The 107,280-nt window shown below is 42.4% G+C and overlaps 2 protein-coding genes across 4 annotated transcripts; one reads left to right on the top strand and one right to left on the bottom strand.

Moving 5' to 3' along the window:
- Positions 1–26,561: 26,561 nt before the first annotated feature.
- Positions 26,562–48,721, top strand: LOC115174045 (protein NDRG1). 2 transcript variants are annotated; one of them, XM_029732663.1, is made up of 16 exons: positions 26,562–26,704; positions 34,803–34,878; positions 35,858–35,893; positions 40,348–40,453; positions 40,810–40,930; positions 41,919–41,981; positions 42,292–42,352; positions 42,796–42,882; positions 43,105–43,149; positions 43,331–43,434; positions 45,170–45,232; positions 45,425–45,476; positions 45,808–45,855; positions 46,430–46,465; positions 46,770–46,821; positions 47,291–48,721. In XM_029732663.1, exons 2-16 carry the CDS (start codon positions 34,822–34,824, stop codon positions 47,503–47,505), a joined length of 1,146 nt encoding a protein of 381 aa, XP_029588523.1. In that variant the 5' UTR covers positions 26,562–26,704; positions 34,803–34,821; the 3' UTR covers positions 47,506–48,721. The 2 variants fall into 2 exon arrangements, with proteins under 2 accessions (XP_029588523.1, XP_029588524.1); XM_029732664.1 differs by lacking the exons at positions 26,562–26,704; positions 34,803–34,878; positions 35,858–35,893 and adding an exon at positions 39,434–39,589.
- LOC115174046 (WNT1-inducible-signaling pathway protein 1) lies at positions 48,673–60,469 on the bottom strand. 2 transcript variants are annotated; one of them, XM_029732666.1, is made up of 6 exons: positions 60,131–60,469; positions 58,510–58,618; positions 53,126–53,414; positions 52,443–52,697; positions 50,179–50,372; positions 48,673–49,937 (listed from the first exon to the last, which is right to left on the bottom strand). In XM_029732666.1, the coding sequence occupies exons 3-6, from the start codon at positions 53,382–53,384 to the stop codon at positions 49,632–49,634; spliced, it is 1,014 nt and encodes a 337-aa protein (XP_029588526.1). In that variant the 5' UTR covers positions 53,385–53,414; positions 58,510–58,618; positions 60,131–60,469; the 3' UTR covers positions 48,673–49,631. The 2 variants fall into 2 exon arrangements, with proteins under 2 accessions (XP_029588526.1, XP_029588525.1); XM_029732665.1 differs by lacking the exon at positions 58,510–58,618 and having other exon boundaries at positions 60,131–60,468.
- Between the last annotated feature and the right edge of the window lie 46,811 nt (positions 60,470–107,280).

Here is a 107,280-nt window from a genome sequence, read left to right as displayed (position 1 = left end):
GAAGCACAGGGGTGGCAGCATCATGTTGTGGGGGTGCTTTGCTGCAGGAGGGACTGGTGCACTTCACAAAATAGATGGCATCACGAGGAAGGGAAATTATGTGGATATATTGAAGCAACATCTCAAGACATCAGTCAGGAAGTTAAAGCTTGGTCGCAAATGGGTCTTCCAAATGGACAATGACCCCAAGCATTCTTCCAAAGTTGTGGCAAAATGCCTTAACGACAACAAAGTCAAGGTATTGGAGTGGCCATCACAACGCCCTGACCTCAACCCTATAGAAAATGTGTGGGCAGAACTGAAAAACCATGTGTGAGCAAGGATGCCTACAAACCTGACTCAGTTACACCAGCTCTGTCAGGAGGAATGGGCCAAAATTCACCCAACTTATTGTGGGAAGCTTGTGGAAGGCTACCCGAAATGTTTGACCCAAGTTAAACAATTTAAAGGCAATGCTACCAAATACTAATTGAGTGTATTTAAACTTTTGACCCACTGGGAATGTGATGAAAGAAATAGAAGCTGAAATAAATCATTATCTCTACTATTATTCTGACATTTCACATTCTTAAAATAAAGTGGTGATCCTAACTTAAAAGAGGGAATTTTTACTAGGATTAAATGTCAGAAATTGTGAAAAACTGAGTTGAAATGTATTTGGCTAAGGTGTATGTAAACTTCCGACTTCAACTATATATTTATTTTGCATTTGATGGAGAAGTTGGGACCATTGTTCTCGGGAGTCACAAAATTCGTAGAGAATAGCATCAGGATCTGCTTATCATCCAACGACTGTTTTGTCAAGGTATGTTCAGTACATGTCCACAATGGTTATTTCAGACATTATTTATGCTTGCTTATCTGTTTCAGTTTCCAGTCAATCCGTATATGCCAAAATGCAAAACAAACTTCAGGAAAGTCGATGAGCTTCGAATTACAGTGAAGACGGCATAATGCCACCTCTAGGGCATACTAGACCTGTTCCCCTTTACTTGTTCCCCTGTTCCTGGAGAGAGGCAGACGGGATATCAGAGTGCTTCGCCACGGTTAAACCGTCACGGTTTAGATCTACTAACACCAACCTTCACCAGCCCTCATATCAAAAAGATATGAAGGCCGAATTATATGTAAGATGAATTTTACATATTCATTCTCTATCGAATCCATCCAGATGCACCTTGTTCCCCGAGAAGGTGTCGGTTATCCCATCTACTCGACAGGGGGAGTCACAGTCCATATGGACTCATTGGTGATGATGGTTGAAGACCCATCAAGAAGATGCGCATGTGTGCTGAGCCCTCCTACCTGATCTACTCTAGACCCAGCGTCGCTCCTCGTTTTGACGACCCTCCACGTATCTTAAGTGAAGTACCCTGTGCCTACCTACATATGCTTATGATGATCACCATTTTAAAGATTGTAAACCCTTTTTCACTTCATATTATGCACTTTAAACCTGTTTTCTCAATGTTTACTTTGAAAATATAAGGTTCTGCTATAGCTGTGTTTTGATTGGTTAATACAATTTTGTCCAACACCAAAAAACGACTGTATTTCCCTAGGTTCAAGTTGGACTCCTCCCTGTGTATGAATTAGTTGGTTGGTCATCACCAGTTTTTCAATACATTTAATCCGTATCAAAATGATCATGTGTTTTCTCTCCCCTTCATTTTAGAAAGAGAATACAGTATTTTGAATATGTCCTTCTATTCTAACATGATATTTGTTGTAGTTAGCATGTTGTATGTGAAATATTTGGTAAAACTGTATCCAAAAACAAGGAGGGGAGGGGAGCAGAATTGAACACATTATCACTTTGATTTGAATTAAATGTTTTGGAAAAACTGGTCCCATGACAAGAATTTTATTCATCTAGGTTCCAGTAATTTGTCCATTCAAGTCCTTTGTCCATTTAGTTAAAAGGTGGGTGTGGCCAAAACTGTAAATTCCAAACGTTATAGCCCTGTGAAAAACGTCTACATATTTACTGCATGCAAATCACACAGGTAGCATAATCATTAAGCCAGTTATAACTGGACAATTGAACCGCTAAATGGGGTAGGACGAAGTAAAATCAACCCATAGATTAAGTCTTGATTCAATCACAAGGCCTATACAATGAAGTTCAAGTTAATTTGCCAACACCAATTCCCCATGCTAACATTTTCTATGGTTGAGAATACTATTTCAGTAGGCCTATTCTGTCTTGTCATGTGTAATATGCCTAGCCTTTTTACCTACACTGTAACTGCATGTAATATGATTAACCACTAGATGACAGTAGTAAGCCTACTTGAACACTTTACCACAACCTTCAGCAAAGTCCTGGCAGAGTATGCTATATATTTTTAAAGTTGGTTCAGTCATAACATAAAGCAACTCCTTTGGCTTAAAAAAAAGAACAGCATTGTATATGAAAGCTTCTCGATGAAGTAGCTTATTCAGCTAATATTATTATTACCATGATTTTCAATAAACAACGTAGGCCTATATGAATTTGGAACCGTTGAAAGCAACTCACTAGCCTGGGTACCAGTATGTTAAGCTAACATTCCACTAGCCTGGGTACCAGTATGTTAAGCTAACATTCCACTAGCCTGGGTACCAGTATGTTAAGCTAACATTCCACTAGCCTGGGTACCAGTCTGTTAAGCTAACATTCCACTAGCCTGGGTACCAGTCTGTTAAGCTAACATTCCACTAGCCTGGGTACCAGTATGTTAAGCTAACATTCCACTAGCCTGGGTACCAGTCTGTTAAGCTAACATTCCACTAGCCTGGGTACCAGTCTGTTAAGCTAACATTCCACTAGCCTGGGTACCAGTCTGTTAAGCTAACATTCCACTAGCCTGGGTACCAGTCTGTTAAGCTAACATTTGACTAGCCTGGGTACCAGTCTGTTAAGCTAACATTCCACTAGCCTGGGTACCAGTCTGTTAAGCTAACATTTCACTAGCCTGGGTACCAGTCTGTTAAGCTAACATTCCACTAGCCTGGGTACCAGTCTGTTAAGCTAACATTCCACTAGCCTGGGTACCAGTCTGTTAAGCTAACATTCCACTAGCCTGGGTACCAGTCTGTTAAGCTAACATTCCACTAGCCTGGGTACCAGTCTGTTAAGCTAACATTCCACTAGCCTGGGTACCAGTCTGTTAAGCTAACATTCCACTAGCCTGGGTACCAGTCTGTTAAGCTAACATTCACTTCTTGCGCTTCGTGTCATATGTTTAGCATGACAGGAGTGGAACGATAGCTAAACAGACTGGTACCAGACTAGTGGAACGATATCTAAACAGACTGGTACCAGACTAGTGGAACGATATCTAAACAGACTGGTACCAGACTAGTGGAACGATATCTAAACAGACTGGTAACAGACTAGTGGAACGATATCTAAACAGACTGGTACCAGACTAGTGGAACGATATCTAAACAGACTGGTACCAGACTAGTGGAACAATAGCTAAACAGACTGGTACCAGACTAGTGGAACGATATCTAAACAGACTGGTACCAGACTAGTGGAACGATAGCTAAACAGACTGGTACCAGACTAGTGGAACGATATCTAAACAGACTGGTACCAGACTAGTGGAACGATAGCTAAACAGACTGGTACCAGACTAGTGGAACGATAGCTAAACAGACTGGTAACAGACTAGTGGAACGATATCTAAACAGACTGGTACCAGACTAGTGGAACGATATCTAAACAGACTGGTACCAGACTAGTGGAACGATAGCTAAACAGACTGGTAACAGACTAGTGGAACGATAGCTAAACAGACTGGTAACAGACTAGTGGAACAATAGCTAAACAGACTGGTACCAGACTAGTGGAACGATATCTAAACAGACTGGTACCAGACTAGTGGAACGATAGCTAAACAGACTGGTACCAGACTAGTGGAACGATATCTAAACAGACTGGTAACAGACTAGTGGAACGATAGCTAAACAGACTGGTACCAGACTAGTGGAACGATATCTAAACAGACTGGTACCAGACTAGTGGAACGATATCTAAACAGACTGGTACCAGACTAGTGGAACGATAGCTAAACAGACTGGTAACAGACTAGTGGAACGATATCTAAACAGACTGGTACCAGACTAGCAACCTCCTGGAATATTAGGGCAACATAATTTCAGAACATTATACTTGATGAATGTTCTCTTTTGGCTCCAGTTATCAATACTCTTGAAGGATGTTATAATTCAAAGTTGACTGACCACCTGACCACCATCAAGGTTAGCAAATATGGAGTGAGTGAAATCTGTGTTTGCAGTTCTATCTAGAATTGTCTGTGCAGTGTGTACATGGTCAGCAACTTGCCACACTGCACCCGACTGACCTCATATTGATTGTAGGCCAGATGAGTTTGGAGAGGGTAGAAGGGCATTGTGCTTGTGTGTGAGTGTGCCTTTGTGCCTGTGCGTGTGTGTGCTTTTATGCCTGCAGTCTGTTTGACTACTTCTGTGGTCCACTCAACTCACCAAGATGGCCGACCTGATATGCAACTACTTCCTGAATGGCACCAAACTTTGCTGGGTCAATGCAAGAGTTAATTCAGCCAGAAGATGCAGAGGTCAAAGGTCAAGAACTAAAATGTATGACTAAAATAACACAAAAATCAATCAATCAAATGTATTTATAAAGCCCTTTTTACATCAGCAGATGTCACAAAGTGCTTATACAGAAACCAAACCTAAAACCCTAAACAGCAAGCAATGCAAATGTAGAAACAAATGCCTTTCTCCATTAGTGTATGCCAATACGACATGTAGGCCTACAGTTACTGTATTTGTTGTTCTGACACTCACTGTTCAGATAATACAGTCGTACAGTAGACCTACTCTTCCACTGTTCAGAAGATAAAGTTGCAATCCCACAGGTGACAGGTGGGATGTATCATAAAGGTTCCCTGTCTGTCGACATCCTGCTATAAAGTCAAAATCAAGGATGTCGTTGATCTTTATGAGACTTTGGCTGCATCTCAAATGGCACCCTACAATATTGCCCCATAGGCCCTGGGCAAAGGTTGTGCACTATATAGGGAATAGGGTGCCATATGGGACAAAACCTTTAGCAGCGTCAGACGTATTTGCTACCTTGTGTATATTACAACAGCATCTGTGCTAACTGGTACATTGGCTGTTCGCCTCAGTCCACAGGTGGGGCTTAGTTGGCTGCAGCTCACGATTCATCACACGTATTGTGTTTTTATCTTTCTCACCTTTTACTATTTTATTTGTCAAGCACTTTGAACTGCATTTTCTGTAAGTAATGTGTCATATAAATAAAGTTGTATTGATTGATACATCTCATGAAAGAGCAGCGATCCTACCTTACAGTACATGTAGGAAATCTTGTTCCATAACAATATCAGAGAAATGTTAGAATATTGTCAGATAGAACAAAATTCAGCCAATGACTTTCAAACTATGTATGTCATTTAGCAGACGCTTTTATCCAAAGCGACTTAGTCATGTGTGCATACATTTTTCATATCGGTGGCCCCAGCAGGAATTGAACCCACGAACACGAACAATCGAACACTGATGTTATATTATGACACCTATCCCATCTTTGTTGATGTTTTTATTGTTACATCATATATAAGCCTTGGTGTCAGCCTGGTATAAGAGACTACATTTTACATTGACATTTTAGGCATTTAGCAGACGCTCTTATCCAGAGTGCCTTACAGTTAGTGCATTCGTCTTTAAATAGCTAGGTGGGACAACCACACACCACGGTCAAAGTAAGTACATTTTTCCTCAAAGTATCTATCAGCAAAGTCAGAGCTAGTAAGGGGAAAAAGAGTCAAGTGCAGGGGGGGCAGGACAGAGAAGAGCTGGACTGGGCTAAGTCGGAGCTGCAGAACGGAGTGTTCGGATTGGGGTGTAGGGTTTGAGCATAGCCTGACGGTAGGGAGGGGCAGTTCCTCTTGCTGCTCCGTAGGCAAGCACCATGGTCTTGTAGTAGATGCGAGCTTCAACTGGAAGCCAGTGGAGTGTGAGGATGAGCGAGGTGACATGGGAGAACTTGGGAAGGTTGAACAAGTTGGATAAGTTGCAGGGGTTTGATGGCACAAGCGGGGACCCCAGCCAACAGCGAGTTGCAGTAGTGCAGACGGGAGATGACAAGTGCCTGGATTAGGACCTGCGCCGCTTCCTGTGTGAAGTATGGTCATTCTCTACGGATGTTGTAGAGTATGAACCTGGAGGAGCGAGTCACTGCTTTAATTTTAGCAGAGAATGACAGGGTGTTTTCCAGGGTCACGCCAAGGATCTTTGCACTCTGGGAGGGGGACACCGTGGAATTGTCAGCCGTGATGGAGAGATCTTGGAGCAGGCAGGCCTTCCTCAGTAGGAAGAGCAGTTCGGTCTTATCATCAGTACAGTAGTCTTTGGCAACGTCAGTACAGTAGTCACGGTAACGTCAGTGCAGTAGCCTATGGTAACGTCAGTACAGTAGTCACGGTAACGTCAGTGCAGTAGCCTATGGTAAAGTCAGTACAGTAGACTATGGTAATGTCAGTACAGTAGCCTATGGTAACATCAGTACAGTAGACTATGGTAAAGTCAGTACAGTAACCTATGGTAACGTCAGTACAGTAGACTATGGTAATGTCAGTACAGTAGACTATGGTAACATCAGTACAGTAGACTATGGTAACGTCAGTACAGTAGACTATGGTAACGTCAGTACAGTAGCCTATGGTAACGTCAGTACAGTAGACTATGGTAACATCAGTACAGTAGCCTATGGTAACGTCAGTACAGTAGCCTATGGTAACGTCAGTGCAGTAGCCTATGGTAACGTCAGTACAGTAGACTATGGTAACGTCAGTACAGTATCCTATGGTAACGTCAGTACAGTAGACTATGGTAAAGTCAGTACAGTAGACTATGGTAACATCAGTACAGTAGCCTATGGTAAAGTCAGTACAGTAACCTATGGTAACGTCAGTACAGTAGCCTATGGTAACGTCAGTACAGTAGACTATGGTAACGTCAGTACAGTAGACTATGGTAACGTCAGTACAGTAGCCTATGGTAACGTCAGTACAGTAGACTATGGTAACGTCAGTACAGTAGACTATGGTAACGTCAGTACAGTAGCCTATGCTTCAGAGGGGGGAGGGGCGCACACACTCTGGCAAAGATTTTCAGCTTGCAGGCAGACGCTGGAATACGTTTCTGAGTGAGGGCTTTGCATAGGCGGTTTGTAGCGTTTTTTTTGTGGGACTAGAAAAACAATTCCGGAACGTAGACAAACGTTATTAACCAGTTTCCATGCTTTTAAAATAACGGTTATTTTCCAGAACAGAACACTTTCGTTCCCGGTTCAGTTCCTGTTCCTAGAACATTTTTGTTATATTCTGGTTTTCGGTTCTGTTCTCTGAACCGGTTCCAATCCCTGGTAATGACAGACCTGGAGGGGGGGTTACAGTGAGATTAGTAGGCAAACAGACTCTAGTAAAGATGAGGTCAGCGTATTGGCTGCCTTGTGAGTGGGAGGGGACTGGGAAAGGGTGAGTTAAAAAGAAATGAAGGCTGCCCACACATCAGTCCCTATGATGAACTGGGATCTGTGGGCATAACATTAGACTATTGATAGTTTTAGCTGCTTCATGTGAATGTGTGACTGTGGAGGGAGCTAGTCACGGGACTGCAGTCTGGAGAGGAAGAAATGGTGCAGTCAGTCAGCACTCTGTGCCCACGGTATACTTCCATTCTATGAGATTACTGATGGCAGACCTAGATTGACACCGCCAACTTCTTCACCCTGCCCTTCTGCCTTCCTCCCTCCTGCCCCCTCTCTCAGTCTTTCTCTCTATCTCTCTGTTACTTTCCTCTCTCCGCTTACACCCCCCCTCCCCCCTTTTGTCACTCTCTCACAACATTTTAATTGGGTCAGTATTTTTCACACGCTATTATTACAGTGTATCCCATACCTATCCAAAAAGCCTGGTTAAAACCATTTGTGCTCCCACCTTATAATGCGTCCATGTTGTGAGCTGGCACCCTATTCCCTATATAGTGCACTACTTTTGACCCTGGGCCCATGGTCTTGCTGATGTGATACTGGACATTGTACCGTATTAATGAGATTTGTTTCTCTCCAGATGGGTCTCACCCTCTGAGCTCTTTGTTTTAGCAAAACAAACATCCAATCCAGATTAATTCAATTGGAAAATAGCCATGGTTATTCCAACAGATGAACTGTAATTGAACAATCACAGTAAATGGAAACAATTCCCCCTATTGTTCCTTCAGGGATGATAGGGACTGTTAGAGGTTTGTCTGTAAACAGGTTCAGCCATTAATCTGTTTCCCTGGCCTGCACTTTATACTGAGCAGTTAATGCCAGCCTCTAAACTGAACTCAGAGAGAGACAGAGGGTGAGAGGGAATGACAAATTCACAGAGGGAGGACTGAGAGAGAGAGAGAGAGGGTGAGAGAGAATGACAGATTTACAGAGGGAGGACTGAGAGAGAGAGAGAGGGTGAGAGAGAATGACAGATTTACAGAGGGAGGACTGAGAGAGAGAGAGGGTAAGAGAGAATGACAGATTCACAGAGGGAGGACTGAGAGAGAGAGAGAGGGTGAGAGAGAATGACAGATTCACAGAGGGAGGACTGAGAGAGAGAGAGAGGGTGAGAGAGAATGACAGATTTACAGAGGGAGGACTGAGAGAGAGAGAGGGTAAGAGAGAATGACAGATTCACAGAGGGAGGACTGAGAGAGAGAGAGAGGGTGAGAGAGAATGACAGATTCACAGAGGGAGGACTGAGAGAGAGAGAGAGGGTGAGAGAGAATGACAGATTTACAGAGGGAGGACTGAGAGAGAGAGAGAGGGTGAGAGAGAATGACAGATTTACAGAGGGAGGACTGAGAGAGAGAGAGAGGGTGAGAGAGAATGACAGATTTACAGAGGGAGGACTGAGAGAGAGAGAGAGGGTGAGAGAGAATGACAGATTCACAGAGCGAGGACTGAGAGAAAGAGAGAGAGAGAGGGATGGATGGCTCTGTGTTGTGTTACGTTCCTGACGCCTGGGCCTATGGTGATCTGTTATATGACTGGTCAGTTGATTACCTGGTTGTGACTGGCCAGACCCATGGCTTTGGCTTGTGTCTCTCTGACCCATGTCTGTGTTCCACTCTGGCTTATCTGAAGACAGCTGTTGTGGTTCAGTTTGTTAACATCAAGTGGAGAGGCTACTGTTGTGTAGTAGGGTCTAGTATACTTCTCATTTTGGCAGTAAACCTGTAGTTTTTTCCATTTTCACTGCATTTGTTGCTCATGTCCTTTTAGCGAACTGTGGGAAAACTGGGTCAAATCAAGCAACACATAGACTACCGAAGTAGGCTATGGAACAATACTGCTGCTTGGAATGACACTGGAATGATGGGATGACACTGTAATAGGATGACACTGGATGGCTCTGGATTAGGTGTATTACCATACTGGGTAGCCTATACAATTATGATATTATTATTGAGATCAATCAATTAACCAAAGGTATGTTCTGTAAAAAAGGGCCTAATTTTATCATGATGTGATAACACAATAGTCCTCAACTTCCTGTTCCTGTGAAAGATGTCCGCATAGTATGATCAATTGGCTGCTAAAGGCATGATCTCAATGGTTGCCTTTTATCCATTTCTTATGAATGTAGGAATTATATTTGATACAACACATTACACATTAACCAAACCCATTACCTGGGCAAGTACTATTCGATTGCCTCGAGTTTCGCCACATGCTTGCACACGCAGGAGGATAATAAACACCAAACACGCGCTTTCTTTGTGCCACTCCCAATAATAGTATTACACAGAAGGCAGTCACGTCGCGCACGTCTTTCACGTCGGGACAACGCCTCATTCTGAATCACTGACAGTTGCTGCCCAGTGTAATAAGAGAGCGAGTTACAAGGATGTCACGTATCTGTTCCAAGATCGATTATAACTTGTCCCACTGCCGTGCGCATTTGCACGGGCCATAAAAGGAAACATCGTAAAAGCGGTGAAGAGAGTCCAACAGTGATGATCACAATCTTATAATTACTGTCTTCTGCTTAGGCTACCTATACTGTATGTTTTCATAAACCGAATGTAGGCCTATGTGTTGCTCACACTTGTCAATGCCCAATGCTGCTTAGAAACGTAGTAATATATTCAGTGCTGAAAGATGAGGAGACATTGTCTGTAGCAGAATTACAATTCTGTTGACTTGAATTGGCTTTTTGTTTGGGCTTTGACACAAATTGCTTTCAACAACATGAACTAGGTAACATCATGTTGTGTCTGCAGGTCTATAGGAAGTCACATGGTCACATTTTGAGATGAGAAGCCATTGGCTTCTATCAATATTATTCACATTTACAACTTGTTTATAACACAGTGATAAATGTCACCTTGTTTTGTGTGCGTGTGTGTGTGCAGAGGAGTGAAAAACAGCTCAAAGCATCGCATGACTGTAAGGTTAGGATAGGTTAATAAAATCATTAACAGGTCTGATATCTAGGCCGAATACCCACGTGTAACGGCGTTCGTCGGAAGAAGGGGACCAAAGCGCAGCGTGGTACGTGTTCATGATTTTTATTATCAAAAACACTCAAACAAAAATAACAAAACAAAAAGCCAACAGTTCCGTCAGGTACACTATACAAAACAGAAAACAACTACCCACAAACACAGGTGGGAAAAAGGCTGCCTAAGTATGATTCCCAATCAGAGACGATGGACAGCTGCCTCTGATTGGAAACCATACTCGGCCAAAACAAAGAAATAGATAGCATAGAATGCCCACCCCACATCACACCCTGACCTAACCACACAGAGAAAAACGGATCTCTCAGGTCAGGGCGTGACACCAAGTGTCCACCGACTCCTCCCCAAACTATAATCATTAACACCGTCACAAACTAGTTAGGGCTGTTTGTATCCATATCTACTGAATAACATGGAGTGTATCAAAGATGAAAAAAAAACATAGTTATTTTCAAGGATCTAAGGGCTGTAGGGAAAACCAATATACTCTCTTGTCCTCGAGGGCTGCAGTAGTGAATCTCCCAGATTAAAATAGGCTACCATTGTTTTGTGTAATGTAGTGTTATATTGCACAGTATCAGAATTGACGGCTATTAATGAGTCGTTATCTAATTCACATTTATGGCTCCCGAGTGGCACAGCAGTCTAAGGCACTGCATGTCAGTGCTAGTAGGCGTCGCTACAGACCCTGGTTCGATCCAGGGCTGTATCACAACCGGCCGTGATCGGGAGTCCCATAGGGCGGTGCACAATTGGCTCAGCATCGTCTGGGTTAGGGGAGGGTTTGGCCACGGTAGGCTGTCATTGTAAATAATAATTTGTTCTTAACTGACTTGCCTAGTTAAATAAATTCACCTAATTTGACCTTTGACTCTCAGGTTACAGCTTCAGTTTACCAAAACATCCTACTGTACTCTCGACCCCCGTCTTCAGTTTAGATGGCATGACCCTCTCATTCTTTAGGGGCCCCCTTTCTTTTTTTCTCTTTTTTGTTGTTGTTATATATTTTTTATTGGAGGCTTGTGTTCAGTCCTCTTGTATCCCCTCTCTCCCTGTCCCTGTTTTGTCCCCCCCAATCCCCTCCATCTGTCCCCCTCAGTGTCCCTCTGTCTTCAGGGGGACTGGTATTTCGGCCAGTCTGTCACTTCCTGACCAGTATAAGGGGTTATTGGTTATTGTAGTTTGGTCAGGACGTGGCAGGGGGTGTTTGTTTTATGTGGTTCGGGGTTTGTTGGGATGAAAGTTAAAATGAGTACTCAACCAGCTGCGCCTTGGTCTACTCCATACGACACGCGTTACACAGTCCCACGCGTTACACAGTCCCACGCGTTACACAGTCCCACGCGTTACACAGTCCCACGCGTTACACAGTCACACTCGTTCCCGCTGACCACCAAGGATCACTCTGCCCAGCTGTAGCCAGTGTTTATATATCACGTTTTTTTCCCAGATCATAACTCATTTTCCAGTTTGAGCGACAAGAAGAAAACAGAATCCCACCCCATGGCTCAGCGGGGCCTATTATCTTAGTGTATCCTCTGTGAGTCACATGGGTCCTGTCCCTTTAATTGAAACAGGACGGGGAGGGCCCTAAACACAGCATAGCTCTGCCCATCCTAGACTAGCACAGTCCAGCACAGCATAGCTCTGCCCAGTCCTTCCTAGACTAGCACAGTCCAGCACAGCATAGCATAGCTCTCCCAGCCCATCCTAGACTAGCACAGTCCAGCACAGCATAGCATAGCTCTGCCCATCCTAGTCAGCACAGTCCAGCACAGCATAGCATAGCTCTGCCCATCCTATACTAGCACAGTCCAGCACAGCATAGTTCTGCCCAGTCCTTCCTAGACTAGCACAGTCCAGCACAGCATAGCATAGGTCTCCCAGCCCATCCTAGACTAGCACAGTCCAGCACAGCATAGCATAGCTCTGCCCATCCTAGTCAGCACAGTCCAGCACAGCATAGCATAGCTCTGCCCATCCTAGACTAGCACAGTCCAGCACAGCATAGCATAGCTCTGAGAAGAAGCTATCAGAATCCAGCATAGCATAGCATAGCTCTGAGAAGAAGCTAGCACAGTCCAGCATAGTATAGCATAGCTCTGCCCAGTCCATCCTAGACTAGCACAGTCCATCACAGCATAGCATAGATCTGCCCATCCTAGACTAGCACAGTCCATCACAGCATAGCATAGCTCTGCCCAGTCCATCCTAGACTAGCACAGTCCATCACAGCATAGCATAGATCTGCCCAGTCCTTCCTAGACTAGCACTGTCCAGTATAGCTCTGCCCAGCCTTAACTAGACTAGCACAGTCCAGCACAGCATAGCATAGATCTGCCCAGTCCTTCCTAGACTAGCACTGTCCATCATAGCATAGCATAGATCTGCCCGGTCCTTCCTAGACTAGCACTGTCCAGTATAGCTCTGCCCAGCCTTAACTAGACTAGCACAGTCCAGCACAGCATAGCATAGATCTTCCCAGTCCTTCCTAGACTAGCACAGTCCAGCACAGTACAGTATAGCTCTGCCCAGCCCATCCTAGACTAGCATGGCCCAGCATAGCTCTGTATCTATATTGACACGCTATCTTTTCATAATACTGGAAAAGTGCCAATTTCAGTTAGCGTAATATAAACCCCCTCCTAACCACAAATCCTCACCTGCCACTCAGTTCTCAGTGTTTTTCAGGATTCACTCCTTCACAGCTCTGTTCTCTTCCCTGAAGCACATGCCGATTAGGAACCAGGCTAGGTCTGTGAGAGGTTTTGCTGAGATAGCGACTTCCCGCTATCCTGTGGTAACCTCCTGTTTAAAACTCCTAACAGTAATAATAAAGTTGAAGAAAAAAATGAATAAATGTGTCTATTTCATACTATTTATCGAATATCGATAACTGTCTGGTGAGACAGATGTATTCGTGAAAGACCAATATCGTCCAATAATATTGGTGAACCGATATATTGGTTGGCACCCCCTTACGGACAGTTTCCCGGACGCAGATTAGTCTTGAAAAAAAATATTATATTTCAATGGAGATTCTAAATTGAGCATGCCCTCCCACAGAATCATCCTTAATCTAGCCTAATTCAAGACTGGAAAACCAGCCATAAAATCCTGGATATTATTAGATTTGAGTTTATTTCCTTTTTGACCATGTGTTCTAACTCTGTTTTATACCAACATATTGATCTGATTCTGTTGGGTGAAAGGGTAACGAAAGGGCCTTTGTTGGTGGACTGTTTTGACCATACTGAGTCATCAGACCTACTTGCTGCAGAATGTCACCAGACTGGCATTTTTGATCTAGAAATGTGATAACGTGTCCCAAATAGCACTCTATTGTCTATTTAGTGCACTAGTTTTGACAAGGGCCCATTTAGTGCACTATATAAGGAATAATAGGTTGCCATTTGGTAATACATTGCCATTTGGGATGCAGCCGATGCCGACACACAAGTGCTTGGGCACAAAACCGGAATCTCACAAAAGGTCTCATTGATAACTGAAAATCTAATCTCAAATGTGATGTCATTACTCAGACCTCCATGTTAACAAACTGTTAAAGAGGATACACAAGAGGTGACAATGATCAACTAAACAAGGCATACATTTCAGCAGGCGGTGTGTGTGTTTTAGTTCTTTGACACACGATACCCCTATCCAGATAAACATTGTCTTTAAAGTTCGATACGGTTTAATGATACTACAGTCGTACATGATTGAAAATAACAAGCAAGGTTAGCCATTCAGTAACTTACGAGCATAAATCTAAAAGAAAATAGGGAATTGGCTTCTAGCCTAGCTAGCGTTATCATTGTAATCATAGCTAGAGCTATGGGTGGGGTTATATCCTACCTGTTTGGCCCTGTCCGGGGGTTTCATCGGATGGGGCCACAGTGTCTCCTGACCCCTCCTGTCTCAGCCTCCAGTATTTATGCTGCAGTAGTTTATGTGTCGGGGGGCTAGGGTCAGTCTGTCACATCTGGAGTATTTCTCGTCTTTTCCGGTGTCCTGTGTGAATTTAAATATGCTCTCTCTAATTCTCTCTTTCTCTTTCTTTCTTTCTCTCTCTCGGAGGACCTGAGCCCTAGGACCATGCCTCAGGACTACCTGGCTTGATGACTCCTTGCTGTCCCCAGTTCACCTGGCCGTGCTGCTGCTCCAGTTCCAACTGTTCTGCCTGCAGCTATGGAACCCTGACCTGTTCACCGGACGTGCTACCTGTCCCAGACCTGTTGTCCCAGACCTGCTGGAACCCTGACCTATTCACCGGACATGCTACCTGTCCCAGACCTGCTGTTTTCAACTCTCTAGAGACAGCAGGAGCGGTAGAGATACTCTCAAAGATCGGCTATGAAAAAGCCAACTGACACTTACTCTTGTGTTACTGACTTGTTGCACCCTCGACAACTACTATGATTATTATTATTTGACAATGCTGGTCATTTATGAACATTTGAACATCTAGGCCATGTGCTGTTATAATCTCCACCCGGCACAGCCAGAAGAGGACTGGCCACCCCTCATAGCCTGGTTCCTCTCTAGGTTTCTCCTAGGTTTTGGCCTTTCTAGGGAGTTTTTCCTAGCCACCGTGCTTCTACACCTGCATTGCTTGCTGTTTGGGGTTTTAGGCTGGGTTTCTGTACAGCACTTTGTGATATCAGCTGATGTAAGAAGGGCTATATAAATCAATTTGATTTGATATTCAAGGAATCAATGTCAAATTCAGGTCAGTCTAGGTCACAGGAGGCTGGTGGCACCTTAATTGGGGAGGATGGGCTCATAGTAATGGCTGGAAAGATATAAGTGGAACGGTATTGAACTCATCAAACATATGGCTTCCGTGTGTTTGGTACCATTCCATTTACTCCATTCCAGCCATTATTATGAGCTGTCCGCCCCTCACCAGCCTCCTGTGGTCTAGGTATGTGTGTAATAGCCATCTAGACCACCACTGACAACCTATTTACCTCATATATTAAGTTTGGTTTACACCCGCACACACAGTTCATGTCCTGCTCATAGTTGTTCACAAAGCAGTAGGATGATTATAGTGAAATGATTAGGCTATATTGCGCAAATCAAAAGGTTATTTTAGACTTCCCTCAATACATGATTCACACGTCCTGATCTTTGACAAAAGGACATGGCTTTGGCCACGCTTTTACTGGTAAATCATTTACAACACTAGTTAGATGTGACCTACATCAGGCCAAATCTATTGCATACTTGTTTGCTTGGCTTTGGCCACGCTTTTACTGGTAAATCATTTACAACACTAGTTAGATGTGACCTACATCAGGCCAAATCTATTGCATACTTGTTTGCTTACCTACTGGCACCCTGTTCCCTACATAGTGCACTATTGACACCCTATTCCATACGTAGTTCACTACTGGCACCCTATTCCCTACATAGTTCACTACTGGCACCCTATTCCCTACATAGTTCACTACTGGCACACTATTCCCTGCATAGTGCACTACTGGCACCCTATTCACTACATGGTACACTACTGGCACCTTATTCCCTACATAGTACACTACTGGCACCCTATTCCCTACATAGTGCGCTACTGGCACCCTATTCCCTACATGGTACACTACTGGCACCCTATTCCTTACATAGTGCACTACTGGCACCCTATTCCCTACATAGTGCACTACTGGCACACTATTACCTGCATAGTGCACTACTGGCACCCTATTCCCTACATAGTTCACTACTGGCACCCTATTCCCTACATAGTGCACTACTGGCACCCTATTCCCTACATAGTGCATTACTGGCACCCTATTCCCTACATAGTGCACTACTGGCACCCTATTCCCTACATAGTGCACTACTGGCACCCTATTCCCTACATAGTGCACTACTGGCACCCTATTCCCTACATAGTTCACTACTGGCAACCTAGTCCCTACATAGTGCACTACTGGCACCCTATTCCCTACGTAGTTCCCTACTGGCACCCTATTCCCTACATAGTGCACTACTGGCACCCTATTCCCTACATAGTGCACTACTGGCACCCTATTCCCTACGTAGTTCACTACTGGCACCCTATTCCCTACATAGTTCTGCCTGCAGAAATAAAAGCTTCTTCCAAGTGGGTATGACACCTGCTCCTGTTTCCTGCTGCTTAAATTCCACCTGGTGATCTGTTCACCGTCTGCCCTGGTTGTCTCCCTGTCTGGTACAGCTACCCCCACCACACTCACCCCTCTCTCCCGAGCTTTCGCTCGCCTCCGGCACACAGGCACTGTTGGGGCCAGTGACTCTGAACTTACAATGGCTAGCCCCAAGTCGTTATATATATTTGAAATATATATATATATTTTTATTGTGCATTTTGCTATTTGCCTCATACCTCCTGCCTGCTTTGTTGACTATGAACTTTCTTATTTACCCAACTGTGGGACAGACTATGTTTGTTCCCACACTCGGGACTCTGACTCTCTATTGGTTACACAGACTTTTGGCCTCCCATCCTATTCTAACCACCTCTTGCTGGCTTTTGTTACCTGATGAAATTGCTGTATAATATGATATTGTTGCCATCTAATGCACATTCAAATGTCATAAATCAACACTGCAGAGCTCTCCCTGTCCTCTGCCGTGCCTTGATTGTATTACTGTTGATGATATCTGGAAATGTGCATGTACCCTGGCCCATCTACTGTTGCTAGCCCCAATCCTGATTTGTACTCTGATATCTGCTTCACTGATTTCTGCTCTCGTAAAAGCCTGGGTTTTCTGCACGTTAACACTAGAAGCTTATTACCTAAAATGGATCAATTGAAACTGCGGGTTCACTGCTCCAATCCAGATGTGTTGGTCATTACTGAGACGTGGTTAAGGAAGAGTGTTTAGAATACTGATGTTAACCTTTCTGGTTATAACCTTTTCGGCAAGACAGATCTTCCAAAGGTGGGGCAGTGGCAATCTTTACCAAGGACCACCTTCAGTGCTCAGTTGTCTCCACCAAGTCTGTCCCCAAACAATTTTATTTGCTGGTTTTAAGCATTAAAATTTCAAATAGCTCTTCGTTGACTGTTGCTGGGTGTTATCGTCCTCCATCAGCACCGGCCTGTACCCTACCTGCCCTAAGCTCTCCTGGCCCCTTACACTAAGTTTGAATTTGTCCTGCTTGGTGACCTAAACTGGGACATGCTTAAACCACCTGACCAAGTCCTAAAGCAATGGGACTCCCTAAATCTTTCTCAGATTATTACCAATCCCACAAGGTATGACTCCAATCACCCAGAAAAGGCTACTCTCCTCGATGTTATCCTCACAAATAATCCTGATAGGTATCAGTCTGGTGTTTTCTGTAAAGACCTTAGTGATCACTGTTTTACAGCCTGTGTTCGTAATGGCTGCTCAGTGAAACGACCTGTCCTGATTTGTCATAGATGCTTGCTAAAAAACTCTAATGAGCAAGCCTTCCTTCCAGTGGCGGTTCTAGACCATTTTAACTGGGGAGGCCAAGCTGGGGCCAGTTGTACTGTTAGAGGGGCCAGTTACATTAGACGTTATTGTTCTCATATCGTTTTCTTCACTGCATTGCAGGCATTAGCAGGCAAAAGACCATGTTCATAATCATTAGTGTTCCGCGTTGCCACTGTCTAATAACGGATGTAAAAAAAAACGATTGCAAAAATTTGTTATGTAAAAATAATTTCATACTCCACATTTAGGGGGCCACAAGGGGGTCCAAAATTGTTGTCCCCTGCCCCCCCCCCCAGAACCACCCCTGCTTCCTTCATGACCTGGTGTAGAATCAGCTTGATCCCCTCTATCGAAGACACTTGGACCTTCTCTTTTAATATTTTCAGTGATATTGTTAACAAACACACCTCCATAAAATTGAATTAAAAACAGGTTCAGCTCCTGGATCAACCGTGATCTTGCAGAGTTACTCCACCTCAAGAATTGCATTTGGCGAAAGGCTCGGCACACACATACTCAGGCTGACTGGCTCTCATTCAGGCAAATGAGAAATAAGTGCACTCAGGCTATCGGGAAGGCCAAAGTTAGTTACTTTAAGGAGCAGTTCTCTCTCTGTAGGTTTAACCTTAAAAAGTTCTGGAAAACGATTAAAGGAAAATAAACCTTGAGAACAAACCCTCCTCCTCACAGCTGCCCATGTCCATTAAAGTTGATGATGTGGTTGTTACTGACAAGAAGCACATGGCTAAGCTCTTTTATCACCACTTCATTAAGTCAGGATTCCTATTTGACTCAGCCATGCCTCCTTGCCCGTCCAACATTTCCTCATTTCCCACCCCTTCTAATGCGACTAGCCCCACAGCTCCTCCCTCTTTTCCCCTGCCCAGCTACAAAGTTTCTCCCTGCAGGCGGTCACTGAGTCGGAGGTGCTAAAGGAGCGCCTTAAACTTGACCTCAACAAAACATCTGGGTCAGATGGATTAGGCCGTTTCTTTTTTAAGGTTGCTGCCCCTATAATCGCCAAGCCTATCTCTGACCTTTTTAACCTGTCTCTCCTTTCTGGTTCCCATTGCTTGGAAGGCAGCCACGATTCATCCTTTATTTAAAGGGGGAGATCAAGCTGATCATAACTGTTATAGGCCCATTTCTATTTTGCCCCGTTTCTCAAAAGTGTTGGAAAAACTTGTCAATAATCAACTGACTGGCTTTCTTGATGTCTATAGTATTCTCTTTGGTATGCAATCTGGTTTCCGCTTAGGTTATAGATGTGTCACTGCAAACTTAAAGGTCCTCAATGATGTCACCGTTGATTCTAAGCAATGTTGTGCTGCTATTTTTATTGACTTGACCAAAGCTTTTGATACAGTAGACCATTCCATTCTTGTGGGCCGGCTAAGGAGTATTGGTGTCTCTGAGGGGTCTCTGAGGGGTCTTTGGCCTGGTTTGCTAACTACCTCTCTCAAAGAGTGCAGTGTATAAAGTCAGAACATCTGCTGTCTCAGCCACTGCCTGTCACCAAGGGTGTACCCCAATGCTCGATCCTAGGCCCCACGCTCTTCTCAATTTACATCAACAACATAGCTCAGGCAGTAGGAAGCTCTCTCATCCATTTATATGCAGATGATACAGTCTTATACTCAGCTGGCCCCTCCCCGGATTTTGTGTTAAACGCTCTACAACAAAGCCTTCTCTGCCCTTAACCTTGTTCTGAACACCTCAGAAAAACAAAGGTCATGTGGTTTGGTAAGTAGAATGCCCCTCTCCCCACAGGTGTGATTACTACCTCTGAGGGTTTAGAGCTTGAGGTAGTCTCCTCATTCAAGTACTTGGGAGTATGGCTAGACGGTACATTGTCCTTCTCTCAGCACATATCAAAGCTACAGGCTAAAGTTAAATCTAGACTTGGTTTCCTCTATCGTAATCGCTCCTCTTTCACCCCAGCTGCCAAACTAACCCTGATTCAGATGAACATACTACCCATGCTAGATTACGGAGACGTAATTTATAGATCGGCAGGTAAGGGTGCTCTCGAGCGGCTAGATGGTCTTTACCATTCGGCCATCAGATTTACCACCAATGCTCCTTATAGGACACATCACTGCACTCTATACTCCTGTGTAAACTGGTCATCTCTGTTTACCCGTCGCAAGACCCACTGGTTGATGCTCGCTCCCCCCTATCTGAGATACCTACTGCAGCCCTCATCCTCCACATACAACACCTGTTCTACCAGTCACATTCTGTTAAAGGTCCCCGAAGCACACACATCCCTGGGTCGCTCCTCTTTTCAGTTCACTGCAGCTAGCGACTGGAAGGAGCTACAACAAACACTCAAACTGGACAGTTTTATCTCAATCTCTTCATTCAAAGATTCAATCATGGACACTCTTACTGACAGTTGTGGCTGCTTTGCGTGATGTATTGTTGTCTCTACCTTCTTGCCCATTGTACTATAGTTTGTGCCCAATAATGTTTGTACCCTGTTTTGTGCTGCTACCATGTTATGCTGCTGCCATGTTGTGTTGCTACCATGCTGTGTTGTCATGTGTTGCTGCCATGCTATGTTGTTGTCTTAGGTCTCTCTTTATGTAGTGTTGTGTTGTCTCTCTTGTCGTGATGTGTGTTTTGTCCTATATTTTTATTTAATTAATTTTTATTTTTAATCCCAGCCCCCGTCCCCGCAGGAGGCCTTTTGCCTTTTGGTAGGCCGTCATTGTAAACAAGAATATATTCTTAGCTAACTTGCCTAGTTAAATAAAGGTTAAATAAATATATATTTTTTTTAAAGAGTTCAGTACTGGCACCCTATTCCCTATATAGTACACTACTTGCACCCTATTCCCTACATAGTACAGTCATGGCCAAAAGTTTTGAGAATTATACAAATATTAATTTTCACAAAGTCTGCAGCCTCAGGTTGTATGATGGCAATTTGCATATACTCCAGAATGTTATGAAGAGTGATCAGATGAATTGCAATTAATTGCAAAGTCCCTCTTTGCCCTTCAAATGAACTGAATCCCCAAAAAACATTTCCACTGCATTATAGCCCTGCCACAAAAGTACCAGCTGACATCATGTCAGTGATTCTCTCATTAACACAGGTGTGAGTGTTGATGAGGACAAGGCTGGAGATCACTCTGTCATGCTGATTGAGTTCAAATAACAGACTGGAAGCTTCAAATGGAGGGTGGTGCTTGGAATCATTGTTCTTCCTCTGTCAACGATGGTTACCTGCAAGGAAACACGTGCCGTCATCATTGCTTTGCACTAAAAGGCTTCCCAGGCAAGGATATTGCTGCCAGTAAGATTACACCTAAATCAACCATTTATCAGCTCATCAAGAACTTCAAGGAGAGCTGTTAAATTGTTGTGAAGAAGGCTTCAGGTTCGCCCAAGAAAGTCCAGCAAGGGCCAGGACCGTCTCCTAAAGTTGATTCAGCTCCGGGATCGGGGAACCACCAGTACAGAGCTTGCTCAGGAATGGCAGCAGGCAGGTGTGAGTGCATCTGCACGCACAGTGAGGCGAAGACTTTTGGAGGATGGCCTGCTGTCAAGAAGGGCAGCAAAGAAGCCACTTCTCTCCAGGAAAAACATCAGGGAAAGACTGATATTCTGCAAAAGGTACAGGGATTGGACTGCTGAGGACTGGGGTAAAGTCATTTTCTCTGATGAATCCCCTTTCCGATTGTTTGGGGCATCCGGAAAAAAGCTTGTCCGGAGAAGACAAGGTGAGCGCTACCATCAGTCCTGTGTCATGCCAACAGTAAAGAATCTGGAGACCATTCATGTGTGGGGTAGCTTCTCAGCCAAGGGAGTGGGCTCACTCACAATTTTGCCTAAGAACACAGCCATGAATAAAGAATGGTACCAACACATCCTCCGAGAGCAACTTCTCCCAACCATCCAGGAACAGTTTGGTGACGAACAATGCCTTTTCCAGCATGATGGAGCACCTTGCCATAAGGCAAAAGTGATAACTAAGTGGCTCGGGAAACAAAACATCAATATTTTGAGTCCATGGCCAGGAAACTCCCCAGACCTTAATCCCATTGAGAACTTGTGGTCAATCCTCAAGAGGCGGGTGGACAAACAAAAACCCAAAAATTCTGGCAAATTCCAAGCATTGATTATGCAAGAATGGGCTGCCATCAGTCAGGATGTGGCCCATAAGTTAATTGACAGCATGCAAGGGCGGATTGCAGAGGTCTTGAAAAAGAAGGGTCAACACTGCAAATATTGACTCTTTGCATCAACTTCATGAAATTGTCAATAAAAGCCTTTGACACTTATGAAATGCTTGTAATTATACTTCAGTATTCCATAGTAACATCTGACAAAAAATATCTAAAGACATTGAAGCAGCAAACTTTGTGGAAATTAATATTTATGTCATTCTCAAAACTTTGGGCCACGACTGTGTACTACTGGCACCCTATTCCCTACATAGTTCACTACTGGCACCCTGTTCCCTACATAGTGCACTATTGGCACCCTATTCCTTACATAGTTCACTATTGGCACCCTATTCCCTACATAGTACACTACTGGCACCCTATTCTCTGCATAGTACACTACTGGCACCCTATTCCCTGCATAGTACACTATAGGCCTTTTGCCTTTTGGTAGGCCGTCATTGTAAATAAGAATTTGTTCTTAGCTGACTTGCCTAGTTAAATAAAGGTTAAATAAATGAAACATTTTTAAAAACATTGTTGGATGTCTCTGTGTTCTTGTGGAAATGCCAGGTACCATCAATGGAAAGAGTTTCACTAAATGAGTTATCTTATCACCATTGGCTTGCCAGCTTTTACGATGCAATCTATTGTAACTGTCATGTCACAAGTGTCTGAGTCACAAGCCCTCGTTATTATAACACCCCAGTTACATCACTCTACCTCTTAATGCTGATGGCTGGTTTGATCCAGGCTAAACTGATATCCCGATGACATTGCGACAGGCTTATGCACACACTAAGTTCCTTTAAGAATAAAAATGAATATCCTTCCTTCCTCTGAAGAGTACACTCTTAGAAAAAAGGGTTCCAAAAGGGTTCTTCGGCTGTCCCCGTAGGAGAACTGTGTGGAAAGGGTTCTACATGGAATTCCACATGGTTCTACCTGGAACCAAAAGGGTTCTACCTGGAACAAAAAAGGGTTATTCAAAGGGTTCTCCTATGGGGACAGCCAAACAACGCTTTTAGGTTCTAGATAGCACCTTTTTTCTAAGAGTGTACTACAGACTAAAGAACTACATGTTCTCTCTACTCAAACCTGTTTCCCTATCTCCTAGGAGCCTGGGGTGAGGGGAGAAAGGTTAACCTGTTTCCCTATCTCCCAGGAGCCTGGGGTGAGGGGAGAAAGGTTCTCTCTACTCAAACCTGTTTCCCTATCTCCTAGGAGCCTGGGATGAGGGGAGAAAGGTTCTCTCTACTCTAACCTGTTTCTCTATCTCCTAGGAGCCTGGGGTGAGGGGAGAAAGGTTAACCTGTTTCCTTATCTCCCAGGAACCTGGGGTGAGGGGAGAAAGGTTAACCTGTTTCCTTATCTCCCAGGAACCTGGGGTGAGGGGAGAAAGGTTAACCTGTTTCTTTATCTCCCAGGAACCTGGGGTGAGGGGAGAAAGGTTAACCTGTTTCCTTATCTCCCAGGAACCTGGGGTGAGGGGAGAAAGGTTAACCTGTTTCCTTATCTCCCAGGAACCTGGGGTGAGGGGAGAAAGGTTCACTCTTACATATCCAATAGATATTTAATCTCATTACAGAGAGAGGTGAGGTGGGACAAAAAGGACATGTAGTGCATTTGCAGTGAAGATCAAGGCAGTAGAGGAATGAATGAACCCAGGGTGTTCACAGTTCAAACAGACTGATACTCTATGAACCCAGGGTGTTCACAGTTCAAACAGACTGATACTCTATGAACCCAGGGTGTTCACAGTTCAAACAGACTGATACTCTATGAACCCAGGGTGTTCACAGTTCAAACAGACTGATACTCTATGAACCCAGGGTGTTCACAGTTCAAACAGACCGATACTCTATGAACCCAGGGTGTTCAGTTCAAACAGACCGATACTCTATGAACCCAGGGTGTTCACAGTTCAAACAGACTGATACTCTATGAACCCAGGGTGTTCACAGTTCAAACAGACCGATACTCTATGAACCCAGGGTGTTCAGTTCAAACAGACTGATACTCTATGAACCCAGGGTGTTCACAGTTCAAACAGACTGATACTCTATGAACCCAGGGTGTTCACAGTTCAAACAGACTGATACTCTATGAACCCAGGGTGTTCACAGTTCAAACAGACTGATACTCTATGAACCCAGGGTGTTCACAGTTCAAACAGACCGATACTCTATGAACCCAGGGTGTTCACAGTTCAAACAGACTGATACTCTATGAACCCAGGGTGTTCACAGTTCAAACAGACCGATACTCTATGAACCCAGGGTGTTCACAGTTCAAACAGACTGATACTCTATGAACCCAGGGTGTTCACAGTTCAAACAGACTGATACTCTATGAACCCAGGGTGTTCACAGTTCAAACAGACTGATACTCTATGAACCCAGGGTGTTTGCCTTTCACGCCAACGATCAGGTTTTCGCTTCCCGCCATACGCTACAATATGATGATGATTAATAAAATACTTAATAAATACAGCAAATAAATGACCGTTCAGAAAGTTATATACACCAGCCCACATAACCTAAGTCCTACTATTCCAGACTCTGGTTAACATATCACACTGGCATGTAACTGTTGGTACATGTCACACACCAGATAGTGTATGTGGGTTTCGAGGGCATGTCCATGGCCCTCTTTAAGCTGTATATGCATACATGCAACACACACACACACACACACACACACACACACACACACACACACACACACACACACACACACACACACACACAGGTCTTCTGAATGCTCTCACAAACACTGTAATCAGCCAGGTAAAAGTCCACCATTCTTATCAAGTGTTGAGACACTTTGACCCAAATACAGAGTCCTAAAACTTCTATTAGCTACTCACAATATCAAAAATGAAATCTATTGAGAATCATCATCATTCAACACTGAAGTTATATTTGTAGTACATCATTTATGCTGCAGATTTTTCTTTTCATTATGGCCCTCTGTCTCTTTGTAAGTATGCAAAATGCTGCTAATCATTACTTCATGTTATGTTAAACTTGACTTGCTGAAGTGCAAGAATGTTTTCTGTGTAGTATGACTCGAATGTGGCTGGGGAAACTACAATGTTGTAAGGAATCTATCGTCATTGGCTCTTATTCAGTTTATTGGTCTAGTACTTAGTGACTTAGTGATTAGCATAATGGTTATATTTTCTATCCAACGCGTCCATTGTATTCCACATGTTCCCATTGAGGGCCTCACATTTACAAAACCACAGTGAAGGCATTGTATTGCCCCAGAGACTTTACACACAGACACACAGTCATTCCAATTCAACAGTTTATGGACTAAACCGCATTTGTGTTATTTGTCAAATAAGTGTGAATGATCGTATGCACAGGATCTATCAGGACAAAGAAGCTACAAATGCTATTGACCACATACAGTATGAATCAGTCAAGTAGAGTACAAAAGTAGAAGCGCACCTCTCCCTAGATCATAACTGCGTTCCAATCAGCATCCTATTCCCTATGTAGTGAACTACTTTTGACCAGAGGTCAAACTGGAGTTAGTATTGGTTCTAGTATTGACTGAACAACACAGAGATAGAAAACACTATCTGCAAAGGATCCCCAATATCCCATCCAGAAATGCTGAGGGAAGGGGAACGACTTCCGTTCATACAGACTTATCTCTGGCTAGCTCTGGTCCAGGGCGTGAGTGTGTGATCCTTAGTGAAGGAACGTGCATCATTGACCTGGACCAGAGCTACTCCCTGGAGAATACAAACCCAAGGTTGCAGGCATTCTCCTGCTCCTCCTCCTCTTCCAAAGCTTAAAAGTTGCACTTTGCAGGTTGACAAAGTCGTACAGAGGGAGTGAGAAATACATCCCAGACTCCCTTTCCTTTAAAACTCAAAGCAGATTCATTCGTTTGGCATGGTCTCATATAAATACGACAGGGTTGCCAAGATTCCAGTACACACCCAGCCACTGTTTAGTGAAAGTGTACCCAAGTAATATCCCAGTAATTATCACCTAACCACAAAACATGGACTGTTGACAAATTAACAAACTTCCCCGAAAAAAACTCACATCAAAGTGATCCCTCTCTGATTCTAAACGCGTTGCAAAATGAGTAAATGCAATAACTGCACTACATAAATGCACAAATGTCCAGAGATATACATGTAGTTAAGAGGTGAGAAGTGAACGTACTAATACTTCACGACAACTGTGCTATTGACACACTTTAATCAGCAGTTTCCGTGTCATCCCATTTGTCGTGCAACCGCTGTAAACAGTGTAGCTGTATTACCAAATGCAGTGATATTGCCCAATAGCGAGTGGAGAAGGGAAAAGAGGCTGGTCTGAGGTCTTTATAAACGTCGGTTACATCCGCGCTTCAGTTGCACGTAGTAAATAACCACATCTTTGTTATAGGGAAGAAATAGTCCTGAGGCGATTTGCAAACCATTTAAAGAGTGTTTAAGGACTTGTTGTGAGTGATCACCAGTGGACAATCAAGCTTTACAGGTAAGTTATTTGCATACAATAGAACGATGAGTATGGTTATCATAATTATTATGACGTTGTAATTTGTAGACAACGTTACACTTTGTAAGTCTGCATTTTATTTTTGTTTCTGGTTTGTATAAAATCGTACTTTCATTGACTACAGTGATATCGACATTTTTCACATTTTGTATTCCTTTTTATAGTATTTATTTTGATGTTATAACTTCCACTCAGTCAGATATTTGAAAGTCGAAATGTTTTTTTTGTGTGTGTATTTGGTAGATCTCAGGATATTACAACGCATTCCACATTAAATGCAGGTCCTAAATATACAGGTCATTTTGAAACTGTCCAGATGTTCGTGCCAGTGTAGCTGCTATTGCGTCTAAACATATTACATGCTGCTGTGCACGTGCCACGAGCACCGCTAAGCCACACAGGAAGATTGTTTGTTTACGTTTTCAACAATGGAGTGGCTGCGTGACCGGATTCTGTGGACGCCTCTTCCTCATAACTAAACAGCCGTATACATTCTGCTTTTATTTGTGTAATAGTGGGTGCACAAGCTTGCGTTTTTGTGTTTTTATTAGTATGTGTAGTCAAAATACCCAATTGTGGATGTGACAGCATATGCAGAAGTGTGATTAAGCTGGCATGACAATTATTTTCAGAAGAAAAGTGACAAAATATGATACAAAAGTGAAATATTTGTCTCTTTTCATTAGGAAGTAATGTCAGTGTTCTGACTATTTCCAGATAACTTTTCCAGTTTCTTATTCATGTGTTTTTTAAGAGATATAACAAGGACAGGGTCTTTCAGGATTGAGAGGATATTTTTTCAATTATGATACATTATTTTTGTTTTCACAAGTATGCTTGGCAGCTATCACTAATGAATGTAGCTAAGTCCAAAGTAAGATGGCCTACGCAGTGAACATCTAGTAGTGAAATACCCATCCTTCATTTTCTGTAGCATCGCAAGAGATCCCCTCTCATTTGAATTGGTTCAACCTTTTTGCCTTATTAGCGCATCTTTTTGTGGTACCCACAGACCAACTATATCATGTTTTAATGTCACATGCTCAAGTACAGTGAAATGCCTTTGCAGTAATCAATAACAATATAATACTAACAATAACAAGGTAGAAACAAAACACAGAAGATATAAAAATAAGAAGAATATGATAAAGTAAGTAAGCATACTATATACGGGGTCAGTTCAACACCATATTTACCATGTGCAGGGATACTGGATCGATAGAGGTAGATATGTATAGAGGTAAGATGACTAGGCAACAGGATATATGATTAATAAAGTAGCAGCAGCATATATGATGATTGTATGTGAGTGGGTGTAAATGTATGTGCATATTTGTGTGTGTGTGTGTGTGAGCAAATGATGGAGTGAGTGTTTGTATGTGTGTTGGAGTGTCAGTGTGGGTAAGTGTGTAGGGTCCTGTGAGTGTGCATAAAGACAAAAATAACTCGGATGTGTATCATCCCCCTAGTATGAGCCACGCACATACATTTTGAGATGGTAAAAGATATCAAAATGTATGTCTCTAAGAGCTTAATTTAGCTAGCAGCAGCAGCCTGCCCTGCTGCTAATATTTTCAGAATGAGGGGATTTGACAGATTAAATGGGCGTGACGAAAGATTAGGGAAGTAATCATTGTTTGTGTAGATGTTTCTGGATTTAACCCATATGAAGGGAAAGGCAGAGTGGCAGTGGCCTTAATTCTAGCTCTCTAAAAGGGAGACTTAGCTTCCCAATACCAATCAGTAGGCCACAAATGGGTTTTGTCAACAAAGTAGCGGAGATTTGGTGTTTTGTAACATATAACTTACATTATCTGGTTTTAAGCAGTCGATCTCAACATTTAAGGCCTTCTCAGTCAAAGTGTTGAATATTTGTAACGCAGACACTTTATCCTTCTAATATTTCCTGTTTTGGATGATTGCATAAGGCAGTCTCACTTCTGCAGGCCAGATTATTTTAGTGAATTGTCTGTTGTCCGTGTCTACGCACAAATTGTAGAAGAACAGATGAGTGGAAGGAAACCTCAGGAAGCTTAGGATCTGATACAGCTGTGTGGTGGTCAACTATGTATCTGTGGCAATACTGTCATTGTCATATTCCCACACAGTTGGAGAGTAACTAACAAAACCCCTCCATCGCTTACCACCAAGTTATTTATGAGTGATGAATTCATCTTTGTTAAAGTTAACATATTTTGCCTTCCCCTGAATTTAACAAGAAATGTCACTGAAATATTAGTGTCAGAATATGGTATATACATCATTTTTATTTAGGCCGTTTAGCCAACCTTACAGTTTACGCCAGTCTGTAGCAGAACGTTTTGCCTATGTGAATCATGCTCATGACCATTAGGAGGGTATACATGTTTATTCTAGTTGTTGTAGATGTGCTTAGGAGGTAGTAAGATCTTAGTGCGCTCAGAGAGAGAGAGAGAGAGGGGGGGAACAGAGAGATGAGGTAAGGAGTGTGTGTCTGCGTACATTTCATCAGTGAAAACAATGAAGTGAGCAAATGTCAAATTGGCTTTTTACCAAATTACCGGACAACAGACCACGTATTCACACTGCACAACCTAATTGACAAACAAACAAAGGCAAAAGCTTTTGACTCAATTTGGCATGAGGGTCTGCTATTCAAATTGATGGAAAGCATTGTCGGGGGGGGGGGGACATACAACATTATAAAATTAATGTTAAAATTGGCAAAAAAAACACATTTCTTTCCACAGGGCCGTGGGGTGAGACAGGGATGCAGCTTGAGCTCTTCAACATATACAGTTGAAGTCGGTAGTTTACATACACTAAGGTTGGAGTCATTAAAACTCGTTATTCAACCACTCCACAAATTTCTTGTTAACAAACTATAGTTTTGGAAAGTCTGTTAGGACATGTACTTTGTGCATGACACAAGTTATTTTTCCAACAATTGTTTACAGACGGATTATTTCACTTATAATTCATTGTCACAATTTCAGTAGGTCCGAAGTTTACATACATTAAGTTGACTGTGCCTTTAAACAGCTTGGAAAATTCCAGAAAATGTTGTCATGGCTTTAGAAGCTTCTCATAGGCTAATTGACATCATTTGAGTCAATTGGAGGTGTACCTGTGGATATATTTCAAGGCCTACCTTCAAACTCAGTGCCTCTTTGCTTGACATCATGGGGAAATCAAAAGAAATCAGCCAAGACCTCAGAAAAAAAATTGTAGACCTCCACAAGTATGGTTCATCCTTGGGAGCAATTTCTAAATGCCTGAAGGTACCACGTTCATCTGTACAAACAATAGTACACAAGTATAAACACCATGGCACCATGCAACCGTCATACTGCTCAGAAAGGAGACGTGTTCTGTCTCCTAGAGATGAACGTACTTTGGTGCGTAAAGTGCAAATCAATCTCAGAACAACAGCAAAAGACCTTGTGAAGATGCTGGAGGAAACGGATACAAAAGTATCTATATCCACAGTAAAATGAGTCCTATGTCGACATAACCTGAAAGGGCACTCAGCAAGGAAGAAGCCACTGCTCCAAAACCACCATAAAAAGCCAGACTACGGTTTGCAACTGCACATGGGGACAAAGATCGTACTTTTTTGGAGAAATGTCTTCTGGTCTGATGGTACAAAATAGAACTGTTTGGCCATAATGACCATTGTTATGTTTGGAGGAGTAAGGGGGATGCTTGCAAGCCGAAGAACACCATCCCAATCGTGAAGCACGGGGGTGGGCAGCATCATGTTGTGGGGGTGCTTTGCTGCAGGAGGGACTGGTGCACTTCACAAAATAGATGGCCTCATGAGGCAGGAAAATTGTGTGGATATTTTGAAGCAACATCTCAAGACATCAGTCAGGAAGTTAAAGCTTGGTTGCAAATGGGTCTTCCAAATGGACAATGACCCCAAGTATACTTCCAAAATTGTGTCAAAATGGCTAAAGGAAAACAAAGTCAAGGTATTGGAGTGGCCATCACAAAGCCGGGACCTCAATCCTATAGAAAACTTGTGGGCAGAACTGAAAAAGCATGTGCGAGCAAGGAGGCCTACAAACCTGACTCAGTTACACCAGCTCTGTCAGTAGGAATGGGCCAAAATTCACCCAACTTATTGTGGGAAGCTTGTGGATGGCTACCTGAAATGTTTGACCCACGTTAAACAATTTAAGGGCAATGCTACCAAATACTAATTGAGTGTATGTAAACTTCTGACCCACAGGGAATGTGATGAAAGAAATGAAAGCTGAAATAAATCATTCTCTCTACTATTATTCTGACATTTCACATTCTTAAAATAAAGTGGTGATCCTAACTGACCTAAGACAGGAAATTTTTACTAGGATCAAATGTCAGGAATTGTGAAACTGAGTTTTAATGTATTTGGCAAAGGTGTATGTGAACTTCCGACTTCAAATGTATATTAACAAATTGGCGAGGGCACTAGAACAGTCTGCAGCACCCGGCCTCACCCTACTAGAATCTGAAGTCAAATGCCTACTGTTTTCTGATGATCTGGCGGATCTGTCTCCAACCAAGGAGGGCCTACAGCAGCATCTAGATCTTCTGCACAGATTCTGTCAGACCTGGGTCCTGACAGTAAATCTCAGTAAGACAAAAAAGAATGGTGTTCCAATAAAGGTCCAGTTGCCAGGAACACAAATGCAAATTCCATCTAGACATCGTTGCCCTAGAGCACACAAAAAACTATACATACCTCGGCCTAAACATCAGCGCAACAGGTAACTTCCTCAAAGCTGTAAATAATCTGAGGGCCTTCTACGCCATTAAAATGAACATGAAATTTGACATACCAATTAGGATCTGGCTAAATGCTTGATTCCGTTATAGAACCCATTGACCCTTATGGTGGTAAGGTCTGGGGTCCGCTCACCATCCAATAATTCACAAAATGGGACAAACACCAAATTGAGACTCTGCATGCAGAATTCTGCAAAAATATCCTCCTTGTACAACGTAAAACACCAAATAATGCATGCAGAGCAGAATTAGGCCGATACCCGCTAATTATCAAAATCCAGAAGAGTGGTTAAATTCTACAACCATCTAAAAGGAAGCAATTCTCAAACCTTCCATAACAAAGCCATCATCTACAGAGAGATGAACCTGGATATGAGTCCACTAAGCAAGCTGGTCCTGGGCCTCTGTTCACAAACAAACCACACAGAGCCCCAAGACAGCAACACCATTAGACCCAACCAAATCACAAGATAACAAAAAAATATTTACTTGACACATTGCTCAGTTTTTTTTGTTAATTCTTTCCAAACTAGAATGCTATTTGGCCCTAAACGGAGAGAAGACAGGCTGTGCACACTGCCCACACAATGAGGTAGAAATTGAGTGCACTTCCTAGCCTCCTGCCAAATGTATGACCATATTAGAGACGCATATTTTCCTCAGATTACACAGACCCACAAAGAATTGGAAAACAAATGAAATGTTGATAAACTCCCATATCTACTGGGTGAAATACCAGTGTGACATCACAGCAGAAATATTTGTGACCTGTTGCCACAAGAAAAGGGCAACCAGTGAAGAACAAACACCATTGTAAATACAACCCATATTTATGTTTATTTATTTTCCCTTTTGTACTTTAACTATTTGCACATCGTTACAACACTGTATATAACCATAATACGACATTTGAAATGTCTCTATTTCTTTGCAACTTTTGTCAGTGTAATGTTTCCTGTTCATTTTATATTGTTTATTTCACTTTTTTGTTTATTATCTATTTCAATTACTTTGGCAATGCAAATGTATGTTTCCCATGTCAATAAAGCCACTTTAATTGAATTGGGAGAGTTCTGTACTCGTGAGGTGCCCCATGTGGATCTCAATGAGACATTACTGATGTCCTGAGAGGTGTTTGATACTGCCAGGTAAAAGATTAGTTTAGGGGCGTCGGAAGGGAATCTTATCTTACAGGTCTGGAAACTGGTTTTGGTTTAATGTTACTTGCCTATGTTAAGTAGGATTAACCGTGTTGCTGTAAATACAAATAACTGTTTATTTTCTATTATCTGAATTTCCAGATTTATGATTACGTAACTTCTCACATGCTTTCAGTTGAATTGAATGTTGGAATGTCAGTGGGAGCTGGTGGACAGTTTCTCCAACAAAGGATTTGCAGTAGAAGGCGTCCATGTTTTTCCTAAAAACCACAAATATTTCCAAGTTTTTTCTTTTATTATATATTTTTTTATTCTCCTCTTCCTCTCTGTGCTATTGTGAGGCCTGGCTGAAGTGCATCCCAAATGACTACCTATGTAGTACACTACTTTTGACCAACACTACATAGGGAATAGGGTGTTATTTGGGACAAAGCCCTAGAGTCATGAGGCTGTTTTGTTGAAAAGCTGGCCAGATGCCTGAAAATGAATCACTTCCTGTAGCCCTTTCATGCAGTCAATGGCCAAAAGTGCCCCTTTTGGCCTCATGAGTGGAATGTTATTAATATTTTTCACAATTAATAAAGATTATTGTGTTTAAAAAATGGACACATACAGTATGTCACAGTTTTGTTATATTTCAGTCTTCTCTGATGTATATAAAGTGTAATATTGGGACGCAGAGTCAATGTAATACATTTCACCTCTATATCTGACATGGTACAGGTGTCTTCTTTTTTTGTGTGTGTGTGGCATACTTTTCTTTCAAAGTAAATTTGTTTAAGACTACCAATAATGTTTAGCCCGCTGATTTAGCTCACTGCAGTAAAAGGTTAAAGATTACCCAGAAGAGATGCATGTCAAACCTGTAGGTAGATCAGATGCAAAATATATTGTTATAGCGGGAGAGACAGAGGGGGAGCGAGACGGCAAGAAAGAAAGAGTGAGGCAGGAAGAGGGAGAGATTTACTGAGAGGGTATGAGAGGATTCGTCACAGAGAATTTGTGTGTGATGGGAGCTATGGAAGCTGTGCCTTGTCAGTAGCTTCCTGTGAGCCGGCCAAGCCCAGTTAGCCCACCACACCACAGAGGAAGAGCCTGACTCCTGGCCTGTCCTGCCTCGGCCTGCCGGACACAAAGCCCCCGTCTGTTTACCATCTGATTTGATTAGCATGCACAGCAGAGCTCCCACTCTCCTACCAAAATGGTATCACGATCCACAACAGCATGATCTGCAGACAGCAGCTTGATTGCGTTCCTCCCTCGCCTCTGTCGAAATAGCAAGCAGCCGGAGCGACTCTCATAAGAGTTCATTTGAGTTCATTTTGCTTTAGAATGCATTGGAAACTGTAGCTGTAGCTATAGGGCCTGGTGTACTGCTATACAGTGAAGTGTAGGTATAGGAAATGTAGCGCGGTGAAAGGCGACTTTGGCTTTGTAACGCCTTTTAGTAATAAAGTTGTTATTAACTTGTATTGGTTGCTACAGGCTGTATCACAACCGGCTGTGATTGGGTGTCCCAGCGTCGTCCGGATTTGGCTGGTGTAGGCCGTCATTGTAAATAAGAATTTATTCTAATTGTACAGTCTGTTGTCATGGAAATGAAAAGGCCTTTTCTCACTTTTGGTTGGTTGGGGTGTGTACAGATGTAGTATATTAATTTGAACACACTTTTCTTTTTTGCTGAGAATTTTCTCAGCAAACATGTTGTGTATTCAAGGTTTAAAAGAGCTTCTAAAGTTTGTAGTTTCCACTTAAAAATACCAGACTTGATTTGCCGTAACAAAAACACGTATCAACCCCTGCAAAAAATGTCTTCATTATAATCCACATAATAATTCACATTGCCTGTTGCTGCAGGACTATTTTCCTGCTGTATCAAACTGGCTCAAATTAAGATCCTACATCTGTACATATAAGATCCACATTGGAACCTGTTTAACGAGATTGTATCAGTGTTTTTCTCAGTGGTAAGTTATTATCCTAATAACATACGAAAACACATCTACAGTATCAGAAAGGCATGTGTGTAATATGAAACTTCCTTTCATTGAAAGATTCCAAACATGAAGGAACGCTCCACCACTGGCTGAACCAGTCCGCATGGGTCTAAATAAGTCTTTCTCCCTCTCCTCTTTCTCTCTCCCGCCATCCCTCTCTCCCTCCAGGTTTCCTCAATTGAAAGACATGGATGATATCCAGGTTGCGTCAAAAGCACCCTTGCTTGTTGACAGGGAATTGCCAGTAAGTAGACACATGATTTGCTTTGCATGTATAGCCTGCGTTTTACTTGTCTGTGAAAAAGAGTACATTTTAGTCATTAGCAGACGCTGTTATCCAGAGCGACTTACAGTTCGTGCATTCATCTTAAGATAGCTATGTTAGACAAGAACACATCATATCAAGTATATATTTCCTCAACAAAGTATTTATCAGCAAAGTCAGTGCTAGTAGGAAAAGACAAGTGCAAATATTAATTTTGTATACCATGTCAACAACAGCCCACTGCCCCTGGCCTTTTCCCCCACTGAACTGGAATCCTAAAGCCCCTCCCTACCTGACACGGGCTGTGGTTGGCGCTAACACCACGGCACTTTACACTGTACACTACACTACAGTCCAGGATACTACATACAGGATGCAGCTGCAGAAGGGGACATCTGCACTAATCTTAGAGGCTCTACCTGTCACTATATCTATACCATGCCCAGTAGTACCATGTAGCTCACACTTTGTTATATGACAGCTGAACTCCATAGATGAATTATGTCTGTTTAGCATGTCAGGAATTGTCTGCAATATGTGCACAGTACAAGGAAACTGGTCCTTATGGATACAGAAATACATTTTTCACTTTCTTTATATTTAAAACATAATTCAGCCCAAAGAACAATTATTGGCTCTGTTATCATATCTTAATTGCTTGATTTAAAGGGATACTTTGGGCTTTTTGCAGTATAAAGGAAGTTGGAGGTAGTTTTGCAAGCCAATGCTGACTAGCACAATGACTGGAAGTCTATGGTATCTACTAGCATGCTAGCAGTTACCATAGACTTCCAGTCATTGTGCTAACCCTAGTTAGCAACTTCCTTCAAACTGCACATAGACATAAAATGGTATCCACAAGTTGATCTGACTCGGGAAGTAGATTAAAGGCTTCATTCACCAAATCCTGAAGTATCCCTTTAACTTTATATAACAGTTCTGTTTCTGTCATTTCTAGGGGTTGAGAGAGGCTGTAGCACAACTCGTGATAAAGGTATGTCCCTATGGTCCACACTTATATCCATAAAAATCCACACATGTTCCACTTGTTTCAGTGTAGTGCCTGCTCTCAGATGAATTTCCACGTGGATTAGGTTATGATATTTCAATGTTATTTAGCCCCATCTGGTGGGCAATGATTTATATATCATCTTGCAGCACTTGGTGCCCCTTAGCCATTTGTGGTGGAAGATTTGCCCACATTTTGGGCTCTTTGATACAAGGAGATGACCACACCCTTTCATTTTTTAATCTGAAGTGGAAAAAGTATGGCCTGCTGTAGTATTAGTTTGTGTGACTGAAGTGGAAAAAGTATGGCCTGCTGTAGTATTGAAGTCGGAGTTTACATACACTTAAACAAGTTTTAATGACACCAACTTTTCAACCACTCCACAAATGTCTTGTTAACCAACTATAGTTTTGGCAAGTCGGTTAGGACATCTACTTTGTGTATGATGCAAGTAATTTTTCAACAATTGTTTACAGACAGATTATTTCACTTGTAATTCACTGTATCACAATTCCAGTGGGTCAGAAGTTTACATACACTAAGTTGTCTGTGCCTTTAAACAGCTTGGAAAATTCCAGAAAATGATGTGGCTTTAGAAGCTTCTGATAGGCTAATTGACATCATTTAAGTCAATTGGAGGTGTACCTGTGGATGTATTTCAAGGCCAACCTTCAAACTCAGTGCCTCTTTGCTTGACATCATGGGAAAATCAAAAGAAATCAGCTAAGATCTCAGGGGGAAAAAAGTGTAGACCTCCAAGTCTGGTTCATCCTTGGGAGCAATTTCCAAATGCCTGAAGGTACCACGTTCATCTGTACAAACAATAGTACACAAGTATAAACACCATGGGACCACGCAGCCGTCATACCGCTCAGGAAGGAGACGCGTTCTGTCTCCTAGAGATGAATGTACTTTGGTGCGAAAAGCGCAAATCAATCCCAGAACAACAGCAAAGGACCTTGTGAAGATGCTGGAGGAAACTGGTACAAAAGTATCTATATCCACAGTAAAACGAGTCCTATATTGACATAACCTGAAAGGCCGCTCAGCAAGGAAGAAGCCACTGCTCCAAAACCGCCATAAAAAGCCAGACTACGGTTTGCAACTGCACATTGGGACAAAGATTGTACTTTTTGGAGAAATGTCCTCTGGTCTGATGATACAAAATGGAACTGTTTGGCCATAATGACCATTATGTTTGGAGAAAAAAGGGGGATGCTTGCAAACCGAAGAACACCATCCCAACCGTGAAGCACGGGGGTGGCAGCATCATGTTGTGGGGGTGCTTTGCTGCAGGAGGGATTGGTGCACTTCACAAAATAGATGGCATCATGAGGCGGGAAAATTATGTGGATGTATGTTGAAGCGACATCTCAAGACATCAGTCAGGAAGTTAAAGCTTGGTTGCAAATGGGTCTTCGAAATGGACAATGACCCTAAGCATACTTCCAAAGTTGTGGCAAAATGGCTTAAGGACAACAAAGTCAAGGTATTGGAGTGGCCATCACAAAGCCCTGACCTCAATCCTATAGAAAATGTGTGGGCAGAACTGAAAAAGCATGTGTGCGCAAGGAGGCCTACAAACCTGACTCAGTTACACCAGCTCTGTCAGGAGGAATGGGCCAAAATTCATCCAACTTATTGTGGGAAGCTTGTGGAAGGCTACCCGTAATGTTTGACCCAAGTTAAACGGCAATGCTACCAAATACTAATTGAGTGTATGTAAACTTCTGACCCACTGGGAATGTGATGAAAGAAATAAAAGCTGAAATAAATAATTCTCTCTACTATTATTCTGACATTTCACATTCTTAAAATGAAAGTGATCCTAACTGACCTAAGACAGGGAATTGTTACTAGGATTAAATGTCAGGAATTGTGAAAAACTGAGTTAATGTATTTGGCAAAGGTGTATGTGAATTTCCAACTTCAACTGTACAGCATACTGTACCAACTATGTACATTCAGGACCTTGGATAGCACCACATGGAAACCACCACCTAACAATCATGCTTAACTTGAAGTGCCTTTACAAATAGCCTATCCACATCCCAATATATCTGATGATTCCTCTCAACCTGAGAGTCAAACAGCTTTTCCTTCTAGACTCTAGAATCTAGTGTTATCTACGAGGCCAGTAGAGGTATGCTCCCTGCAGCTAACCATCTCGTGCTAACCAACCCTCACGACGGCTAGGATTAGTCAACTCAGGTTTCCAGGGCAACGTTCAAAATCGCTTTGTGTCTTGGAGCCCTGGTGACGTAGGTAGAGGGACACTTCATCCATCTGTCCCGTTCCGAGGCTGCCTTCAGACACACTAGGTCCACACGTATCCCTCCTCCTCCTCTCCCCCGGCCTCGTCTGGGATTAGCTCCGCATGTGTCTGTATCAAACGGCCGCTAATTTAGCCCTGGCTACCTAGGTGGCACTGCCGTCAGTTGTTTACCTCCAGTCATGTAAACAGGTTATGTGAATGTTCTTACTGGAGGGAAGCCTTGGTTGAACTGGATTCAGCTATGTAATTGACTCTTATTACATTCCAAATGACATCCTATTCCTGATGTGGTGTATTACTTTGGTCCAGGACCCCTATAAATCTGGTCAAAAGCTATGCAATAGAAGTGCCATTAGGGTCTTGACTTTGCCCCTGACCTTCTATACTATACCTAACCTCCCTCCTAAGGGTCTCAAACTGGATCTAACTACCTTTCTTGTAAGAGTTGTTTTGGTCAGTGTATGGGGTTTATGACATAAAGTAATTTACCCAGAGTGACTTTCAGGAGCAATTAGAGTTAAGTGCCTTGCTTGATGGCACAGATCCTTCACCTAGTTGGCTCAGGGATTCAAACCAGAGACCTTTCGGTTACTGGCCCCACCATTCTTAACCCCTAGGCTACCGGCCACCTATGAAGTTGAACCTTTACACAATGCCGCAAACAAAATTCCCCCTAGGGGCCAATAGTCTCTTATCTTTTGGAGTAGTAGTATAAAGATGATTCTCCCTCATTGATAATGGTGGATTGTTATCCCAGATTATTGTGAAATAGACCAATAAGACAAGATATGTATCTCCATAACGATCCTGAGTTAGTCATTTTCAATCTATTAAAACATTACCACATAGACTTAACATACTATGAGTTTATACACTATAAAGGCTTCAGACATGCTTATGAAAAGTAATAATTCATTATATTGCCAGTGCTGTTTTGTCACTTTCTTGACTGCCTGATGTGTTGACAAATTAGGATATTTTGACAAAAGGGGTTAAAGGTTAATCATTGCTCTTGTATATTCCCATTGATCTGATGGCTTGCTTACTCTTCACTTTGCACTACTCTTCACTAAATATCCCATGCTGCCCCACTGTCTGACATTGTGCTGATCCAATTTAAGGATCTCTTCAGCTAGAATTAGCTTGTTTTGACCACCGTGCAAAGCACCATGGGAGGCCAGGTCTTATGCAGAGTAGTAAGTACCAGGGGTATAAAACACAACCCTCAGGCAAGTCCCCTCATAAGCACCTTTACAGAAGCTTACCACCAATTCGATCTATAGCTCAGAACACTACATCCGTTCACAGTTCACTACTCTTTACGAGTGACCAAAAAGGCATTAGGAAACATGGTTCTTGAGGGGGATTCGGACATGGAGTGTGTTATGGCTGAGATTGAAACCTCTGTGAGTACTATTGGGTCTCTCTGTCTATAGTTGATAGTGTGCTTTGCTGGATAGTCTTGGGCTTGTTTACCTTCTGTAGCTTTTTGTCTGTTTTTACCTTTGTGGGATTGAAATAAAGAGGAAATATTGTGGATTAATGGTCCCTTTGAAGTAATATGCATCAGTCAGAAATCATGATGTGAGATTAAATATTGTTGATTATTTGAAGCATTATTGCCAGACGCTCTGGCTGACGACTCCTCGAGAAACGGAACATACTGAAAGAACTAGATGCAGAAAGGCGAACTTATTTTTCATGAGCCAATGGTCTGATTCACAGAAGGTTGGATACATGTGTTTTTGTTTTGAATGGCTCTTACTGATGAAGCATTTACATTTTGGTTATTTAGCGTTTGCTCTTATTCAGAAGGACTTAAAGTCAGTGGATGTATTCTGATTACAATGTGTTGAGTATTGGAGAAAAAAACACATGCAGATCAAAGTAAAAAATAAAATAAAGTTCTCTACACTGCTATCTTCAGGGCTCACATGAGCTATAGGCTGTATTGGTGCGTTTGAACAGTGTTCTGGAATACCATTCTCTGCTAAGCATGGATACCTTGGTGCAGTTCAACTCTGTTTCGCTTAGGGTTTACCTTGTCCAGGTCGGGTAGAGTTCTTCAATAATGTTTATTTTTGCTATGGATAATATTTTCTCAGAAAGTTGACTGAGTTCTGTGGTACCCCTATTTGCTAACCGTGGTTTATTCCATCTTTAGGAGCACGATGTAGAGACTCCCCATGGAAGGATCCACTGCACCATGAAGGGGGTGCCCAAAGGAGACCGCCCCGTCATCCTCACCTTCCATGACATTGGACTGAACCGTAAGCCCCATACATTTAATTCATCCCATAATATTTAATGTCACCCCCCAATGTGAGTCTATAGCTCCCATGCACTTTGGTTTTATTGCCTTCAGCGTGAATGAGAACATCTGTTTGTTGATTGTAACGGCTGGTCAACGACAGTTAATTTACTTAGCTTGAGTCAATTGTTGTAGAAGAGAATTGGTTCTCTTTATTGGCTAAATAATGGTAAATGGAATAGATTTATCTAGTCATTAGCATTATCTAACGTTGAGAAGAAACACTCAATTGTCACCGTGTTTGACATCTGACATCTACAAATCATGTGAGACCTCATCACTAACATCTTGTACCTGCCCTCCATGTTGTTTCAGACAAGACGTGCTTTGACTCCATGTTCCAGCATGAGGACATGCAGGAGATCATGCAGCACTTTGCTGTGTGCCATGTCGATGCCCCTGGACAGCACGAGGGGGCCAACACCTTCTCTACCGGGTGAGTCCAGTCGCCTAGCATCATGATTGGATAGTACTGAGGGGAAATATAGAGGAGAGAATGGACCGGAATTGAACCCACCGTTAAACCACCCTAGGCCCCGCCACACCTCGCCTTAGCACCAAATGTAGGTCAGCCTGCCTGTCTGTTTGCCAGCTGCCTGTCTTGTTTGCCAGAGAATCTAGATCAGGGAAGGGCAACTGGCGGCCCCATGCTTCCTTTTGAAGATTCCCAGATCAATTATTATTATTATTATTATTATTTTTTATTTTTTTTTACTCAGTCGGGGTCTCAACTTACTGTTGTGAGTTAGAACAGTAGAGTACACAAGGTGAAATTTCTAAATTTGGTTGTACGTTTTTAGATAGCTGGCCGCAAAACTAACTTAGCAATCTAAACTTGTTATTATGGTCGAATTCCCGGCCGTGGGGCCCCATTTGATTTTCTTATACAGTCTCAGTCAGATATATTAACAACTGCAAACATTTCTCTCATTTTTAGAATTGCATGAAATTAGTTATAAAATTGCAAAATCTTCTCTCCGCCCCATGCTAAAATGTGTAGAATTGCAGCAAACTTGCTTTAAAACAGCAACATTTTCTCTAAACACCATGGAAAAATGTGAATTGCACAACATTAACTCTAAAATGTTCAAAAATGACGCAGGCCTGCGAGCAACTGCAGCCCCGCACGATGACTTCAGAGTATTTGTGGCCCCCATCAAAGTTCTTTATTGTTGATCTAGATTACTTTTGTGACACATTTACACTCTCTTGATAAATCATTACCTTGGTTTACACTGCTTGTTTTTACCTGAATGCTTTGACACTTCACTTGAATAGGAGAGATATTCAAAGTGAAAAACAGATAGCAGAATCCAGTATAAGGCCATTGATGGAATAGAGAGATGGAGGGCTGTGATAAGATACATTGTAAAGTGTTGATAATTGAAGTACTTTACCCCTGACGGTTGTTGTTTTCTCTCCAGGTACGAGTACCCCTCCATGGATCTGCTGTCTGAGTCTCTCCCCCTGGTCCTCAAGCATTTTGGGTAAGTCCAAAGATGGACTTTATATGATTTTGAAATTGATCAGATCATTTCATTATGCAATGTATTTCTCCTCATACATTTGAACCCAGTCCATAGGATTTACACATCTGACCGTTCAGGATTCATATTCATAAAGCGTCTCAGATTAGAACTGCTGTTTTGCACTGTAGATCATGATGAATAAGACTGATCCTAGATCTGCACTCCTACTCTGAGATGCTTTATGAATACAGACCATAGTGTATTAGACTTGCATCCATTTTGGATCAAAAAAGAGATTCTGATAATATTCTTTGTTTGTTAATCACAGTCTGAAGAGCGTCATTGGAATGGCCGTTGGAGCTGGAGCCTACATCCTTGCAAGATTCGCTGTGAGTTTGATGTCCTCCTCCCTCCTTCCTTATTTCCCCTTTCAATCATGCTTAAGTTTGCTTCATTATGAAGAGTTTTTTTTAATCAAACCGGGATTAGAACTAAGACCAATGTTTCCAGTGATGCTGTGCTGATTTTGGCAGTTCACTCGTGCTTATTGCTTTAGCCTGCTGCTGAGAGTCTGTGGAATGTTCTAGACTGGCTCCGCACCAAAACAGCCGGCTCTGTGGGGACTGTCTCACTGTGCTGATACCCAGCAATGGAGGAACACAAAGGATGTTTTAACTCCTAACTGACCCACATCTGACCTCTCTGTTATGAAACGTTGAGGTTTCAATGAGTATAGGGAATAACATCGACCCCTTTGAAGTTTCAACGAGTACTATTAAAAATATTTTCACCATTAAGAAGTCAGTGACCGAATGTTTGTTTCTGTTTTTAGCTGGACTACCCCATGTTGGTGGAAGGCCTGGTTCTGATTAATATCAACCCCTGTGCTGAGGGGTGGATGGACTGGGCTGCAAACAAGGTACTATACATCTCCTGAAGTCCACAGATCCACAACAATCAATCAACTTTGATTTATAAAGCCATTTTTACATTGTCAACAAAATCACAAAAGTCCCACCCGCCCAATCAGCTAGGGACATTCTCTACCCATTTCAACACAGCATCACATAACTATGTATGTGTATACAGCATATGATTGATCGTTGCTGTGATATAAATCTGCTGTTGAATCTCTTTTCAGGTCACTCCTTTGCCTGACATGCTCATCGGCCATCTCTTCGGAAAGGTAAGCAGTGAGCCCCCAGATAGAGACAGTGATTGAAACTGCAAATCACGTCAACATAATCCCACTGAATCTATTCTAATTGTCGGCTACATAGATGTAAGACAGTTCACAGCTGACTTAGAATGTTCAGTACTGTGTCACTAGATCACAGAGTATGAGGTGTTTATTTTTGTCTCTGTAGGAGGAAATCTCCAACAACCATGACCTTATTGCCACCTATCGCCATCACATCATGAATGACATGAACCAGTACAACCTTCAACACTTTGTTAAAGCTTACAACAGGTAAATAAACTACAAAACATGTATTTTTACTGCTCTAATTATTTTGTAAGCCACTTTATAATAACAATAATGCACCTCTGGGGTTTGTGGTATATTGCCAATATACCACGGCTAAGGGCTGTGTCCAGGCACTCAGCGTTGCGTCGTGCTTATGAACAGGCCTTTGCCGTGGTATATTGGCCATATACCACACCTCCTCAAGCCTTATTGCTTACAAATAACAAGAGCATACGTTGACTACTCATCAACATAATAGAAAAGCAAAAGGCACCAATTACAAAGATTTTACTGAGTTACAGTTCATATAAGGAAGTCGGTCAATTGAAATGTTTTAGGCCCTAATCAATGGATTTCACATGACTGGGAATACAGATATGTTGGTCACAGATAACTTAAAGAAAAAGTAGGGGTGTGGATCAGAAAACCAGTCAGTATCTGGTGTGACCACCATTTGCCTCATGCAGTGCGACACATCTCCTTCACATAGAGTTAGTTGATTGGGCTGTTGATTGTGGCATGTGGAATGATGTCCCACTTCTCTTAAATGGCTGTGGGATTTTGCTGGATGTTGACGGGAAGTGGAACACACTGTCGTACACTTCGAACCAGAGCATCCCACCGCACCTAAACACCCGGCTCTGTGGGGACTCAGTCTCACTGTGCTGATACCCAGCCATACCCACCCAATTCAATGGGTGACATGACAGGTGAGTATGCAGGCCACGGAAGAACTGGGACATTTTCAGCTCCAAGAATTATGTACAAATTCTTACGACATGTGGCCGTGCATTATCATGCTGAAACATGAGGATATGGCGGCCAATGAATGGCATGACAACGGGCCTCAGGAACTTGTCACTATCTATGTGCATTCAAATGGGCATCAATAAAATGCTATTGTTTGTTGTCTGTATCTTATGCCTGCCCATACCATAACCCCACCGCCACCATGGGGGACTCTGTTCACAACGTTGACATTAAACCACTCGCCACACGACGCCATACACCATGTCTGCCATCTGCCCAGTATAGTTGAAACTGGGATTTATCCGTGAAGAGCGCACTTCTCCAGCGTACCAGTGGCCATCAAAGGTCAGCATTTGCCCTCTGAAGTCGGTTATGACGCCGAACTGCAGTCAGGTCAAGACCCTGGTGAGGACAACGAGCAAGCAGATGCGCTTCCTTGAAGGTTTCTGAGAGTTTGTGCAGAAGTTCTTCAGTTGTGCAAAGTTGTGATCAGCTGTATGGGTGGCTGGTTTCAGACGATCCTGCAGGTGAAGAAGCCGGATGTGGAGGTCCTGGGCTAGTGTGGTTACACGTGGTCTGCGTTTGTGAGGAAGGTTGGACGTACTGCCAATTTCTCTAAAATTATGTTGGAAGCGGCTTATGGTAGAGAAATTAACATTAAATTCTCTGGCAACAGCTCTGGTGGACATTCCTGCAGTCAGCATGCCAATTGCACACTCCCTCAACTTGAGACATCTGTGGCATTGTGTTGTGTGACAGCTCATTAAACATGGGATCAACACTTCACATGTTGCGTTTTATATTTTTGTTCAGTATATATTTTATATACATACTCAAGTCTTCAAAGTCCTCCAGAGTACACTGAACACTGCCTATGAACATATATTATCTATATATTCAATGTCTCATGTGTTTAATACTATATTTATTATATATGTAAGTATGTTAATTTTGTGCCTCACTGATATGCCACCTTTTCCCATCCCAGCCGGCGTGATCTGGAGATTGAGAGGCCCATTCCTGGTGGAAAAGTCACCGTCAGAACCCTGACGTGAGTTCCAAACCTTCTGACTTTCACCATACCTCAATCACCTCACATGGCATATTGCTAGAGCCCTGAGTTTTCCCTGACCTGGAAACTCTGGGCCCTAGTTATAGGTCACATAGTCGAGGAAACTCTTGGCCCTGTAATCCTCTAACCCAACAGGTTGAAATTTGTTTCAATTCCTGTTATTGCTCTCAGGTGTCCTTCTCTGTTGGTGGTAGGAGACAGCTCTCCGGCCGTTGACGCTGTCGTAAGTTCAAGTACACACTCTGTAATCCTAAATGTCATAAACAAATCATTAACGATAATGCCTCTGGTCCTCATTCCCGGTCCCTAGGAACATGTGTTGATGCGTTGAACATTCACCTAATTTAACAGGAGATTTTTAAGATTAACAATGGAAGGTTAAAAATGTAGTTTATGATTCAAACATGGGAAAGAAGTCAAACACAACTAAAACAATTCTAGCAATGAAATATTACTCCCCCAATTCCTTTAATTTGACTACCTATTTATTTCTCTACTATGGTAAATTAATGATATTTAGTAGATAAATTAGACTCTGTACTTTGCGTCCACAGGTGGAGTGCAATACTAAGCTGGACCCGACAAAGACCACACTGCTGAAGGTGAGTGGCCTCCAACAATCTCCCTCCTGCTGCTCATAACAGATCTGATCATGGAAAGGCAATCACTGATAAGCTTCCAGTAGCTCAGTAATGACCTGGTGACTGATTTGCTAGCCTTGCCACAGGCTGAGGCTACTGCTGCTTTACCCAGCCTCCAGGGTCCTGTTCATTAGGCATGTAATATAAAATGTTTCGCAACAGAAAACAAAAATGTGCATTATTTATTGCACGAAGTCCAGCTAGAGGCCTCACTGTTTGAGTTTGTTTACCTCTGTTTGGTTCCTGATGAACACGACCCATATCACAATTCTTCCTGTCTGGCCTACTTAGGCTTACCTGGACACGTGTTGTTAATGTTAATGGACACGTGTTGTTAATGGACACGTGGTGTTTGCTGAGACAGTGTTAAATATTAAATGGGAGGTTGTTTTGTGTAATGAAGAGTTATGGCGGGTGACTGTCGTCCCGCTGATAACGTGCTACCTTAACTCTGCTCTCTTGAATGACGCACCCCATGAGGTGTTAACTGACTCCAAACTCATAGCCTCTTTCTTTTCTCCCCTCCTCCATCCAGATGGCTGATTGTGGAGGCCTGCCCATGGTTGACCAGGTGTGTTTCTAGCTTGTTAACATGTTCACGGAGGCCGGGCGGATTGGGGTGGCCAAGGGATAACAGTTAGGGGGCTAATACAGGGCAGCTTCACTTAAGAGCATTAGTGACAGTAGCAATGAGGCACGGACGTCAGGCTGGAGAGTTTATACCCAGCTCAGCACCTTCTGCTGCAACAGCTGTCATACATACGCCTCTATCACAGAGTCTGTAGGATATGCCATGAATCTGTCAGTTGATATGTCATTATGTGGATAATAACAGGGAAAAAAGTGCCTAACTTTCTCATTTGCTCTCTCGACAGCCTGCAAAGCTGACAGAGGCCTTCAAGTACTTCATTCAGGGAATGGGCTACAGTAAGTACACACTCTCTCTGTGTAACCAACGCTGACCAGTAATTATATTAACATTAGGTATGTAGAAATATAAAAGCCTGTTACCCTATTTGTTGCTGCCAACTAATAATATGGATCTTCACGACAACCTGTAAGAATGACATTGTCTAGAACTAGGAGATGAGATTAGTAACTTCACCTTCAGATTACACATTTAGACAACAGGAAGTCTGTTACCTGTTCTATAATGATTAAATATAATATATTACATAATGCCCTCAATAGGAATTCAGCTGACCATGGACACAGGAGTGTGAATGGATCATTAACCTTGTCTCTCCTCCTGTTCCCCCTGCTTCCTCCTCCTATGGGCCCTTTTCCTCCTCCTATTCCCCCTGCTTCCTCTACCTCCTCCTATGGGCCCTTTTCCTCCTCCTGTTCCCCCTGCCTCCTTTTCCTCCTCCTTCTCTCCTCTTCCTCCTTCCCTCAGTGCCTGCTGCCAGCATGACCAGACTGGTCCGCTCTCGCACGGCGTCCGGATCCAGCATCCACTCCATGGAAGGCAACAGGAGCCGGTCTCACACCAACGAGGGAAACCGAAGCCGGTCACACACCAACGAGAAGCGTGGCCGCTCCCACACAGACAGTATGGAAGGCACAGCAAACAGCAGCGCCGCTCTCAAGTCCACCGAAGTGTCCTGCTAGATGACCCTTACCCTCGACCTTTAACCTCCTGGTTCCTGCTGCGCTGCCACTAACCGTTCACACACACACACACACACTGCATTCCATACCATTCAATGCAATTGGGATGCCCCCAATTGGAGAATGTTTTCTCTATGCAAAGAGTTGTTTTTGTAAAGATATGCAAGTATATACTACTGCATAATAAAGGAAATTCTGTAGAGGAAAAGAAATAAACGGATCCTTTCCCATCTGCAGAGTCCGGTGGAATATCTAGGTGTTAGGGGCAACGCAGCTGAGCGACACCGCAACAGAGAATGTGGGAGAAAGCTGTTGCTGCAGAGCGAGTACCTAGTACACCAGTTTGTACATTTTTCTTTTTTTTCTCTTTTAAATCTCTCATTAGGATTTTTTTGGTTTGTTGTAGCGTTTTATCACATCTGACACTGTTTTCTTAAATGCATACCTGACTGTAAATGAGTGTTTCTTTCTGTTCTCATTGTTATTGTTCATTAACTTTTCAGTGTTATAATTCATGTTCTGTGTGATATAGGACAGACAGTGTTAGGCCTAGATGTGGAGAAAGAATAGGGAGGCAAGTGGATATTCGTCTTTGAAACAGTGGGAAGGAGGGAATCGGAAATGTATCATTGGCATACAACACATTCCTGTAATCATTCTTCTGTTTTGTTGTCCAATCATTTTGAGTTAACAGTCTCCTGGATGTTCTGTATCTGTCAACTCTGTGGAATCAAACAACTGTTCTATTCTAGAACATTCCAAAATACGCTATTCTTTTCATTAATCAAACAACAAACTAAATCGAACAGCTTTGCATCCTATTGCTTTATTAACAGATCATGGCTTCAGGCAAAAGTTTTTTTTATTTTGGATATTTTTTTTGTGTATGTAAATGTTCTCTATGCAATCAAGCATGGCAGAACAAAGATGATGTGCCATGGAAACCTTCTCTGATTTATGAAAGTTATTTTGTTGTGATGGATTTGAGAGAATCAAGCTGATAGATCCACATAATGTAATATGAGGATAGTTATCCGTAGAACGTATCAAAACCCTCCCACTCTTACTTGCACTACAGCAACACTTGCCGGCTTTGTAGAATACAGGCCTACATCGCTTTGTAAAGATGCACAACTGCCTAATGCTGTAGATGAGAAGCATTAAATATGGCATAACAGTTTTGTATTTATTTAATAAATAAAAACCTATAACGTTTTGTCCTGGTGTTGTGATTACTGCAATGATCATAAGTAGAATGTGACCTTGTAAGAATGACACCACACTTCCACAGACGGCTATTTAACTATATATATATATATAGTACATGCATTCTATAGTAGCATCTCACGCCGTCTTACTCATTATTCAATTCAGAGCCACGTGATCAAACCAATCTTTACATGAGTGTGGACGAGATTTCGTGAAACTTGTCACTGTGACTTTCAAAGAAATACCTGTATGGCAACATTTTTTTTCAATCATTTAGTATTGAATAAATTAAAACTAAAATATTTCACACTCATTCCCAAAGCAACCCTATACAGACCATAAAGATATGCTGAAAAAAATCCTCAAGTTTAAATATCCCCTTATAAGAAAAATACTATGGGTGGGATTCAGTCCAATGGACTCAATCCAATGCAAGATATAGCGCAGCACACTATAACAGACTAAAGGTCATTTAGGCTTGAGCTGACAATCAAAGCATTTACCATGAATGCCATCTCCGCGGACACCGGGAAAATGCCTTCAAACGGCGGACTGTCTGTTGTCTGGTGCTCTGCACTATAACGCGCCTCAGATTGAATACTTGCCTTTATGTATACAAACAACAAAAATCTGAAGTTCTGACAAAACAAAACGTTTGAGGAAGGGAAAAGAAGATCAAAATGTAGGTAGATGGAAGTTTAGGGCTCTACTCCGTATCACCTAAGTTCAGTGTTACAGTTTGATTGAAATTTAAAGACAATGTTCTCGTGTTAGCGAAGTCTGCATTCACGGTAAACACTGCATATGTTGGGTCAATCAGAAATGACCTTTAAATTTATATTGTGCAATCTGTAACGCTTCAGCGATCCAGACTGAATAGAGCCCTTAATACGCTTACGGCTAATTATTGAAATGTCTCAGTTCACGATCTCAGGGTAACCATAGTAATTCTCCAGCTCGGCGAAGATGTCATTGGGGTTCCTGCAGCTGAGGTTACAGAAGCAGGCGTTGATCCACATCACCTGCCATGTGAACACGGCCCCGTTGGGACACACAAACTCCACGTCGATGGTCTTGGACTTGTAGGGAATGCAGCAGCGATCGTCTGTGGCCATGCACACCCCACAGTATTTAGGCCAGTAAGGCTGCTTACTGACACAGCCCGAGATTGTGAAGTTTTTTGGCTGTTCTTCTCTGTAGATGTTCAGACACTTCTTCCCTGGCTGAGAGCGATAAGAGAGAGAGGAGAACAAGTTGAATGATTGAATCAATGCTTTGTAATGTTCCTATAATATTGGGAATGTTGTATTTTTTTAGGTGAACTCTTCAATATAGATATCGTGAACAAACATTTGACCTCTGCAATGCATGTGCGTCTATGCATGCATGCATATGTGTGTCTGTGTCCACGTGTGCATGCATATTTGAGCGTACAAGTGTGCCTGTGCACGTCAGTACATGTACCTTGATGTGCTTGGTGATGTCCACCCCACAGGGCCGTATGTTGCAGAGGCGGGACTCTTTCACCATCTCACACCTCTCGTTGGCGTTGGAGACGCGCAGTGACAGACCTCGACCACACGTCTTAGAACAGATACTCCAGGAGGTGGTCTGGATCACACAGTTCCTACTCCGGCCCTGAGCCTCAGCAGGAAGAGCTATGTCAACAAAGAGACAGACAGACAGACAGACAGACAGACAGACAGACAGACAGACAGACAGACAGACAGACAGACAGACAGACAGACAGACAGACAGACAGACAGACAGACAGACAGACAGACACAGACACTTTTGTGAGTGTAATGTTTACTGTACATTTTTATTGTTCATTTAACTTTTGTTTATTATCTACTTCACTTGTTTTGGCAATGTTAAGATATGTTTCCAATGCCAATAAAGCCCTTAAATTGAAATTGAAATTGAATTGAGAGAGAGAGGAGGGACAGTGTCTGACAGACCAACCAACCTGGTTGGGGTAATTTTTACCCTTGATTATTGTTGACAATATTGATTAGTATTATTTTAATTATGTTAATATTGTAAATCTCCAAAGTAAGCTTATGTTATGCCAATAAAGCAAATTGAATTGAGAGAGAGATACGTAGCTAGATAGAGAGAGAGCAAGAGAGAGAGATGCATAGATAGAGATACATAGATAGAGAGATACATGGAGAAAGAGAGATACAAAGAGAGAGCGTGTGAGAGAGAGATGCATAGATAGACAGAGAGATAGATGCATAGACAGAGAGATACATCGATAGAGAGATAGATACATGGATAGAGAGATGCATAGAGAGAGAGATAGATACATGGATAGAGAGATGCATAGAGAGAGAGATAGATACATGGATAGAGAGATGCATAGAGAGAGAGATAGATACATGGATAGAGAGATGCATAGAGAGAGAGATAGATACATGGATAGAGAGATGCATAGAGAGAGAGATAGATACATGCATAGAGAGATGCATAGATAGAGAGATAGATACATGGATAGAGAGATGCATAGAGAGAGAGATAGATACATGGATAGAGAGATGCATAGAGAGAGAGAGATAGATACATGGATAGAGAGATGCATAGAGAGAGAGATAGATACATGGATAGAGAGATGCATAGAGAGATGCATAGATAGAGAGATAGATACATGGATAGAGAGATGCATAGAGAGAGAGATACATAGACAGAGATACATACAAAGAGAGAGATACATACATAGAGAGAGAGATACAAAGAAAGAGAGAAAGATACATAGATAAAGAGAGCGAGACAGAGAATAATAACAATTGAATATGGGCAGTGATATAATTGTTCATCAAAACTGGACCTAATAGCTTGTTGCAATGAGAAGTGCTTTTACCTTCAAGATTGATAGTTAAGTCGTGCAAGGGTGACAGGTCTCATTGCTATTTTGTATTTTTTTACCAAAACAAACATTCTCTTGTAAATCCATGTTCTCTTTTGGCTTTGCACACTACTGGCCAGGATTGCTGAGCACTTGAACTACCCAAAAATAACACTGAGACACAGAGAGAGTGAGAGTGTACAGGAAAAGGGTTTGGTCTTCTCTCTCTGCACCTCTGGTTCTCCATGGAGTAACAACCTACAACCACACCCTAGTCCACCACTGATACTGTTCCAAGAACCCACACAGCATACTGCTGCAACAGCCAGCTACACTGTGAGCTACACTGTGAGCTACACTGTGAGCTACACTGTGAGCTACACTGTGAGCTACACTGTGAGCTACACTGTGAGCTACACTGTGAGCTACACTGTGAGCTACACTGTGAGCTACACTGTGAGCTACACTGTGAGCTACACTGTGAGCTACACTGAAGCACTGTCCTCAAACTATTTTGCTTCACAATTCACAAAGGAATACCCAATATGCTCCTGTGTTATTAGTGTTTTAAGATTCTCAATACATACATATCAACTGTAGCATACTGCAGTGGAGGCTGGTGACGGGAGGACAGCTTATAGTAATGACTGGAATTAAGTGAATGGAATGGTATCATAATGTTCCATTCATTCCATTCCAGCCATTAGTATGAGCATGTCCTCACATTTAAAGTGACACCAGCCACCATTGATTGACTGATTAAATGAATGATTGTTGAGAGCTCTTACAAAAGACATCCGTATGTATGTATTCTGATACTTACAAATGGCATAATAAAACATGACCTTAACCTTAATTGATTGATGGTTCTGTGTCCTACCCTCCACTGCATGTCTTGGAGCAGTCTTCCTCCCCTTCTTGGGCTCGTCACAGATCCACTGTTCACAGCAGCGTCCGGGGATCTTGACCCTCCTCGGGTTCTGGCACCACACCCGGGGGGGCTGGGAGTCCGTACACAGGGTCACGCACCCGATGGCCCCGTTCACACACAGACACTGGTATTTACAGCTGGGCTTGAAGCTCTGCCCATTCCGGTAGATCACACCATCATGCTCGCAGCCTGTGCCAACCATATCTGGCAAAGAAGGTCAGGACAGAAGTCTTACATCACGGAGAGATACACAGTGGTAATGATGACAAGGTCATGTAGCAGCTTTTGTTTTTAGTGATATCTGAACAAAAACAAACATGTCATGACATCAGGTAATATGATTATGAAACATGTTCACTTTTTAATTGTTAACTTGTCATTGCATTTCTCATTTTCTTTAAGGATTATGTTACTAGATGTGCAATTAGTGTGTTGGGACATGATGATATCAGTGTTACCGTGACTTATGATTGGTGTCTTTAGTCATTGTCTTACGTCAGATAGCGAGTTGATTCCACCTACACTCGGTTGAGGGACGAGTGTGGTGTAGGAGTGTGGTGTAGGAGTGTGGTGTAGGAGTGACGCGATCTGACGTAAGACAACGGTCTTTAGTAGGTTAGAATGACACTTACATGCACACACTCCTTTTTCGTACCTCGGCTTGTCTGAGCTGTAGTCGCAGTACAGTCCCTTATGGTAGTCACAGGTGTCTGCCTCGTTACACTCCTCCCCCACCTGCCTGGCGCAGGCCTTGCAGCAGTCACAGCCGTCCATGAGCAGGCTCACTCCTGCGGGGCAGGGGGGGAGGACCGGGGGGCACTCACAGGGCCAGTGGCAGTACTGGGTCCGGTTGTATGGCTCCAGGTCTGTGGGTTCTGTTAGGGGCAGCATGGCAGTGGAATTCTGGGTCTGGGAGTAGGCCTAGATGAGAGGGACAAGGAGGAGTTAGGGTTATGTGCTCTTGATATGCATAATACATATTTTAGTTTGGTATGGTCAAATGCTATGACCTTGTAACACAATAAACCATGTAAGTAGAGAACAGACATCCCTAAGGCATCAAATATGTCTTTTTTCTGAGTAGGCTACCATATCTGGGACAATTTAAAACACTTCTCAGCACTCGGTTGAAGTAGCAACAGTACAGGAGAATAATAATCTGTTACATAAGCAGTATTAATTCACCCCAAGGAACAAAGTCATAATTAACTTCATCTACTTAATCTTTTCATTTCCAACCTGTCCTAACTAGCTCCCTCTCGTTCGGCCAACGACATAATAGACCCAAATCCCCTATTGGGCTGGATAAATGTTGCACCTCCTGAATGGGTTAAAGGATTGGTTTGCAGGCCGTCTTTATAGCAATGTTGAATTACAGGGTAACGGAGAGACAATTACATTTTAGTCCTTTAGGCGACGTGCTTACCCAGAGCGACATACAGGAGTAATTAGAGTTAAGTTGCTTGCCCAAAAGCACACCTAGTTAACTTGGGGATTCAACCTCTCAGTTTCTGGCCCAACACTCTTAACCGCTAGGGTACCTGCCGTTCCACAGGTCTTGAGTTAGTAGTCCTGTCCCATGGCCAAGGCTACATTTGAAAAAATGATTTCATCAATATGACACTGGTTAGTCTAGGTAATATTTGATCCCTGTCTACAAAATATTCAGGCTGTATATTATTCTGCCTATTTCTCATATTGTTTCTTTGAAAAATTTAAGTATGTTCATAGCTGAAGTTACAAAACAAGTTCAATAAAAGGTGTCCAACATTTCACCCCATGAATATTGCCTGTACAAACTATATATTAATGCCAAGATCAGAAACAGAACATTTTTAAAGCACTCATAAACAGATGCTGTCTGAACAAGCCACCAGGGAGAGTTTTACAACCAAACAAATGGTGGTTGGTCTTAGATCCAGACTGTATGAGTCCCTTCATAGGGAACTGGCCCGTCCACTGGTTCAGACTGGCTATAAAGATGAGTTTTAGTCTAGGATCCAGAGTGTATGGGTCTCTTCTGAGGAAACTGGCCCGTCCGCTGGCTCAGACTGGCTACAAACATGATTCTTAGTCTAGGATCCAGACTGTCTGAGTGTGAAGAGAGTATGACTTTCTTGTATGAGTCAGGACACAGAGTGTTCTACAACACATTATTACAGATCACGTAGCCAGATTGCCTAATGGTCTAATTTAAAAAGTCATACACTCTATTTTGGCTGTGCCTTGCATGCCACCTGCGGCCCAAAATGCTGCGACTACTCTTATTTCTGATGTCTGAACATTCAACAAGCAGACACTTTTTATGAACTTTTTTCAGAATCCGAACATATTGGGCGGGTTTCCCAGACCGGTTTCCAGCCTAGGCCTTTCTCAATAGAGATTCTCTATCCAAATCACTTTTTAGTCCAGGACCAGGCTTAATCTGTGTCCGGGAAACCGGCCCATTGAAAACAATATTAACTCTTGTTGTTACTGTCATAACAGCAACCACTGCCTTTCCCATACAGGTTACTGCAGGGTAGAATTCTCTATTATAAACTGGGTGGTTTTAGCCCTGAATGCTGATTGGTTGACAGCCGTGGGATATCAGACCGTATACCACAGGTATGACAAAACATTTATTTTTACTTCTCTAATTATGTTGGTAACCAGCTTAGAATAGCAATACGGCACTTTTGGGGTTTGTGGTATATGGCCAATATACCAAGGCTAAGGGCTGTATCCAGGAAGTCTGTGTTGCGTCATGCTTAAGAACAACCTTTAGCATTCATGCGTTCTAACTACCCGCTATTCAAAGTGCTCTCAACAAATTAAGGGAATCGTTCGCAAACATTGGCACATTCTAAGATCCGATGATAGTATCGGGAATGTGTTTTCAGACCTTCCCTTGGTCGTATACTCGCAGGACAGAAAACTCAAGAGATCAATTGCTAAACTCTGATTTACCACCCCAAGATATCCCTGCACAATGTGTATTTGTGCCCCTACTGGATGGAAACTACAAGTGTAATGGCTGTGCTCAATGCAATGGCACTTACAAATGTAGATCCTTCAAACACCCCCAAACAGGGAAACTGATCCCAATCAAAGGTGTTATCACCTGCTCCACTAAGGCAGTTATTTATCTTATAACTTGTCCTTGTGGTAAAACTTATGTGGGCAAAACAAAGCGCGAATTAAAATTACGTATCTTGGAGCATCGTAGCACCATTAGGTGCAAAAACTCGACTTACCCAGTTACGGCCCACTTTTTGGAAGCAAACCACTCGATTTAGTCTCTACGTTATATTGGCATCGAACATGTCACCCTCCCTAGGAGAGGGGAACCTCGTCTCTACGTTATATTGGCATCGAACATGTCACCCTCCCTAGGAGAGGGGAACCTCGTCTCTACGTTATATTGGCATCGAACATGTCACCCTCCCTAGGAGAGGGGAACCTCATCTCTACGTTATATTGGCATCGAACATGTCACCCTCCCTAGGAGAGGGGAACCTCGTCTCTGCGTTATATTGGCATCGAACATGTCACCCTCCCTAGGAGAGGGGAACCTCGTCTCTACGTTATATTGGTATCGTACATGTCACCCTCCCTAGGAGAGGGGAACCTCGTCTCTACGTTATATTGGCATCGAACATGTCACCCTCCCTAGGAGAGGAGGTGACCTCGTCTCTACGTTATATTGGCATCGAACATGTCACCCTCCCTAGGAGAGGGGAACCTTGTCTCTACGTTATATTGGCATCGAACATGTCACCCTCCCTAGGAGAGGAGGTGACCTCGTCTCTACGTTATATTGGCATCGAACATGTCACCCTCCCTAGGAGAGGGGAACCTTGTCTCTACGTTATATTGGCATCGAACATGTCACCCTCCCTAGGAGAGGAGGTGACCTCGTCTCTACGTTATATTGGCATCGAACATGTCACCCTCCCTAGGAGAGGAGGTGACCTCGTCTCTACGTTATATTGGCATCGAACATGTCACCCTCCCTAGGAGAGGGGAACCTCGTCTCTACGTTATATTGGCATCGAACATGTCACCCTCCCTAGGAGAGGAGAACCTCGTCTCTACGTTATATTGGCATCGAACATGTCACCCTCCCTAGGAGAGGGGAACCTCGTCTCTACGTTATATTGGTATCGAACATGTCACCCTCCCTAGGAGAGGGGGTGACCTCGTCTCTACGTTATATTGGCATCAAACATGTCACCCTCCCTAGGAGAGGAGAACCTCGTCTCTACGTTATATTGGTATCGAACATGTCACCCTCCCTAGGAGAGGGGGTGACCTCGTCTCTACGTTATATTGGCATCGAACATGTCACCCTCCCTAGGAGAGGGGGTGACCTCGTCTCTGCGTTATATTGGCATCGAACATGTCACCCTCCCTAGGAGAGGGGAACCTCGTCTCTACGTTATATTGGCATCGAACATGTCACCCTCCCTAGGAGAGGGGAACCTCGTCTCTACGTTATATTGGTATAGAACACGTCACCCTCCCTAGGAGAGGAGAACCTCGTCTCTACGTTATATTGGCATCGAACATGTCACCCTCCCTAGGAGAGGGGAATCTCGTCTCTACGTTATATTGGCATCGAACATGTCACCCTCCCTAGGAGAGGAGGTGACCTCGTCTCTACGTTATATTGGTATAGAACATGTCACCCTCCCTAGGAGAGGGGAACCTCATCTCTACGTTATATTGGCATCGAACATGTCACCCTCCCTAGGAGAGGGGAACCTCGTCTCTACGTTATATTGGTATCGTACATGTCACCCTCCCTAGGAGAGGGGAACCTCGTCTCTACGTTATATTGGCATCGAACATGTCACCCTCCCTAGGAGAGGGGAACCTCGTCTCTACGTTATATTGGTATCGAACATGTCACCCTCCCTAGGAGAGGAGAACCTCGTCTCTACGTTATATTGGCATCGAACATGTCACCCTCCCTAGGAGAGGAGGTGACCTCGTCTCTACGTTATATTGGCATCGAACATGTCACCCTCCCTAGGAGAGGGGAACCTCGTCTCACGTTATATTGGCATCGAACATGTCACCCTCCCTAGGAGAGGGGGGAAGCTCGACATTTATTGTTAAAACGAGAGGCTGCCTGGATCTTTAATTTAAAGACCCTTTGCTCCCTTCGGTCTCAATGTAGACTTTGATCTGAAGCCATTCTTGTGATTAATCTATTGTAAATGTTTGTAGGCTTATGTAGCCAAATTGTATCTATGATCGTACGCTATCCATTTGTTTTTGTATGCTGTTTAAATATATGAGAATTAACCAATGATATCAGGCCATACCCGGCCATGATTACAGACACCTGTGTGTCTTTTGACACTATATAAATGAGTCAACCTGCAGTGTTTGTCATTATACCCTGATGAAGACAGTTGGACAGAAATATTTTTGCATCTGAGCTCCTAGAGTGCGCGGCTCTCCTTTATTTTTTTAAGAACAACCTTTAACCATGGTATATTGGCTATACCCCCGGTGCCTTATTGCTTAATTAAACCTCTAATTACATTTCAGCCTCAACATGTTAAATATCATAAAAACCAAAGAGCTTCTAATCCATGTAAATTATACACACACAATGAATCTGTAATTAATTCATTGTAGAAAAGACCCCTTAATCATCTAAAAAGTTTCTCATATTTTTTCTCTTAAGCTTCCTTTACGTTTTTCTAATAGGATTCTGTTAATAAATAGTAAATTCATGACGTGCATAGGAGGCTTAATACAGATCAATGAGGCTTAACCACAGGTGTAGCACAGAGCCAGTAACCAGGGGGTTCTGCTGCTGAAGCCCAGTCAGCTGTCATCAGGCTCAGTCAATCACACAACAACATCAGAGAACACCAATATGTCCCAAATGGTACTCTGTTCCCTATATAGTGTACTACTTTTGAGCAGAGCAGTATGGGCCCTGGTTAAAAGTAGTTCACTATATAGGGAATAGGGTGCCATTTGGGACACAATCACAAAATATGACTTTACGCCTCACAATTGGTTATATGGGTGTTTCTCAAGGTAATGAAACCCACACGGATCACAACAACAACTGATCATGACATTAACAGTTTGTTGTCTTCATGTAGCTTCCCTTCTTTAACCTAAAAAGGAAGAGAAAGTAGAGAGGTGTAGTCAATGATGTCATAATATCCATATACATATGGCATAACAGGAAGTTGAACTGGGTTTTCTAATGAGATGACAAGCTTTGCGCATGTCGGTTTCCTAACCCCCATCATATCTAGACAGCTGAAATTGGAGTTGAGATGAACGTGAATACCATGACGTGTTCAGGGTTATAACCTTTTGACCCTTTGTGTGACCTTTATTTGACCTTGTGACCTTAAACATATATCATCAAACGCGGTAAAGTGCTGAGACTGAAAAAGTGATCAATCAATTGTCAATTATCTTGATGGAGGGTGAGTGATAAAACATAAGTTTGAGCCCAGCAAATCAGAGACGATGTGAGCAGTTTTAACTTTTGAAATCTATTGAGGTTCTTTAAAATCTTTCATGAGGACAATTAAACTAGAAAAAACCCGAAACTTTGCTGTTTGTTGAGGCCATGCAAATAATAGTGTTTTCCAATAACTTGTGGAATCTGGAGTAAAATGCAAAACCTGACTCCACACAACCACAAGGTGGCAGTAAAGTATGACTAAGAATGGGATGTGTAATAGGAATGGCAGGTGATTTTACTCGAAATGTCACAGTAGATCCAATACCAGAGGAGTCAATTCTGCAGAATGATGTTCTCTGGTTCTGAAGCCTAAAGGTGACTAAGGCATCACATATTGGTAGGCCATTCAATATTCAATATAGTTTTTTCATCGTTAGCGACTATGTTTATATCTTAATTGGAAATTAGCAGTGGTGGAAAGTACTTAACTGAAAAATACTTTAAAGTGCTACCTAAGTCGTTTTTTTGTTGTTGCATATCTGTACTTTATTATTTATATTTCTGATTATTTTTATTTTTATTCCACTACATTCCTAAAGAACTCCATACATTTTCCCTGGCACAAAAAAGTAGTTGTTACATTTTGAATGCTTAGCAGGACATGAAAATAGTCCAATTCACGCACTTATCAAGAGAACATCCCTGTCATCCCTACTGCCTCTGATCTGGCGGACTCACTAAACACAATTTTCGTGTGTAAATGATGTCTGAGTTTTGGACTGTGCCCCTAGCTATAAGTCAATAAAAAAACAAACATGAAAATTGTGCCGTCTGGTTTGCTTAATATAAGGAATTTGACATGATTTATACTTTTACTTTTCATACATAAGTATATTTGAGCAATTACATTTACTTTTGATACTGAAGTATATTTAAAACCAAATTATGTTAGACTTTTACTCAAGTAGTATTTTACTGCGTGACTTTCACTTTTACTTGAGTCATTTTCTATTAAGGTATCTTTACTTTTACTCAAATACGACAATTGGGTACTTTATCCACCACTGGAAATTTGCACATTAAATGATTTAGGCCTAATAAATCAAAATAAATCATAAGAGTCGGGTCTGGTACTTCAGAAAGAAATATATTTGCTAAATAAAGTTTAAACCATGTGTTAATAAAAATAATTACGATGACACTTTCTCACCTTTTGAATCCCAGCTGCTATAAGAATCCACACCAGGAGCCAGCTCATCACTGGTTACGAATTTTAAATTCATTGAAGCCAGAATTACTCCTTTTCTAAAACCAAAATATTTTGCGCTGCACAAGTCTCAGGCATTCTGCTTCTTGTAGTTGTCCTCTCCTCCGCGAGGACCACTGTCTCGGACTGGGACTGGAGATGTTATTAAAGCTCGTCCTGCTGACGTCAGGTTTTAGGACGAGCCCCGCATTTTTCTAGCATAGCGCTCTGACTTTTCCCTCTCCTCCACTCTCACCCGCTGCTCCTCGGGCTTGCTGCTCCTCAGCCACGAAAGCCTGTCATGAAGTTGAGGTGGCTTGTCTATAACGGACAGGGTGGTGGTTTTCCAAAATATGGGAGGATTGGGGAGGGTTATGTTTTACGTTCGCCCTTTTACAGGTTTTACTATATAATTTATTCCATCCAAGACACATTTCGTCTGCTTGCGCCTCCCGTAGGTCAAGGTGTCTTGATACTTCCCTTATGCACTATGCTTTTCCTTTCGCTAACTACACCACAAGTCAATATAGCCTACCAGTCTAACTGCCCTCTATCCACCATTCATAGTGACAATAGTGGTAGGTGGATCGTTCATCCCGATCTACAATATGCTAACTAGTTATCATAACACACATCAATTCATTCAAAGCTGCACTAATTTTCAATAAATGCAGAGAGGCCAGGTATGTCATTGCTCATGAAAGAACAGTGAAGACATGAGACACTCAGCTCAAAAAGCTCCCCTATTGATCTTGTTTAGGGACAATATTATTATCCTACCTAGACTAGCCTACAACACCACAATGAAAAATTGCATTATTGTTTTCAAGTGAGTACAAAATTCTACTCTAGGTTGTAAACTGCACTGAACATCTCATTTGAATATCGACGCAAAAGCCCTGCAATTTGAATATTTAATTCCATTCCTTCCATTTGGACCAGTTGTGGGTCTACTCTGAACAGTTTATAATGTCTAGAAAGGCACAGTAGCTGGCCAGTCTGTCTGTATTTTAAGTTCTGATACTGAGATGGGCTATCTGTTGCAGATCATCATTCTTCCAAGTCTTCCTAAAATAATGTTGAGGCATACCATAATGTTGAAGTGCCAGAAATCGGTATGCTTTGCTTACTGGTTGTGGTACATTGGCACTGAAACCTGTTCATGGAACAATATTGTGAGTTGATTGTATGCGGGGGAGAGTGTACAATGTTCTTTATAGTAAAAGGGGAGGGTCATGTGAAAATATTTTTAACGTTGGAGAGGGGAGTGTATTTTCTTTATGACACTTTAAGTTGGACAAGCCTCCCCCCTCCCCCCGACGAACTGGCCATGAACTGAGCAATGTGCATCCCAGCTATGCCACTGAGCTGTAGATTATTCAATAGCATTTGTAAACAAACAGGAATTATTACGTGTAGCTGTATGACTAGGGAGGGATAGTCAGTCCTACATTCTCTAAAGAAGGAAGAAGTAGTTTATTATGTTTTCATATGACCACCAAGGTGAGTTGAATTTCCCCTCAAACTTAAGAATCTAGCCTATAGGAATTAAATGAAACGTGTCTGGTTGAATACTCGTCTGGTTCACAGATGTTCAGTTCAGGAAGACAATGATGTATTTTTAAATGTCTGGAATTAACGGCCTTTGCTGTTAAATGACATAGGTCTATTGAAGTTTTCTACATTGCCTTTGGTGTGGAAAATGTGTTAAGGAAACTGATTTATGTGAAAGGTGGTTATGTCTCAGATCCACAGTCACTTTAGCACACACAGCTCACACTCTCCAACACAGGGAGTTCTCACTCCTGACCAAGTGTAGCTGTCTGCTGGTCTACATACTATGGAAAAACCTCTTTGTACTAAACCAAAGCAATGCTTTGATTGGTATATTATGGACATGTGTAAAGCCAGGTAAACTGACGAGAGCGATGCTCTGAGGTGATCTGAGAGGTGTGTTTTCCACACTTACCACATCAACCTTACCCCTCATAGTACATACTGACATTACCTCTCAGAGCACACAGACAGACACTGACATTACCCCTCAGAGCACACAGACAGATACTGACATTACCCCTCAGAGCACACAGACAGATACTGACATTACCCCTCAGAGCACACAGACAGATTCTGACATTACCTCTCAGAGCACACAGACAGACACTGACATTACCCCTCAGAGCACACAGACAGACACTGACATTACCCCTCAGAGCACACAGACAGATACTGACATTACCTCTCAGAGCACACAGACAGACACTGACATTACCCCTCAGAGCACACAGACAGATACTGACATTACCCCTCAGAGCACACAGACAGATTCTGACATTACCTCTCAGAGCACACAGACAGACACGGACATTACCCCTCAGAGCACACAGACAGATACTAACATTACCCCTCAGAGCACACAGACAGATACTGACATTACCCCTCAGAGCACACAGACAGATTCTGACATTACCTCTCAGAGCACACAGACAGACACGGACATTACCCCTCAGAGCACACAGACAGACACTGACATTACCCCTCAGAGCACACAGACAGACACTGACATTACCTCTCAGAGCACACAGACAGACACTGACATTACCTCTCAGAGCACACAGACACGGACATTACCCCTCAGAGCACACAGACAGACACTGACATTACCCCTCAGAGCACACAGACAGACACTGACATTACCTCTCAGAGCACACAGACAGACACTGACATTACCTCTCAGAGCACACAGACAGACACTGACATTACCCCTCAGAGCACACAGACAGATACTGACATTACCCCTCAGAGCACACAGACAGATTCTGACATTACCTCTCAGAGCACACACACCTTGTCCTCTTCTCCGCCCCAGTAAACATTGTCACCATCCACTACCAGAGGATAACATCAGGACTGAACACATTTCACCTAGTGTCCCGGTGATAAACCATTCATCATGCATCTGCTACTCATTTTAGTTTTAACACAAAAGTGGCATTCAGTGTGAAACTGTGCATCATAAAAATGTCAATCAAAAACTGCACCTGAGGCAAGGCGGCTTGTTTTCCATGTGTTTGTAGCTGCGTTATCAAACGGCATGTGGTGAAGAGATTCGGATGACTATGTAAGTAATTGTCCGTCCGACAGAAAAAGAAAAGGGGACTGTTAAATGGAAAAGCTATAAATCAATGTTAAAATCCAGGTATGTCACATGATTGCACATAATAACAGCCATGTTGACTACCGCCTTGCCTAAAGTATAGGATGTGCTATGCTTCAGCCCAATGAGAGTTAGCTGACCTATGCTTCAGCAGTGGTGTAAAGTACTTAAGTAAAAATACTTTAAAGTATTACTTAAGTTGTTTTTTGAAGTATCTGTACTGTACTTCACTATTTCTATTTTTGCCAACTTCTACTTCACTACATTCCTAAAGAAAATAATGTACTTTTTACTCCATACATTTTCCCTGACTCCCAAAAGTACTTGTTACATTTTGACAGGAAAATGGTCCAATTCACACACTTATCAAGAGAACATCCCTGGTCATCCCTACTGCCTCTGATCTAGTGGACTCACTAAACACAAATGCTTCGTTTATAAATTATGTCTGAGTGTTGGAGTGTGTCCCTGGCCCAAAAAAATTTGCCATCTGGTTTGCTTAATATAAGGAAGTTCAACTGATTTATACTTTTACTTTTGATACTTAAGTATATTTAAAAATAAATACTTTCAAACTTTTACTCAAGTAGTGTTGAGTACTTTTTCCACCACTGTGCTTCAGCCCAATGAGAGTTGGTTGACCTATGCTTCAGCTTCAGCCCATGAGAGTTGGCTGACCTATGCTTCAGCTTCAGCCCATGAGAGTTGGCTGACCTATGCTTCCGCTTCAGCCCAATGAGAGTTGGCTGACCTATGCTTCAGCTTCAGCCCATGAGAGTTGGCTGACCTATGCTTCAGCTTCAGCCCATGAGAGTTGGCTGACCTATGCTTCCGCTTCAGCCCAATGAGAGTTGGCTGACCTATGCTTCCGCTTCAGCCCAATGAGAGTTGGCTGACCTATGCTTCCGCTTCAGCCCAATGAGAGTTGGCTGACCTATGCTTCTGCTTCAGCCCAATGAGAGTTGGCTGACCTATGCTTCCACTTCAGCCCAATGAGAGTTGGCTGACCTATGCTTCTGCTTCAGCCCAATGAGAGTTGGCTGACCTATGCTTCTGCTTCAGCCCAATGAGAGTTGGCTGACCTATGCTTCCGCTTCAGCCCAATGAGAGTTGACTGACCTATGCTTCAGCTTCAGCCCAATGAGAGTTGGCTGACCTATGTTTCCACTTCAGCCCAATGAGAGTTGGCTGACCTATTTTTCCGCTTCAGCCCAGTGAGAGTTGGCTGACCTGTGCTTCAGCTTCAACCCAATGAGAGTTGGCTGACCCATGCTTCCGCTTCAGCCCAATAAGAGTTGGCTGACCTATGCTTCCGCTTCAGTCCAACGGGAGTTGGCTGACCGATGCTTCCGCTTCAGCCCAATGAGAGTTGGCTGACCTATGCTTCCGCTTCAGCCCAATGAGAGTTGGCTGATCTAACGTCATTTTCTTGTCATATACAGTTCCTAATGTTTAAAGTTATTCACAAAGAGGCTCATGGAGTGTTGATCTAGAATCAGTTCCTCTATGTCCATGTATTCTTATTAAATGTGATCTAAAAGGCAAAACTAACCCTAAATCAGCACTCCTACTCTGAGACATTTGATAAAATAGGGACTGTTCTATCTCAACCATGGACCATCAAAGAAGGGTTTGATCTGATGGGTTGAGTGATGCAGAAACCAATTTCATAAATCGGCTGACTGTAGAATCAGCCTGGCTGTCCATGTACTTTTGGTGTGCGCCCCAAATCTCTATATATTGCACTCCTTGTGATCAATGACCTATGGGCCCTGGTCAAAGTATTGCGTTCTAAAATAAATAGGGTGCCATTTGGGACACAGTGATGTCAAAATTAAAATCCCTTATTAGAGTCTCATAGCTCTTTGGTCCTGAGCTGAGAACGCCTTGAAATTAAACTCTGTTCTGGAAATACTTTGGTTTCAAAGTCAAGTAGGATACATAACCCAGTGAGTTTACAGCAGCAAGACAAACTCAAAAGAAAGGAAGAGGTCATATGAAAATTGTTCCTTGATAAAAAACACAGTACTTTTGCGTGGGAAACATCCTTCATACTGTACAGTTGGATCCATGGCAAGATTAATTCACCGTATATACAGTACTCAGACCCCTTGACTTTTTCCACATTTTGTTACATTACAGCCTTCTCCTAAAATGTATTAAATAAACCAAAAATTCTCAGCAATCCAATACACAATACCCCATAATGACAAAGTGAAAACAGGTTTTTAGACATTTTTGCAAATTTATAAAAATAAATTCCTTATTTACATAAGTATTCAGACCCTTTGCTATGAGACTCGAAATTGAGCTCAGGTGCATCCTGTTTCCATTGATCATCCTTGAGATGTTTCTACAACTTGATTGGAGTCCACCTGTGGTAAATTCAATTGATTGGACATGATTTGGAAAGGCAAACAACTGTCTATATAAGGTCCCACAGTTGACAGTGCATGTCAGAGCAAAAACCAAGCCATGAGGTCGAAGGAATTGTCCGTAGAGTTGTCCGGAAAGGGTACCAAAAACATTCTGCAGCATTGAAGATCCCCAAGAACACAGTGGCCTCCATCATTCTTAAGTTTAGAACCACCAAGACTCTTCCTAGAGCTGGTCGCCTGGCCAAACTGAGCAATTGGGGGAGAAGGGTCTTGGACAGGGAGGTGACCAAGAACCCGATGGTCACTCTGACAGAGCTCTGGAGTTCCTCTGTGGAGGACTCTCCAAATACAGGTGTGCCAGGCTTGTAGCGTCATACCCATGTAGACTCGAGAATGTAATCGCTGTCAAAGGTGCTTCAACAAAGTACTAAGTAAAGGGTCTGAATACATATGAAAGTGTGATATTTCAGTTTCTTTTATAAATTAGCAAACATTTATAAAAAAACTTTTTTTGCTTTGTCATTATTGGGTATTGTGTGTAGATTGATAAGAGGAAAAAACAGTTTAATACGTTTTAGAATACGGCAGTTACGTTACAAAATGTGGAAAAAGTCAAGGGGTCTGAATACTTTCCGAAGGCACTGTATATACAGGGTTACAGATGTAGAATCTTAATCTGATCATCCTATTGCAGGAGAACTTTGCAATGCAGGACATTTTAAACTTGTAGGCTAATTCTACTTAAATTAATCCAGATTTAAAAAAATTGCTTTCTGAGACGTTGATTAACTTCCGATTAATTAGTTCTAGACTAGGGAGTCCCAGACTAGGGTAAGTAAGGACTAACCACTTAATCTTTGTGAAGCCTGGTTAGATTAACGATATCCACATGGTGCTGATCTGAGGATGCTTCAAAAACCAGGGATGAGACAGTAATACGTCAGCATTGTGTGGAATTGGAGCAAGTCACCTAAACCAAACAATGGACGGAGGTAAAAAAATAAATAATGCTCAAAGAATGTCAGTGACTTTGAAAAAACCCTCTTGAAGCTACTTTTGTCAAACCACCCAATTATGGAGAATAAACAGCATGAAATAATGCCTGGACAAGCATCTGTAATGAATTCAACTGAAATTAAAAAGTAATCAAAAAGAGGCTACAACAACTTCAGGTAAGATACTGTATTTATTGTTGGCCCACTTTTACAAAATCACAGTCACTTTGAAATGTTAGTTTTCTTATGTAACACAACACAGTGGGGCCTAAATTTAACACCCCGCAGTGGGGCCTAAATGTAGGGGTGTAAAGTACTTAAGTAAAAATACTTTAAAGTACTACTTAAGTCGTTTTTTGGGGTATTTATATTTTTACTTCACTATATTCCTAAAGAAGATAACATACTTTTTACTCCATACATTTTCCCTGACACCCAAAAGTACATGTTGAATGCTTAGCAAAACAGGAAAATGGTTCAAGTCACGCATTAAAATCTCTGGTCATCCGTACTGCCTCTGATCTGGCGGACTCACTAATGCTTTTTTTCATTTGTAATGATAATTTTCTTAGTTCTTTTTTGTTGTTTAAAACAAATATGTATATTTATTTTTTAGGGGGTGTTTTGTTTGAAATTTATGTCTGAGTTTTGGAGAGTACCCCTGCCTATCCGTAAATTAAAAAAACAAGAAAATTGTGTCATCTGGTTTTCTTATAATATAAGGACATTGAAATTATTTATACTTTTACACTTAAGTATATTCTAGCAATTGCATTTACTTTTGATACTTATGTACATTTAAAACCAAATACCTTTTACTCAAGTAGTGAGTAAAAGATGTGACACATAGTAAAATACTACTTGAGTAAAAGTAGTATTTTACTATGTGTCACATCTGTCGTCAGGAATGGACCAAGGCGCAGCGGGTTGCGTGCTCATCATTAACATTTATTTAGTGAACACAAAAAAACACGACAGTACAACAGTCTTGCAGGCTATACTAAAAGCAATGCAAAAACTACCCACAAAACCCAAACCAAACACACACCTAATTATAGGACTCTCAATCAGAGGCAACTAGAAACACCTGCCTCCAATTGAGTCCAACACCCAAACCTAAACATAGAAAACTAAACTAGACAGAACGTAGAAATACATACAAAAACACAAACCCTCTGCCACATCCTGACCAAAACTAATACAATTACTCCCTCTGCTGGTCAGGATGTGACAGTACCCCACCCCCCTAAAGGTGCAGACCCCGACTGCACCTAAAAGAAAAGACAAAAACCCCGGAGGACAGGCGGGCCACTCGGGCTGGGCCGGAGGACAGGCGGGCCACTCGGGCTGGGCCGGAGGACAGGCGGGCCACTCTGGCGGCCCCAGACTGGCGAGGCTGGGCTGAGGCACTAGATGCCTGATGCGTGGGGCTGGTACAGGACGTGCCAGCCTGGAGACACGCACCTCAAGGCTAGTGCGTTTAGCGGGAAACGCTGGACCGTAGAGGCGCACTGGCGGTCTCGAACGCAGGGTTGGCATCACCCCTTCAGGCTCGATGCCCACTCTCCCCTGGCACATGCAGGGCGCTGGTACTGCGCATACCGGCCTGAAAATACCAGGCCTCACCACAGCACCTACCCCAAAGCACGGGACCTGTCCAGTCTCTTTCTGTACAAAAAGGGTACGTGGAGCTGGCCTGTGTCTCCAATCTCGCCCCGCCAAACAGCCCTTGTGCCCCCCCAAAGAAATTCTTGGGGCTGCCTCTCGGGCTCCCTTACCCGCCGTATTCCCCAGTCCTCGCCAGAATTCCTCCGCTGCTTGGTCCTGGTATGGTGGGTAGTTCTGTCACAGCTGTCGTCAGGAATGGACCAAGGCGCAGCAGGTTGCGTGCTCATCATTAACATTTATTTAGTGAACACAAAAAAAACAAAGAAACACGACAGTACAACAGTCTTGCAGGCTATACTAAAAGCAATGCAAAAACAACTACCCACAAAACCCAAACCAAACACACACCTAATTATAGGACTCTCAATCAGAGGCAACTAGAAACACCTGCCTTCAATTGAGAGTCCAACACCCAAACCTAAACATAGAAAACTAAACTAGACAGAACGTAGAAATACATACAAAAACACAAACCCTCTGCCACATCCTGACCAAAACTAATACAATTACTCCCTCTGCTGGTCAGGACGTGACACTATGTGACTTTTACTTGAGTCATTTTCTATTAAGGTATCTTTACTTTTACTCAAGTATGACAATTGGGTACTTTTTCCACCACTGCCTAAATGTATTTGTGAGATAGAAATGTAAAACAAACAATATAATACAAAAATATTAATATCATCTCTATATTGTCTTTTCTTTCTATGGTCCTGTGGAAAAACATAAAAATCAATTAAAGGAGAAAAAAGGCTGTTGCTTGTAGGGAGCGTTTCAAGATTGGTAAAACCAGAGACAGATGAGCTGGGGGACTTGTTAACCGGGATCATTGATAGCCAGCAACCTCTGAAAGGTATCCCCGATGATGACCATTTGGACAGTACAGATGGGGGACCGTTCCAATCCTAATTTGGTAGGACACATTCATTCATCCCCGGACTGCAGGGAATGTGTAATGTTGTCAGTCATCTCTTGCACACCGATAATAAAAAATTATAATTAATAAATAATGTTCTCTAATGCAGCAATGTAATCATTTTTTTAGAGGCAGATGATCACCATAACTTGGAGGGGGCTTAACAAGATGAAGGTCAACCTGCTACAACTGCAGCAACCAGGAGGGAAGATTGTGTCACTAACCTGGGCCAGAGGACAAAGACAAAGAGGCTGAGCATGCATGAGAAACTTCCCATGGAATTTCATGAGCGCAAACTAATGTATTTAAACGTGAAGGAAGAGGAGAGAAACATGAAGCAGCAGCAGTACCAATGGTCTTCTCAAACCAGCACCAGTTCGGGGTCCCAATATTTCTATTTGTGAATTAAAAATCTTATCCATGGCTAATGTTTGCTTCAGTCACTTGAGTTATCTTTGTTGTGAAAAGTGCTGCATAGCAACAGCATCTCTGCAGGCTTGTCCATTTCTGTCATTGTCTGCCTCAACCATGGGAACATCTGGGTCATCTTCATCTTCAATGAGAAGATCTGGGCAGCCATGCTGTTTGAGGTAATTGGGAAGCACTGCTGTTACAATTTTGACAATGCAGCATCTTCTTGGTTGAAAGCGCAATATGTTTCTGAGACACTAGAAACGACTCTTCCATACACCAAACATGCGCTCCACTACACCTCTGGTGTGGATATGAACTTGGTTGTACAGTTGTTGCTCAGGTCCTATTGCATGAAGATAGGGTGTGAACCAGAAGTTGGTCTGTGCATACCCACTGTCACCAAGTATGATCCCACTATGTTGAGTTTTGGAAAATCCTTTCCCATGTGCAACAATGTTGGAGAACTGCACACTGGGAGGGCACACACTGTTTACATTTATTGAGAGCCAGTTTTTAAGATTCCTGTACTCCTCAGCATCTGCTGTAGAGGGACACCTGATAGGAATATGACATTCATTTATACAGCCGATGATTCCAGGGAAGTTGGCTTGGGCAGCATCATCAGGGACCTTGACATACAGTGCCGTGAAAAAGTATTTGCCCCCTTTCTGATCTTCTCAATTTTTTCATATTTTTGATACTGAATGTTATCAGATCTTCAACAAAGACCTAATATTAGATAAAGAGAACCTGAGTTTACAAATAACAAATGGGATACTTAGTTTATTTAATTAACAAAAGTTATGCTTCACCCAATACCCCTGTGTGAAAAAGTAATTGTCCTCAATAACTGGTTGTGCCACCTTTAGCTGTAATGACCACAACTAAATGTTTCCTGTAGTTATTTACTAGTCTCTCACATTGGAAGAATTTTGGCCCATTCTTCCATGCAGAACTGCTTTAACTCAGCGACATTTCAAATCAAAATTTATTGGTCACACGTGATTAGCAGATGTTTTTGCGGGTGTAGCGAAATGCTTGTGCATCTAGTTCCGACAGTGCAGTAATATATAACAATTAATATCTAACAATTACACAACATATACCCAATACACAAAAATCTAGTAAAGGAATGGAATTAAGAATATAAAAATATATGGACAAGCAATGTCAGAGAGGCATAGAATAAGATACAGTAGAATAGTATAGGATAAAGTATATACATATGAGATGGGTAATGCAAGATATGTAGACATTATTAAAGTGACGAGTGTTCCATTTATTAACGTGGCCAGTGATTTCAAGTCTATGTATATAGGCAGCAGCCTCTATGTGCTAGTTTGGCTATTTAACAGTCTGATGGCCTTGAGATAGAAGCTGATTTTCAGTCTCTTGGTCCCAGCTTTGATGCACCTGTACTGACCTTGCCTTCTGGATGATAGCAGGGTGAACAGGCAGTGGCTCGGGTGGTCGCTGTACGTGTCCTGGAGGGAATGTAGTTTGCCCCTGGTGATGCGTTGGGCAGACCTCACCAACCTCTGGAGAGTCCTGCGGTTGAGGGTGGTGCAGTTGCCTTACCAAGCAGTGATACAGCCCGACAGGTTGCTCTCGATTGTGCATCTGAAAAAGTTTGTGAGGGTTTTAGGTGACAAGCCAAATTTCTTCAGCCTCCTGATATTGAAGACGCTCTGATGCACCTTCTTCACCACACTGTCTGTGTCAATGAACCATTTCAGTTTGTCTGTGATGTGTATGCCGAGGAACTTGAAGCTTTCCATCTTCTCCACTGTGGTCCCGTCAATGTGGATAGGGGGGTGCTCCCTCTGCTGTTTCCTGAAGTCCACGATCATCTCCTTTGTTTTGCTGATGTCGGGTGAGAGGTTATTTTCCTGGCACCACACTCCCAGAGCCCTGACCCCACACTCCCAGAGCCCTGACCCACTCCCTGTAGGATGTCTCGTCATTTTTTGTAATCAAGTCTACTACTGTTGTGTCATCTGCAAACTTGATGATTGAGTTGGAGGTGTGCTTAGCCACGCAGTCATGGGTGAACAGGGAGCACAGGAGGGGACTGAGCACGCACCCTTGTGGGGCCCCAGTATTGAGGATCAGTGAAGTGGAGGTGTTGTTTCCTACCTTCACCATCTGGGGCCGGGCTGTCTGGACGTCCAGGACCCAGTTGCACAGGGCGGGGTTCAGTCCCAGGGCCGCGAGCTTAATGATGAGCTTGGAGGGTACTATGGTGTTGATTGCAAAGCTATTGTCAATTAACAGCATTTTTACATATGTATTCCTCTTGTCCAGATGGGATAGGGCAGTGTGCAGTGTGATGGCGATTGCATCGTCTGTGGATCTATTGGGGGCGGTAAGCAAATTTAAGTGGGTCTAGGGTGACAGGTAAGGTAGAGGTGATACGATCCTTGACTAGTCTCTCAAAGCACTTCATGATGACAGAAGTGAGGTCTATGGGGCGATAGTCATTTAGTTCAGTTACCTTTGCTTTCTTGGGTACAGGAACAAGGATGGCCACCTTGAAGCATGTGGAGACAGCAGACTGGGATAGGGAGTGATTGAATAAGTCTGTAAACACACCAGCCAGCTGGTCTGCGCATGCTCTGAGGATGCGGCTAGGGATGTCGTCTGGGCCGGCAGCCTTGCGAGGGTTAACACACTTAAATGTCTTACTCACATTGGCCACAAAGAAGGAGAGCCCACAGTCCTTGGTAGCGGGCCGCGGCATTGTGTTATCCTCAAAGCGGGCAAAGAAGGTGTTTAGCTTGTCTGGAAGCAAGATGGTGTCCTCAACGTGGCTGGTTTTCCTTTTGTAGTCTGTGATTGTCTGTAGACCCTGCCACATACGTCTCGTGTCTGAGCCATTGAATTGCGACTCCACTTTGTCTCTATACTGACGTTTTGCCTGTTTGATTGCCTTGCGGAGGTAATAATGACACTGTTTGTATTCTGCCATACTCCCAGTCACCTTGCCAGGGTTTAAAGCGGTGGTTCGCGCTTTCAGTTTTGCACGACTGCTGTCATCTATCCGCGGTTTCTGTTTAGGGTAGGTTTTAATTGTCACAGTGGGTACAAGATCTCCTATACACTTCCTGAAAAAATCTGTCACCGAATCAATATATTCGTCAACGTCATTCTCGGAAGCTAACCGAAACATATCCCAGTCCTCGTGATCAAAACAATCTTGAAGCGTTTATTCCGATTGGTCAGACCAGCATTGAATAGTCCTTAGCACAGGTACTTCCTGTACACGGCCGTGGCTATAACCAATGAGAATTCTCTTGGGAGATAACACGGTCAGCATTTGATTGTGAGGTATTCTAGATTAGGTGAACAGAAGGACTTGAGTTCCTGTATGTTATCACAATTACACCATGAGTCATTAATCATGAAACATACACCCCCACCCTTCTTCTTCCCGGAGAGATATTTATTCCTGTCTGCGCGATGAACTGAGAATCCAGCTGGCTGGACGATTCAGACAGTATATCCCAAGAGTGCCATGTTTCTGTGAAGCAGAGTATGTTACAATCCCTGATGTCTCTCTGGAAAGAGACCCGCGCCCTAAGCTTGTCAACTTTATTATCCAGAGACTGAACATTAGCGAGTAATATACTCAGAAGTGGTGGGTGGTGTGTGCGCCTCCTAAATTGGACTAGAGGACCACTCTGAATACCTCTCCTTCTCCAGCGTTGTTTTGGGTCGGCTCTGGAATCAGTTCAATTGCCCTGGGAGGTGCGAACAAAGGATCTGCTTCGAGAAAGTCGTATTCCTGGTCGTGATGCTGGCAGTGCTGGTGAGTTACCGCCACTCTGATATCCAATAGTTCTTCCCGGCTGTATGTAATAACACAAAATATTTTCTGGGCTAACAATGTAAGAAATAATACATTAAAAAAAAGTTTCCTAAGAGCAAGAAGTGAAGCAGCCCTCTCTGTCGACGCTCGTTTCAAGTCCTGCCACAACATCTCAATTGAGATTAGGTCTGGACTTTGACTAGGCCCTCCAAAACTTCAAATGTGTTGCTTTTTAATAATTTTCATGTAGACTTGATTGTGTGTTTTGGATCATTGTCTTGCTGCATGACCCAGCTGCGCTTCAGCTTCAGCTCACTGACGGAGGGCCTTCTATTAAGGCAAGTCGTCCAGGTCCTGAGGCAGCAAAGCATCCCTGAACCACCACACTACCACCACCATGCTTTACCGTTGGTATGAAGTTCTTACTGTTGAATGCAGTGTTTGGTTTTCGATAGACATAATTAGACCTATCTTGTCCAAAAAGTTGACTCAAGTTTGTCAAAAAGCACCTGGAAGCACCTGAATAGTCACCAAGCCTCTTGGAAGAATGGTGTATGGACAGATGAGTCAAAAGTATAACTGTGTAACACACTCTGCAGCCAGACCTTATTGCATCCGTGGCTGACATGTGATCAGGGCAGTGTGACGACCCTCCCACCCTGTCTGCCAAATTCTTTCTCTCTGCTCTTGTTTTCCTTAATAGGATGTCGGTGTGTGGAGCTGGCAGGGTCGTCAGTGAAATGGGACACACCTGGGCTCGGGTGTGTCTCGGGGATAAATACACCTTTCCCCCATTCATTGAGGAGACTCTCTCCATGCAGACACATTGTTGTTTTTGGTTGTGGCATTTTGGGGCTTCTTTGTGTTCGTTTCTTTAGCACCTCTCAACACCCCTCATTATCACCATCTATGAATGCATCCCTCACTTACACTACTGACTACACACACCATTATTACTGGTATATAGTTCACTTTCTTTAATAAATATATGTTCTTTATTTCTCTCCGTGTTGTCTCCCTCTTTGTTAAGGGCTACGAGCCGGGTTCGTAAAAGCAGGGAAGAACAAACATGTTTCTAGGCTCTAAGATAAAATAACATGAAATGACTAAAGTCTTGATGCAATGGAAGAAATTCATGTTTTGGATTTGCAATACATGTTAATGTCAGTAACATGCATGTCAGTCTCTCCTGGTTCAGAGTGGAGGAGAGATTTACTGCATCACTGCTGGTCTTTGTAAGAAGTACTGATGTGTTGAAAGTACTGAATTGTTTGTTCAGCCAGTTAACACACAGCTCAAAAACCCAAACATACCCCACAAGACACACAATCAGGGGTCTCTTCACAGTCCCCAAATCCAGAACAGAGGCTGGGAAACTTACAGTACTGTACAGAGCCATGACTACAGTGAGGGAAAAAAGTATTTGATCCCCTGCTGATTTTGTACTTTTGCCCACTGACATAGAAATGATCAGTCTATGATTGTAATGGTAGGTTTATTTGAACAGTGAGAGACAGAATAACAACAAAACAATCCAGAAAAATGCATGTCAAAAATGTTATAAAATGATTTGCATTTTATTGAGGGAAATAAGTATTTGACCCCTCTGCAAAACATGACTTAGTACTTGGTGGCAAAACCCTTGTTGGCAATCACAGAGGTCAGACGTTTCTTGTAGTTGGCCACCAGGTTTGCACACATCTCAGGAGGGATTTTGTCCCACTCCTCTTTGCAGATCTTCTCCAAGTCATTAAGGTTTCGAGGCTGACGTTTGGCAACTCGAACCTTCAGCTTCCTCCACAGATTTTCTATGGGATTAAGGTCTGGAGACCGGCTAGGCCACTCCAGGACCGTAATGTGCTTCTTCTTGAGCCACTCCTTTGTTGCCTTGGTCGTGTGTTTTGGATCATTGTCATGCTGGAATACCCATCCACGACCCATTTCCAATGCCCTGGCTAAGGGAAGGAGGTTCTCACCCAAGATTTGACGGTACATGGCCCCGTCCATCGTCCCTTTGATGCGGTGAAATTGTCCTGTCCCCTTAGCAGAAAAACACCCCCAAAGCATAATGTTTCCACCTCCATGTTTGACGGTGGGGATGGTGTTCTTAGGGTCATAGGCAGCATTCCTCCTCCTCCAAACACGGCGAGTTGAGTTGATGCCAAAGAGCTCCATTTTGGTCTCATCTGACCACAACACTTTCACCCACTTGTCCTCTGAATCATTCAGATGTTCAATGGCAAACTTCAGACGGGCATGTATATGTGCTTTCTTGACCAGGGGAAACCTTGCGGGCGCTGCAGGATTTCAGTCCTTCACGGCATAGTGTGTTACCAATTGTTTTCTTGGTGACTATGGTCCCAGCTGCCTTGAGATCATTGACAAGATCCTCCCGTGTAGTCCTGGGCTGATTCCTCACCGTTCCCATGATCATTGCAACTCCACGAGGTGAGATCTTGCATGGAGCCCCAGGCCGAGGGAGATTGGCAGTTCTTTTGTGTTTCTTCCATTTGCAAATAATCGCACCAACTGTTGTCACCTTCTCACCAAGCTGCTTGGCGATGGTCTTGTAGCCCATTCCAGCCTTGTGTAGGTCTACAATCTTGTCCCTGACATCCTTGGAGAGCTCTTTGGTCTTGGCCATGGTGGAGAGTTTGGAATCTGATTGATTGATTGCTTCTGTGGACAGGTGTCTTTTATACAGGTAACAAACTGAGATTAGGAGCACTCCCTTTAAGAGTGTGCTCCTAATCTCAGCTCGTTACCTGTATACATTTACATTTTACATTTTAGTAATTTAGCAGACGCTCTTATCCAGAGCGACTTACAGTAGTGAATGCATACATTTCATTTCATACATTTTTTTTTATTCTGTGCTGGCCCCCGTGGGAATCGAACCCACAACTCTGGCGTTGCAAACACCATGCTCTACCAACTGGGAGCCAGAAATCTTTCTGATTGTGAAGGGGTCAAATACTTATTTCCCTCATTAAAATGCAAATCAATTTATAACATTTTTGACATGCGTTTTTCTGGATTGTTTTGTTGTTATTCTGTCTCTCACTGTTCAAATAAACCTACCATTAAAATTATAGACTGATCATTTCTTTGTCAGTGGGCAAATGTACAAAATCAGCAGGAGATCAAATACTTTTTTCCCTCTCTGTACACCTCAGGTAACTCAGGCAAGCAATAAAATCAGTTTTGAAAAATGGATAAAACACCTCAAGGAACAACGTGGACTGTGAAGAGACACACACACTCTAAAACATTATTCGTAGAACTGTTCCTTTTTTATCCTTTTTAGTCGTGTTCTTTAATCGTAGTGTTCTTAGTGTTGCTGTTCCTGTCCATTAGCGTTGTGATTTATGTCATATTTTATGTTCTGTGTTCTATGTTCTATGTTCAGCCTATGGGGGTCCGAACAAAAATCATAAATCAGGTTTATATGTACATTGTGAGGATTTGTATGAGGCATGTGTGGCCGCAATACTAAGCAATGGGAACAGGAACACTGTTATTCATTGACCATTAGTCTTTGGTATTTATAGATTGCACAATCCTTTTAATGACCATTTATATATAACAAAGTTGACATTTCCATTCATGTCTCAATGTGTTGTTGAATGAAAAGTCATGACACTTTGCGCAAATATTTGCGAGCCACAGCCTTACCAAAAACAACAGCTATTTTATTTAGAAGTCTCAGAGTATCGGCTCTGTGCCCTGAGACTGGGACCAAAGCAACTGACTCAGAACCTGTGGAAACACACACACACACACAAATAGGCGCGCGCGCGCGCACACACACACACACACACACACACACACACACACACACACACACACACACACACACACACACACACATACACACACGCATACACACACAGCTAAAGTTCCAGCAGCCACAGCACTCTGTCTTGATAGGGTAATAAGGACAGTTGTAATGCTTCAAAGTTAGCTAATTATTCCTCACTTTTTCATTTCCAACACTTTCAAGAGTTATACTTTTCTCTCCAAATCAGTAGTGTATTATTTCCATTCAATATATCATTTTTCCTCTTTTCCATGCAGGAGATCAATACTCTGATAATCCAAAATGATTCATGTGGAATTCTGTGTCTGAGCCCCAGCTGCCTCCATATGGTTTACAGTACCTTCAGTATTCACACCCCTTGACTTTTTCCACATTTTCATGTGTTAAAAAGTGGGATTCAAATGGATTAAATTGTAAAAAAAAATGTCAACAAACAATCTTCACAATGTATTATGTAATGTCAAATCAAACTTTATTTGTCACATGCGCTGAATACAACAAGTGTAGTCTTTACCGTGAAATGCTTACTTACAAGCCCTTAACCAACAGTGCAGTTCAAGAAGAAGAAAATATTTAACAAGTAGACTAAAATAAAAAGTAATAATAAAAAGTAACACAATAAGAATAACAATAACAAGACTATATACAGGGCACCGGTAACCAGTCAGGGTGCGGGGGTACAGGCTAGTTGAGGTCATCTGTACATGTAGGTGGGGGTCAATGTAAATTGTCCGGTGGCGATTTTATGAATTGTTCAGCAGTCTTATGGCTTGGATGTAGAAGCTGTTGAGGAGCCTTTTGGTCCTAGACTTGGAGCTCCGGTACCGCTTGCTGTGTGGTGGCAGAGAAAACAGTCTATAAATTGGGTGACTGGAGTCTCTGACAATTTTATGGGCTTTCCTCTGACACCGCCTATTATATACGTCCTGGATGGCAGGAAGCTTGGCCCCAGTGATGTACTGGGCCATTCGCATTACCCTCTGTAGCGCCTTACGATTAGATGCCGAGCAGTTGCCATACCAGGCGGGGATGCAACCGGTCAGGATGCTCTCGATGGTGCAGCTGTAGAACCTTTTGAGGATCTGGGGACCCATGCCAAATCTTTTCAGTCTCCTGAGGGGGAAAAGGTTTTGTTGTGCCCTCTTCACAACTGTCTTGGTATGTTTGGACCATGATAGTTCGTTGGTGATGTGGACACCAAGGAACTTGAAACTCTCGACCCGGTCCACTACAGCCCCGTCGATGTTAATGGGGGCCTGTTCGGCCCGCCTTTTCCTGTAGTCCACGATCAGCTCCTTAGTCTTGCTTACATTGAGGGAGAGGTTGTTGTCCTGGCACCACACTGCCAGTTCTCTGACCTCCTCCCTATAGGCTGTCTCATCATTGTCGGAGATCAGGCCTACCACTGTTGTGTCGTCAGCAAACTTAATGATGGTGTTGGAGTCGTGTTTGGCCACGCAGTCGTGGGTGAACAGGGAATACAGGAGGGAATTAAGTACACACCCCTGAGGGGCCCCAGTGTTAACGATCAGTGTGGCAGACGTGTTGTTGCCTACTCTTACCACCTGGGGGAGGCCCGTCAGGAAGTCCAGGATCCAGTTGCAGAGGGAGGTGTTCAGTCCCAGAGTCCTTAGCTTAGTGATGAGCTTCGTGGGCACTATGGTGTTGAATGTTGAGCTGTAGTCAATGTACAGCATTCTCACATATGTGTTCCTTTTGTCCAGGTGAGAAAGGGCAGTGTGGAGTGCGATTGAGATTGAGTCATAAGTGGATCTGTTGAGGCGGTATGCGAATTGGAGTGGGTCTAGGGTGTCTGGGAGGATGTGAGCCATGACCAGCCTTTCAAAATACTTCATGGCTACCGATGTGAATGCTACGGGGCGGTAATCATTTGGGCAGGTTACCTTCGCTTCCTTGAGCACAGGGACTATGGTGGTCTGCTTGAAACATGTAGGTATTACAGACTCCTTCAGGGAGACGTTGAAAATGTTAGTGAAGACACTTGACAGTTGGTCCGCGCATGCTTTGAGTACACGTCCTGGTAATTAATCTGGCCCAGCGGCTTTGTGAATGTTGACCTGTTAAGGTTTTGTTCACATCGGCTACCGAGAGCGTTATCACACAGTCATCCAGAACACCTGGTGCTCTCGTGCATGCTTCAGTGTTGCTTGCCTCGAAGCGAGCATAAAAGGCATTTAGCTCATTTGGTAGGCTCGCGTCACTGGGCAGCTCGCAACTGGGTTTCCCTTTGTAGTCCGTAATAGTTTTCAAGCCCTGCCACATCCGACGAGCGTCAGAGCTGGTGTAGTGGGATTCAATCTTAATCCTGTATTGACGCTTTGCTTGTTTTATGGTTCGTCTGAGGGCATAGTGGGATTTCTTATAAACGTCCGAATTAGTCTCCTGCTCCTTGAAAGCGGCAACTCTAGCCTTTAGCTCAATGTGGATGTTGCCTGTAATCCATGGCTTTTGGTTGGGATATGTACATACAGTCACTGTGGGGACGATGTCATCAATGCACTTATTGATGAAGCTGATGACTGAGGTGGTGTATTCCTCAGTATCATTGGATGAATCCCAGAACATATTCCAGTCTGTGCTAGCAAAACAGTCCTGTAGTGTAGCATCCGTGTCATCTGACCACTTCCGTATTGAGCGAGTCATTGGTACTTCCTGCTTTAGTTTTTGCTTGTAAACAGGAATTAGGAGGATAGAATTATGGTCAGATTTGCCAAATGGACGTGGGGAGAACTTTGTATGTAAAACACATGCAGTCGTTTTAATTAAATGTTTATATCATCACTGTATGTCTAATACTGTATGTCTAATCACTGTGTGTTTATTTAAGGAAAATAACTCCAAATATATTATTTATAATTTATTTCCATGAGCCTCCTTTTGCCATCGAAACACTTGTGTGGGCGTGTTGATACAAATCTAAATATATTTACATACACAGCTCTGATTGACGGATAGGATCATCTAGACTACCTTACCCGGCTTACCCCTTCAAAGTAGGAGGACATTTATGCAAATAGAAGATGACTGGTTATTGATCAGAATAATCCGATCAGACTGTGATGTCATGCTGTTGGCCAAAAACTCCATCCCACCTGAAAATAATGAAATTCTAGTTGTTGTTTTTTAAAGCTCTTACACTAAAAGGGAATTATCATAATTTTCACAATTCCAGAGTATTATTTGAACCTCAAAGTGTGAAAAAGATACAGGAAATTCACGTTTTTGACTGCACTGCCCTTTTAATGAAAAATACAACTCTAATATATCTTGATACGGTAATAATTCACCCCCCTGAGTCAATACATGTTGGAATAACCTTTGGCAGTGATTACAGCTGTGAATCTTTTGGGGTGTCTCTAAGAGCTTTACACACCTGGATTATGCAATATTTGCACATTAATCTTTCAAAAATTCTTCAAGCTCTGTCAAGATGGTTGTTGATCATTGGTAGACAGCCATTTTCAAGTCTTGCCATAGATCTTCAAGCAGATTTAGTAACTAGGCCACTCAGGAACATTCAATGTCATCTTGGTGAGCAGCTCCAGTGTAGATTTGTGTTTAAGGTTAATGTCCTGCTGATAGGTGAATTCGCCTCCCTGTGTCTGGTGGTTTCCTTTAGGATTTTGCCTGTGCTTAGCTCCAATCCGTTTATTTTTATCCTGTTGCCGATGACAAGCATACTGTACTCATAACATGATGTAGCCACAATGCTTGAAAATATGGTGGTACTCAGTGATGTGTTGTGTTGGATTTGCCCCAAACATAAAACCTTGTAATCAGGACAAAATAGTTTTGCCACATTTTTCACAGTATTACTTTAGCGTCAGAATATTTTTACAATGTACAGGCTTCAATCCTTTCACTCTGTCATTACGGTTAGTATTATGGAGTAACTACAATGTTGCTGATCCATCCTGAGTTTTCTCCTAAAATCACCATTGGCATCATGGGGATATCCATGAGCGGTTTCCTTCCTCTCCTGCAACTGAGTTAGGATATTCAGTGTCTGCTTTTTTTATTTGTTTTACCCATTTACCAATCGGTACTCTTCTTTGCGAGGCATTGGAAAACCTCCCTGGTCTTTGTTGTTGAAACTGTGCTTGAGATTTACTACTCGACTGAAGAACCTTACAGACGCTTAGAAAAATAAAACCCAATAGGCAAAAAAAAAAAAACACCCTATTACCTATATAGTGCATTACTTTTGACCAGAGCCCTATTCACCCTGGTCAAAAGTAGTGCACTACATAGGGAAAGGGTGCAATTTGGGACACAGTCAAATGATCCTGGCCAGATCATGGTATGCTTTCTGCTTTCTGCTTTGACGCTTGATTCGAGAGGATCTAGGTTTGGCACGAGACAAGCTGTGATTTGGAACCTCTTCACTGTTGACATAAAAAGTATGGCTGCTGTCATTTCTCTCTGTCCTCTGCAATGCTGAGCTCATTTATTAACCAAAGCTCAGTGTCAGATTTAAGCTCCTCGTTGGATACATGTCAAATTACCCTGGCACTGACAAGTGGATAAATAACGCACCTTGTGTTGATAGCACTTTGTTTGAATTTCAGGGCGCATTTTTGGATCTGACTGACTGACTTCTGGATAAAACATTGAGCACAAACTTCAGTTTGAATCCTGTCCAGTTCCTCCCTGCTGTAACGATGTGTGCTGCGTCGGGAAGCACATTCAGGGAGTGAGTGTATTAATAAATAAACGCAACATAACACAAAAGAAACACCAACAGCACACAGACAAGAAACAGAAACAATGATGCCTGGGGAAGGAACCAAAGGGAGTGACATAAACTCAGCAAAAAAAGAGATGTCCCTTTTTCAGGACCCTGTCATTCAAAATTCGTAAAAAATCTAAATAACTTCACAGATCATTGTAAAGGGTTTAAACACTGTTTTCAATGCTTGTTCAATGAACCATAAACAATGAATGAACATGCACCTGTGGAACGGTTGTTAAGACACTAACAGCTTACAGACGGTAGAAATTAAGGTCACAGTTATGAAACCTTAGGACACTAAAGAGGCCTTTCTACTGACTCTGAAAAACACCAAAGAAAGATGCCCAGGGTCCCTGCTCATATGTGTGAACGTGCCTTATGCATGCTGCAAGGAGGCATGAGGACTGCAGATGTGGCCAGGGCAATAAATTGCAATATCCGTACTGTGAGACGCCGAAGACAGCGCTACAGGAAGACAGGACGGACAGCTGATCGTCCTTGCAGTGGCAGACCACGTGTAACAACACCTGCACAGGATCGGTACATCCGAACATCACACCTGCTGGACAGGTACAGGAAGCAACAACAACTGCCCGAGTTACACCAGGAACGCACAATCCGTCCATCAGTGCTCAGACTCTCCGCAATAGGCTGAGAGAGGCTGGACTGAGGGCTTGTAGGCCTGTTGTAAGGCAAGTCCTCACCAGACATCACCGGCAACAACGTCGCCTATGGGCACAAACCCACCGTCGCTGGACCAGACAGGACTGGCAAAAAGTGCTCTTCACTGACGAGTCGCGGTACTCTGGAGCGGGATCAATTTGGAGGTGGAGGGGCCGTCATGTTCTGGGGCGGTGTGTCACAGCATCATCAGACTGAGCTTGTTGTCATTGCAGGCAATCTGCAGGCTCATTCTGACATGACCCTCCAGCATGACAATGCCACCAGCCATACTGCTTGTTCTGTGCGTGATTTCCTGCAAGACAGGAATGTCAGTGTTCTGCCATGGCCAGCGAAGAGCCCAGATCGCAATCCCATTGAGCACATTTGGGACCTGTTGGATCAGAGGGTGAGGGCTAGAAATGTCTGGGAATTTGCAGGTGCCTTGGTGGAAGAGTGGGGTAACATCTCACAGCAAGAACTGACAAATCTGGTGCAGTCCATGAGGAGGAGATGCACTGCAGTACTTAATGCAGCTGGTGGCCACAACAGATACTGACTGTTACTTTTGATCCCCCCTTTGTTCAGCGACACTTTATTCAATTTCTGTTAGTCACGTCTGTGGAACTTGTTCAGTTTATGTCTCAGTTCTTGAATCTTGTTATGTTCATACAAATATTTACACATGTTAAGTTTGCTGAAAGTAAATGCAGTTGACAGTGAGAAGACGTTTCTTTTTTTGCTGAGTTTACATAGGACAGGTAATCAAAGAGGTGATGGAGTCCAGGTGAGTCTGATGACGCGCAGGTGCACGTAACGATGGTGACAGGTGTGCGCCATAACGAGCAGCCTGGTGACCTTGAGGCCGGAGAGGGAGCACACGTGACACCTGCAATACAAACTCCAACCAGCCTTGTCCTTTCTCTGTTGGGTTGAATGCCAGGCTCAAACATGTATCACAGACGCTGGCGCTGAGCCAGAGTGTTTGCAGTGTGGGAGAGAAGCCTGGCACTGAGCCAGAGTGTTTGCAGTGTGGGAAAGAAGCCTGGTGCTGAGCCAGAGTGTTTGCAGTGTGGGAAAGAAGCCTGGTGCTGAGCCAGAGTGTTTGCAGTGTGGGAAAGAAGCCTGGTGCTGAGCCAGAATGTTTTCAGTGTGGGAGAGAAGCCTGGTGCTGAGCCAGAGTGTTTGCAGTGTGGGAAAGAAGCCTGGTGCTGAGCCAGAGTGTTTGCAGTGTGGGAGAGAAGCCTGGCACTGAGCCAGAGTGTTTGCAGTGTGGGAAAGAAGCCTGGTGCTGAGCCAGAGTGTTTGCAGTGTGGGAAAGAAGCCTGGTGCTGAGCCAGAATGTTTTCAGTGTGGGAGAGAAGCCTGGCGCTGAGCCAGAGTGTTTGCAGTGTGGGAGAGAAGCCTGGCGCTGAGCCAGAGTGTTTGCAGTGTGGGAAAGAAGCCTGGTGCTGAGCCAGAATGTTTTCAGTGTGGGAGAGAAGCCTGGCGCTGAGCCAGAATGTTTGCAGTGTGGGAGAGCAGCCTGGCACTGAGCCAGAGTGTTTGCAGTCTGGGAGAGAAGCCTGGCGCTGAGCCAGAGTGTTTGCAGTCTGGGAGAGAAGCCTGGCGCTGAGCCAGAGTGTTTGCAGTGTGGGAGAGAAGCCTGGCACTGAGCCAGAGTGTTTGCAGTGTGGTAGAGAAGCCTGGCGCTGAGCCAGAGTGTTTGCAGTGTGGGAGAGAAGCCTGGCGCTGAGCCAGAGTGTTTGCAGTGTGGTAGAGAAGCCTGGCGCTGAGCCAGAGTGTTTGCAGTGTGGTAGAGAAGCCTGGCGCTGAGCCAGAGTGTTTGCAGTGTGGGAGAGAAGCCTGCTTCTAAGCCTCTGACAACCAGACAGGGTTTTTTCTTCTTAGGAAGGTGGTGGATGAGATGAAGAGGAGAGTGTGTGTGTGTGTGTGATAGCTAAAACAGCTTCCACCACAGGCCAGGGTTCTTCTCCGCTCTCCTTCTCCTCCAAGAATTAATGGATTCTGCTGTCAAACCAGACTCCAGTCTTTATGAAGTCTACTTTTCTTTGTTTGTCTCTGTGTTTTTGGCAGGAGAGAGGCGACACGGACTAGAGGTCTTCACTGGTCCAAAAAGTTGGACCTGTTCCAAAATGGACCTGGGGCTTTCCCACCCGGACCCGATATGCATACAGTGCCTTCAGAAAGTATTCACACCTCTTGACTTTTGGCACATTTTGTTGTGTTACAAAGTGGGATTGAAATATATTTAATTTAAAAAAGTGTCTACCATCTACACAAAATATTCTGTAATGTCAAAGTGGAAGAATTTTAAGGAAAATAAAACACTAATATATTTTGATTAGAAAAGTATTCAACCTCTTGAGTCAATACATGTTAGAATCACCTTTCTTGCTAAGTCTGTAAGACCTTTGCACACCTGGATTGTACAATCTTTGCCCATTATTCTTTAAAAAATTATTCAAGCTCTGTCAAGTTGGTTTTTGATCATTTCTGGACAACCATTTTCAGGTCTTGCCATAGATTTTCAAGTACATTTACAGTACCAGTCAAAAGTTTGGACACATACTCATTCAAGGGTTTTCTTTATTCTTACCATTTTCTACATTGTAGAATAATAGTGAAGACATCAAAACTATGAAATAACACATGGATTTACGTAGTAACCAAAAAAAGTGTTAAAAAAATGTAAATATATTTTAGATTTTACATTCTTCAAAGTAGCCACCCTTTGCCTTGACAACATTGCACACTCTTGGAATTCTCTCAACCAGCTTCACCTGGAATGCTTTTCCAACAGTCTTTAAGGAGTTCCCACATACGCTGAACACTTGTTGGCTGCTTTTCCTTCACTCTGCAGTCCAACTCATCCCAAACCATCTCAATTGGGTTAAGGTCGGGTGATTGTGGAGGCCAGGTCATCTGACGCAGCACTCCATCACTCTCCTTCTTGGTCAAATAGCCCTTATACCGCCTGGAGGTGTGTTAGGTCTTTGTCCTGTTGAAAAACAAATGATAGTCCCACTAAACGCAAACCAGATGGGATGGCGTATTGCTGCAGAATGCTGTGGTAGCCATGCTGGTTAAGAGTGCCTTGAATTCTAAATAAATCACTGACATTGTCACCAGCAAAGCACCCCCACACCATCACACCTCCTCCTCCATGCCTCACGGTTGGGAACCACACATCATCTGTTCACCTACTCTGCATCTCACAAAGACACAGCGGTTGGAACCAAAAATATCAAATTTCGAATCATCAGACAAAAGGACAAACTTCCACCGGTCTAATGTCATTGCTCCTGTTTCTTGGCCCAAGCAAGTCTATTCTTCTTATTGGTGTCCTTTAGTACTGGTTTCTTTGCAGCAATTCAACCATGAAGGCCTGATTCACGGAGTCTCATTTGAACAGTTGATGTTGAGATGTGTCTGTTACTTGAACTCTGTGAAGCATTTATTTGGGCTGCAATCTGAGGTGCAGTTAATTCGAATGAACATATCCTCTGCAGCAGAGGTAACTCTGGGTCTTCTTTTCCTGTGGCGGTCCACATGAGAGCCAGTTTCATCATAGCGCTTAATGGTTTTTTGTGACTGCACTTGAAGAAACGTTCAAAGTTCTTTACATTTTCCGGTCGAAAGGCCGGTCATTCCGGATTGACTGACCTTCATGATTTAAAGTAATGATGGACTGTCATTTCTCTTTGCTTATTTGAGCTGTTCTTGCCATAATATGGACTTGGTATTTTACCAAATCGGGCTATCTTCTGTATACCACCCCTACCTTGTCACAACACTGTCTTCAGTTTTCTCCTATCACAGCCATTAAACTAAAATCACCATTGGCCGCATGATGAAATCCCTGAGTGGTTTCCTTCCTCTCCGGCAACTGAGTTAGGAAGTACGCCTGTGTCTTTGTGGTGACTGGGTGTATTGATACACCATCCAAAGTGTAATTAATAACTTCACCATGCTCAAAGGGACAATTTTTACCCAACTACCAATAGGTGAACTCCTTTGTGAGGCATTGGAAAACCACCCTGGTCTTTGTGGTTTAATCGTTTTTTATAATTCACTGCTCAACTGTGGGACCTTACAAATAATTGTATGTGTGGGTTACAGAGATGGGGTAGTCATTTGTAAACATTTCTAAAACATAACACTTTGATATTATGGAGTACTGTGTGTAGATCAGTGACACAAAATCTCAATTTAATCCATTTAAATTTCAGGCTGTAATATGAGACGAACAGAGCTAAGTACAGAGAGATACTTGATGAAAACCTGTTCCAGAGCGCTCAGGACCTCAGACTGAGGCGAAGGTTCACCTTCCAACAGGACAACGACACTAAGCACACAGCCAAGACAACACAGGAGTGGCTTCGGGACAAGTCTCTGATTGTCCTTGAGGGGCCCACCAGAGTCCGGACTTGAACCCGGTCGAACATCTCTGGAGAGAACTGAAAATAGCTGTGTAGCAACGCTCCCCATCCAACCTGACAGAGCTTGAGGGATTCTGCAGAGAAGAATGGGAGAAACTCCCCAAATACAGATGTGCCAAGTTTGTAGTATCATACCCAAGAAGACTCGAGGCTGTAATTGCTGCCAAAGGTGCTTCAGCAAAGTACTGAGTAAAGGGTCTGAATACTTATGTAAATATGATATTTCAGTTGTTTGTTTTTTTATAAATTAGCAAAAAACCAAAACCAATTTTTGCTCTGTCATTATAGAGTATTGTGTGTAGATTGATGAGTGAAAAAAATACATTTAATACATTTTAGAATAAAGCTGTAACCTAACAAAATGTGGAAAAAGTCAAGGGGTCTGAATACTTTCCGAATGCACTGTAACCAGCAGTCTATGGTCTATCTACCGGTATACTCACCACTACTGCACTGGGGACCAACGAACTCCGACCACCTATTCCGCATGATAGGTTCCTTCGGCAGAGCATGCAAATCATAGTTGGACAATCCTATAGGGCTTTTCAGTCTCAAACGGCCGTGATCCTTTGAACGTTTTGGGGGCGAGAAAACAACAGAGCCCCATTCAATGAAGGGAAACAAAGTGGGCTGAGGGGCGATTTGCACATGCAAAAGGGGCATGATTTGTTGACATAATTGTAATCCAAACCCAACCTCATTTACCCGTTGTGACACATTGAGGTTCTATTTACACTTTGTAGTCAATTTTGACACTATAATAAATGTTTCGGTCTCATATCGATGCCACACAGGTCGTTTTCAAAGGGATTAGTTGGTTTTTAGGGGCAGTCGCTTTTTAAAGGTGCATTATACAACATTACCATATGCAAAGCCTGATTTTAATGTTAGCTAGCTTCTGTGTTGAGGTCAGCTGTTGTCTGGCTCTTGTAAAAACCTTCCATAACCAAATATAGCTAGCTACCTTTCTTTTCCTGTTTGTTTGCTAGCTAGCTTTCAACTGACTGGTGGTAGCTAACTACAGAGGCTAGCTGCTGGACTTTGGACAAGCAAGCTAACGTTAGCTAGCTACCTAGCTAATCAAAATATCTGTTTGCGTTTATTGATTAGCCTCAGCTTGAATACGATCATATAGCTAACTATCTAAAGTAGCCTAGGTTTGTTCGCATACACTTCTTATGATTGGCAGCCTGGTGCAAGCATCTGTGTTGTTGCTGAGCAACCGAGTTGCTCAACCTGGTGTTAGAACTCTGTGCTTCAGCTAACAAAGATGTTAGCATTGTCTGAAATGCTACAAAAGGTAGCCTGGGTACTAGACTCTTTAGCTAACATTGCACTCCCTGTACTCCATGTCATGTGCCAAAGAGACTGGTCTTTCTGATATCTTAAAATATATACATTCTATAATGAGCTAGAGAAGAACAAAGGATTTGATCCTGATTCGATAACCCTCATAGCTATCCTCCAATCACAACGATTATGCAAGTATTGGAACACTATCAATTTTTTCTCTCCACAGAACATGTTGGTATCCAGTTGCTATGCAACCATTTTTTGCTTGTCCAGATGAAACAGTCTGTCAAAAGTTTCTAGCTCACGTGTAAATAAAACAAAATATATACTGCAATTCCAACCACAAAATGTCTTAGCTTAGATTTTAAGCCTCAAAATACACCAACTTGCCTAGCTAACAGCTAAATGTCTGTTTTTTACTTTGTTATAAATTCAGATTCATGAAAAATATGAATGTTATTTCCAACAACCACTGAGAAACTCCGCTGTAAATCCAGCTCCATATTGAACGTTGAGATTGCCGGAAGGCCGGTCTCTTTGGCAATGACAAGGAATGGAATGTTAGCTAAAGAGACTGGTACTCAGACTAACAAAAAGGTAGCACATTGTTGGTTCTTAATGGACAGAAATGAGCACGTGAGAGCAATAAATTATAAATGTAATCAAAACTGTTGCCCCTACAAACTTACTCAGCCCAAAATGTGGCAAGTCTAATGGTCACTTTTTGGACTCTGTAGTCTTGTTCTTATCCGACGCTTAGATACTGAGCTAGGTCAGGGCAATAAATATTTTTTTTTTCCTAATGCAAAAATTTCAAAGACAGGATTATGTTATCATTCTAACCAAATTTCCACATAGACAAACCTTGTATGAAATATGTTGAATTTGAACCTTTAAAACAACATCAGATCTTCAACATACAACCCTGGTCTCCCATCCAGGGTTTTAACCAATCCCAGCTATGGTATTTATCACTGACTATTACCAATGTGCTATCGTGAACATTATTGTTGAGAGATCTCCACTTTTACAAACAAAATAGATTCACTGTTGCTATCAAAGTCATTCCAAAGGGTAGGTTTATTTACAGAGCAAATTAAATGTGACCATACTTTATCACTCATATAACATCAATGATGTCATTTTGGCCTATATCACCTGCAAAAAAAGAAATAAAAATTGACAAGCTCTGGTTGATTTAAAATGTAATGATATTTAGTGATGCTGAATTGTGTTTGGTTGTCAACACAACCAAATATCAACATTTGAAAGAGATTACAGTATCTGCTTCTTGGATAGTTCCATCTGTACCACTGACTTAGTCTGACTTTATTTCCAGTTTGTCTACAAATAAAAAGTTTAAAATCTCACCCAAAAATCTAAGTTAAAGAACAGGAATAAATCATATACAACTTTATTTAATGTTCATTTAAAGTTTGATTTGATTTAGTCCTATTCTTTAGCCTTGATTTTTGGTTGAGTTAGAGAATCCAACATATAAATGGTAAATTTGCTTAAAGAAAAGTGAATTAAAGTCAGAAGTCAGTGGTACAGATGGAACTATAAAAGCACTAGATACATCTCCTTTAAATGTTAATATTTGTTTGTGTTGTCAACCAAACACAATTCAAAATTACTTTTTTAATAGTTAAGGCTATTTTACAAACTATTGTAACATTCAACCTTAAAATGAGTAAATCATTCATGGCCACATTGAGGTTACTGTAACTATTCTTCTTATGTAATCATATAAAGCGTGCTTGTTCAAGATAGCATGTATAGGTCATCGCAAGTGTGTGGAGATTTTCACAATTGCTGCAATAATCTGCGCAGATCACTTGCACCATGTACTTTAATGTAATCTCAACTGCAATCCAGGTAATTTGGTTGTGCTATTAGATGAAGGACAGTGATAACACATTAGTCTGTTGTATAAATAAACTGAATATCTGACATTGTATTCCAACTTGAACTTTGCTGTGCTTTTAAATGTTTGAATGTGCAGTGATAGATATTTGGGTGACAACTAAACCAAAAATCTTACATTGTTTTTCCATTGGAATCTGGTTGTGTCTGGTTGAAATCATAGTGATAACACATTGGAAATTCAACTACATTTTGGCTGTCTTTTGAGTGGATGAATATCGGTTGTAATCTCATTGATCAACATCTCAACCAAATATTACTCAATTATCCACTTTGAAATGATGTGGTGTGACTGTGGCCTATTGCAGCTTTGATGACTAATGATTGACCAACAACAACCCACTGGGCACACACGTCAGTTCAACATCTAAATCCCAAAATAATTTCACCATGTCATCCGATTTAGGTATAAAGTGTAACGCCCTGGCCATAGAGAGGGGTTTTTGTTCTTTATTTTGGTTAGGCCAGGGTGTTACATTGGGTGGGCGTTCTATGTTCATTTTCTATGTTGTCTGTTTCATTGATTTTGGCCGTGTGGCTTCCAATCAGGCACAGCTGTTGTTGGTTGTTGCTGATTGGGAGTCACACATAAGTGCCTGTTTTTCCTTTGGGTTTTGTGGGTAATTGTTTCTGTTACGTATTGCACCTGACAGTACTGTTTGGCTGTCAGTTTTCTCGTTTTTGTGTATAGTGTTCTTTCGTCCATTAAAATCATGATGAACACGATCTCCGCTGCGCCTTGGTCTACTTTCTCTCCCGACAGCCGTTACATAAAGTTGGGTAAATCCAAATCCAATCAGTTTTCCACGTTGATTCAATGTCATCACATTGATTTTCTTGGTTGAAATGACGTGGAAACAACGTTGATTCAACCAGTTTTTGCCAAGTGGGAAGCTACACGTGTCATGCTCCACTCTTGTGAAAAGCAGCAGCATAAATTATAAAATCTCTCTCTCTCTCTACTGCAGCAGTCACATTCGGATCTGTACGGACCCTTCCGGACAAGTCAGTTAAAATTACACATACCCGAGACCCGTGACAATCATTCAGATCCGACCCAAACCCGTGACATTATTTAGAATTCTGGAATCGGACCCACTCGGGTCCCGGATCGGGTCTCGGGTATTCGGGTACACGTGGATCCGTGAAGACCTCTATCACGGACACAAACGCATTGATTTAGGATGCTGCCAGGTCTACAAAAGCAGGGCTGTCTTCCTACGGCCCAACAAAAGACCATTGTCTTTCAGACCCTTTGTGTGTGTGGGGGATGTCTGTGAGGTGTATTTGTTTCAGCTTCACCAATCACCTTGGTTGTTTAATAGCGTAACGTAGTGTAAGCTCAACATAAGCCAGATAACAACCAAGGGAATACAGAGACACTAATCCTTGAACGTTGTGTAGTCTTTAATATGGCCGTACAAATACAACACCCATATAATGCGTCTCAAACAAGAAGGGGAAAAAAACGGACAAATGAATCCAGTTGAAAGTGTTTGATCACAATCATAACACATAGCCTACTGTGTACATCAAGTCATGCCTAGCCCTCTAATGGTATGCATTCATTCACCAGGAGAGTTACCCCAGCTGACCCTCTGTCCTCTATATGGACCCAGCCTAATAACATGTGTGTATTTGTATGTGTGCGTTTCAAGTTTCAAAGTTTGTCAAGTGTACAGGATACAGAAGGTGTAATAAACTGCACTATACTGTATATTTGTGTGCACTGTAACGTAAAACTGTAATTTGAGGTTTTATCAACACTAAAATACTATGAAACGTTTGACTGCAGCATACTGCAGTATGGGCGGAGAAATATTTGCTGCATTTCAAATGATACTGTAATTCCACCCCACAGAATACAGTACCGTATCTTTCGAGACCAAAAACCTTTTGACCACTATAGTGGTTGCATGGTATTGTGGTTTCTGGGTCATTAACATATTTTGAAGTGTGTAAGTGATACAAAACACCAAATATTCATTAATATGCTGTAATGCATAAACAACTTACCTAACAGCCAACCTGCTTGAACCACTCCCTTGTAATTACAGTAAAATACTGTTACCCCTTTTAAAGTTACTGTCAAATTAACGGCAACGCCTTTGAAAAGTGTGTGTGTGTGTGTGTGTGTGTGTGTGTGTGTGTGTGTGTGTGTGTGTGTGTAGGTGTGTGTAGGTGTGTGCGTGTGTGTGTGTGTTTAAGGAGTTCTCATTAAAAACAGAATTAGTCAATGTTATGCGGCAGTAACTGATGGTCACAACAGCGAGAAAGAGAGAGCCTGCAGGCATTGAAATGGCTGGCAGGCAACAGTTCAATTCAATGGCCTTTCTTTCATTCCTCAAATGCATGGGGGATTAGTTTAAAGTGCTGATGGTATACATTTGGCCTTTTCACACCAACACTTAAAATATTTTTTTCCTTTGGCTCTTTTTCTTCCTGCATTGTAAAGTAATGATGTTATCTGGAAAACTGTAAGAATTAGGAAATTATCAATATCCAAATAGTAATGGTCTATGGTAAGTTGTGGGGTTAATGTTAATGATGCATCTATTAAAAACTCCTAAAGTTGACTCGCCTCCACAATCACCCGACCTCAACCCAATTGAGATGGTTTGGGATGAGTTGGAGGAAACGCAGGCAACAAATGCTCAGCATATTTGGGAATTCCTTTAAAGAATGTTAGAAAAGCATTCCTCATGAAGCTGGTTGAGAGAATGCCAAGAGTGTGCAAAGCTATCATCAAGGTAAAGAAAGGGTGGCTACTTAGAAGAACCTCAAATATAACACATATTTTAATTTGTTTAACACTTTTTTGGTTACTACATGAGTCCATATGTGTTATTTCATAGTTTTGATGTCTTCACTATTATTCTACAATGTAGAAAATAGTAAAAAAAAGAAAGAAAGAAAAACCCTTGAATGAGTAGGTGTGTCCAAACTTTTGACTGGGACTGTATATATTTTTATATATCTACAGGGGTCCAAATATTCCAAATCAAATAGCTAAATGATCCATGGTATGACCATCTTAAAACAATTACATATGTTAGCTTAGTAGAACCCCGTTCCCCTTCCCCCAAAGGCTTAGACTTTTAGGGGTTAAGTAACAGCCACAAGTGAATGTGGTACATTTGATGGGTTGTTGTTTTGGATTTTTGTGCACACATCCATACCTTACAAATGGGATGAAGGCATTTAAGATGTCCCATCTTTTCCTATCTCTTCCCATGCATCTTTTCCTATCTCCTGGCTATGTTTTTAAGAAATGCCAGTGGCTGAAGTGGAGCATGGCTGACTGGGATTTTCTCAAAGTGAGCTCATGAACAGAATTTAACATTTGAGGTCATTCCCTCGCAGACTGTAAAATACAGGGGAGCTCAGACGAGATGAGCGAGTGGTCCAAAACTGTGGCTAATGACAAGATACTTAGTCAGAGCTAGAGGAGCATCAATCTGAACTGGGGTCAGATCTATCCAGATTCCAGAAACGGAATGCATCTGGCTGCTGACAGGCTGATTTATAGCTTAGTGTGCTGAGTACAAATTGTCCTGGTCACGGCCAAAGCCTCTTCGTTCCAATTCTCTGGCCTTTCTTTTCCCCATACCAAGAGTGTGCGCTGGTACACTTCTCCCCAAGCATTTAAAAACTTTGGATTGGTGTAAGAAGGGGCTGGATGAAGAATAGTAAGAGGAGTTTCCAGCATATTTCCTATACCAGTCATTTCCTGTTAAATCATGAAGTGAAGGGAATAAGTGTGGTCTTACTTGGGGAGAAAGAACAGAGAATTGGAACACAGGGATGTAGGCTGATAGTTCTAAAGGTGAAAGGGGGAGTGGTCAGTGAGCCTCTGACTCTGAACTCAATGGACCTAGATGACAGGGGTGAAATTTAAAGTTTAGGGCATCGTTCTGGAGTTTGAGGAATGTGAGAGAGACTCTCCATTTATTTAATTGAGATTGAGATCAGTGGAATAGCCGATCAAAACAAGTTTTCTTCTTGTGCTTGGAATAGAGAAAGGTATGGATGTAATAATTTCCACACCTAAGCATAGACTGCCAAACATTTTCCAGTATTTTCCAGTACCTTTAGCTTAATAAATATACAATTTTTCATCCATTCCCCTATGTCTCGGATGTTAAACTCTGTTTTGATATGCATAGGGCCCACAATACAGATGGTCAAATGTCAGAAGAAGGGATAGACGCCAGAGGAGGAGGGAACCTCCACATTACTCTCCCCCACAATGCCCTGCTTTCTCCTGTGTCATGACTCTCCTGTGAAGATCTGAAGGATCAGTTTACAGTGGGTCCGCTCTACTCTGCACTCTCTCTCGGAGAGTGGGAAGTCGGCTGTTTTATGACAGTTGTAAATACCAAAACACCTTTCCCCACTCTGCCAAAATGAAAGTTGAGAATCCCTTTGTTACCACAGAGAAAGACTTTGCAGTACGGTAACGTCAAAAAGTTGAATAATTGAACAGTATTTCTGTATTCCAAGCAGTTGGAGTGGTCCGTGGACATTTAAGGAACAATCATGTCGAGTTTGTTTCATTTGGTGACCTCAGGAAGGACAGGAGACAAACATTACTATTGCTTTGTTTGAATACACTTCTCAATTATGGGGTTTGCATCTGAATGTTGGATAAAATAAATGATTGAGTATGTGATGTTAGCCTTCAAAATGAGAGTATGGGTTTTCATATTAAGTTTTAACTAGTTACATCGGCGTCATGGAACGCCCCCTTTTCTACTATAAGTATAAAACCCATTTCCGACAAAATTTACATTAGACCAAAACATGCCGGGTGATGCTGGTGTGTGAAGTGGTTCAAACTGCAACTCTACCAAAGGTCAAGACCATTCCCACGTTGAAATGGCTAAGAAATCTACAAACTAAAGAACAATTATTCAGGCTGCAGCTGTTTAAGTACTTTAGTCTGGTAAACGCAACTGGTCAAATGACCGAATGACATATTCATTATAAAAAGCTACAACTTCGAAAGACTTTGATGGACAAACCAGAGACTTTCTGTTGACAATCTATCCAGCAGATGGACTGGCGATCGCAGAGAGGGACAACAAAGGCATACACTCGCAAATATGTGAGCGGTTGTTCATGTTCAAAGGATAAGTATTTCCATGAGTGTAGTATATGTATGTGGGTCCACTCTGAGTTTCACCCTCCTGAGCTGGCCCCACCCCTTTCCTTTGTCTACCAAGCCGTCATATCGGCTGAGCCCACTAGGGACTTTTCAGTGTATCATGTCAGTAACCAATGTATAACTATTGTGTGTGTGTTTATGTAATTCTGTGATTGATTAGTTAGTCAGTAAATAAATATTTAAGCCAATTTATATATTGCATGATTTATGTTAGGGTTCGTGCAGATATCCAACGGTTTGCGACGTTCAGGAATGAGATTGATGAGGTAATAATACATTAATAGAAGACTGTAATCGATAAGCTATGAAAATATCTGAAGAGTTAATTCGGGATATAGAGACTATATAAACATTTTCCCGTGGTGCCCCGACTTCCCAGTTAATTAAAGTTACATGATTAGTTTAATCACGTAAGGCATAATTACACATAGAGAATTGATTTGATAATATAAGTGTTCACATTTAATGATAGAAACGCTATGACACCTGCCTGTTGGAGCCGTGATGTTTACCTAAAACAGATTGGTCTCGCTTCTTTCGACACTCTCTGACAGGAGCTTTAAATCCAGAGATACACCTCCGGTTCCCTGTCAGGTCATGCTCACTTTAGATCCATGCAGGGTTGGAAGGTAAAGTCCTGAGAAAATGATAAATAGAGTTCACACATAAGTGAGTGCCAGTCTGAGCGCCAGTCTTATTGTGCTATCATGCCAACACATGTCAAACGTGATCTTTGGCTTGACAATGAGCAATGGTGTTGCCAAAAGCACAAACAGATCTGGAACCAGGCTATAACTCAGTCCCTCATGCACTAGCCTCATGCACTAGCCACTAGCCTCTGGAATTACAGCCTGTGATGCAACTTCTGCTTTTGGAGGTTAACCTCCACCCAAAAACCTTATTTTGTTATTTGTTTCAATAGTAAATTTTTTATAAAGTCTGAAAATGTTTTGCATGTCAGCAATCAAGTTTTTAAGATATATAACTTTCAAAATACAGAAATACAGCCAGTATGATGCAGGTACTTATAGCGAACCAGAGTGTAGTATTTTAGCTAATAGGGCAGTTCACTTCTTGAACCTTGAGAAGTTCACATCAGTATCTATCTATTGCCGGACCTGGCGAGTATAGACGTGTTTATGGTTACCAGAATAAATGCATTGTAAATTCAAGACTGAATGGCGAAGAAATGTCATTGCTGCCATGGACCATTTCTCAGAAAAGTAATAAAGCAAAGATCTTCCTGGAATGTTTACAGTTGAATAATTCTTGAAGCTAGCCAGTGGAAACTTAGTTTGGAACGTTCCTTTCCTCTGCAGGCCTTAAGAGCTACACTGGTTTTCCCGTTGTACTTCTAAGAAAAGCACAAATGAGATTTCCAACCTATCGCATTTTTGCTAAATCCCTATTTGCCCAATCTGTCAATACATAACTAATCACATTTGTATAAAGACAATATGTGGTGTATATTGAATGCGCAATGACAACTTGAATTAATATCCATAAAAACTGCATATATAATCTTTCAACTTGATCTAATTTACAGTTCTATTACACATAGTTTACAGTGTAAAAACATAATGATTACAGGGCTGTACTGTACACCGTTACACTGAGTCTGTATCAGATACAGCTGCCGGTGGGCTGTGGGTTTTACACACACTAAACCATGGAGGCGGACCTACTTTCACAGGGGCCCAGGAAAAACTAACAGCGTAAAAATAGAGAAACAGCCCTATAATGGCCAGGTAATGTGTGTTGCCACAGTGATAAGAGATTGCATCTGTGCCGTTTAGGAGACTGGGCTGGTTCAGGCTGGCCACGCCACTTATTATGTTCTGGGGCTGGCATCGTAACCGTTCGTTACAGGACTTTCCTGGATATTAAGGCTGGCATTATCATCCACTGTGCGATTAGGAGAACGTGTGTGTGTGTGTGTGTGTGTGTGTGTGTGTGTGTGTGTGTGTGTGTGTGTGTGTGTGTGTGTGTCCGTCCGCTTACACAGGTGCCTTGTTATACACTGTAATCACTGGTTCTACTCACAGACACCCAGCCATTCAGACAACTTTCACCAGCTGGACTGACTGGCTGTCTGCACTTCTCAGCCCATCAGGCTCACAGCTACTGTATCTGCAAGCTGTTAGCTTGTTTGCGAAATGGCTTTATAGAATAAATGTGTGTCCTTGCCAAGTAGTTGTAACTGCATTCACAAATATAAATGAATGCGATGCAATGAATGTGAATGTTCCCCTTGGATACCTCTGTTAAGCTCTGGTTTATAACAACGTCAGGCAATGGTCATCATGTGACATAAGGGTTAGGTCTCAGAAAGGGGGCTTCCTGTGGTTTAAATGTGCTAGTGTTTTGGCCACATTGCTCTGCATCTAGACGAAATTGAGCCAATGTGTGAATGAGTGGACCAAATGGACTGACACAATGCATATTGCACACTGACTCATTATGGTTAGCTAAAGAAGCATAGACGTCTGCCACATGTGAGTAGCCTACCACCGTCCTGCAGCCACCGAGAGATGGCTTTCTATAATGTGTTCTGGGTTCATTGTCTCTGGGTCAATTTGAACGATGACATAATTCCCCTGAGTAAGAGTTTCCACTGGGTCCAGAGGAGGGCTGCAGGACATGACTATTATTGAGTCAGAGCCCAGTCACACGGTTGCAGAGATCTTGTATTTCAATTAGACCTGGGTTAAAATAGCACTTTTAGGACTAATCCCATTGGTTCCAGTGTGTCAGGAAAGCTCCATCAAGCACAGATGAAGTATAACAAAGATTTAGGATACTATTTGCACCCAGGTTTAATTTGACTCAGTACCCCCTGTAGCCTCCCTTCACTCTTGAAAAGCCTCAAGACGAGATGAAAACCATGGAGAATGTGTAACTAGATTTCTCACGAAGCACAAAGACAAGGATCGTGGCCATAGATAATATACATTAGGCCCATGGTTGCATCAGTACCATAGCATCAGAACCACCCAGAATATAGACTTGAGCTAGGATCAAAGTGAAGTAGATTAAATTATATTTATCATGGAGTCGATTTTGGAAAATGTAGAATTGGATAAAAACCATGCAAGATAGAAATCCTGGATCAGGACCATAGAACATAAATTATACTTCCTGGATCTGAGAGTGAAGCAGCTGTACAGACAGGTCAGGATACAGCTTGGGCCAGGTATAATATTGTCATAAAGTCTTTGATTCCCTGAACAACACCAACATCCTGCTGTACCATGGCTCTGGGGTGAAGTTTCCCCTAGGTACAGATCTTGGATCCGCTTCCCCACCCCTAATCCCAACCTTAACCATTAGTGGGGGGAAAAACCGACCCAAGATCCACGTCTACTTCACCCTACACTCTACGAAGCATACGAGACCAGGGACTAAAAGTCCTATCCTGGACATCATATTATAGTATGGAAATCCCATGATTTAGGGGTTTGCTAATACAGGGTCCCGTTACAGAAGGTAATTTCACTCAATTATATAAATGTATACAACGGGTGGGTCTAATCCTGAATGCTGATTGGTCAAAACCGCATTCCGGCCGTGTCTATTCCACAAGTTACCACCGGCTAAATCTATGACGTTAAAATGCCTATTTACTCTGTTCCATCTGACTGCACAATCCACTGTCTCATCAACCCAGGCAGGGAAGTTATAAACTTTCTCCACTATAAAAGCATCTAGACATTATCTCACATTTCTTTTAGACTAACATTTAGTTTTCAACAGCGGAGATTTGTACAAACCTTGCTGTCTGTCTCGCCGACATTTGCAACATTCGTTCAATATTCAATATTCAAATTCGATCTCCAGCTGTCCCATAGTAATGAATGCATCAGGAGTCTCAGCCAGGCAAAATCGTGAATCAGCTGGCATAATTTGTATTGATATATACAAAGAAATGTCAGTTGAAAAAAGGTAAAACGAAACGAAGTGCAGCTAGTTTGCAGTCTTTCCAGCTTCAGTTTGAAGTGATTGTGTTAGCTGTGTTGTTGGCTAGCTCCTCTGAACAACAGTGTCCTGACGAGTGAGCACATTTTCTATGTCAGGCGAAATCGTGCCTCATTAGCTCATTCTTATGGATGAATCCAAATAAATGTCACTAGAAAACAGCTTAAACAAAAGCAAATGCGGCTACTTTGTTGTTATTCTCGCTGCACTGTTTGACGTGACTGTAAGTTAGCAGTAGTTGCCTAGCTAGCAAGCAAGGGATGAGAACGTTGCCAGCCAGTATGGCACAAACGTTTAGAACAAACGACTGGGTCACGTCCATAGATACAGAACAAAAAGACTGAACAACTGGGTCGAGTCTCTGGCAACCGAACCGATAGAATGAACGACCAGCCGGCTTGGGTAGCAACCCTAGATTTGTGTTGGGACTATATCTTGTGGAGGGATGAAATAGTATGAATAAATGTGATCAAAATAAAAATTTGAATGAAAATATGTCAATCATTATTTGAATATGTTGGTAACCCGCTGTATGAAAGTGATAATGCCCGAGAAGCCGGTGTTTGGAGGATGTATTGGCACTGGCGTTGTTTGGCCCGAGACAAAGTCATTTCTCAGTGCTGTTTTACCTCTCTTACCAAAATGACGCTGTTGAATTCAGTCAAAATTCAGTTGAAATGTTTATATTATTAAGATTATAACAAATCACTAAGCAAATAGATTACTCAGGGTTTATCCAGCTGACATATTTGAAAAGCTTTGAGGAATGTGAGGATGGATCAGCAAGGGGGAGAGATAATGACTTGATGACTTCTACAGATGGACTTGCATCTCAAATGGCACCCTATTCCCTACATATTGCACTACTATCCTATAGGCCCTGATCAAAAGTAGTGGCCTAGGGGATAGGGTATCATTTGGGACGTAGACGGTGAGTCTTTGGACTGCGCACTGCCAGCGGGAGCACCAACATTGTATAGGAATGTAGGCTGCGACTGCGGTGGATGAGACATTTGATGAGATGATTGAGGACGCCTGTTTGTAAAAGCAGACGTTATGGCATCATGGCATATAGCCTTGGTGCCTCAGAGTGACCTAAATACAAATAACCACATAGATTATAGTAACCAACCATATAGATTTGTGGTGGACTGGGGACTTTTTGAAGGTGGTTTTGGAGAAATTGAAATGGTTCTTCTAAGCATTCCAACCGACACATTCCTTGTTTGTGTTTAATCCTGTGGTGGTTGTTGGTCTGAATATGAAGACGGACATCTGTGGCTCTTTTATCCTCTCATATTAAATATGAATGGGTGTAGACAAAGAAAAGCTCTCCAGTAGGTGTACCAAAACATTCAAGGGCCATTTTCTCAAAAGTGGGTTTATAAGTTTATCAACTTTCAAAGCAGAATTACTTTGCCATTGTTCCTCAACTGCAATGTATGATATACAATTTTCTAGCTCTGAAACTTTTATCCAATGTAAAAAACACAATTTAAAATGTTCCTACATAATGCAAGATCGAACTGAGGCGGTCAGTCACCTTTGAACACAGCTCTTTAGTGCCAGGATGGAGCTAAAGCAGCCACAACAGTACTAACTACCGGTCTGCAAGCACATGGAACTCTGCATTGTTTTTGGGGAAAAGAGGAACAAAGCTGAGAATGTCAAACTTCAAGGACTGATCTCTTTCCTTTTTTCTTCTCCTTTGAATTGAATTTATTTTGGACAGCAGACATATACAACAAAATGCACAATGTGGACCCAGAGGATATCACTTGAAAGTATTAATTAAAACGCTTGTTTCCAAAGTGGTAGAGAGGACAGCTGGGAACATATATACGTGTCTTGATTAAGATTTTGAAAAGAGATGAAGTGACTATTTTAATAGTCTGTAAAAGGGTTATTTTAGAAAAAGGGTGTGGGCATGTTCACACTGAGTCCAATAACGCGGTAATGGGAACTTAGCTTTCTAGCCAACACTGACCACAAGGCTGATGCCATCTGTATGCCTAAAAATCATCTACTTTCTTCAAAGTTCACCAGACATTTACCACGTGTCTTGTAACATCAATGAATAAATTCAATGTATGACATCCATTCTGCAAGCCTGTCAAATTACTCATTTACAGAAAGAAATTTACTGAGAACGGATCACATATACAATTGCTTTAACATCTGCTAGGTCTACTGCTTCATGACTGTTTGCTCTAGTCAATTCGTTTTGTGAAAGAATCTTGTTATTTTTTCTCCTGTTGTACGATATGTTCTTTTATAGACTTAATTTATTATCCCACATTTATCAATACTACTGCCTTGTGTTCTCTTCAATACCTTGCCCACACAGACACGATTGAGATGCAAGAATGCGCTACGCATCAGTTTTCCTGTCAGAGAAACTGATCCAGAAAGCAAACATTCTGTTGACCAAGATCTATGTATATGACATCGATAAAGTTTCAATAGGTTGACATTTGAGTAGGGGTGTAACAATGTAACAATGTAACAATGACTGTCAGGGGGCGGTGTTCGGAAGTCACCGTCCGGCATTTTGATACTCCTCCATAGGAAAAGCCTCCGTAGGAATTTCATTGTCATGTTTCGAGAACAAAAATACATGCATTTAAGTATTCTTTATTGTAGCAGGGACCGCAACATAAGAACTCTATGAACATTTCCTAAATGTTTTTATATTTAAAATTTTCCCTGATAAATGATTGACTTCTGTTATGTTCTTACAATACTAAACTCAGCAAAAAATAAACTTCCTCTCATTGTCAATTGTGTTTATTTTCAGCAAACTTAACATGTGTAAATATTTGTATGAACATAAGATTCAACAACTGAGACATAAACTGAACAAGTTCCACAGACATGTGACTAACAGAAATGGAATGATGTGTCCCTGAACAAAGGGGGGGTCAAAATCAAAAGTAACAGTCAGTATCTGGTGTGGCCACCAGCTGCATTATGTACTGCAGTGCATCTCCTCCTCATGGACTGCACCAGATTTGCCAGTTCTTGCTGTGAGATGTTACCTCACTCTTCCACCAAGGCACCTGCAAGTTCCCAAACATTTCTCCGATCCAACAGGTCCCAGACGTGCTCAATGGGATTGAAATCCGGGCTCTTCGCTGGCCATGGCAGAACACTGACATTCCTGTCTTGCAGGAAATCACGCACAGAACAAGCAGTATGGCTGGTGGCATTGTCATGCTGGAGGGTCATGTCAGGATGAGCTTGCAGGAAGGGTACCACATGAGGGAGGAGGATGTCTTCCCTGTAACGCACGGCGTTGAGATTGCCTGCAATGACAACAAGCCCAGTCCGATGATGCTGTGACACACCGCCCCAGGCCATGACGGATCCTCCACCTCCAAATCAATCCCGCTCCAGAGTACAGGCCACGGTGTAACGCTCATTCCTTCGACGATAAACGCGAATCCGACCATCACCCCTGGTGAGACAAAACCGTGACTCGTCAGTGAAGAGCACTTTTTGCCAGTCCTGTCTGGTCCAGCGACGGTTCCCAAAGGCGAAGTTGTTGCCGGTGATGTCTGGTGAGGACCTGCCTTACAACAGGCCTACAAGCCCTCAGTCCAGCCTCTCTCAGCCTATTGCAGACAGTCTAAGCACTGATGGAGGGATTGTGTGTTCCTGGTGTAACTCAGGCAGTTGTTTTTGCCATCCTGTACCTGTCCCGCAGGTGTGATGTTCGGATGTACCGATCCTATGCAGGTGTTGTTACACGTGGTCTGCCACTGCGAGGACGATCAGCTGTCCGTCCTGTCTCCCTGTAGCGCTGTCTTCGGCGTCTCACAGTACGGACATTGCAATTTATTGCCCTGGCCACATCTGCAGTCCTCATGTGTCCTTGCAGCATGCCTAAGGCACGTTCACACAGATGAGCAGGGACCCTGGGCATCTTTTCTTTTGGTGTTTTTCAGAGTCAGTAGAAAGGCTTCTTTAGTGTCCTAAGTTTTCATAACTGTAACCTTAATTGTCTACCATCTGTAAGCTGTTAGTGTCTTAACGACCGTTCCACAGGTGCTAGTTAATTAATTGTTTATGGTTCATTGAACAAGCATGGGAAACAGTGTTTAAACCCTTTACAATGAAGATCTGTGAAGTTATTTGGATTTTTACAAATTATCTTTGAATGACAGGGTCCTGAAATAGGGACGTTTCTTTTTTTGCTGAGTTCATGTATTGTTTTTTTTAAGTATGTATTACAGTGTATGCAATGAAAAAAATATAAATGTATCTTCCAAAACCTGTAGCTGTATAAATGAAAACATGTAGCACACCTCTCTACTACGCCCTCCTATCATCCATTATGCACACCTGCCTTCCCTCGTCACGCGCATCAGCGATATTGGACTCACCTGGACTCACTCATCACCTGTTATTACCTCCCCTATATTTGTCAGTTCCCCAGCTCTGTTCCCCGCTTCTGCATTGATTGTCTTTTGTTTGTGTTACCTGTTTGCTGACGCTGTTCCTGTCTCGTTCCATGTCCGTTATTTATTCAATGTTTTACTCCCCGTACCTGCTTCATCTCTCCAGCGTCATTCCATGTGACTCATTCAGACTAATAAAAACACTGTGTTCACTGGTTTATATAGCTCATGTACAAGGCTGGCTGCTACCATTAACTACATTCATTGTCAATGCACAATATTTGTTCAACTGTTGAGAAAGGACTATTCGAAAATCCATGAGAACAGCAGTTTAATTGTGCAGATGTATCACCACTTCATCCATGCTTAACTTTTTAGTGATGGGGGCAGGATTCGGAAATTCAGATGAATAACATGCCCAAATTAAACTGCCTGCTACTCGGGCCCAGAAGGTAGGGTATGCATATTATGAAGTTTCTAAAAGTGTTTGAATGATGTCTGTGAGTATAACAGAACTCATATGGTAGCCAAAAACCTGAGAAAAATCCAACCAGGAAGTGTGGAAATCTGAGGTTTGTAGTTTTTCAAGTGATTCCCTATCCAGTTTAGTGACTTAGGGTTCATTTTGCACTTCCTAAGGCTTCCACTAGATGTCAACAGTCTTTAGAATGTTGTTACATGCTTCTACTGTGAATAGGGAGAGAATAAGAGCTCCTGGCAGTAGATGAGTGAGAAAATGACATGAGCTCAGTGGCGTGCACTCCCGTGAGAGTTAGCTGTGTTCCTTTTCTTTTTTGAAGACAAAGGAATCGTCCGGTTGGAATATTATGGAAGATTTATGATAAAAACATCCTAAAGATTGATTCTATACATCGTTTGACATGTTTCTACGAACTGTAATATAACTTTTTTGACTTTTCGTCTGAACTGCGCGAGCACAGTGCATTTGGAGTACTCTACCGAACGCGCAAACAAAGAGGAGCTATTTGGACATATATATGGACTTTATCGAAACAAATTAACATTTATTGGGGAACTGAGATTCCTGGGAGTGCATTCCGACGAAGATCATCAAAGGTAAGTGAATATTTATAGTGTTATTTCTGAGTTTTGTTGACTCCACAAAATGGCGGGTTTGGTTTCGTCTCTGAGCGCTGTAATCAAATTATTGCAAAGTGTGCTTTCGCTGTAAAGTTTTTTTAAAATCTGACAAAGCGGTTGCATTAAGGAGAAGTGTATCTATAATTCTTTGAATAACAGTTTAATATTTTATCAACGTTTATGATGAGTATTTCTGTAAATTGATGTGCTCATTCGCCGGAAGTTTTGGGAGGCAAAACATTTCTGAACATTACACGCCAATGTAAAATGCGGTTTTTGGATATAAATATGAACTTTATTGAGCAAAACATACATGTATTGTGTAACATGAAGTCCCATGAGTGCCATCTGATGAAGATCATCAAAGGTTAGTGATTCATTTTAGCTGTATTTCTGTTTTTTGTGACACCTCTCCTTGCTTGGAAAATAGCTGTGTGGTTTTTCTTGTCTCGGCGCTGTCCTAACATAATCTAATGCTGTGCTTTCGCCATAAAGCCTTTTTGAAATTGGACAATGTCGTTGGATTAACGAGAAGTTCATCTTTAAAATGGTGTAAAATAGTTGTATGTTTGAGAAATGTGAATTATGAGATTTTTGTTGTTTGGAATTTGTGTGTGTCCCATTTGTTGATGTTATTAAAACCTCTCTGGGAAATGTTCCCACATTTCCCAGAGAGGTTTTAATAACATCAACAAATGGGTTATAGTTTTTTAAGCTAGCTAGCATACACAGACATTTGCTTACATGCGTTGCTATGGTTACAGCCTGCACCCCAATAACATTTTCTACACTAATAATTTAGATACTTGCATATGAAATGTCTTCCCACATTCCTTGAATTGGTGCTGGCTGCATCCATATGCCGCACATCGTGGTATTATTGACAAGTTGGCTATTTTAATGTGGGACATGGTTTTTCCCTGATCCACTTCCATTACTCAAAGCCCCGAAGTAGTGTGATAATGGTAGTCTGGTGGCTTCAAAGGTTCTTATTGGCCAAGACATAACGTCAGCTATCCAGGGTTTATATATGTCCGGAATATATTAATACATTAAACTATATATATAGTGCCTTCAGAAAGTATTCATACCACTTGACTTATTCCACATTTTGTTGTTTTACAGCCTGAATTCAAAATAGATTAAATTATGTTATTTTAGCACATTTATTGAAAATGAAATACAGAAATATCTCATTTACAAAAGTATTCACACCCCCGAGTCAATAATCTGAGTCTTTCTGGGTAAGTCTCTAACAGCTATCCATACCTGGATTGTGCAACATTTGCCCAATATTCTTTTAAAAATTCTTCAAGCTCCATTAAATTGGTTGTTAGTCATTGCTAGACAACCATTTTCAGGTCTTGCCATAGATTTTCAAGCTGATTTAAGTCAAAATTGTAACTCGGTCACTCAGGAACATTCACTGTCTTCTTGGCAAGCAACTCCAGTGTTTCATAGAAAGCAGGTTTTCCTCTAGGATTTTGCCTGTGCTTAGCTCCATTCCATTTCTTTTTTATCCTGAAAAAATCCCCAGTACTTAGATTACAAGCATACCCATAACATGATGCAGTCACCACTATGCTTGAAAATATGGGAAGTGGTACTCATTAATGTGTTTTATTGGCTTTGCCCCAAACATAACACTTTGTATTCAGGACCAAAAGTTTATTGCATTGCCACATTTTTTGCAGTATTACTTAAGTGCCTTGTTGAAAACAGGATGCAAGTTTTGAAATATTTTAATTCTGTACAGGCTTCCTTCTTTTCACTTTATCATTTAGGTTAGTATTTTGGAGTTTCTACAATGTTGTTAATCCATCCTCAGTTTTCTCCTATCACAGCCATTAAACTAAAGTCACCATTGGCCTCATGGTGAAATCACTGAGCGGTTTCCTTTCTCTCTGGCAACTGAGTTAGGAAGGACACCTTTATCTTTGTAGTGACTGGTCGTACTGATACACCATCTGAAGTGTAATTAATAACTTCACCATGCACAATGGGATATTCAATGTCTGCTTTTTTTACCCTTCTACCAATAGGTGCCATTCGTTGCGAGGCATTGGAAAACCTCCCTGGTCTTTGTGGTTTAAAATTCACTGCTCGGCTACAGATAATTGTATGTGTGGGGTACCGAGATGAGGTAGTCATTCAAAAGTAATGTTAAACACTATTATTGCACATGCAACATATTATGTCAATTGTTAAGCAATTTCTACTCCTGAACTGATTTAGACTTGC

This window comes from Salmo trutta, chromosome 34 (assembly GCF_901001165.1).
Source record: "Salmo trutta chromosome 34, fSalTru1.1, whole genome shotgun sequence".
NCBI lineage: Eukaryota > Metazoa > Chordata > Actinopteri > Salmoniformes > Salmonidae > Salmo > Salmo trutta.
This window is presented reverse-complemented; position numbering and strand designations above follow the sequence as displayed.

Excerpts from the sequence above, each read along its gene's own strand:
- LOC115174045 (XM_029732663.1), top strand. The coding sequence starts at position 34,822 with ATGGATGATATCCAGGTTGCGTCAAAAGCACCCTTGCTTGTTGACAGG. Across the intron at positions 43,435-45,169 it reads TTTGTTAAAGCTTACAACAG|CCGGCGTGATCTGGAGATTG; the intron begins GTAAATAAACTA and ends TTCCCATCCCAG. Across the intron at positions 45,856-46,429 it reads CAAAGACCACACTGCTGAAG|ATGGCTGATTGTGGAGGCCT; the intron begins GTGAGTGGCCTC and ends TCCTCCATCCAG.
- LOC115174046 (XM_029732665.1), bottom strand. The coding sequence starts at position 60,178 with ATGAGCTGGCTCCTGGTGTGGATTCTTATAGCAGCTGGGATTCAAAAG. Across the intron at positions 53,415-60,130 it reads TAGCAGCTGGGATTCAAAAG|GCCTACTCCCAGACCCAGAA; the intron begins GTGAGAAAGTGT and ends CCTCTCATCTAG. Across the intron at positions 49,938-50,178 it reads ACATCACCAAGCACATCAAG|CCAGGGAAGAAGTGTCTGAA; the intron begins GTACATGTACTG and ends TATCGCTCTCAG.